The 144,179-nt window shown below is 39.7% G+C and overlaps 1 protein-coding gene across 1 annotated transcript; it reads right to left on the bottom strand.

Moving 5' to 3' along the window:
- Positions 1-36,610: 36,610 nt before the first annotated feature.
- On the bottom strand, positions 36,611-142,777 carry SLC6A11 (solute carrier family 6 member 11). Its single transcript, XM_037386047.1, has 15 exons — positions 142,547-142,777; positions 141,850-142,080; positions 137,673-137,807; positions 137,371-137,511; positions 135,838-135,928; positions 113,068-113,200; positions 90,730-90,864; positions 56,897-57,000; positions 50,193-50,317; positions 47,951-48,063; positions 46,438-46,575; positions 41,290-41,392; positions 40,290-40,390; positions 38,775-38,945; positions 36,611-36,914 (listed from the first exon to the last, which is right to left on the bottom strand). Exons 2-15 carry the CDS (start codon positions 142,067-142,069, stop codon positions 36,762-36,764), a joined length of 1,863 nt encoding a protein of 620 aa, XP_037241944.1. The 5' UTR covers positions 142,070-142,080; positions 142,547-142,777; the 3' UTR covers positions 36,611-36,761.
- Positions 142,778-144,179: the final 1,402 nt, after the last annotated feature.

Below are 144,179 nucleotides of genomic sequence, written 5' to 3'. Positions count from 1 at the left end.
CAACTCTGCTTCTCAATCTTCTGTGGATATTATGAACAACGAAAAAAAAAAAAAAAGCATTACAAATCACTTTCAGGTTGCAAAGTCAAGCACTAAACAAAGAGGAAGTGCTGGAATTAAACTTGCCTGCAAAACTTTAATTTGGCCCTTTTGTGCGTAAGTATTGTGATATAGACTTTAATTACATGAACACAGACTATTTTTTCCACATCTAAATGCATAGATGTGCAAATTCTCAAGCAGTTGACTTGATTACAAGTATGCATAATATAAAAGTTCAATAGTCTATTGATATTTAGTCAGATTGCAGAAATTCCACATATTCATCGCAGCAGCTGACTATATTAGGATACTATGCCAAGAGCTGAACAAATGAAATCAGATTACTGCAAATAACAAGGAACAAATAGCCAGGAAAAAAAAAAAAAAGAAAAAAAAAGTAGGGCCACAGGAAAAAACAACATGGTGAATACTAGACAACTGAATTAGGTTCAGCTGAAACAAAACAAGAATTCTAAAGCAGCCCGCAAATAATATTTAATCTTTCCTCTAGTACCAGTAAAACAGACTAATCAGCACAGTGGCCACTTTATATTGGGTAACTCCAAAGACTAAACCATAAAAATGGGGTCAAAGTATACGTTTGAAATACACACAAAAAATTAGAGCCGACATGTTGGCCTGTAGGTCTTCTTCTGGCTGAAAGAAAAAAAATAGAAAAAGGTTAATTTCAAGGTTAGAACTAACCTTGTTCTGTTTTTTTTCTCCAGAGCCCAAAGCAGAGCTCATGGCCAACATGTCACCTCTAATATTCTTTGCTATCTTAACTGTGAGTTTTATATTAACCTTTTCTCTTAAATTTTGCAGTCAAAATGCTAATGCACTGTAGATTTTGTTGCAGTGTGAAGAAGCTTGGCTTGATCTTTAAATCACCGGTCAACTAAGCACAGAGGCTGGAAAATGTTGATGGCAATGCTACCGCGTTTTTGCACTTCACAGGGAGTAAAGCAGGGCAGAGCTGAACTGATATGAGCTACCTCTGGACAGTAACAGAAGCAAAGCAGGGAAAGGCTTTATTATTGATTGATCTTTGTTTTTAATATCCGAGGGAAACACTTCGAGATACAGGAACATTTTCAGTTACTACCTGACAGGTGGATAGAGTTCTTTTTTGCTAGGTGCTGCATATATTATGCTCAGTAATTAATGCCAAAGTCTGGCCCTCTCTCAGTTTGCTGGAGAAAAGTTCGAGACCAGACCTCAAGATCTGGCCTGGCAAATTCTATACATTGCATACATTGTATAAATAATAGGATAAGATTGATTGAATCTTCAATCCAATTATGAACAAATCAGCTTTTCCTTTAATGCATTTCTTTCCTCTCAGTTCTTTTGTCACTTGAATCCCTCAGTTTATTCTCCCCAGCTTGCCTTGTTCACCCTACTTCCAGAAACAACCCCAGTGCTAGGAGGAGTCTTTTGGAAAAGTGCCGTGTTCCTGGGAAGTCATTGTATGCCCCTTTCCCAGGCATCTGCCTGCCAGCTTTGTACCTTCACCTAACCCGAAGTATTTCTGTGGGGGAAACTCTGAAGCGATAAGGCACACTGGTGCGTACGGCTTCTTCTGGAGGACAGGGGATGCTGGCTCAGCTGCTTACACAGAAAAAGGGAACTACTCTCTAGTTTTATAGTCCAAACGAAAGTATACAGTAGGTTCTGCCTGCACACTAGCATAGAACATGGGTGAAGGTGGAGAACAAAGATTTCACAATTTGGTAGGAGCAAATTAGAAATATTCTGTAGGAGTGAGAAGAGAAAATTGTCCAAGTAGCATATGAAGGTAGCTTTAAAATATACTCTATCCCATTAAACTCATCTGCCCCTACTCATACATTGGGACAAATTCTATTTATTCAATTTTCACTCTGTTCATATGATGATAAAACCTGAAATCAATCAGTGAGAGGCAATATCAGTTATCTTGCTGCTGCTCCAAAGTAGTTTCAAGCACCAGGAACAAATTAAAATTACATGTTGTAGCTGCATGGCTCGTATGAGTTCAGTTCCTGGCCATGTGATCTTCACACCAAATTCTTTTCATAACTAGTCTTCATAAAACCTGGAGAGGACACTACCTCCCTGAATATGCCGTTATACTGTACTGGGCTATGCTGAAGAAATGGGAGAGGGTTTTTGGGCGGCCCAGCAGTGTTGATTTCAGTGGCTCCAGCTACCTCATGTTATTTTAATTCTGTTCATTCCTGGTCACATCCCTTTCAATCAGCAGGCATGCTCAAAGAGCTACTTCCAACTTAAAAGCTGCAAGTTGCTCTGACCAACAGGTTTACTGATATTAGAATCTAGCAAGGGTTTTAGTAGAGGTCCGTTGTGTTTTACTGAAGGTTTCTTCTATACTGTATCTTCAGTTATGTGAGGATATGTGGGAGTCTTTGTTTTCATTTCACACACAGAGCTCCCCATATCCCACCTCATTCAAAATCTGATATCCAGAGTGTCAATTTGAAAAGCATGGCGTCACTGAACCTTTTCCTTTAACAACTGTCACTAGCATTTCCCATGGCATTTTACAGTACATCACACTGGCCTGAAACATTGCTTGAGCCAGCACCACTCATCTCTCATGACAGTATGCTGTGCTGTATATAAAAATTCAAAATATAATGCTGCGTGCATACCTGAGCCAGACAAACGGTTTGTTGTTGGAGTGTCTGCCTGCCTGAGTTTTCAAAGCATGGTGTGGGGTACTCAGTCTTTATTTCAAATTGCTGAACTGAGATGTTAGCCAATTTTTCTGTTACATGAGAAAGTCATGGAGAATTTCATGTTGCAAATACTTCGCATGGCTTACAGACTACAGTGTACAAATATAGTCCACAGGAAAAAAATCCCACAGGGCGAAGCTGTCAAAAGCAGTGTCAATCCCCTGCTAGTAGCAGAGCCGTGTATGGGGAATGCCAAGGGCATAGCTGCGCCGCCATGTGCTACTAGGGGATTTTATCTGGTGCAATTAAAGCCAGGAAGAAAAGAGATGGTTAGGAAACAAACATTAAATTTTGCTACCTAACAATGTTCTTATCTTGTACAGAAATATCTCCTGGCTGTCCTTATGAAGCCTTACAGCTATGCTCTCTCTTGAAATGTCATGTGTTGGGAAGAGCAGCGTAAATCAGCTAACAGTAATCCACTGACAAACAGATTCTTTCTTTATTGGTGACAAAGCAAGAGCAGAAATTCCAGAAATGCAGCTGTATAACAGAAGAATCAGGTCCATGACATGGACGTAGAGCTAGATCTGCTCCATAAGCAGTCTGACACTCGTGAGTTTCTATGGTTTGAACCACAAGTTTATGGCCCTTGGAAGGATTTTTTTTTTTTTTTTTTTTTTTTTAAGGAAGTGCAGTGAAGACTTTCTTAAGGTTACAGAAGATGGGATGACTGCAAGCTTTTGCTACAGAGCTTCAGTTCTAACGTAAGTTTCTAGTAACTGAAAATTCACTACAGCAAAAGATCTCCAGCATTCAGTGGACAGATCTGTTTCAGCTAGGAGCAATCCTCTGTTCACATGTAAAGATCATTGCAGCAAATGGCATGGTGGCAATTAAAGACCATTAAAGACCTCTAGGAGCAAGCTGGCTGCAGACTTATGTCACAGCAGTTCCAAAGACTCACCAGCTCCAATTCCAAAGCACCATCCATAATGCAAAAAGAAACATGGATGCTCCTTTGATCACACTTTCCTTAAAAAGTAAAAAAATTAAAGCAGAATTAGCTTCCAATTTATTTCTTAGGTTGGTGACTTGTATTATCCTGTTTCATTTGAGAGGGAACATCTGATATTATAACTGCCGCCTCTGATATTTTCAATTCATGAATCACCAGGTAGGGAACAAAACGTTCATTGTTCTAGCAGCAGAAGAAGCCAACGGGGAAGATATTGTCTCTGCAGAGGAAGAGTGTGCAGAAGTAGCTTGGGCCTGTTCACTGCAATTTGCAAATCCCTTCATGTTTTCCAGTAAAAGGGTGTCTGTGTAGCAAATAGGGCTGAATTTAAAGACTTTGGGTTAAAAGGATGAAGATTACATCTTAAGTATGCCTGTGTGCTGTTAATCGTCACCTATGACTCAAATCTCCTGGCTTGTCCGTGATTCCAAGACTTCATCATGTGTGCCCAAGGGCTGACATACAGTCTTTTCTACATATTGCAGCAGGAAACCTATTTTATTATTGTTCCAAGACAACAGTTCACAGAGCTTTTCTAACTAGCAAAGGATGACATTTTTATGGGATTAACAGTTGCAATAAAATACACCCCCAGCTCTAAAACTCAGTTAAGAGGGCACCATAAACGAGATGTGACAAAAGAAAATATGAGATCTTAAAAAGATGAAGGAAAAGGGCCGTTAATTAACTTAGCTTCAACTTTACCCTTCCAGAGTTTCATTCAACGTTGAGAGCAGTATGTTACTCTTGTGTAAGTGGAAGGTAGGCTGCAGTGATTACATTGCCTGCAGTATACACTTCGTGAGACTAGGACAAGTTACTACAGTCCAGAGCTGAATCACAATTTCGCTGTGACCTAGCAATGACTGTTTGGAATAGTCTCCTCCATGAAGAGCATGTCTAGCTACAAGTATACGGCACCTTCAGTTTCTATTTGCACGTCACTCTTGCTAAGAACAGCATAGTAACTAATAATATTCCTACATGGAAATAACTTGAAAGATTTATTTTTGAAAGCAGCAAAGTGGTCTTGATTTCAATAGTATTCAGATGAGGACACGTCAAGGGCTGCAGACCAACTATTCCATAAAATATACTATGAACACAGACAGTTATGTTTCTTTTCAAGCCTTATATTTAGCTGCAGTACATACTAGATGGATCTCCTTATCCCTCTCCCAACAAAACACCAACAAAGTTGTTCATTATTATCTTTTCTAAAGAAAGCAGCAAGTCTGATTTCTATCCCAGTCATATCACAGTGCAAGTGCCTTAAAGCTAACGTGAAGGGTTGCCTAGCAACAGCACAAGGCCTGCTGGGATCATCCTGCTACTGATTTTTGCATTGATATTTTGGTTCCCAAGGATGCTTTGTAATAATGAAAGACACTATTAACCCTGTTTCCTTACCTCAGAATTTAATTAATGCTTTTACTGGTGTGAAAGTCACTGCTTTCCAAAATGTCTAACTATTTTGTCAGCTCTTAGGGAAACAAAAAAATTTGGGAGCAACACGTAGCAATGGGTCCATCAAAAGAACCACAGCTTTCCAACAAACAGCAGCTGCAGATCTTATCGATCCTCTTAATTCTACACAAAAGTCACTATTTGCAATGAAACTATTGCTGGGTGTGACAAGAACAATTACATGCAATCTCTGCTGGTGGCTTTTGGAAAGTCTGTACTAACAACCAGTATGTGTAATAGTTGTGATCTGCATTTACTAGCTAAACAGAAGGCTGTTAAAAAAAGAATTATCACAACTCACGGTATCCAAAATCAAACAAACAAGAAGTTGAACTAATTGGACAGCAAACAATACACTTACTTGGAGGAGGAAAGACTACACATTATTAAGCATTTAAGGTTAAGGGGATTGCTCCAAGAACACCTAAACTCAGTGATGAAGTTGGCTTTTATCAGTATTTCCTCACAGTAAGTCTACAATGAGAGTAAGGCCCGGGAACTGTATATTGACATACAAATGGATTTACCTTAAATCTAGACCGAAGGCAAGAACAGAAATAATTTCTGTGTTTAAGAAAGCAGAATACTATTCTTGGGCTAAGTAGTAGCAAATCATGTTCCATCCTGCCTCAGTCCTAATGCAGCACTGTCTCAAAGATACTAATACCTTATTGAAAAGCCATCACTGAGTTAAGGAGGACACTTTATTCCTCTTTGTTTCTGCTGGACTGCATAGAAAAGTCACAGATGTTGAGACAAGAAGTATTTTTATGCCATTAATATCAAAATGTAAAACATGGGCAAAAATCCTGGTGCTCTCAGCTCCCATAGCCAACACAATAAGCACCAATGGGTTTCAGACAGAGACAGGTAAGTTATACATCTGCAAATAACCAGCAAGATTTGAAGTAGATCTTAGCACTGTGTCTTAACTTGTGCCATCTTCTAGTGACTGTTCTCGGAAGAAGCAGGCTCATTTGAGAAGTCAGGAGGCTTCTTTCTTTTTCGGAAGGTTAGAATCTGGTGATGTGCATCTTTTTCATCAACTACGAATTTTAAGTCCCTGTAACTGACAGCAGGTACTTGAATCCATGCACAGACAGGGCCTGAGAGCTAGGTATAGTATCTGAGTCCCCATGATAAGATCACTTGCTAGAGCTCCAACACAACATGCCAAAGGTAAAAGTTCATGTTACTTTGTGCTACCCCGTTGAATGTGGTTCCTGGGTGGCTACCATGCTCCTGACCCAAGACTAAGGCTAGGGATTAAAAAAAAATAAAAAAATCACCAACATGTCCCTCTACAAGCTGACGTCAGATTGTGTGATTTAGACAGTATTGCAAACCCCAAAGCCCCAAAGATCTAGTCCAGATTGGCTTTGCAGTAGCAATGATGCAAGTTTGTTTGATGGGAAATAGAAGGAGGCTATCCCCTCATTCCACATGGGGATCAATTAGTTCCCATGGAGAATGACTGGTCATCCATGACCTTAAACCTGAACCGCAGACACCGAAGTCATGATCTCCACACACAGGTTTCAGGCTCCTTCTCCTCAAATTCTGAAATTCATGGCAGGTTTTCCTTTCTGCCTTCCCACGCGGCTAGTAGGCCCATGGTGCCAAACGTTTTGGCTAGCTTTAGGGAAGGCAAGCAATCTCCCAGGTTGCAACCTGCAGCCCAAAGAAATCAACTGGCACTGTTCCCTCTATTTTCATAACAGAAGCAGCTCTCTTTAACAAATCAATTCCAAACAGAACAAGCTGTTTGACAATTATCAGTCTGAACAAATATTTCCAGCCACACGCAAAACACCGTGGCAAAAAAAGCAAACTCCCAATAAACAGAAAATAAATGATTGTTCTAAAATGACAGCTTTCATGCTGTTTATCCCTAAGGATCCACAGAGCTTATGTAGTATGAAATAAATTTGCCACTGGTTAAAAATGCAAATTCTTTAAATACATAAGACCCTAATGAAAAGGCTTGTAACATTTCCCTTTTCCTGATTCCCACTTTTCTCTTTTTATCTTCCTAGAAGACGACATTGATTATAATTACAGTGGAGACAAAAATTTATGCCTGATTTTGTGTTTAAAAACTTATTTAGAAAGTAAAAAGGGCTCTTCGTGTGCGCATGATTTGGTGTATGTATGTGCTTCTACACGTATGCATATATGAATTGTTTCATGGCTTTTAAAGAATTTTCTTTTAATGCACTGAGTACCTTTCATATTTAAATGCACATAATTTTTAGAGAGCACACAGAAGAGAGTCTGCCTATGGAAACTGGAGCGAAAAGCTGCTTTGAGATTCCTCGTCTCTTTAATGCTTTCAAGATGCACAGTAACGCAAAACACGGGGACTGCCTGCCTGCCTAGTCAAGCAAGGAGGGCTGCAGGATCAGTGCCATAGTCCATCACTTTCTGCTCACGAGTAGCAGGAGCTTGTGATCAGCACTGCAGGGTCAGCTGCTGTCAGGTCAGAGCATGCGACGAGTAACGCTCAGCCTCCACGGCCCCGCAGGCACAGAAGGCAAGCTCAGGTCTGAAGGAACACGCTATAGCACAAACCTCAGGCTTGCAAGGGGACCAAATGTTTGCTACTTAAGTGGACTGATTTCAGATTTATTTATTTTTTTTTCAACAATGATTTCAAACTCAGCACATTGCTTCTAGAGGTGAAGAACTAAAAGTGAAACTAACAGATAAACGAATAGTTTACTCCAGCGAGGGGAGATGTGTGGAAAGGCAGCAGTTTGGACCCCTCACACGTCAGTCCTCTACACCCAAACACAAACAAGCTCAGCTCCCTGCTTCACTTCACAGAGTGTCTACTTCTGTACAAAGGAACACGCACATGTGGATTTTAAGGATACTGGCTTAGACTTGAAAGCACTTGTTGCTCTCTCCCCTAACAATTATTCCTTTCTTTCCTTACAGATGCCATCAGCGCAGACCCTGCGGGCAGGCTGTGAGCCCTTTAACAAACAGCCACGGCACACATGCAAATTAAGTGTGCAACACACCAGCACCAAGCCCACCAAGACACTCACAGGTCGAGTAGCAGGTGCAACATGCTGGACTTCGAACATCCACACCACCAAGTCATACATACACAAGTCCAGCAGAGCCAGCACGTGCACCGCGTTTAGGCAGAGGTCTGGCACTATCAGGACACACCAGCCTTACTTATGTACGAGACAACAAATACATGATCCTGCCTGCTGTGATAATCCCAGTGTTACAGCAACATGGTAGACTTTGCTAGGTATCCTGAGATTATGTCTGCATCTACCCCAACACATTACGATCTTTAGATGTACAACTAGTAGAACTCCACTGCATAGTTTCTTGGATCAGAGAGCAGATGATCCAGGTCCTACTCCCATTGCTCCTGTTCACTTGCTCTACAGCTGTGTGAATAGTAGTTCACATATCATTCTTTCTTGGAAAAACAAAAACATCCTTATTGCATACCAGGCTTCCCTTCTCACACTTAGCCAGGTCACATTCTCTTGGAATATATCTCAGCAAAGTAACTAAAATGGCTATTAGTTTGTTGTTTGTTTGTTTGTTTTAAATTATTATTCTCCTTTTCAGTTCACAGGGACCAAAATAACGGTGACTGCCATGCTTCTGCCTGGTGAAATGTCCTTTGACAGAGCAGTGCTGCGGGCGTACTGTGTGACACGGGTGCCATGCAGTGACCTAAAGACTTTTGGGATGTCAGATCGTTCGAGATGAAGCACTCAGAGCAGGGTATAAACTGTGTCCAGACCACTGGAGTAGTTTCTGGAAAAAGCTCTCCTGTGGTCTATGCCTGGGTCCCCTTTTGAATGGCAGCACTGAGCTCCATAGCAGGTGGAATCCCAGGAGGAAGCAGGCAAGCAGTATTGACAGTCAGTTCTAGGGGACAGGGCTTGCCCTTGTTCTTGAAACTCACCTCAGACTCCTAATCCGGTCATGTGTAAGGATGGAAGATTGGAAGACAAGATTGCCTTTGGGATCCTTTCCTAGCAGCAAAGTTGTAGGTACAGGCAATGAGTAGTTAGCTAGTTCACAGTGCAGAAGCTGTAGTCACACTGAACTCTGTTAGCCCACTTACGTTCTTGTTCCCACCCTTTTTGGTAATTATGCCCAATTCATTCAAGCAAAGGCTAATGATGAGAGAAAATTAGTTCTTATTCTTTTCATGTCATAATTAATGCTTTCTACTATCCTCATCAGTAGGTGTCTATCATGGAATATCCTATACTTTGCTTTGCCCTAATAAATTAAGTAAATTACTGTTCTGCTCTAGTATGGACAACCCTACAGTGATGTATACAGCTAGTCTGAAGGCACAACAAGTAGCTGAATGACATCAGAAGTTTTCAGTACATTTTGGGTGACCATCTGTGCAGAATGTAATATTGTAGATGGTAGTCTCCTCTGGAGCGAGGCAGTTAAACAAAGAGCCAGGGTCCAGAGATCCCTTTATTAAGGAGGAGCTCAATTTTTTCTTTGAAGTTGGCAACCTAGATCCTTCTCTGTCTCTTTATGTTTTAGTGAAATTAGTCTATCAAGAACATTGTTTTTTATAGTGATATGTCTTGCAATCATTTTCTGTCTTTCCATCTTTTCCTAAAAACTTACTAGTTCTTGCAATCAAATGGACAAGAACCAGCATCACAAACAGTGGAAGTGTACCATCACCTTCCTTTGGTTATGACAGATACAGAAGTATCAAAGGAGCTCTTGAATTAAAACCCATTTGAATGTTTATTTGAACTGCACTTTATATTAACTTTAGACATTCTTCTTGGCCGTATGATTTAGTTTTAAGTAGTCCCGTGAGGAACAGGGAGTTGGATTTTATTATCCTTAGGTGTCCCTTCCAACTTGAGATATCCTATGATTCTGTTCTATGATTTACCTTTTTATAACTTCTTCACATGTGAACTTTGACTTGGTTGTCTAAATTTGCTCTGAGCATGTGGTTCATGCTGACTCTGAGATTATAAATCTAGCAACCAAACTAAAGCCTTAGTCAGACACTGCCCAAGGAGCCCGATAGGGAAGAAACAAAACACTTGAAAATATGAACCACAGTCACATTTCATTGCTAGATATGACTACATTAATGACAAAGGAATTTGAAAAAGTAAAATAATTTAAACCAAACTAGACCATTTGTAGCTCAGTCCACGTTTTTATGTATCCCTTGCGTATTAGAACTGGAGATGGTGAGAAGCCTTTTTTTTTTTTTTTTCTTCTCCTAGAAGTGCTTTATGTATGTAAAAAATAAGAAGGAAGAGTTATTCAGTGGAACAGATATCCCCATTCCCGTACTGATACTATTGCATTGATTGAAACTGGTAGTAAATTAACATAAAAATATCTATTGCAAAGATGATAGTAATTCTAGGGCTGTGATTTCCAAGGAGTTTGTTCCAGGGTTGGCTTTGATACCACAAAAGAATTCCAGAATTTCTCATGACTGGAAGCTTTTAATACTTTTTCCATGTCTGTTTCCGTATGTCACACAGGATAGTGAAGCTTTTCAGTCTGTGAGTAGATTAAATTCTGTAAATATAGCATCTTTTTGAGGTTGGCTCTTCTCTCCTTGGCTACTTATTTTTGGGAACCTTATAGGAATATAAAGTCTTAAGCCCTTTGTTTCTCTAACATTATCTGCTTGAGCTTTACAGGATACAGTAAAGATTACTGAGGGCACAATGAGAAAATAAGTGTCAAAATCTCATAAGACACATTTCCTTAGGAATCCAAGATAAAGACAATTATGTATCTTCTCAAATATTTTTAGACAAACCCCTGGTCGGAGAACTTGGGAGGATACAACTTCGCAAGCTGGCCTCTGGGCTCAGCTAGGAAGTGTTCATGCAGTTTTTCTCGGGCTCTTTCTCCTCTTCCCACATCTCATTGTTTCTGTGCCAAAACAAAAGAACCAGATACCTATTTTTATAGTAGGTTGTTCCAGCTAAATACATCCATCATCTTCTGAAGACAGATGTGGGTGAACCTTCTCTATTCATTCAAAACCAGGCTGCATTTTGCAAATACAATTTGTAGTTCAGGCAGAGACCAGCGAAGCTGACTCTATTCATGCAACTGTCAGCTGCACACAAGATACTTAAGAGGCTTCAAGTTGCCTGACTTGCCCCTCCAGTTTCTAGTGTGGATTCACAGAAAAAATGCAGAGGGAACTGTGCAGCCTGCTTCTACTTCTTGGAAGTCTGTGTGATACATTTGTCTAAGTTATTTCTGCTGAAAGCATCTATAAATACCTTGCATAACACCTCAAGTGTATTATGGAATTATTTGGAGTTTTGCCTGATTAGAAGAAATAAGTAAAAGCTCTGAGAAAGGAGCTCAAGATTTTACATAGTAATAAAGACCAATAATTGAAGGGCTATGGATCTATTCATGTACTTAAAATTAAGAACATACTCAAGTGTCTGCTCAGCTGGAGATACTTTGCCTGTGAAATAACGTTGGTCCTTATTTTCGCAATACAAAAAAGGCCACAAAATGTTTCATCTCACACAAAGTGTGTGTTAGATCAGAACTTTTTGTTATTATCAAATAATATATTTGCCAGTGTTCTCACAAAAACACTTGTTCATTCATTGTGTTTGGATGCCCTTCCTTTTCTCTTCATATCCAAGGTCTGGAAGGAATTTTTCAGTAGGTGCCTAGAGAAAAAAAGCAATTGTATGCCAGAGAACAGACTAGAGCATCCTTGGAGCAAAAGCGTCAAATTATTGTTTGTAAGTTGTGTAAGCTGTATGCACTTCCATGCCTAATGTCTGAAAGAGCTTATCAGGGTTTTGAATACACTATAGGGACAGCTACTCCTGCTTAGCCATTAAACAAAAAATGCAGCTAAACACCAGTCAGTACTGGTTTTTGAAGGGCGAGGGGATAATAATAGGGAGCATCCCTCTTGTCATAGGTAAATGCACATTCCTTGTAACTAATGCAAGCCAGAACAAGTGACAGCTTTATTGGAAACTGTTTTCATGTTCAGGTCTTGCACTAAGGAATGCTCTACATTTCTTCTGGAACATGGAAGGAAATAGAACCATCATCTTGCTCAAGTTAGTTATGTCCATCCTTCACTATGTTCTCTTACGGATTCGTTTTATGTATATATAACCATCTCTTCACTTCCAGATATCTAATAGAGTGCTCTCTTTGGGTGGTTTGGTTGCATACTTGCTTGCATGACTACCACGCCAAAAAAATACAAAGCCAAAAGAAGATACTTCCCTTATGCTGATTTCAATGTATTTTACCTAAGGCCTTGAGAATCAAAGTGCCTTCACCAGTGTGATTTACAGGTGAGGCAAGAAGGATATGTGCATGGCATCTTAGGCTACCATATATTCGGTTTTAGATGTGAAGTGATTTACTACAGTAATAGATAGGCTAGCTTTTCTTCTAGTCTGTCATAAGCTCTATCGCACATACACATCAAGACTGATGAGATGCTGGGTGAAGTGTTTCACTAAACTGGAATAGCTACCTCTGAACCATAAAAAGCTTGTGTACTGTTCTGTGTACATGGTATTTATACTACTTGTTGCAATGGGACAACAGCTCTGTGAAGCTCAGTTTTGCTTTTCTCCTGGAGTTGTAGGTGGCTGATGGTTTAGTTTGGTATACATACACTTAGGGGTGGACTCATGGCATGTCTTTGAAAACCTCTTACAGTTTCTTTTTAACCAGCAGAGTTAAAGCTCCTGACATTCCTTCTTTTTCAGCTGTGTCTGATTCAGACATCAGAGTGGTATTGCAGGAGAAGATTTCAATCTGAGATAAAAGGATTAGATTTTACTCCTTTCCAGGAAACCTCAGTCTTTGATTCTCCTTTGCTGCAAAGTCAGTGCAACAGTAGAAGCTTTTATCACCTTGGGTAGTGAGCTGCTGTTCTACTTGGGATCTAAGTTATATTGGGTTTTGGTAAGGTGCCTACCTACCGGAATAGCTTCAGAAGTTACAGCTTTGCATTATATACCACAAACCCAGGAAATTTTCTCAGTTGAAAAGTTCTCTGCTAAAATCCACAGACTGCCTTGACCTTTTGTAAATGGGGACCCCTAGGAAAAGCTGATGTGACGCCCACTAAAGTCACTGAATAATACCTGTGGGCTTCGGTGGATGCTTGTTAAGTCTAGCAATTGCAGAGGTGTCCTGCAAAGATGTAGAGATATCAGCTCCATCACACTGGTGCAGGAAGATGCCATATTATTCATAATCTATGGATGATGGTAAGAGAAATGTGTGTGGGGGGGTTCTGTATAGCCAAAGACGTTACAAATCTAAGCTAATCAAAACCATCAAGCATTAATGACATCTGAAGAACATGATGGCTAGATTTACTCATCATCAGAGTTTTCTGAAGAAACGACCATTGTTTAACTATGGCCCAATACACATTTTCTAAACAAATGTGGAGAGCTTAACTACTCATCAACATGGTGAGTAAGAACTCTCATACTTTGCATGACTTCAGGCCAGAGTTCAAGAGCTAAAGAGCTATAGCAGGCAAAGAGGTGACGTTCCCAGCCTTTGTGAAGGCAGCACTGCCAGCTCTGCCTGGCACCTGGGACGTGCCCACAGAGACCACAGGGCACGACCACCAGCCTCTCGCAGGACTGCATCCCTCCCAGCCCAGGGAGCACCATGCTTTCCTGGTGTGGGCGCTCAGTGTCAACCTGAACGATGTGTTATATACAGTATCTTAAACACGCTCAAAACACGTTATACTGATGTATATATAAAACCAGTTTTGTTTTCAGAGCAATAGGTTTTGGCTTCCCTCGCTACTACCCTCATTAGAAAGGATGCCCGAGGACGCAGTACAGAAGCCAGCAGTTCCTCAGCCAGACAATCCAGCTGCTCCCAGTCACTTGAGAGTCGAACATCTGTTACTTGGCAACTGGGGAGGCAGTTTGGGAGCCTACCACCCCTGCCACTCTCCTCTTGCAAACCTGTCATGAACCAGCCACTCTGTGCAAGTAATCCTTTCCAAAGCAGAAGGTTAGTGTAAGAAGATTATACATTTCCAGAAATAAAACTTTACTTCAACACTTCTCTAAACCATAGCTAGGGAATGTTTAGTATATCATTTTCTCCACAACCACAGGATAATTAATGCAACAACTGATCAGTCAAAAGCTGTTGCTAGGTCAGAGACACAGCCTGGGTAAAACATCAAAGTACCAGTGCGCTCCTCTCTTGTCAACAGTTAGGCCTGCTTGCTTTTCCAGTTCAAATAGACCATGTCTGCATGGGGGTTCTGTTCTGTTGGAGGAACTGCCAATAGTCCCCAAAGCCTTGAATTATCCATTTGCACACATTACATAGGCTCTCTGTGTTACATACCAAAGGATTTAAGGATCGGCTCACTCTGCATCTTTGTTTCCAGATACAGCAGGTAGTTATGACCTTGTGTTAATTTCTGCATTTACTCTTGGTGCTTTGTTGCTAGTTTCCTTCACCCTTAGTCTCGTGTGTTTTGAAATGCATCTTTCTCAGTCCTCAACTCTATTTCTAGCTATGATTTAGAGGTGCAATTGAAGATCCTACCAACAGAATCATGACTTAGACTAACTGCTTTGGTTCTCTTGAAAAAAGGGCAAGCCATCTTTGCATTGTTCAATTTTCTTCATGGGAAGAGGCACTGTGCACATTAAGTCATTTGGGTGGACTTTTTTGATCATCACATCAACTATAACTTCTGTTTTATACTTTCTTTTATTCTAGTTTTAATAACAGTTATTGTTCCTAAAGCAAAATAGATTTTGCTTGGCATTTTTGAACAATTCTGACAATTCTGAAGATTTCTCGAGATTCACAGAACATTTATATAGGGAGGAGAGGTTTAAACCTGTTGAACATGTTACTAGATGAACCTTATTTTAAAATAACAGCCTTTTTGAAACAAACCATCATCATCAATAAGCAACGTATTTCCTGGGAGTTCCGTAATTCCTCGTACTAACAGCTGCTTCCCATGTGACTGAAGCTTGGCACATTCTGACATTTTGTTATTGACTTGATATGCAGGACAAATCACAACCTTTCTTTTCCAAGTAGGACAGCCAGGTTTCTATGGACAGCTAATACAAGCAGACAAATCTACTTTGAAAATAGGTATGTACGGCCTTAAGATATCAGTGCGTTACAATAGTGCATCAAGTCAGGAGAGCAGCCAGTTACACAGAAGAAACAATTAGTGCATAGGTTATCATCTTGTAAACAGAAGAACCAGACAACACGTAGCCAACCCCAGCGACTTACATGGTTTAATTATTCCTCTGACTTTATTGCTATGAACTATGCTGACTAAAACTTGAGTTAGATAAGGAGGCTACTAAATCTAGTGCTCTTTAGGCTCAAAATGAGGAAGAATGCAAAATTATTTTCCATTTAATTAATGTGTGTAAATGACCATATTTGGCACCTGAAGACTGCTGCTGCACACCTCCCATAATTTTTCCAGTGTTCATGGCCACCGTCTTTGGGATTTAAACCTGCTTCAACTGCATTTCTCAGCTGCAGCTGAGGTATGGTCCTAGGTTGTATTTCCTCCAAAAAAACTTTGGGTCCAAGTGCTCAGACTGCTTCTGAGACTTCCTATCCCAGCCAAAACAGTACATTTGCAATCCTACTTTCATATGTGAATTTGAATTTTGTACTTTAGTGTGAGGGAAGAAGATGTTTCTGTAGTCTACACAATTTAGCTGCAGAAATTAACCTGCCTCATTGCAATAGGGGGCTTTTATGTTCTGCACGTGCGGTGTAGGCTCAGTTACCTTACTCTGTATTCAGGATAACTATTACATCTCCTCTGAGCTCTCTGGCAAAGACTTCTGCAGTTAAGGGAGCATGGCTTACTTACTTTGTGTTGTCAGAAATTCATAGAAGATCCAACACAAACTCCTAAATGCTTCTAGGGTACAGCTGGTTGTTCCTATTGTGGCAGCTCAAGATTTAACCTATAGGCTGCAGTGGAGATGAATCACTAAAACTATGCATTACGCAGAAAGGGGTGCAAGTATTAATAGAGAGACAGCAAATATTCTTTAATGAAGGCTTGCTTTGTTACTTTGGCCTTCAGAAATTAATAACTTCAGTTTTGGAAAACTAAAAAACTAGAACTAAAAAGCCAGTGGTAACAAGTGTGGCAAAATGAAAGGAAATGCAGTATCAGAAAATTATTTTCTCTTAGTTTTTCTGATGTCACCTTGAATATTCCTGCATAAATCCTTAAAGCTTGTCTAGCATGTAAATGAGTTGGGTGGATGATGGTTTACCATCAGTAATGCTTTGAGCCTTTTAAACACATTAACAGTTAATGATTTCTAATTATGGTTTCTGTAGCAATTAAATTATTGGCTTCTTTTCAAGTATTGAATTAGGATTTTTGCTTCTCTTCTCCATGCTGACACACATTTGGTGTACTGGTAGGTAGCCTGAATACTGCAGCGGTGGCATTTATACATACAGAATGGCTCTTGTAACAGAGCTGGGAATGTATCGATGAAGTGAGAGTATTTGTTGCTGGAAAGCGATAAGTATTAGTTTTCTGTAAGACCTGCCACAAAGCAGGCCATTTAATCTCAAGTCAATTGCAATTTAAAATCTCAATGATTTTTAAAAAAATAATCAATACTTCTAATAGCAAAGAAATCTTATTTATGAGAAAGACTTTGAAGATCTATAAATGCTCCTTCCTATAATTAGGTTATGAGATGTAGCCACAACCGTATTACTTTACACTCTAAGATTATAGAAGAGTAATCAACTGTTAGATTAGTTTAGCAAGGGAAGTAATACACATTATCACTGGGGCCTTTAAATCAGCCTCACCATCTTTCTAAAGCATGCATTGAAAGCTGTTAGACTTACTGAAGCAATCATTGCATGAAATATCTGGTTTGTGGTAGGCAGAGGCCAGGTGACGATTGCAACTGTCTTTTAATGGGAAGCTATGGAAGATTTACTACAAGAAGGGAAGAAACCCCTCAAGTATTGCCGGTGAAAACTGCATGTAACTGCCTACACAGCAAAGCAGTGCTAACACTATCCCAGGCTGAGACACCCAAGGTTTCTGCAAACAGCTCTAACTTAAGCACTAATGTGAACGAGACATTAGAGGACTGATGACACAGTGGAGAAAATGTGGGCTCAAACAAAGTGAAAAAAAAAATTACTTTGGGTCATTAGACAGGTGAGCTTTTATTGATCCAGCATCCTTTTACCTAAGCAAAATTTGCATCTCATGTCAGAGCCAGGAGACTGGCTGAGCATGTTCTGGTATCACTAAATTTTCAACAGTTCAGTGTACCAAGACATGAAGATATCTAAACAGGTCACCACCAAAGGCTTGATTGTCAGGCAGCCTGAAGGGACTATGGCCTTCAGCTGTACAAAATAAAGTTACAGGTTGGTACAGGCTTCAGACAGCAAGCAGAAGTAAACTAAGGATTTAAATTCTACCATAATACACAGTCAATAGTTTAGTTTGGAGGTTTTCACTAAAGAAGTTCCAGAAAAGGAGAAAAGGTGGCTACAATCTGTTTTCTTGTACCAGGAAGAGCAGCTCCAATTTGAAGTGTTACAACACAAACAACACAAAATGTTTTACCAAAAACAATATTTGTGCTCTGGAAGAGCCCAGTGTTCTATCTACGATTGCCAGCCTCTCACTGATAAGAGCTGTGTGAAATCTTCATCTAAACCCACAAATAACTTGAAACTTGTAATAATAATAATAAATCAGGCTAAATGCTTGCTTTCTGGACTGTTGTCAGGCATTCAGGGCCTAGACTTGCCTGGTTTTCCATTTAAACATCATGCTGCATAACCTCACATTTGTTGTGCTGTGTCTCAGCACGTTTCCCATTTTATCACATCAGAGTGACAGGACAATTAGATATGAACACATGTGAGGACAAATACATTTCAACAAAACAAGAAACCAGCCAAAACCTCCCACCTATATTTACACTTCTGATATTCAGATAGATTTTAAAGGGGCAGTGTATTTTTCCATAGGTGTACACGGCAAAGCTCTAAAAATAGTATATTTCATATCCTAATGCCTGTCATTTTCTGCTTTTAACTGGAAATGGGATACATAAACACAGGAGAGCTGTCCTTATCAGATTTGAACCAACTCAGAAAAGTTCCAGTAAGTTCTTAAAGTGCTCACAGCTTCTGGGCTCACTGACCCTGGGATACTCCCGAATGCACTCAGGAGTCACTCTGGGTGTAGAGCAGATCTCACCCACGTGAGAATCATCAGAATCAAACCTTGAAGCAGCAAGTATAAGCTTTCGATTTTTGTGTTTAATGAAAAATAAAAAAGAAAACCAGAGTAGGAGATGTTTCAGTCCTGGCAACATTAAAGAGAAATAAAACAAGGATGGATAGGGAACTACCATATTTCCACCCAGCACCTGCATACACACATGGCCATCTGTTCATATGCACACTCACACATACCTGTACATATGCATCCATAGGTATCTACAGAAAGTGCAGGTCAGTCCCCCACTCTTCCACAGCCTTGGTCCAAGCAGTGAAAGCCTACAAGCCATTTGCAAACCTAGCCCTCCATGGAAAAAGTTTTGTTCCGTTTGTATAGCATTGTGGAACTGCCAGCCTGTCAGCCTCACCTCTGTGCCCGAGAGGATAACGGGCCAGACCCTCCCAGCAGCTCTGCCAAGGCCCATGGAGCACAGGGAGGAGATCCAAGACAGCCAGCATGGCTTCACCAAGGGCAAGTCCTACCTGACCAACCTAGTGGCCTTCTGTGATTAAATGACTACATCAGTAGACAAAGAGCAACCTACAGATGTCATCTATCTAGACTTCTGTAAGGCCTTTGACACAGTCCCCCACAACATCCTTCTTAGCTGGAGAGATCAGGACTTGATGGATAGATAAGGAATTGGCTGGATGGTCACATCCAGAGAGAAGCTGTCAGCAACTCAATATCTGGCTGGAGATTAGTGACAAGTGGTGTCCTTCAGGGGTCCGTACTGGGACCAATACTGTTTAATATCTTTGTCAGTGACACAGACAAGAGGATCGAGTGCACCCTCAGCAAGTTAGCAGGCAAGACCAAGCTGAGTGGTGCCGTTGACATGACTAACAGACCATTCAGGGGGATCTGGACAAGCTGGAGAGGTGGGCCCACGTGAACCGTATGAGGTTCAACAAGACCAGGTGCAAGGTCCTGCTCCTGGGTCAGGGTAACCCCTGGCATCAATAAAGGCTGGGGGAGGAAGGGACTGAGAAGCCCTGTGAAGGACACGGGGGTACTGGTGGATGAAAAGCTGGACATGAGCCGGCAATGTCTGCTCACAGCCAGAAAGCCAACCGTGTCCTGGGCTGCGTCAGAAGAAGAGTGGCCAGCAGGTTGGTTCTGCCCCAGGAAGACCCCACCTGGGGTGCTGTGTTCAGTCTGGAACCCTCACCACTGGGAAGGCACGGACCTTTTGGAGCAGGTCCAGAGGAAGGCTACAAAAAGCAGTCAGAGGGATGGAACCCTCTCCTGTGAGGCAAGGCTGAGAGACCTGAGGCTGGTCAGCCTGGAGAACAGAGGGGTCTGGGTGGACCTTATAGCACCTTCCAGTACCTAAAGGGGGCTTATAAGAATGTTTGGGGCAGTCTTTTTAGTAGGGCCTGTTGCAATAGGACAAGGAGTAACGTTTTAAACTAAAGGACAGTAGAGTAGATTCAGAATAGATAAGAAAGATTTTTATATTTTTTATTATGAGGGTGGTAAAACACTGGAACAGGTTGCCCGGAAGGGTTGTAGATACCCCATCCCTGGAAACATTCCAGGCCAGGTGGAATGGGGCTCTGAGCAATCTGGTCTAGTTGAACATGTCCCTGCCCAGGGAAGGGGGGTTGCACTAGATGGCCTTTGAAGGTCCCTTCCCACCCAAACCATTCTGTGATCCTGTGGCTCATTGTGCACAATAAGCTCATGATCTATGGATCTGACTGGACTTCTGACATTGCAGTGCAAGTTTAATAATCATAATAATCTCAGTCTACATGAGCACAAGTTTAATTTTGCACAAGAAATTGATCACCTGTTAACTACTTTGGGCTGAGGGCAGAGTTTGTAGCTCCACCTGTGTTCAGGAGAGCTCTCACTTGCAAACATTTTGCAGCCCACTGCAGACACAAAATTGAGCTTAGCCCAGAAGCACGATCTCACCATTTTGCTTTAAGAACCCTGCTAGATTAAGCAGGAAGAGTTTCATGAAATCTCTTAAGCAGATTTTCATGAAGTCACCAGAAACTTTTCATGGAAAGCCTTTTAAACTACTCACCCTGCAAATTTCTTTTTCATCTGGATTTATGAGAGCTATGAAAATACATATATATACATGAGGACAGGTATTGCTAACAGAGCGAGCAAAGCCACCGCTTAAAGTAGCAAGTAGCCTCATCTTGGTAGGAACCTTGGTTCCTTCCTGGCTTCATAATCCCAGCTCAGGGCATGTTTAGGAGAAATCTGTTTAGATAGAGCTGAAATGCTTTAAGCTACTTGCCCAGACCCAGGGCTCTGGCGTCATTACCAAGCTGATACAAGAAGCTAGATAAAAATCTGGGGTAGCACAATACACACCCCAGAACCCACAACTGAGCTACCTTCCCTGAGAGAAGATCAAGGACAAACCCCACTCAGTTGCACAAAGCCCTTTAAATAAGGCCTCCTAGGGTGAATGTGAGCTGGGCAATTCACACCCCAAAAAAATTTGTAAGTTAGTAAAAACTGTTTTAAGGAACAAGTCAGGCTGGACATTAGCATAGACCTGCTTTTCTGTTTTGTAGAACCAGGGTTTGTATTTACACCAGAAATTAAGCAATTTTCCAATCTAATGGATGTCACCTGCTTACACCAGACCTGAGGAGACCAAGCTTAAGACAAGCAGTCTGTCTCATGCTTCTTTTGCATCATTAAGACTTCAACCAGAGCGATGTCCCACATGGAACAACCCATCCTCTTTAAAATTTTGCACAGTGAGAATGGCAAAATAATGCAAAGCAGTTGATCTCTTTCCTAGAAGGGCTGTTAGTAAGGAGCTTCGTTACTGCTTCAAGCAGGTAACTTGGTAATGACATTCATGCCCATTAGTTTGAGCCAGCTGTGGTTTGTAATACTTGCAGGCAAATGCACCAACAATCGGCCAATATAATCAAGCTTCTAATTAGGAAAGTAACCAAGATACCTTGAAATAGGCCACAACCACCTGTTACAAATTGATTTTTATTTTATTTTTGTTACTGTTTTAATCAAACTACAGTGAGGTGCAGTAAAAGAGAGAACCCTTTTAATGCCCTAGGGAGGAAGCTGTCAAAGTGAAGCAAGTTATTAATATATTTATGACTAAATGAGGCCAATTATCTAGTGAATAAAACAGGACACCTCTGTGGTGTTGAGACGATCAGGGCTCCGCTGCACGGAAGGTATGCATCGTGTCTCTACTGCCGCGCAAGGACTTGTGTTTACCACCACCCTCAAGTCCCCAGCAGTTAAGTGTTCAAAAGAGAGTATCCTAGAACACTGGGGGGTGGGGGGGGTGGGGGGGTGGTAGAATAAAAAGCATCACTAATATTTGACCACTTTCAGAGGAGTTTGCCAGCAGCCTTTACTTTTCCAGGTTAAATAGGTGAATCTCTCCCCACCTGGGGCAGAAGGTGATACCACATGCAATTCACGAGTCACAAAGCACATTTCTGCTCCGATTCACAAGACTGCAACGTGTGGATCTTACTCGGTTCTCAGCATTCCTTTATCATCACATTCATCACAAACCTAAATTTGAAACAGAGCCTAACGTACGGGTGTAAATGCTGTTTTTGTAAAGAGTACCACATCAATCCAAATAGTTTCTTTAAAGGGCATCTCATTACCATGAGCTGACAGAATCTTAGTAATGAGAATTAATATTAAATATCAGTGGGGATATTTCAGGATAGCATGAGAGCCCCATCTTTGATGGCAGCCATCACCCATACAGTGGGGAGGGATACAAGTTGGGGTTTTGCCTGGGGAGAGAGGTCAGTGTCTTGCATTTCTTATTAGTGAGGTTTTGGAAATCTGGAAGTGTCCGAGGACTCTTTCTGCCCATTTCAGTGTATGATAAAGAGCGCATGGGGAAAATGAAGGGCCCTTCCTGACACTTATTAAAAGGGTTAAGCTCTTTATGTATCATCGGGGAACCGCTCATTGATTTCAGAGATGAGCTGGGTAATGGAATTGAGAGCTTTTCAGTTGTAACCACTAAGTCAACTGCAGGTCATTAATGACAAAGGGAGACTTGCCTCGTTGCACTTTGGCAGTATATGTGAAGCTAGCTTACATCGCGAATACAAATCTCACCACGACCTCATTTTGTATCACCGCTTCAAAGAGTCGGAAACTACAGTTTCTAGGATGGTCCTTCAGATTTCTAGTGGTATCAGAATTCAGGAGGAACAAGCACCCAGATAAAGCTGTCCCAGGAAATAGTTTGCTACATGCCAAACCCATCTCTAGTAGGGCTGAAGTTAAAGGAGAAAAAGCTGTATGACTCAGTCAACTAATTATGTAATGAAAATTTTGTACAGTGCCTTGACATTCTGTTCTACTGTATGACATGTGAAAATTATCCAGCTTATGATAGCAAGTACATATTTTAGTAGTACTTACTGGGGTTTCTAGCTGTATTTGGTATTAGGTATATTTTAGGAGAAATTAGTAAATCTGTTTAAATTCTACCAGTGGCTGCAGCCTCCGTGCAAACATTTCATGACTTTTTTTACACCAAGAGTAAAGAAGTAAAAAAAAAAAAAAGTAAAAGAGTGGAAGATAGCTACTTTGCCCCTGCTAAACTGGAAGAGGTAGGGACAACTGTCCAATCTGTGTGAAAGTGAGCACGATCAGGGGTTTTGTGCAGGTTATCCAGAATGTAGAGGGTGGTAGAATCGTAACAAATGTGTTCAGCAGCAATCAAGATGTCACTGTGCCTCAAGGAAGGATCAGATGTACCTAGATAATTTAAAACCTAATCTAAATTATTCTTGCAGTCTTTCAGCAATGGAGATTCTCTACTGGTGTAATTTTAGTGCTTCTCTACCCTCCCTAGCATCTTGAGAAGATGCTTATCTATCTCTATTAAAAGCACCCATGCTCAATTTATCCATTTTGCCGATTTGTGACTCAAGATGTCCATGCAGGAACTCAACCACATTACTCGCCGTTCTGTCCTCAGATGAGTCCCTTCTCTGAGGCATTTTACGTATGAAGCTTATAATGGCAGCATTCTTGGTCCCTGAGCTAAATTATCCTTTGGCAGATTACTGACCTTCAAATTCTTGTCACTCTTGGACACGTGGGAGTTGAGGAGAGGGCTGGATTCTATTGACTTTTAACCAGACTCAAACACTCAGCTTCCATGCGCTCTGTTGAAATTCTCAAATGTGTATGTACATGGGACAAAAATAGTCACAAATGACATTTGCCTTGCTTCCAGGCCCAGAACAACTCACACAAAGTAAGATTCTAGAAAATAAATCCTGAAAAAGTCAAGGTGATGGATTCAATGTTGATTTGTCATCCCTAACGGTTTACTGAAAAAAAATTAAACCTAGTTGTCTTTTACGCCACGTAACACTTGAAATGTCAATGGCGTCTTCATGGGACAGCTAATATGGCAACTTCTGTATTATTTTGATCTCTTTTTGCTGAGGAATCCAGAGTTTAACTGGCTACACACTGTTTTCTAATGGAAGTATAAATATTTGTACTGCCAAAGTACTTTGAGCTTTGTTAGAGTGACATCCAGTGACACATAAAGCTTTCTTGCTTGTGGCGGCTTGTAGCAGATAAGTCTCTGTGTCGCATCTTTTAAAATATTTCTTTTCATGATCATGTAAGTAACTGAGGCATTAGAAGGAAATGCATCAGCTGAAGTCTTCAGACCGGGTGCCTGAAGTAGAATATGTAAATTGATTTTTAACGTATCTATATAAATGACCTGCTAGTGCAGAGGAAAGCAGAGCACTGCGCTTTGCTATGGAATCTGTGGACACCCAAAACTCCTGAAGAGCATGGATTTAGCACCCACTTCTGAAATTTCAAGCTTGTTAGTTTCAGAGACCACTTCAAGACAGTCATGTCACAAAATTCCTAACTGTATGAATTTATTTAACAACTGGATACCCTGCTGGGAATTGCAGAATTAAAACCTGACAAAACATTATCTCTTCAGGGACAGCATTTTTAATCCAGCTGTTCTGACATAAAAGACATTAAAACCTCAAAAATAGATCTCTGTACATGTTTTCCCTCAAGTCCTGCAGAAAGGAACCTAACAGAGCAAGTCAAGGGGTAGACTTAGAGGAGGGTTCAACGTCACAGGAAAAAAAGTGCTGGTGATTGGAAGCCAAGCTAATATTTATGAGTAGAAGGCAGCCACCATGTTTTGAGCAGCTGGGAAAGCCCACCTAAATTAATTTTTGCAGGTCAAAAAAACAAGGCTACACAAAACCAGTCCAAAGGCATCTTTGCTTTTGTTGACACAGGGCACACAAACACGAAAGGCTCAAATTTGAGGTATAAGTCACATGAAAGAAAGGAGGTATTAGACCAATTTGGACACATTTTCCCATTCCAATAAAAATTGTAGCCTGTACTGCTCCTGCTTCTTCTGCACACTTATATTTAAGATTTACTCATGGTCTTCTTTAGTGACTATGAACAGACATGCCCGATTAGATCGTAATTTAAACATCCTTCTGTACACCAGGATGGCAGAACCATGCTTTCTCCAGCAAATATTTTGCATTTGTGTCAAATTTTGCATTCTTATTGAGAATGTACTTCATCTGAGCCCAGACCTTCAGTGTAAACTGGCAGTCCAAAGAGCAACATAAGAAGGACAGGAGGGGAGTATCTAGCTCAGTAGGCAAGACTGGCAGAGGTGACCCCATATTCACATACTGCCAACTTCTCTGATCTTTGTAACCAACTTCTCTCATTGAGAAGGCATTAAATCAGAGGAAACTACATCCCTCCTAGGTTTATGGGAGGACAATTTCCTCCTAGTTCAGTCTCCAAATGCCCTGAAAACATTTTTGCCAAGCAGCTAAAGAAACCAAAATGAGCCCTATACTTCGAGCAAGGACCCAGTTTTAAGGTCATAATAGAAAATGAGATGAAACAAATCCAATTGCACCTTGGCAGCAGCTGGAGACTCAGTCTACCATAGCAAAGGACTGATACATCTGCTGAACTGTATGGTGCTACTGAGAGGGAGGTCACCGAGGACCTAATCCTTAATGCAATTTCTTTTGTGGGGAGGAGAGGAAAAGTGTGCATGAGGTGAGCCCTAGGCCAAATGAGCATACATCAGGCAGGAGAAAAGTTGAACATTTTGAGTATTGGCTTTACCCAAGAAAAAAGCCACTGGAGTGCAGAGACAGTTTGTATCAGAATAATTGGTGAGATAACCCCCTGAAAAGTAACAAAAGAAACCAACATATTTCTGTCTTCCTCCCTCCTTCCCCACACTGTTCTTAGCACAATGTAGGGAAAATGTAGAAAAGGTATTGGGGGCTCATAGACCTGTTCAGAATCGTTTAGGTTGGAAAAGACCTTTAAGAAAGAGCCCAACCACTAACCCAGGACTGCCAAGCCCAGCACTGAACCGTGTCCCTAAACACCACATCTACATGGCTATTAAACACCTCTGGGGACGGTGGCTCCACCACCTCCCTGGGCAGCCTGTTCCCATGCTCGGCCACCCTTTCCATGAAGACATTTTTCCTGACATCCCATCTAAACCTCCCCTGGCGCAACCTGAGGCCATTTCCTCTTGTCCTGTCACTTGTCACCTGGGAGAAGAGACCGACCCCCCCTGCCCACAGCCCCTGTCAGGTCGTTGCAGGGAGCGATAAGGTCCCCCCTGAGCCCCCTCCTCTCCCGGCTGAACACCCCCAGTTCCCTCAGCTGCTCTCATAAGACTTGTTCCTTAGCCCCTTCCCCAGCTCCGCTGCCCGTCTCTGGACACGCTCCAGCCCCTCAGTGTCTGTCTTGCAGTGAGGGGCCCAAAACTGAACACAGGATTCGAGGGGCGGCCGCACCAGCGCCGAGCGCAGGGGGACGGTCACTGCCCTGGTCCTGCTGGCCACACTGTTTCAGATACCCGCCAGGATGCTGTTGGCCTCCCTGGCCACCCGGCACACTGCTGGCTCATGTTCAGGTGGCTGTTGACCAACCCCCCAGGCCCTTTCCCCCCAGGCAGTTCCCAGCCGCTCTGCCCCGGGGCTGTAGCTCTGCCTGGGGTTGTTGCGACAAACAAAAAAAGTGCAGGACCTGGCACTGAGCAGTGTTGAATCTCACACTGTTGACCTTGGCCCATCAGTCCATCCCATCCAGATCCCTCTGCAGAGCCTTCTTACCCCCAAGCAGATCAACACTCCCACCCAACTTGGTGTCCCTGCAAACTGACTGAGCGTGCACTCAATCCCCTCATCCAGGTCACCGATAACGATACTAACCAGGACTGGCCCCAGCCCTGAGCCCTGGGGAACACCGCTTGTGACCAGCCACCAACTGGCTTTAATGCCATTCACCACCACGCTTTGGGCCTGGACAGCCAGCCAGCTTTTACCCAAAAGATAAGGTCTCAGTGCTGACAAATTTACAGCAGTTAAGTCCTAGAGTGCAGTATTTCCTTTCTTCTGGTAAATACGACCAACAGAGCAAAGGAACTACAAAGAGAGCTTTAAAGGCAAAGTAGTTATGCTTATGAGCATGTTGCCAAGCAAATTGGTTTCAATGAATAAGGTCATTGCTGATAGTTGCTTGGTTAATTTATAATTCCTGACATATTCACAAGTGTTCACATCTCATTGTTCTTGGCTTGCAGTTTATTCATAATATTTGCTACACGACATTACTTATGTGATGGGAGATCAGCTGCAAAGAGACTCTAGCTGTAGACCAACCTCTTCATCCTGACAAAAAAAAAATAATCATAAATCCAGTGCAAGCCAAGATTTTGTGCTAGAACACTAATGGGCAGAACACGCCCTGGCTTCTAGCACTTTCATAACCTGCCATAATTCCTTCAGCATGCAGGCCTAACAAAAAAAAAAAAAATAATCTGAATTATAAGATGCCTAGGTAAAGTACTGTGCAGCATGCAGCAGTTCCACAGTAGTTAAGAGCTTCCTCTGCAAATTTTCTTACTGTAGCAGGAAAAGCACTACTGTGTACGCCAGCATCCCACAAGGAATCTGTAGCATAAATGGAGACTTGATTGAGTTGTCACCGTGTTCTGCATTACATACACAAAAGTATAGACATACACTACAAGAACAGAAACCTCTCCCCTTTATATACACTTTTATGTCTACAACCACTCCAGTCCCTTTCCCAGTGACAGCAGAATTCACCTCCAGCCTCCATCAGTCTGCAGCAAAGCTGCACTGTATCAGCGGAAAGAAACTATCGCTGGGAAAACAAGTTCAGGATAACGTGACACGGCTGGTGCTTTATGCACTGTCCTTTGTATCCTGCAAGTGTACAACACAAACAGCCTAACATACAGTACAAAATTTGCTTTAAAAGACAAAATTGCTAAAGCAATTTTAAACATCTTTCTGGAGCAAAGGTTGCTCAGACAAACCTGGTTTGGACATGTGCCCCAAAAATAACCACGTCAGACTCAGAATTTACATCTACATGAAGAAGGTTAATGAACGAGACAAATTGTACTGCACAAGAAACAAATGCCAAATATTGCTTTTACCTTCTTCTCGTGAGTCAGTGACTGCTGTGGGAATGGGGGTACGAAAATAGTCCCACATACTTGGTGCAGTTGGAACATTCCAAAATGCCGTGAAGCTGCCAGTCTGCATGTCAGAATCGATGTGCAAGCTTGTCAGGAGAAAGACAGGGTAAATTTGGAGCTTTAAATAGTCACCATCTTTTACAGTTGTTTATTAGCAGTAATGGAAGGAAGGCCTCCTTATGACTGCAAATCAGGCTCTTTATTCAGAACTGCACTGTAATTGCCTTTTCATGTGGAATTTGTAAGGAATACATATATATTTACATCTGAAGAAGAAAAATCCTAGTCAGAGGTGACAAACCAATTCAGATTATTTGAAGATGCTCAGGGCTCCAGTCCAAAGATAAACCTGGAAGCATTAACAAAGTTTGGGGGAAGCGAGCAAGTGAGAAAGCAGAACAAGTTTTAACTGATATTGACAGCAGCTCAATGTAGCTGCACTGAAGAATCACATAATCCCTAGGGAAAACCCTGAGGATCCAAGCTCAGTTTTTAATCAGCTGTTGGAAAGGACTCATAAATTAAAGCTGAAGGACTTTGACAGACCACCAAAGGTCCAGCTGCTTGAATGAGAAACCTCCCACTAACTTTAATGGTGTCTCAGTTGAAGCCTCAATGGGAATTGCTCCTTGCTTGACATTTTTTTTTTTTTAACCAGTGTCCTGCCCAGTGGCTTTTCTCCTCTCAAACAGCTACTTTCCAGGTCTGTTCACAAAGAATTAAAGATACTGAACGCTTCACTTTACATACATACGCACACAATTAAATACACATCTATACCTTGTTCCCATTTTCCTTTGCCCGCTTATTAAGTACATCTCATCACCTTACATCTGTATACAAAACTGTGTCTACAGATACTAATTAAACCTTCTTCTGATTTAGTAAGAGGTAGGAGGTTTGCTTCAACCATTAATTCTTTGATTCCCAGACCCTCAATGAAGCATCTAGGAACCATAGTCATGGTTGAGGTTTGGCTGATAATGGCGACGTTTTAGTTGCACAAATTGTGTGTTCTGAGATATTCTTCAAAAGTCTTTGACAGGATTTAGACAGTGCCAGAATAACATGAGAACTAAAAAATTCAAATTTGAATTTGACTTTCAAGGTTCAAGTAACTAGACCTGAGCAACAGATCCATACACCTAATTTATGTGAAAGGGTGACCTGGAAATGAAACTGGGTTTACCAGGAAACTGGCTGTTGTGGTTTTTTGTTTTGTTTTGTTTGTTTTTAAATGAAATATGGTTCATCTTAGAGCCACTAAGGATCCCTAAGACTTTCCTACAAATCTTCCCAAAGGTCTGAAGCAACTCTTACATTATTACATTTAGGAATATAACAACTTGAAAATCCAAATTAAGTTCCCTTCCACCTTGGTTGATACAGCCTAAAATTCACTTGTTACAGCTACTAACCAGAAAGCTGTGGTCTTGCAGTGTCCGTGAACTGCTGTAGACATCAACATTTGCAAGCATCTATGGGTACGTACAAACCTGAACCAAGTAATTGCTTTGGGATAAAACTAAATACATTCAGGATGCAATTGATTCCATCAATTTTATATTTAGTACACATGAGAATTTTTGAGGACTACAAATAACGCTGTTGTCTCTGCATGTAATTTTTTACTCTTTGAGGGTTCGGGGAAGTGGAAATAAAAGAAAAATCTGCAACATTTAACACTGGTTAACACTTCCAGTTGACACCTGCATTTCAGGCATGCACAGCCATAGAAGCCAGGGTCTCTGGCAGCATGCTTCGAAAAGGTACAGTTAGGAAGCACCAAGTAGCTCCTCACGCCCACAGAGCAGCTACAGAACCTACCTCCACAGCTTAGTGCAATGTGTGTCATACCACAAGTATTTACAAATACCTCCTTATTGTGGCCTTAAGATAGTTGTGAGAACTATTCATCAAAACTCTGATGAAGGTTAGTCATGTTATGATCTAGAACATCTCTCTGGCACAGGTACGAGCTTAAACACTTGAGTGATCACACAGGTAGTATTTCCCCATATGTTTTCAAGACGCCACATCACTACTGACTCTTTGGTAAGTCACTTCCTTGCTTGATATTTTTTCACCAGAAAGCACGACACCCATATTTTCTTTGTCCTCTGTTTCACATGGAAATTACAATTTAATTCTGCTTCATAGAAAACGACACGAAGAGTTTTTTTCTTGATAACACTACAACAACCATTCAAGGTAATAATTTGGATATGGCAACAATGCTTTTCAGACACCAAGAAAAAAACCTCACTGCACACACCTGCTTTCTCTTTTGCGCAGGGTATGTTGTCAGTCATCAGTTTTCCTTATACCACACATTATTTTCCATTATTTTCTCCATTTATACCATTGCAGTTTCACTGACAACTCTAACACCACAATAGCAGCTTCAGTGTGAACCTTCGGGTATATTTAATGAAAAAAAGAAATTTTCTCGTGGCTCCTCTCTAAAGACTATAAATCCATTTTTGCGTGATGGTCAGGGTTAAGGAAACCTCTCCTGGCTCCACGTGCCCGGTTCAGTTGCCGAGCCATGGGGACAAACTGATTTTATGTTAGCACGTGCTGCCACCTAATGGGATGGAAGACAAATCTTTTGACAAAAAGACTCGGGACTGCATTAAAAAAAAAAAAAAAAAAAAAAAAAAATTCCAACTGCAAGAAGCACTTGCAAATCTACTTACCTGAAATGGTGCATATCAAGTGTGTGTAAAGAACTGGGAAAGGCTGGTGATAGAATTGACCTCTCGTTGCTTGCTGCGAACAGCAGCTCCGCAGATGAGTTGTAGAGATAAACACGGAGGTTCATCAAGTTTAAACCTATTGTAACCAAAAGGTGTCCCCAGCGCTCCACAGGAATGCTGTGAAGAGGTACCTTTCTGGAGCACCTTGGAGCCAAGGAGCCTGCTGTCACCCCACACCTCAAGTCCCACCGAGTCCCAGCTCCACCGAGAAAGGGAACCTTTCCCGGGGACCCCGACACCATCGCACAGCACAGCGGAGAGACCCCAGGCAGCACAGCCTCCCCTCCGAGGGCAGCTCTGAGGTGGGAGTTTCAGCTGAGGGAAAGCCAGGGTCTGAGTCAGAGGTTTCTGACTTCATTAGTTCCACCTGAACAGGAAGAAACAGTCTCTCAGTGTCAGGCAATCACATGTAAATGAAGAATAGTAGCTGCCACCAGAAAGCAGCTTAGGAAGAGCACCAACTTTACTATGTTTAAGTGTTCCTCAGACAGTTCTGTCAGTCCATGAAGTCACCACAGTGGCTTTTATTTAGTAACCAATCCAGAGATGCAGTACCAAATTCACTGCCCTCAAAGGTTAAAAAGACGAAGGAACTGATCCTTTTAAAATAAAAGTATGTGAACGGGGTGTGCAACTCTTCCCTCAGATTCTCAGTTCAAATCAGTACCCAAATCTTGGCCCCTTTTGCTGTATTACATTGGAATCGCTAGTTTATATTTTAAGAGTGGCTTTAGAAGGAAGATCTGGAAACCGCCTTGCGCTGTTAGCACTCACCCCTCGGGATTCATACGGGTCTGGGGAGGCTGAGCAGTTGCGCATTATGCCTCTCAAGCTTTTCAGCCTTCTCCAAAACCTTTTTAAGAGAATCCCAGACAATTTTCTCCTTCTTGTGTCTGTTTGTGCAAATTCTCACATCTTCTTCAGGCCAAATGTGCAAGTATATCATCCACTAGGACGTTTTGGATATAGTCAGAAATTGGTGGGTTTAGAAGTCTTCACTAGTCTTGCTGCTGCCCTCTGGATGACCAAGTACAGGTATTCCTCTGAACGGGGACTCGTCAACACCTGAGGCCAAATTTACCGGTATGTTCAGATTTATTCATTATTTAGTTTCAAGGTGGGGCCAAGAGCCCTGTAATGCTGGCTGGAGCCTGGCTCCGGGGCTGTGCTGAGGTGTAAGGACATCAACCCTAGGAGAAGGCTGCACACCATTCCTGTCGTACCTTTGCTGCTGGGTAGAGTAGCTGGTACAGTCAGAGGAAATTGTCAAAGGCTTTGTCAAAATCCATAGCACATTTTCCTTATTACAATCATGCTTTATTAATAAAGGTGAGAAACAGCCTTTAAGAAAAGAGCTTCATTTCCTCTGTGGCAGGCTGCTGTACAACAGGGTAGAACATCAGGTTGATTCATCACTGCATCATGTACTAAAGCAAGTGGTTTTCACTGTACATGGGCCACTGACGTAAGAATCATGGAATCATAGACTGGTTTGGGCTGGAAGGGACCTTAAAGATCACCCAGTTCCACCCCTCTGACATGGGCAGGGCCACCTCCCCCCTGCCCAGGCTGCTCCCAGCCCCGTCCAGCCTGGCCTTGGGCACTGCCAGGGATGGGGCACCCACAGCTGCTCTGGGCAGCCTGGGCCAGCGCCTCGCCGCCCTCACGGGAAAGGTTTCTTTCTGATAGCTCATCTACACCTACTGCCTTTGAGTTTAAAGCCATTCCCCCTTGTTATGTCACTACCTGCCCTTGTAGATAGTCCCTCTCCAGCTTTCCTGTTTCCTCCAGCCCCCTTAGGTACTGGCAGGTGCTGTAAGGTCTGCCCAGAGCCTTCCCTTCTCCAGGCTGAACAGCCCCAGCTCTCTCAGCCCGTCTTCACAGGCGAGCTGCTCCAGCCCTCTGGTCGTCTTCGTGGCCTCCTGTGGACTCGCTCCAACAGGTCCGTGTCCTTCTTGTGTTGGGAGCCCCAGAGCTGGATGCAGCGCTGTGGGTGTTTTGAAGGGCATAAAAGCATAAAATCATAGTACAGAAGATCATCCAAGGGACAAAGCATTGGCCTATGACTGAGGCCGTGGTTAGAAGGTTGTTTTAATCCAGCGTAACGTGTATCGCAGCTGGAAGATGTAATTCACCTTCCTGTGGTGCCTCCCTTCAGCACCAGCATTTGCATGGCCAGGCAATAAGCTGGAGCTGTCAAACTGACCACAGGTTTCTCCTGGTGGCATTTCTGAGGTGGCTCTAACACTCCAGCAGCACAAAGCAGGCCAAGCAAAACACCGCCAGAAGTGGAGAGGGGATGGGGCAGGGGGAGGAAAGCGGCAGCAGGTCTGCACTTTTCCGTGGCAACATGTATTTCTTTTAAGTAACGGTGACATTAAGTTGTGAGGTCAGGAAACTTGAGGTTGTTTCAGCCAGATTTACTGGATGAGCTCAAACAAGTTGCAAAATTTTCTGTTGTTTCTAAGTTCCCCATTTAAGATCAAAGGACATATGTCTGCCCCAACAGGGTAGTTGTGATTGTTTAATTTGTTAGGTGAGAGTCAAATAGAATGTATTAATATAAACTGAAATACACAGAACAGGTTTTGCCCGTTTCCTTTAATTTTTGAAAACAGGTAAGTAAACGAAATCTTGTGCCCTTCAAAACCGAACAGAATCTTTCTTTGTGTAAAATGTTACATAAACCTTAGTGGTTGTTCATTTTATTGCATTATTTTTAATAATATTGCAGATATTTCAGAAAAGGGCAATATTGTTTCTACTGCATAAAAAAATCATCATGATATAATTGTTTTTTGCATTTTCCCCTTCATATTGTTTTAAAAAAAACCAAACAAACCCAAAACACAAATGCTATTAGGAAATTTACCCTCCCACATCCCTCCCCACAAAAGAAAAATATTTTTTAAAAAATCAGTAAAGTGTTAAACAAGTCAGATATTAAATGCACACATTTACAAGCACAGCACATTAGTAATACTGTGTAATACTTTAGACCATGCCAAACCACATGTATGTGTATAAAGCTACAGGTGAAATGGTTCATAGCAGCAGAATAGGAAGCATGTTCCATACAAAGTACATAGTTCCTGTGGGGCTATTTGGATGAGTACAGCAGTTCAAGGTACACTGAGCAGATACAACGCACAGGTCAAGTCTGCTGCCACAGGAGCGTGTGTTGCGGTTCAGAGGGCAATCTTGGCTGGGATTTTCATGTTGCGACAAATGGATGGCCAGCTGAGTGGTGCGGGTCCACCTCTTGGCACACTCTATTGCAAATATTCATGAGGAGCCCTGATTGCTGAAGATAACTTCATTGAAATCAAGGCCAGGTTAACCTAACAGTGCATCTACATTTGCACGTCCTTCACTGGTAAGAAAATCAGTGTTGCCTGGGAGGGAACACACTCCACCCCAAGGCTCGTATGTGGCTTTGGGGCCTTAGTTCTGCAACTCTCATGCGTGGAGAGAGAGACCAGAAAGTGACACTGGGTTAGAAATATTTATGACTCATTAGAACTTCCAAAAATGTTAATTTCCAGGTTTTGGAGTGGGCATTTTCCCAGTGTTCACGTGTAGCTTTCAGTTGCTTCGCTGTATATAACTCAATCTGTGATTTCAGTTCTGGGAGCATTTCTCTTCCAGAAGTATCATTTTCCAAGGGGACTGTGATTTTCATTGGTAACCTCCAGTTCTGGATGCCAAGCTGAAGACTCCCTCTGAGGGAGGCCAGCATTTACAAGATGAAAGTTCTGTACCTTCGTAAAGACAGGCTCCTTCGAAATATCCTTTCCTAAGCACCTAATGATGGAGACAGGTAAAGGCCAGCAGGACTTAAAATATTTTGAAGTAAAACTGTGGTAGAGCTCTCTCTTAGCCTTCCACCTTACCATACAAAAATTAGAAAAACATAAAAAGACAAGAAAAAATAGAAAAAGATAAAAAATATTAAATAGATCGATTAAATGATGTGACTTGAGACACAAGTGATTCTATGAAAATGCTTTTTAAGAGGTAACGATAAAATCTCAAAGAAAGTTGACTACCTGTCCAGTTCCACGTAATATTAAGATATACTTAGTGACTTCTAGTGAAATCTTTTCCTCTGTAGAAGGCCAGCAGCCACTTCTGTCTCTTTAACAACTCCAGCTGCTGGTATCTGAGCTTTGGTGATTTTGAATTGCAGAGAAGACAGCAGATTTTATGACATTTCTTCTGAGCTGCCTTGGGCTGTCTCTCTCCATCAAATACTGTGCAATGTAGTACAGTATCGCTCCACAGGTTTCTCATACAACCATTACATAAATAAAAAAGAAAAAAAAAAAAAAAAAAAGTGTTCCAGAACAAATAGTAGTGTTTGGAATATTGGCAGGGGTAAAAAAAAAAAACCAAAAACAAAAAACAAACAACCCAAGAGACGGCCTAGAGATTTTGATACTGGGACCACCATTTTCATACCTCATAGTAACAACTATCCATCAGTTGAGTTTACGTACAAAATCTGTTTTAAAATGGAGGGAGTCAGTTCATACAACTGATGGAATAAAAAGATCTGATATCACAAACCCAGTACTGCTCCCTTTGTGAAACAGAGAAGTCACAACATCCCTGTCTTAATTCCTTCACCGAAATACATAAATTACCTCCGGGAACTCTTGTAGAGATTAAGGACCAAATACTCCAGCCTTCCCCCAAATGAGCTCCTGTTCTGCCCTCAGTGCAAACCTCAATACCATTCAGGGCAGAAGAATCAGTGCCTAATCTGAGAGTACTGACAAGTACCCCAAAGATGGGAAAAGATATATAGTGCTACACTTTGTCAGTACAGGATCCTTGATCTCTTTTGAGGGGAACGAAGAGCTGTACAGACAGACAGAGCAGCAAACAGATCAAGAGACAGAGGGGCCAAGGTACGCAGAGCTCTAAACCTGCTCTTTCTTTCCTCAGAACATCTCCACATACATAAGTGACTTTGATCTCATGTTGTACAAGCACAGATGAACGCATTTCACTTTGGGGGATGGGAAGAGTCAACCAAAATGAAGTACCGGCCACCCAGACACTTAAGAAAAAGTTGCAGGGGTCTCCTGAAGCAGTACACATCATCTTAGAGACCATTAACGTACAAAAGCAGCGAAATTCATAGCTCGTAAGAAATATTCTCTACCCAATCTCCAGAAAAATGGTGACGTAGCAGGGGGCCCCTCCCAGCACGTTTCTGGCCCCGGTGGAGCGGAGCGGGGTGGAGGGGTGGGGTAAGCGCGGCTGAGGTGGCGCTGGCGGCTGGTTCCACCGACCCCCCCCGGGAGAGAAGCTTTGCCCCGTGCAGGCCTGGGCAGGGGGTGGCACACGGCCTGGTGCGAAACCCACTGGCCCCGGCCGGAAAGGAGTCCCCGGTCTCGGCGGGCTTTGGATACAGCCCACGTTTAGGCAGTAATAGGTGGCAGCAGTTACAAGTCATCCCCCCACCATCTCACAGTCCCTTCCAATATGAACAAAAAAACATCCTGGTCCCCTTTATATACATACATTAAAAGCTGAAATGGTCTGAAACGCTTACAGATTAGAATGCATATATCTATACAACATTACACCTGCCAGAAATCACAGTAGAAAAGTTTTACAGCACATTATACAGGTCCCTCTAACTTCTAAAAAAAACCATTTACTGAAATCACCATATTACAAGAAATCATTACTAACATACTATATAATACTATTTCTTTTTCTTTTACATAATCATTACTTATATAGTAATTTTAGAAAATCACTTTTAAACAAGTATACAATATTCACTTTAAAATTAACTGGTTAATAATTTTTTGTGCAAAACAAGCGAGCCTCTATAATTAAGTGAATTTATTTATTTATTTATTTATTTATAAAAAAAAAAAAGAAAAAAAAGATAGTTCATTCAGAAATGTGTCTCCTTTTCTGTAATGGTTGAAATGTTGCCGTCTCCTTTCAGTTTGGCATCGCAGTCATTTATTGCTGCAATGTAGGCTCCTCCTCCAAGTTTCCCTCTCATTTTCAGATCTGAGCTAGGTGTAATCAACTTCCTGAATTTCTAGAAAATTTGAGAAAAAGGAAATCATTATCTTTTTATTTGCCACAGACACACATTTCTTAAACAGATTGGCTATAAACCCCTTTTCTCTTGCATGTCTGTTTCTCATGGTCCTGTTACAGGTACACCCGTAAAACCGCATGCCATGCCACACAATTCTTTACAACTGCGCCAGACCAGATGCTAGACAATGAAGATGAAGACAAAGTGAATTTTCACGCTGCTTTTGAGTAGCATCCCTTTCCATAAAGACACTCAGCACAACACTTCGGGTAAGTTATATGGGTATATATGTTATAGCCTGTTATATGGGTATATTTTGTTTCTCATGGTATAGTCAAAGGATTACAGACATTGGGGGGGGGGGGGGGGGGGCGGGAAATTAAACCAGAGACTGCCAAAGTGTATTAAGCTACAATAAAGAACAAAAGAAAAATATATCTGTTCCTCTGAGGACTTCCTCTTTTCTAGCAACAACATCAGCAGTGACTTTGCTGCTTACAGCTTGGGGAGCAGAGGTATTGGTGAAAGTTGGCTTCCTGAGAAGCTGCCAAATGTATAATTAAAAAACCCCTCTTGTCATTCATGTATGGAGAAGATAATGACCTGTCCACAGTGCTTCAGACTATAAACAAAGGCTGTTTACCTGCAGAGACAGGGTAAGGTTGATGCATTAAAGAAATATTTATTGTTAAGATTTATGTAAAACTTCCTTTCTTTGACATGCTAAGAAAACTATATTATGGGTAATTCGGTTTTTGTTTATATACCCACAGCAAAGATTTCCTAGGTAGTCTCCAGGCCATATTTAATCAGCTTAATGGAGTTATTTCAATATGGACTGCCATCAGCCAGCACAACAAATGGCATGTCACCTTCTGCATTCCAGACAGCAGTACCTACTGCACCGAGATACCCTCAGGCACACGCAGATGTCACACCCTTCGTGGAAGTGTGGGTATGCACTGTGAGACAGGTCCTTCAAAAGTGCTGGGTAAACCAACGAGCCTCAGGCACCCTGGACACAGAAGTTCCTACTGTCTTGTTCTTCACGCTGGCCTTATCCCAGAGAATACCAGAAAGCGTGAGAAAGCATGAAAGGGACCGAGTGAAGTCCCTTCCATGCATGTACTGAGACAGGAGGAGGCAATACTGGGATACCCACTTTTACTGACTACTATCTAAGGAACTCCAGATGACAGAACTAGGCTTTTCTGTAAGATGAGAAATCCTAAACAGCTGAATAAGGTTTATATCGCTGTTTCTTTCATCTTCACTGTCTTTCTTTGGAGAAACGGTCATATATTTAATAATCTTAACCTCAGCCTAGACGTGAGCTCACATGATACCACATGTTAGTAAGTGGCACTGGATGTTTCTTTTTGCCTGTCTGTCTCAGAGAACTGTTATCAGGAAAACTGTCCAGAAGACCTGTGTGAGTGTTTGCTACCCAGCTGCTGGAGGAACAGCACGGCACATGGACATCAGTTACCATAGCCATGGAAAGAAGGTAGCCGACCTGCATGGATGGCTGGTTTCTTGAGGGATTTAGCCGATGTTACGGACATTTTAAGCTACAACTTGAGTAGGAACAGAGCATCTTAAAGTTATAGTATCAGTTAGTTTAACACAGGCTAAAGTCAGTGAAGGAAAACAAAAAAAAATCAGAAGAAAACAGAGAAGAAAATACAGAAAATCCCTTTTTCCACCAGTGACTGAGAGGCCTAACCCGAGCTGCCACTGGAACAGGTATGTGGCATTGCTTTTTTGATTAAATTGTGCTTAGTCTCATGCAGGTGAGGATTCACACTCCCTTCCCATTTCTTTTTTCAGTACCATTAACCTGAAAATCTGTCTTACCTCTATGAAAGTACCTTCTGACTTCCACAGCTTAATGCACATCCACAAAGGGATACAGATCATGGAAGAGAGCGCCATCATCCATCCTATGCCATAGCCCCAGTCAGGGTATATATATACATTGTTGTATTTCAAAGGCTTGTATTTCACCAGGAAAAAGATGAAGATTCCCTGAAATAAGCAGAGAAACATACTAGCAGTATTTGAAAAAACACTGCCTATGTAACAAGAAAATGATTGACTGTTTAGGCAAGGACAGTTTCGCTAAAGACGGAAATCGGAGGTAAGCTTTTCAGTCAGAGAAAAAAAACAACCAGCAATATCTTCTTTCATGTACTGCTTAAATAACATGTCTCAGTAGCTTCCACAGAAATGAACAACCTTTCAAGTTTAAATCCTATTTACCTCTCGATGACAATAAAACCTGCACTTTGATGGCAAACAGTACCTGGGCAGGAAAGATTAAGTTTTGCTGCTGTGAACCTGCTGTGATTAAGTAACACAAGCTGCGTTCTCTCCAACCTGTCATGATGAAAAAGGAAAGCCAAAATTTTCAAAGTTGCCTTAATACACTGTCTATATCTGCAGTTCTGCAGGCCAACTCTTTCATCCTCACAAAACCTCAAATATATCTGTCTAAATTTGACAGGTTTCAAGCAGTTTGGACCATTTCAGTTTATGAAATAGAGAAAAGCTACTATGTACTTTTCTCTAAAGTGGTGAAAAAGAGTGTACAAGAGCAAGTGATATTAAGTTCATTTCAGCATTGGTGAAAATGAGTCAGAAAGTTTCCCAAGTTTGCAAATGAACTGGAAGAGTTCAAGGGAACCTGGATCTCCAGGTGCGCCAGCATCTGTGGGTTTGCAGTTGCTGTCATTTATGTATTGGGCAACCGGAAGGTTTTAGTCTGTAACCCTCAAGCACTTGTGCATCAAATTTATGGCCAATCTGGTCATGCTCCTGTTGTAATTTTATCCCTGTTATGTAGCCACAGCAGTTTGCCAGAGTTTGCACCAGTACTGCTAGCTTCTGGTAAGGCAAATTCCTTCCCCTTCTTCATATGAGATGTTCTTTTGGCCTCTTCTGCTCTTGCTAGAAGAAAAAATGTCCTGTCTTCTTTGAAAAATGTCTACTTACCCAAAGACGGAAGGAAGTAGGAGGCTGGAGCAGCAAGGAAACCAGCACAAGTCTGGAGGAGCCTGAGTTACACTGGGTAGACACAAGGTATACTAGCAACGCAGTGAAAAAAAAAAAAGCCTCCATTGTACTGGCAATTGTTCATTTAGGGCCCTGAGTTAATTTTTTTTTCCAGTTAGAAGGTTTCTCACAGTTCACAGAACATTTAATGATTTTTACAGATCCTACAGAGTGGGTTTTTTGATTAAAACACATGCTACAAATCAACAGGCATTTTTTTCAACAATTGTGAACTACTAGCAGCAGCAAAATTCTAATAATATGCACAGAAAACCCTCTTTATGTCTAAAACAAGTTATTTGGATATTCTATACTTACTGCACAAATACCTGGAGTTAAGACCATCCAGCACCATTTAATCAATGACAGTGGTTTGTACCCAATCATATCTTCAATGTTTTCGTAAAAGCGATTGCTGCCTGCCCCAAAAAAAAAACAAAACAAAACAACAAAAAAAAACAAAAACCAAAGGAAAAGATGTAGGATGTACATGTAAGAGGCTGTATGGGTTAGTATCTAAAAGTCAGGAAAAAAACATAGGTTCTGACAGAGTTGCAGGCTGAAGCTGCCATTGCCCTGACACAGACATCTGTCATATGCTCCGCACTTGTGGCAGAGATTGCTGCTCTCATCTGTGTCTGAGCAATGTGCACAGAGAAGGGGTGGGTGGGCTGTCAGACAGAGATGGCTTCTGGTCAGCCAGTCTGGGCAAGCCCAGTTAAAGAGTACATATATATCTAGATATATGCATGCTGGTTTGGGTAGATAGCTGGGGACATGTGTGAACTGAAGTTCATGTGTTGTTTTACAAAGTAAAATTGTCAGTCACTTGTGTGCAAAAAAAACGCTGGAGGATGTCACCGTGAGCACACCCCGCACTGGGACGGTTTTCTCTTGACTTTGCTGACTGACAAAAATGGCAGAGCTAGGGACACTGCTGTGTCCCTTCTGGGTTAAGAAGGCATGAACGCCAGCTTCCCTGGATTTATCCGTGAGCGTTGAAAGTGGAAGGGAACACGCCCTGCACAGATGCTTTGTAAGAGAAGGAAGACTTAGTGCCAGCCTGCCTCCCTAAGGCAGATAAGGCTTTCCTTGGGGAGGGGGGGTGGAGGTCCATCCCAACAAGGACCAAGGGGGGAAAAAATCTTTTCCACTATCTTTGTTATTTAGAGTGGAAAAAAAGACATTTCTGACTTACGGTAGGGCAGGGGGATGTGGAGGGCGCTGCTCCATAAGGGTACAAGGCTTTCACATTGCTTTTATGCAAATAGAAAACTTTCATAAAAACTGAAAACTGCAGCAATTTTCAGAAACTCACCATAAACCCAGCCTATGCAGACACATTCAAATATAGCAACAAAAAGAAGACACATGCCACTAGCTGCATAAGAGTCAAATAACTGAAAGACGTACATCCCACCCTGAAAGACAAAAACAGAAAGAGGAAAAAAAATACTGTGTTGGCACCAGTAGGACTATTTCGTAGCAAATCTGGCTTTAATTACACAGTCAGTCTCTTGGTTCCCTGGCAATCTTCCTACTAAAGTTCATTTCTTCTTGAACAAAGAATATTAATTTCTCAGTGATTTCTTATTGTGAAAGATTTTTGTCTTCCATAGCACTTAAGATTATTCCCTATGCCAGCTGAATACGGTGCATTTGCTTTTAGGTAGCAAATCCTGGAGTGGAGAGAACTGCAACTGTTTTGTTTCCAAAACGCTCTCCCAACTCCATGCTTTTTTTCAACTTCATTTGTTATCACATCAGGCTGTGGACGTCTACAGGTGCTTTTGGTCTCCAGATCACTGTGCATGAAAATTTTTAATTCTGTCTGTGCTATTAATATGTAAAAGAATTAGTTAAAATGTGAAGAAAGAAGGGAAAATGTAGCTACTAGAATCACCCTTCAATGACATGGGGACTGTAAAATGAGTAAAGTGACCTGTAAAGTTTAAACATAAGCTCACAGCCTTTAAGCCACATTACTGAAATGAGTAATTATTATCTGACACACCAAAAATTAAAATAAATAAATAAATAAGTAAATAAATCACCCTGACTCCAAGCAAGCTTTTTAAAAGTGTTTTCCTAACAAATTAAAAATTGTTCTCCAAATGGCTTTAACATAGCAACTTCTGCACTTCTGGAAAGGAGAGCAGCCGAAACTTAGCAGTGTCTTAAGCTGGCGCAGCATCTGTACGCAATGCACACAATGCTATCAGTGTGCTGTAATTCTCTGCATTCAGCGGTGCCACAACACCAACCAGTATGAAAACAGTAAATGTGTTTAAGATGCCCTCACTTACTGTTTGACTATGACTCAACTATATCAAATGTCACATATATTAAAGACATTAATTTTTTTCTTCTTTTCCTGTATTTTTTCTCTTGCTTACAGTAGTCAGAGCTGTTCGGAGAACTGGCTGGCTTTCTAGAGCCTTTGCCTTCAGGCAAGATGAGAAGAAAACCTATGAAGTCCATTAAATAACATTATGGGTAACCTGACTAATAAAATTATATGAATAATATTACAACACTTTCTATGCAAGACACTTCATCTTTTATGACATATGCATTCAATATTGAAATAATAATGAGGAGGAAATTCACAAAAGATCATTTCAGTAGAAAGGAATCCTAAGACTTCCCTCTTTGCAGAAAGCTATGTGAAGGAAATAAGGGTTTGAGATCATCTCTTCAGTTGAAATGTAATGCTATTTGGGTAGTACATATGATCCATTACATCTCAGACAATTTCTGCAAATGGAAGAGAACCCTAAAAACATAAAGAAAACTAAATCAAAAACAATACCTAGGATTTCCCCCTTTTTTCTCTGCATTAACTGACTGGAGGTAAGTTAAGATAGACTCTGTGAACTTGAAATCCTGACCACATTTCACAGAACAGAAGAATGTTCTAAGGTTATTGTATATAAAACTGCATTGATGTTTAAGAATTTTGGGCAAAATCAATTATTTTACCATATATATGAAAGAGAAAGTTTTCCTATAAGGTAAAATATCTTTTATGAATAATCCAAAGCCTGAATAAAATCCAGGAATGTGTATTTAGGAATGCAAGAGAGGGTAGGATAGCGTTAGGATATCTATTTACCCTCGGACGTCTCACTCAGGCATAATGCTTTGCTGCCTTGCTGAACGACCGTGGAGTGGAGGTTCTCCACCCCTATGCCATTTCTGCATTGGATGACAGCCACTTAGATTGCCTAATTGGTATAATTAAGTCACATCTCTCAGTAATAACTTATGTCTCTCTAGCGATACTGAGAAAAAAGTGTTTCTCTGTCCTTTAAGGTTTCTGTTCAGCAAAAAGTTATAGTAAAAGCACTGTGGAATGTCAGCCCTCCCGGACTGGAATGAATAAGTTGAAGGAATTTTTTTTTAATTAAATGAGATTTTTTTCCTTGTAATGCAGATTCTTTTTTGATTATTAACTACACTGCTTTTAGTCAGCTCTGCCAGCTGACTGCTTTCCAAAATCTCACAAGTGAACATCTTTATTGCAAAGAGCTCATGGTGAGGTTCAGCAAATACCTGAGCAACCTGGAAACTAAGCAACTAAGAAAATACAATGTAAGGAAAACAAGTCCGCAAAACTCCTGCAAGAATATTCCTGTCATTTTGGAAAACTTCCTTCCCCTTCACTCTTCATGCTTATATTTCTTTTAGCCTGTACGTCTTGACGTATCTCCCACTGCTCTGCTCAACACTTGCACTGTGGGAGGAATTATTCCAAAACTTCCCCATTTTACATAGCAAAGACAATTTATCTTACTGAGAGTACCAACGTTTACAAGCAAATTGATCCCTATAGGTTGCTCTGCTCCAATGCTCTACTTATAGGGACACACATCTGGAAGGAACTCCTAATCAGCCAGTGTAAACGCCTCTGTTCTCACAGGGAACTGTGTCACATAAGAGCTTTCATAAAGTAACTGACAACCTGAATTCCAGTTTAGAGTCAGAACTGTTGTTCTTGGAAAACCTCCCAGAACCTCACTGTACTGATGGACAGATAGGTTTCTTAAATTTTCAGCCTAACTATTCATGGCCAGCTTATACACCCTGGATTGGCGATGAGGGAGAAGGAGCCATTCTTTTTGCAGAAATAGTTTATGATTATACTCACTGATATATCTATGATGCACTTACAAAAAGCAATCATACACTCTTGCTAATGTTATCATTTTGCTACTTTCTGGTGTCATTGGCTCTATACTCAAAGGATCACCCTCACTGCTCTTCCTTTGCACGCTCTTCCCGCCTGGATACAAGTACCCAAAGTCATACGAAATATTACAGTGGGACTACTACCTTGTCCTGTCACGGGACAACCTCTCAATTGGAAACACCTTCCTGAAACATCTAAGAAACATAGATTTATGTCTACAGCATATTTGTAGTGCTTAGTTTCACATCCAGATACTTCTGTTCCCTAATGTTTACTACTATAAGGATGACTTTATACTTTGTGCTGCTACAGTCTACCCTATCTTTAATACTCTGGTCATCAAGTCCTTTCTCACCATCATGCCTTCTTCTGTGACCCAGGAACATCAGAGTTAATAAAGCCTGATTTGGACTTAAATCTTACATATAACTGTGAGCCCTTATTCTTCATACAGTCATTAGGCTACAGCTTTTTAGTGAATTCTCTGGTTTTTAATAAAGACTGAACTTACGCATTGTTCTTCTGAACAGTAAGGACACCTCTACACCTTGTCTATCTGGCTGCCAACTTCCGTGAATGATGAACCTTCATGAAAAAGTATTTATCTTTGAAACTTCTGTTAAATTGACTGAAATCTGCCAATAGGTTCAAAATTGCAAAATGAAGGAGGACTACATCGCCAGAAAGCTAGCTGTGTGTAGCCAATGACTATATGTGACTTGTTTTCACAGCAAGTCAACTACTTGATACTAGATAAAACTGCTACCAAGTGCTGTGTATCTTCAGTGAGAATCTCATTTCAGCTACTGTCTCTTAACACCAATAGTCGTCATCTCCTCTTTGCCCAGTTACTTGCTCCAGTCCTTTTCTTTTGAATAAAGTCAATAATTTTTCTTGTGGAGAATTTTCAGTTCCTTCACTGCAATATATAAAACTTCTGCTCAACTGCATTTGCTTCATAAAGTGTCATATCTATTATCAGAAGAAGAGATCTGATTAGTCTGGCATAAACTAAAATAAACATTAAAACTTTCATGTTGTCCTAGTCTCCACCTTGCTCCCCACCTTTACTTATTCTTTGCTTGAAAGGGTATATAAAGCTAATATATTCTCATCAGTTTATTTATTCTATTTGTTGTAAAAACTTGCATACTGAGGACAACAGATCGATATGCTTACAATTGCGTAACACCTTTTTTGGGTGAAATTTGCTTATTTTCAGTAACAGTCATTTGCAAAGCACATAGTCTAAAGGACTGTGGCTCTCTGTAGGGGGAATTTAAGCGACCCCAGGGGAGCTCCTGAAGCCCTGGGAGGCTGCCTCACTGGGACACCCAGCCTGAGATTGCTACACGGCAGAGACATGTCGTGGCCCTTCATGGTTAATACAGCCAGGCTTCCCTGGAAAAACATTCCTCAGATGTGTAATTCTACAGCTCCTCAGACATGAAACTTTCCTTTCTCGCTCCCTGATATGGGGAGGCTCTAATGGCCCAGCAAGCAGAAAAATATGGGCAGAGAAAATTATGGGTTCTGCCCCTCTTCTTTCTGAGGGGTAAAGTGAAGGGGAGGAAGACTGTTGATGTAACTTATTCTGTAAAGCACTAAACTCCTGCCAAGTACCAAAGGAACCCAGAGACCCTCCCCAACCTGGTACCAAACGCAGTAGTGGCAGACACGTTGTGTCATGAACTGATGGGATGGACTGACACCCTCAGGATTTTTTGCTTTAGAACATCCCAAAGCAAACACCCTGGTTTGGGGGGGGGGGGGGGGGGGGGGAAGTATCTTTTTTATTTCACACACACACACACACACACACTCTCTTACTGAAGCAATTTCTGCTCAGAGATTGGCTGTATTGATTGACTTGGTCTATTGATAGAAAAATGAAAGATGTTTTAGTTATCTATTTTCACTTCATCTTTTTTATGGATCTAATAATACAAAATGTAGTTGTTTTCAGGGTGGTCTGCCCAGAGTAAGCAACCAGAAACTGTGACCAGTATATCTGGTTGGCTGGTGCTAAGCAGATGGAATTTCCTTGGCAACATAACTTTTATTAAAATATTACCTAAGCTCAACTGAAAAATATTAGGATACATTTCCATTTCAAAAGTTACAGAGTAGTTGAAAAGTCTCTCAAGTATTTTGTAGTCATATTCATGACAGTGAAATTTGTCTATGACAAATGTTCTCATGTTTTATCTGTTACGATTATAAACAGGAACTCATTTCCTTTTCTCTGCAGTAGCACAACAAAGCACATCTTACCTCCGTTAACATTATTAGGCCAATGAAGTATGACACAATGGATAGGCCAAGAATCAACAGTTCTCTTCTGTAGCCCCTTCGGAATATCTTTGGGTACATATCTACAACAGCCGTCACGAGGCTTTCAACACACACGAACTAGAACAAATGATAGGAAAGGACAAATGAAATATGTGTCTCATCTGCTGTTGGGATTTGGATTTGCTACCAAACACTTCAAATATCCTTCTATGTTCTCATCACAGAGACTGAATGATCCCTGAGGACACTTTATAAGCAGAAGCTCAAGCTGAGAGGAACATTATTTCAGAATTACAAAGTATGGATTTCCATTCAACTACTAAATTCAAATAGTTGAATCCACTAATATTATCTCAGAAGGTATTTGCCCTGTAGCAGATGGATTACATAAATACTAAAACTTTCAAACGTGGTTTGAATGGGACTTAAATGATGTCCAAACTGTTCATAGGATTGCAGCAGATCTTCACCCTAAGCATCCTGCACCTTGTCACTCAAAGGAGTGATACGCAGTGCCATGTACCTTCAAGCGCTGCTAAATGAACTGCAGGGTTTTTTGAGAAGTTCTTCCCATTTTACAGAAGAGGGAAGTTCCATAGAGCTATTAAGTGCCCAAGCCAACCAAGTACATCTCATGAAGGATGGAAGGAACATTCTTACTAACTTTAAAAATCAGCAGAAAGCAAGAGCCCTGAGCTTCTGAGTCAGGGCTCTGAAGCAAAGTTTCTAAAATAGGCACCAAATTTAATGCCCCGAAGTAGACAATATAAAGCCTGCTTCCTTGGAACATGTCAAGAGTGAAATTCAGAAATTGTTCATTTTTAAAGACCTTAAAAAAAGTCAGATCAGGAAAAAGAGCAGTTATGAAAACATTAAGTTTAATGATTGGAAATGTCACGCAATATAAGCACTGAAGAGCTTTATTCGCAGTATATAAACAAAAACTTTCTGAAACAAATCATGCTGAGAGCTGAACTGCATGCTAAAAATGCTAGCTGCTTTACATTTTTCATCAAACGGCTTTCACAATTTTTATGGTCACATAGAAAGGACAACTTCTGTACTGTCACTTTGCTGCAGAACATGACTACACATCTCTTGCTATGTTATCTTGAAGTATAAATACACTGTAGGAACTTACGTTATCACTATCAGATATTCAGTTTCAAAATTCATTGCAAAGTGCTTTGAAAATTGGAAAAGAAGACAGACTGGTATTTCACTGAACCGTGAATTTTAATCACCCATATTTAAGTTCAAACTGATTTCCATGTTAATAGTGAAAGCTGTAGTCAGGCTGAATCAGCGTTCTCAGTAAATCATAGCAGAATCTCTAACACCATGTAAATAAGATTTAAAATAAGGAACCTGAATCAATGGTTTTAAGCAAGAAATTAAGTTAGAGTTCATTCTTTCCTCAGATTACATGCTGTTTATATCAAGGATGCTGATATACAGATTCTAGGGAATCCACAAAATACTTGTTTCATACCTGGCTATCTAATCCAAGGAATATGAGCATCATGAAGAACAGAGTTGCCCACAGAGGAGAAAGAGGCATCATGGTAACAGCTTTAGGGTAAGCAATGAATGCAAGTCCTGGTCCTGAAAAGGAAGAAATGAAACGAAATAGTTTGTACGTGTGTACTGAGTCTGGCTGAGATGGAGTTAACTTTCTTCATGAAGCCTGTACAGTGCTATGTTTTGGATTTCTGGGTAGAAGAACATTGCCAACACCAACATTGCGGCTACTGCTGAGCAGTGCTTGCACAGTATCACTTATTAAACTGTTTTTATCTGGACCCACCAGTTTTTTCCCTTTTTCTCTTTCTGTTCCCTTCCCCATCCCACTGGGTGGGCGAGTGAGTGAACAGCAGTGCGGATGCTTAGCTGCTGGCGAGGGACAAACCACCACAACTTCGTTCTTCTTTTATGGCAGACCAGAGGAGCTAAATACAAGGTTGGCAACCTTGACAAACCCTACACCTCTAATAGTCTAAATATTTGGTGATGAGGCTAATTAGTAACAAAGACTTCCTTGGCACATCAACTCTTCCTATATCCTGTCCAAATGTTTGAAGGTTGAAACTTCTGTTAAGACATCACCGCACTTTATGTTCTCCTTCTTCTTTGTGTGGATATATGACAAGATAACAAATAAATAACATGCAGTCTTGTGATTGCCTTACATAACTTCTTAACATATTCTGGAATCTTTTTTTTTCCCCAAGATGGTATGTATCTGACAATTTGTGCAAGAATGCAGTCAGTGGTAGGAGCTGCATCTTGGAAACCATACACGGTGCGAGCTAAATGTCTACTGGTTTGTTCAAAATCTGCTCTGCGTTTTTGAGTCCTGCTGCTGGTACATAACATTAATTCATTGGCTGCGTATTTACAGAAATCTTTACATTAGAACATTTTTGCAATAGCACTGGTAACTTCTCCAATCTGCTAAAATACCATCTCACCTAGCTCATATTTTCTTGTTCTTATTTACCGGTGCCCATTTTTCAGCTGCTGCAGACTCTCATGCTTAACAGTTTTTATTGAAGTTAGCCAGCTTTTAAAGCAGGGGTACAAAGGCAGTATCATAAGGCTGACAAGAGTACCTCTGTGCTCCTGCTGCAACAACTTCAGTGAAGACCTGTGAACATGCTATTGTTTTTTATTTAACGTGGTATTTACAAGCTCCTATAATTTCCAGAGTTGCTATAGTCTTTTAACCTTTTCCTACATAGTTTCTATAATAGTATTGGTGCCAGTTGTCTTGAGGGCTTTAAGAAAAGAGAAATATTTTCCGTGACAGCATTGGTGAAGCTCTACTTGCTCTGCAGTTTTCCTGCTAACCTTGACTAACTTCACGGGATTCATTTCTCCTCAACTGTTCAGCATTATACTGCTTTTCTTTCTGGGCAGCACTCCTGTTCTTTTTGTTCTGTTGAGTTTTAAGTGATGCTTAAAGATGTTACATCCACAAAGTTGTTAAAGAGCAATTAACTTTCATTGGATGCCTAACTCCAAGGGACGGTAATGAACATTAGATGGTTAATTTCTTGTAGAGCTGGGCCTTCGTGTCTTTCTCGACTCAAAACAAGAACTTTTATACTTAATCAACCAGAGTGAATGTGTCTCAGTGTATGTCCCTGGGAGAAAAACTTGCTGACATTAGGAGATGGCATTAGCCATCTGACTGTTGGAGATCTGTATCTGGATACTATACATTAAGCAAGACTTCAGAGGACTTCCAAACATTTCTCCTAAACAGTCGGTTTCTCAACTCTTTAATAGATATATCTTTTTTTTTATTTTTTTCCTTCTTTTTTTTTTCAGAAGGAGCAAGTATTTCTGTGGATTGTCTTATTTAAAGAAAACAGTGCTCCTTTCATGAGGATATATAATACTCAAGGGGCATAACTGAGCAACATACCTCTTCTAAACAGTCTTCTGGATGCTCAGCTGGAGTAAGTTTGTGTTACAATAGCTCCTTAACTTGATGAATTTGGTGCTATGCACTTAATATTCTTCACACATGAACGTATGACCATCAAAATAGCTGAGACTCTGCCTCTAGCAGTTATTCTGATGAGTCAGGTAACAGGTTTTTAAGAGGAGTTTTGTAAAACTATTTGCAAAACTGTCAACTTATCCATAAGACATGGCACAGACTAGGTATTCTGACAGCAACTTCTGGGCATTTTTTTTAAACTCAGAAAACTGCTTTTGGAACTTACCTGACTCTGCAACTTCTGCAATGGGCACGCCTTGTTCATAAGCCATAAATCCAAGAACTGAAAAGATAGCAAAACCAGCAACAAAGCTTGTGCCACTGTTCAAGCAGCAGAGCATGATGCAGTCTCTGAAAATATAAATAAAAAAAAGTGTAGTTGATCTCCAGAGCCTGGGTTTCTTTCATCTGCTGAGCCATAGGACTCATAGCAGAACCCCAAGCTGCAGGAATGGACATTAAGTTGCTCATTAAGAGTAAGCTCCCAACTGATATTATGCCTGAGAGGAAATCAGTCAGGCGTAAGCATTTGCAGGAAGGTGCCATCATAATACCCTCGCTTGTGTTTTAACTGATTCAATTACCAACCTGTTGCTACTCACTTGCTGTTTTCCAATAGAATCTTTAAAAAACATGAAAAAATACCATAAGAATGGTGTTAAAAAACATTTTTTCTACAGTAGTTGTAATAATGTATTCCAGAGGATATGAACTTATTTACAAACTATATAAAAATAGTAGTACTTTGTTTCCTGGAAAGAAGTCCTATGTTCGGATCTTAGTTAATTCTATTCCAATTACAGTATATTGGCAATATATATCCATATAAAACTCCAGTTTGGTTCATAAACTTTTTTTAAGAAGCTATAGTAATGAAAAGCACCATACATAATCTAAGTAGTGTGTACATGCCTAAAAATGTGCCTAACAAGTAGGCAAAGACAGTGCAGGGACAGTGATCTCTCAGACCTATCTATCTTACACATCAAACAATGACAATTACAAGGCTGAGCTGAGGAAATGTTTCTTTCCCCAGACTGGAAATGTCACAATACTAAATTACTTTAAAAAAAAAAAAAAAAAGGGAAAATACTCTTGCAGAAAGGTGCAACCTTTCCCCAGAGCTCAGTAGAAATATCATTGTTCACCCCGCTTTCAGGCAGCACTTCAGGCTTGACAGATGGTGAGGTAGGAATGATCTATCATGACAGGCAGGCTTTTAAAACTGTTTGCTGTGAGAGATACTTGCGTACTTGAGAAAATAATAAGCTAATGTAGATGCCTGCAAGTAAATCAGGGTTCTAAACCACTGAAACACCAGGCAAGCCTGTAGTTCTGCCAGGGCTGTACCTTAGTCTCGTTTACTCCCATCCTACTACAGCTCCGAAGCACATTTTTGTGCAAGCTATCTACGGCAAGAACTGCCTCTGTAAAATCCAACAGGTTCTGAATCCAAATCCTCAGTAACAATTCCAATCTTTGTCACAGACGTGTAGTGACTTTTTGAGATTCAGAGACAATTCATATTTTTGAAGTCCGAGCATATATTCCACAAAACTCCTTTGGCAAGCTCTCTGTCCTGCTGCTTGTTTTGTTTGGTGTTTTTATCCGGTAACTTTATCTCGTATATTAAGTTGAAAGCGATGTGAACATTCCAGCATCTCATTCCTTCCCTAATGAGCCCTGCACTGTTGCCACCCCTGTTCAAAGCTCCCCCTGTTCCTGCCGCTGACTCGCCGCAGCGCTGGGCACATATATTCCCAACGGAGGACCCGGGTGTACGTGGCCATTCTGCAAAGGGATCAGCTGAACTATGGCCACTGGGCTACGGGAGGCTTTAGTTTGCTCATTACCTTATCTACAGTTGATTTTAACTACTGTTTTGAGAATGGCTTTATGTTTTCAGAACCATTTCATAGTAAAAAAAAAATCTGCATGGCACATCATCATCTATAATAAAGTACCAAAATCTGTCCAGAAATAGAAAAGAATGAATGCGCGCATTTGTAGATCAAGACTCGAACATGGAGAAGTCCGGTGACATTCACACTTTCATGCATGGGCTCTCTCGAACACTGTTCATTAGCAAGGGTAAATAGGACCCTTAAAATACTTTCTGAAAAATCTGAAAATGCTCATAATTCTAACCTGTTATTTATTTGCTTTTCATAAGAAATTGCTTCCTGCAGTTCTGCACAGCCATGCGAGTTATACACTTTGGCAGCTTTAAAGAAAAACAGCAATCTAAAAGAAAGCAACCAGGAGCACGGAGTTCTTTGTGCTTTGCTGAGAAATAAAAAAAGATCATCTTCTGAACCATTCTTCTCAGTGTCTTTCAGCACTAAAGTAGCTCTGGAGAGATTCTTACCCCAGCCTACCTCACCTAAGGAACTGGTGAGTTCAGTGCCGAGAAATCAAAACAAAGTGTGATGAAACCCTGTCGATAAGTGATGTCGGAAACGTGTCGGGTTTAATCCATTGTGGGCGAAAAAAAGGAGATACTACTGTGGTGGGATGGACCTGGCGGCTCACCAGTCGTATGATGCCTCCGTTTGGAACAGTCTGTTTTCTGCAGATAAGATTCATTTTAGGCAATTCTCAGGCTTCAACAGGCTTTAAATACCGTCTGAACAAAAAGGTTTTTTTTCTGGTGAATGGTGTGCTACCAGCCATTGAGAGCTGCTGCTTCCTAATCATGAGCAAAAGGCTTGAGGTGGAGATACAACGTCCCCTGTGCACCGCCAGAGCCCCTGGCAGTTTCTGCTGCTGCCTCTCCAAGGCAGGTCCTAGGGCCGGGCTGGGGGGGTTAAGCTGGACAACGCTGCACCACTAGACCAGCCCCGAGAGAAAAACCATTCCTCCCCTGGCTGGGAGGACCCACAGACCACAGCGCCACGGTACAGACACTTAAGGGCAGGCATGCACCTCTCCAAGGAACCGGGCAGAAGTGAACCCAGGGGGATTCTCACCACCTCCAGCCGGTGAGGTACCTGTTCCCAGTAACACAGCCACAGCTCCAGCATTTGCTTCCTCAGACCGTCACAGACTGAGCACTCAGTTCTCTGGGGTCCTCACAGTGTTTCCTGTCCTAATAAAAATATAACCTCCGATTTTAATTTCCGTCCTTCCTTTTTCTTTGGAGGAATTCTACTAACCCCTCAACTCCTTCTGTTTTTTTCCCTTAGACAGAAGTGTGTAACCTTCAGTTCAGTCTTTTTTCTCCTCCTCTGGGAAGGAAAACTGAAAGTGGGATCTGGGTCCATTGACTGTGAAAACCATGAATTTTAAAACACAAATGCTCAAGAACCACTGGAAGGAGAACATGAAGATTATCTAACTTTCCACCAACTTTTAATAAGCATCCTTGGTAGGAAGGAATCAGAGCCTGACTGAAGCCCAAACTGATTTCAAATGAAAGGAATACTTCAGATTTTTAGGAAAATTTCACATTCTTCCGAATTAATGTCTTGCCAGTCACTTGAATAATTCAAGACATGCATCCCTTATCCTCCCCCTGCCTGACAGGCAGGATGCTGCTGAAAATTCATTCTGCCTTCTTTAGGGAGCTGCTTTGATTAAAGAGAAGGGCCCACAGAGCCTTTTGCATCCCTCTGATTACTTCCTTGCCATTATGGATTCCCTCGAGACCAATTCCCATTCCTCTTTTCCTCTTGGACTAGAAGCTTGATAAAAGACACATCTTCATTTCTTAAAAGTCCTGTCCATTTGTTGACAGTGTGTGAAATCACTCATTTATCTTCCGTACCACAGCAGCAACATGGCAGCTAACTCCTGATTTGTACAAGTTGTAATTGTTTTATTTGGTCTGTAGAAAGTTTTTAAATGAAGATGCTGAAACCATGTATGGTTCTAGATTATTTCTTAGGAAATGGTCAGGTTTCTGCAGTGCCTGAGTGGCTGGTCCAAGTTACATGTGTTATACAACATCCATAGGATAAAGCACAATTAACTGCTTAGTGAGTTACACATTCATAATTAGTGCAGAATTAATTGGGTATTAATGGGGCTCACACATAACAGTTGTCCTGCTGAGGTGCAGCCCCGAGCACAAAGGAGTGGTGTGAAACCCAGCGGCATTTCCCCGGGTGGTCAACTGTGCAGTGCCCGGCAGGGAGCCGCACCAGTTCTGCCAAGCCACAGCACATGAAGCAGGAACAAGAACATTTCCCTCCTGTCTGCTGGGGTTGTCTGAAACTAATCCATCCCTTCAGGTCTGAATGGATTAGGAATTTGTATCTTGCTAAAAATTAGAGGAAACATCAGTACACCTTTCTTTTCTTTATATGGGGAAAACATTGCCTGCTGATGGTGCTGCCAGTACATTCATCACTTTTGATATAAACTGTTGTAAATCCAGGGAGGATCTGTATGAATGTATTACAACAAAAGATAAGTAAAGATAATAAAAATTCGTTTCCTATTAAAAGGCGTGAAGTGACTTGTTTGCAAATCATTTATAACGTTAAGGAAATAGATCAGGTTGCTAATAAGAAAAACCCATATGCAGTTTAGATTTTCCCATTTCCCACTGAAATACCTCATATCATTATTCTCCGCTGCAACTTTCCCTTTGAAAAAATATTTTAGCAAAACAGAGTGCAAAAAGAGTGGAAGTAGATGTTACAATCAGACAACGCACTGCGGGTATTGCGAGAGGCAAATTCATGGCTTGATTTTAATTTTTTGAAGTACTAATTAGAATACAAATCTAATTCTGTTTTCCACTGCACAGCTGCTTTATATGTCTTGCTCTGTTAACAGCCCTGTTTAACTCAGCCGCTTTTCTGCAGTTAACTTCTGTCCTACTCCGTTCCTCAGATTCCTTGAGAACGATACTTCGGGACATAATAAAATCTGACCTATTCAGGAAATCTGTGAAAACATTTTGTTAGAGGAACTGTGAATCTTGGATTCAGTAAAAAGTATTTTGTTGCAGCATCTTGCTCGGGAGCTCTCAAAGACGGCTGCTGATGGGTTTTACCAGCTGTGCTGCTAGGGTCAGAGGGAAAGGAAAATTACATGAGCTCTCTGATCACACATCAAATCTCCTGCTTTTTGTAATGAGTTACAAAACCACAGTAAAAAGATCACTGCGGTCCTTGAGGCAGTGACAGAATAGCTCCTAGATGGGATGCAACTGGAAAGCAATAAAATTAAATAAGAGAGAAATGGGGCAGCACCTTTGTTAAAGCATCACTTATGCTAATTAGGGCAAACTTATTACCCACTGTTCTGTAGAGGCATTCATTACCCACTGCTGGGGTATCTTTTGTCATTATTCTGAAAATTATGTCAGTCAGCACTGAAGGTTTTAGGGGACTCGCACTAATTTACAGCAAACCATTTGGAATTTCGGCTGTCACAGCCGGGCAAAAAAGTAATTTATGTTGCTGCTAAGTTACTTTGCATATTTAGATGGCAAAGTACCCTTAGCTGCTGCTGAATAGCTTTGCAGATGTTCAGGTGGTGGACACAATCATGTGTCTATGGTTTCCAGTATCCCAGTTCCCTCGCTGGAGGGCCCTACTGGTTGGTGTTTCTCTGACAGAAGAGCAAATTGTTGCCAAGATGTTCAAAGAAGACATTTCCTAAAACTGCCTCCTGAACTCCCCAAGTAAAACGGTAATTCAGAATTTAAATAGTTACACTTTGAGGGGTTTGGGGGTGGTGTCTTTGGGGTTCTTTGCTTTTGGACAGTATTGTTTCCTTTGTTGAAAAATGAAATTTTAGTTCTCTGTCTGGAGACCATAATGGAGTCAGTACAATCAAACTGTCATTTACTGTCTTGTATTAAAGGCTGTTGAATAGTAGGAAAACTAATTCAATAACTCCTGATGCCAGAAGAAAAAAGTAGTGCTCATATTCCTGCCCAAGCCAGTAAAATGGAATGAGGATCTTGTGTGAGTCATATCCTTTCGACATTGATTCAGGGAAGATTGAAACTTACTGAAGTCATTAGCAATTTTCTTACTGACTTCTATAAAGATAAGCAATGAAATGTGATCCATTTCTACTGTGCTTTAGCTAGGAGCAAGTAGACTATGGGAAAAAGCAACATTCAGAGCATAGACCGAACTCAGGTGAGTTTTAATAACAGTTTTTTGTAGGAATTCTTTTAAAGCAGATATATGTTACATAGTCAAATATTACACACATATGCAATTATACTTGTATGAAATGCTGTATATTATACATGCAGTTGTGTATACCTGTGTGTACTGAGTAGCTTGTGGCTGTGCAAGGGTCAGATATGATCAAAATGGATGAAAACACCAAATTTTGGAAAGAGTTCCTCTGAAGCAATTATAAGAAAGACGACCAGAGGGCTGGGGCAGCTCTGCTGTGCAGACAGGCTGAGGGAGTCGGGGTTGCTCAGCCTGGAGAAGGGAAGGCTCCGGGGAGACCTTGTAGCAACCTGCCAGTACCTCAGGGGGCTTGTAAGAAAGGTGGGGACAGACTTCTTACTAGGGCCTGTAGCAACAGGACAAGGGAGAATGGTTTTAAATTAAAAGAGGGCATATTTAGATGAGCTATTAGGAACAAATTCTTCACTGTGAGGGTGGTGAGGTGCTGGCACGGGCTGCCCAGAGCAGCTGTGGGTGCCCCATCCCTGGCAGGGCTCAGGGCCAGGCTGGACGGGGCTTGGGGCAACCTGGGCTGGGGGGAGGTGGCCCTGCCCAGGGCAGGGGGTGGAACTGGCTGATCTTTAAGGTCCCTTCCAGCCCAAACCAGCCTGGGGTTCTACAAATCTATGATTATAGATCTCTCTCCTACAAAAACATGTGCATGTGCTTATGATTACTCATGCGAATACCTAAAGGAAAAGGGAAGTACTTCCCAGTGAAGCTAAGCGTGTGGACACTTCCATTGGTGAAACTAAATGTAAAAATAAAGCATGGAAGGTATTACCTGTAGCAGTTATTATTATAGTTGTTGTAACTTCCCAGGGCTGTCAAGCACCCCAAGCAGATCGCGTAAGAGAAAAATATCTGTGTGCCGGCATCCACCCACACCTGCAGACAAAAGAAATGGAGTGGTTAAAAAAGGTCAGGAAGGAAATCACCTTCATGCATATATTTGCTGCAGATTTGCAGAAGCAACTGTATAGGGTATTTGGGACACCTTTTATAAGTCACAACCTTAAAAAATATACACTGTGACTTAAATTCCCCCCTCCTTCCCAGCGGTATAAACAAGGAGTAACTCAGCTGGTCTTTACAGGTTCAACCTAATCAAAGTAGAAATAGAGACAGAATTTCTCAAGAACAACCTCACCCAGTATAAATTCTTTAATGGTTTTATTAAACTACAATGTGTTAGAAATTGGAATCTAAACAGAATCATCTGCATTCATCTAATTCGCATTTGATAAGTATTTATTCAAATTTAAAAGTTTAGTGTGAAAAAATACTCTAAACACAAAATATGCCATTCATAGATAATATACAAATTAAGCTGGGGAAAGAGAAGAAACAATTTATCCATGTAAAGGTGTTTCTTGAGCAGTACATAATGGCCCCAGTTAGGCATGAGGACATGTTTTTTCTGGTCACTGTACAATTAATAAATGAAGGTTCTGTAAAGCTTAACAACTAAGTAGCTTTATACTGTCATTATGGTAACATTTGTATCCTAAAGTGAAAAAAATATTATAGTCTAAATCAGAGGGGAGGGGAAAAAAAAAAAAAAAAAAAGGAAGCATGAGCTGATACAGTGAGATTATTCTCCTCACAGCCATCTCAGAACACTAATATAAAATGCAATTTTTTTTTACTTTAAATATACTCCCAACAAAACAGTTAATTTTGTTCAGCAAGAGTCTGTATGTGTTATTACTGGAGGTAAATACATTCTTTTAACTCCTGCTTTTGCCATGAGAGCCATGTGAAGAACCCACATCTACCCAGCTAGACTATTCTTTCCAATCCAATAAATTCTGACTCCTGGTTTTCTGGGATAAATGAGCTCTGTATGTTTGGGTTTTTTAAAGCAGAGCAACCAAAGTGCTTTTCAGAGAAGTAACAAAACACTGACTACATAACCAGAAGTAATAACTCCGTAGCCATTAGCTACTCTGAGACAGGGAAGAGGTAATACAGATAATTATTCCATGACTAATAATAGCAATAGTAATAATTGTAATCAAATACTCATAAATACATGAAGGGGATGTATTTATCTTACATGCGATCAAGTGAGACCTCAGTCTCTGCAGTTGTTGAGAGTGTTTCTGTTTAGGAGTAACATTAAGATCACATTTGATTTGCATCAGTGGCTTAAATGCTTTCACTGCTGTCATACTGAATAAGACACAGCTGGTTACATCTCGAAGTTTCACCACTTGGTAAGGAAAGAACCGCACCAAGAAAGCCTTTTGACAGACAGGCTCTTTAACAAGATCAGAAGCTCCCAAAAAGCTGCAAGTAGCATAGGTCAACTGAAAATGCACGGTCTTCTTAAGCACAAACAAAAGCTAGGAAACTGGATCAGGACATGCAGAATCTGCGGTTTCCTTCCATTTCAGTTTTTGCACAACCTACTGTTGCAATGCATTGTACAGCACTTAGACAAGCAACAGCCTTTCCTGTTGGCATACGCCAGCTCCACAGAAGTCTGATTATTCCCTGTACAGCAAGTCCTAGGGGAAATCGGGGCAAAGAAGAATTGTACTCTGAAGTGAGAACCTCCAGAGCTGCTTGAGAAGTGGAACAGAAAGCATATCCCTCTGGAGGTCCCGTGTACCTAGTTAGAAAAACGGATAAAATTCAGGCCATAAGTGATATTATTTCCTTCAAAGAAGTCTCCTCTAAAGACCGTGACATCTGAGTGATTCACCACAAAAAGTCACAAATACTTTATGAGAAACATGCTCTGTAAGCAAAAGTTGAATCAGAGTGAAGAGCCCTTTGTTTTTGTTGCACTATATGACATCAACCTAGAAATTCCATCAGAACCGCTGTTAATGTTTGAACAGGAAGGAAGGAATGTTATTTACTGAATGGAATAACAGAATCAGCACAGCTTCTTTTGGATTCCATACTCAGAGAACCAGTGACATTTAATTTGTGATGACCATTAATATTTCAATTGCAGCCTTCTGAAATGGCAAAAACATCTACCACTGATCGAGGAAATGGCAAATAGGGAATTAAAGGTAGAAACCACAGGCAGATTTTGGGTAGCTGGAAAAAACATGAGAGATGGGCAAACTGTTGCATGTTTGTCACAAGTCTAGACATGTCACCATGTTAAAGCTATGCAGTTGATATTACAGACCAGTTCTTCACGTTCTTGCCCCAACAGCTAGTGACCATTGGACATTTAGCGTCAGACTGCAGTACTTGTTTGTAGCTGGAGAATTTGTTGAGGTACACAAATGGTTTATTAGTCTAAGTCACACCCAGGCTTAGTCGGTCATAAACTGTACCTCAGGGGAAGTTGTTCTCATTAAAACTTCTAGTGGGTGCTGATGGGCTTTTGTAGATACCACCCACCAACCCAGGTGTCAGCTATCTGGCTTACGGCAACAAAAGCATTATGAATTATTTCTGAGTGCTAAATTTGCAGCGTCTGGCTTAGACTAGAAGTTGTAACATTTTCCAAGTACATGGAATGAATGTAGCACAATGCTGCAGAACAATGAAATACTGAAGGATAGAGACAAAGAAAACACTGCCAGTAAGCTGCAAACCAAGGGTTCTGGAGCCAGCAGCTGGTGAAAGGCTGGGACAAAAGGAGTACGCTTTTTTTCTGAAATGAGATAGGACTTGATACGTTTCTGGCATAAGTAAAAAAAAAGGAAAGGACGTGTACCAGAAAACATCCTGTTCATGCTTTATAAACTTTGCACCTTGAAAAATCTTTTGGTTAGAAATAATTAAGTCAATTTAGTGGTATGCACTCATAAATTTGGAGATTGAAAATGCCTTATAGTTTTCTATTAGCTCCTACTTTAAAAGATGGAACTAAGTTTTTCTTCTTACTTTTTTTTTATCTCGTGTTTAAAATGTTTCCATGCCAAAACAAGATTAAACCTAAAGCACACAACCTTTGTTTATTATACCTTAAAATTTTAAAAATCCAAATATAAAAAAAAGACAGAACCTCTATACCTATTGTGCTCCCGTTTTTGCACCCATGTTGCAACCACTGCCCGGCCATGCTAGGCTCAGCACTACTTCAGAATGAGGAGAATGCAAACGCCAGCTCAGAGCACAGGAGCACCACCACTGCTCTGACTCCTGCACGGGAATAATTCCTGCTGGCTACGAAGAAGAGGCTGTTCAATGAGTCCATGAGATGAAGCTCTGTTTCCAAAGGGAGAAGATAAATCAAACATGCCTCGACTCTATGGCACTGCCTGCTTTCTCCAAGTAGAAATGAGGCACGACAGTGAGAGACTGAGAGTCTCTCTGCTTCCCATTTTCCGAGTGGGAAGGGAAACAGGCAGAGCTGTCTGTGCCCTGATCCCCGTTTTGAGGATTTCTCACACTTCTCTGATTCACACCATTAGCTCACAAGTGTGGTCTCAGCTGCGTCCTGCTGATACCTAACTTATGTTGGTACAAACACAATTCCACAAAACGGAATAAACAAGAACGTTCTTTACTAAAAACAGAAAGCACTTTTTTTTGCAAAGTCCAGCTCTCAAAAGCTAGCAATACCTAGATACTAAGTCTGCCTGGGTAATCTTAATTTGACCTTCTTGTGTTTAGGTCTAGGACACAATCTTCTTTTACATGACTATTCATCTCTCTGCCCAGGGAGATGAATTGAGCTCGTCAAACAGAGAATCCTGTTGTCTGGAGGATCCTTTGCCTCTTTTGTTGCCGTGACTGTACCGCACGTAATGAATGAAGAAGCATAAAGAAGAAGGGGGATGTGCTGTAGTGAAGACAACAGAATACTGCTCTAGAGAATTAGGTTCTTTTCATGCCTCTGCTATAAAGTTTCTATGTGACATTATGTCCATAAATCGCTCAAACCAACCCTTTCTCAAATGTTCATTAACTGGGTAATCCTCATTTAATGGGTGCCTAAAGTGAAGTACAAAATTACTGAGCATTCACAGTTGCAACTAAGGTGAATGAAAGACATGTCTGGAACAAGCGGAAAAAACCCACAGTATAAAAAGCCAGGTCTACAACTTCAGATTTTAAATCCCCAAAAGACCAATGGCCTCTCGGTTTAGCTTCACTATGTATCTCCCTATATCAGTGAGATGGGGTTATGCCATACACTGAAAACAAAATAACTGAGGTTTATGAAGCATGTGGACAGTGCAGAAATAAGTCACTTTGAAAGGCTGAGGCATTTTTTGTGATGAACAAGGTCTGAACAATATGCAGTATATTTACAGGGCCAAGCAACGCGTGAAAAGGCTAAAACAAAATGTTGCGTAACTGTCCTGAAATGAGCTTAGCTGGAGCTGTGCCTGAATAAGGCAGACGCCTTGGGGAAAACCTGTTATGTGTTGAAATTGATTATTTCCATAATGCATGGAATAAAAAAGAACATTGCTTACCTGAAGGACTAACATTAGATTCCAGGTTTTTCTCTAACTGTGTACCTTCCCTTCACTTCCCATATTCTCTGTATATATTTTCTATACACTGCTACACAGCTATTATGGAATCTTCCCATGACTGCAGGAAATATAGGATAAACTGACTGGCACTTCCACAAACCTTTTGAGTCATGACAAACAGCTGAATGTAACTCATAAGGTGTAAAATTGTTTCATGGCTGGGGAACATGCAGTTATTTTCAGCCTGACCCTCCTGAAAGACATGTTGTTCAAAAAAAATGTATGTTGTCACCTGAAAAGCTTCCTTTTACACCTCAGCTAAAGGAAGCTATTAATGAAATTTCACTATTCTGCTGTGTTGTGCGTATCTCTAGGAGGAATGCAAGGTGCCTAAAATGCATGTTGAGGACATTTTGAGCCGAAGTGGGAGCGGTCTGTTAAAAATGTGATACTTGGAAATTATGTTTGTGGCAGGTTACATGTTCAAACCCACAGCCAAGCATCTCAGCACCTGGGCCCTGGAGGAAGACAGGACCTGGTCAGCCTACATTGCCTCTGCCTGTGAGGATCAAGTCTGTGGGCTGAGTAGAGAAGCTCTTGGGACAAACACCAGTTTATGGTTTAATTATTCAGTTTGTTGCTCAGATACTGGTAAAAAAGCAGAAAAGCAAACAAAAGAGAATATGATTTTTCATAAATGGCCCAGTGCAGCACTAAATCACCTCAGCCACATCCTATGCTTATTCCTTGTTCAAATACCCATTGTATTGTGTGCGTACCTGTACATCTTCACAAGCACCCTGCACATGGTAACAGCGGCCCTCTAACTGTTGACTCACAGATCTACCGTGATTGAAAGGTGATTTTTTTCCCTCTACTTTAAGTCAACAGATGAGAATAACCAATGTGTAACACTAGTGCTATTGTCACAGTAGCATGAAGTAGGGAAGACCATACATGGGCCTGAACGATACGATGGAATTTAATACCAAAAAAACCCAGAAAAGCTCTAAAAAGCAGGCAGTGTCTACACAATAAAGTGTATGCCTAATGACACACAAGGAAAAGTAACAAATATGACTAAAGCTACGACAGAGTAAGGCTCATGGCATTTTTCCAGATGGGAACCCAGTACCGTCATTGTCATTACAACTGGTGCTGACCTAAGGGCTGTATGTGACCTAGCGCAGGGGAGGTGCCATGATCTCCTCCCAGTGGCACTGCTCTCACACGTACAGAATCAACAAGCATGTTGAGGTAGTAGCTGTGGGTTCTTGATACTAGTCTGGACTGACACGTAGGCTTTAGGTGCCTGTGTATTCCAGTTTCAGAGACTGGTGGGGTGTGTAAAGAAAAACACACGTCACTCTTTCTTTTTTTGCAGTCTTCTAAATGATATTTCACAGATTTCTTAATGGTACTGAATCACTGTGATACCTTGCTCCAGGTGAAGGGTTCAGAGAGTTTTCAATGTAATGTCTCATCTAAAAGGACCGCAACATCCATGTTTCTCCGTACATAATTAGGACAACAATCAAGCACTATGAGGATTCTTCCATTAAACAAAATGTGTATATTGTTTATCTGTCTTTCCATGGCCTCTCCTGTTGTCTACAGTTAACAGAACTGTTAAAAATGATAAACATGTAAGGGCTCCTACTATTTGTACCCACACACTTAAGTTTGCTTCCTTGAGTATTTCTATTAAAATCAAGGGAATTGATTTCACATTAGTGTCTGAGTACTGGCTGAAATATGCATCCCAGTGGTGTAGTTCCATAAATGCACTTTTTTTTTACATTCTTAACAGTGAGACTGAACCACCTCTTCAGCTGCAAAGCTCAAAGCATCCTTAAATACAGAGTGGTTAATGACAATTCCATAATGAAACATTCTGTCTGAGAATATGGGAGATCTCATAGGCCAGTTAAATGCTGTGCTCACTCTTTAAAACATGATGTTCCAAATGTTGATAATAATTTATTTTCCATTTTGTTCTCAGAGAATAAGCAATCACTTTAGAATTTTATTTTAATTTAAATTATTCACTACTTTTTGATGAATCTCAGCAGTGTTTGTATTTTAAAAAGCAGTGTGCCTTTGGTTTCAAATAAGAATTTTAAAAGTATAGGCTTTGCTGTCAGGATATAATAAATGAATTTCAAGGTAAAGGCATAGAACAGTTGCAGATTTTTATAACAGGAAGAATGCTTGAATCAAATAACCTGTTGCGAAATAGACTTGAAAAGGAGCATTACTGGAGTTTAAGTCCCACATGTCATGACAGGTTTAATGTTCATGTGCCAGTGTCCATCACAATATGTGGGGAGGGCGTGGAAAACGTCAAAAAAATCACGTCAGCTACAGAACTTCTCTAGCTGTACTAGATCACAAGGTTTAGCATTTTCAAGTTGGCTTCTAAAGCCCATGCTTTGTGAGTCTATATTCATAAAGCACCCAACCCAGCTGGGAGCCACCTAACCTACCTGGATATTTCATGTACTGTAAAAGGCAGACAAATTCAATAAATGGAGAAGCCACAAGAGGACTAAATGAAGATCAGAGGAAAAAAGAACAAAAAACCCCAAAAGAACAACCCAAACAGAAATCCATGTGCAAAATCAAAACAGAGCGTCTACGGGACTGCGGCCTTCAGCAATGGCAGCTGCACTGCCACAACAGGTCAGAACAGGTCCAATACTTTCTGACATAAAACTGTAGGAAACCCCAAAATATATGCTTAGCAAGATTTGATGAAAAAAATGCAGTTTCTAATGATTTGGGGGAAAAGCCAAAGTCCCTATTTCACCCCGTCCTTTCACCTCAGATAGTCCAAGTACTTCTTTTCTATCAGTTCATCATTAAATCCTGTTTTCAGTTACTAGCTAACATATCCGACTGAACAGGAGATGAAATTGAAAACCAAGCTGACCCTTCTGCTGTAACCCCCAGAAAAACAGCAGGTGCTCACACCATGAACCTACAACTCGGAGGACAACTGGACAGACAGGTGCTACCAAGATACTCTGACCTTGTTGTGGGGCCAGACTGGAACCTTTCTCTCATCTGGTAACGCACCTTGGCTTCACACTGACACTACCAAAGAGATGCGATACACGTGAACACGTGGTACATGTGAAACGAACCTACCTCAGCTATGTTAAACAAAACAAACCATGCTCAGACCTAATGGAATGCTTTTCCTGCAGCCAAATCCTGCCCGTGCTGAGGCTCCTGACGGTCACGGCGCTGCTGTAGCAAACAGAACAGGGCCACTGGACTCTGCTGCTCAGAATAATACTTCAATATTAAGAACACAGAGCACATACTCTCTGTCACAAGGAAGTACCATATAGCCTGAAGTTTCCTAAGCAGGGAGCTTTAACATTTTTTTATTTACAAGACTGATTTTTCCAGTCTTAGTTCCTATGTCTCAAATAAATACAATCATTAATTTCTGAAGATACTAGGAAACTAAGGTTTATTCTACTGATTGAGGTGTGCCTACACAGTGTAGGTTAATGTGCAACTATAAGAATAATTTCCAGAACATTTCTTAAATTGCCATTTATTACATTCCTCAGTTAAATTTTAATATATTTATGAATGTATCTTCTAAGAAAAATGCTAAAATAGGCAGTAGCAGAGGACTGAGCATTCTACCTCTGATTTTATTCCAGTTAAAGTAATTTTTTTTCCAGCCTTCTCATTACGAAGAACATTCAACACCATCACAAACTATTATGTTTGGCTGGTAGCAGAGAACACCAGGAGAAGCAGACTGCTGTATAGGCTGGGTATATATACGTATCACTGGATACACTGGAAAGAAAGCAACAAAGTGTATGTGTGGCTTTTTTTTCTTTTTTTTTCTTTTAACACTTTCTGTGTTCCTCACACACTAAAGATGAAGAATGCGCTACATTCATATGACACCCCACAAGAAAAGACAGAGATTCATTTTGGGGTATTTTAGGTTTCATTGCAGAGTGCTTTGCTAACTGAATAGAGAAGAGGCTGGAGCATCTACATCTGCCCCGGAGGCCACGCTGAACAGCAGCACACAGTATCTTTAGACACCTAGGTTACACCTAGGTCACTGCCATCAACTGAAATCTCTGTTTAAAGGCATAAAAAAGAGAATTAACTGGTTTTCATTTACTCTCTAATCACCCTCTTGTAATCAACTGATTTTTTGTCTTCAATAGCAGCTGGCACAAAAATGCTGAATGTCTGTGCTATGCAACTATGCAAAATACATATTTCAGTTCAAAGTACTGTTCTACTCTCAAAAACAACCCAAACACTTAGAAGATGCAGATATTCAAAGTGAATAAATCCATTCCTTGGATGCATTCTGCTCTTTTCCTGATGAGCAGTACACTGATAATGTATCTTATTCTTATGAATCCTACAGGCAAAATCAAACAGGGGAGAATAAACTTTATTATTTTAATTTCCCCACATAATCAACAGTTATTATAGCTGCATAGTTTTTCATGTTTGACTATAAAATAAAAAATACTGATTTTCTTCTCTCGGTATATGTTTAGTTTTTTAAAGAAATCTACAAATCTTTTCAACAGAATTAATTAAAAGACGACACATGTCTTTAGAAATAAAAAGAAATTTTGCAAAATTAAACTAGTTAGTCCCAGGGGTCACAATGAAAAGCTTTTTGCTGACTAGAAAAATACAGCTTCTTGCTTGAAACTGAAATCCTGGAACAAACGGAACAAAACACACTGCTAGAATGCAATTTTAAAGTAACTTCTCTGAGTAGAAGATTAACTAAAGACACAGATCAAAGTTTCTGAGAATTTACATGATGACCTTCACGATAAATCATTCTGAAAGTTGCTGCCTCAGCAAATATGCTTTCAATAGTAGTTCAACATACTTTTGGTACACTTACATTCCATTAAACAGTGTCCTTTAAAACTTTCCATGTCTGAAGTTATCAGTCTACATTTATTGAACTTACGCTAAAAGCGTGATGTGGAAAAAGAAGGTTATAAATCAGACTATTCCCTGAAAATATGCCTGCCCTCGGGCTACTTGAAAGCCACAGCTGTCTGTTCCAACAGTCCTTGATGTAAGAAGAGTTTAGCATGATGTTTTACAGGAGAAGCACAGCTCCTGTAGGCTTATGCAGGTAGCAAGAACAGTACTGAAATGTCCCCTGTTCTCGCCACGAAGCCTCAGTCAGCTCCAAGGGATCATGGCTGGCAGCAAGGCCAGGGCCCTCGTGTTCGGGAAAGTAAAGTAAAAAACCTGCTGGATCCAAGCACGCTGGCACCAACTGTGTTACCTAAAGTAAATAAGCTCTTTAGCCCCTGCCCCCTGTCCCCAAATGCCTTCTTTGGGAAAAAAAAAAAAGAAATTATCTTGCTACCCTCTCAACTTAATGGGAAATGTCATTAAATGGAAAACTAAACCAAAACAAAATATGTACTGTGTATTGTGGAGAGGCAGGGAAAAAGGAAAAAGGAAAAAAAAAAAAAAGAAAAAAAAAAAGGAAAAAAAGTCGAGTTTTGGATACAGGACTTGGTTTGTTTCTGAAGTTTACTACCCAGGGGTTTTTAAACAACACAGCTTCTGAAAGCAGAGCCTTCATTAGAGCAGGAAAACACAACTTAAACGGCCAGGCAGAAAATGGCTGAATTAAGCTCTTTTTTGCCTCTCTTTAATGGTAGTGATTCTCAAAAGATTAAAAGTAGGTTAGGCGAATAATAAACCAGCTATGTTTCTAGTGTCTACCTGACAACAGCTTTTGTAGCAGTGAATAATTACATGAAAATCCCTTCCTCTCCGCCCCTCGGGATGGCTGCGGGTTGCTAGGCTGTCCCGCTCCCACCTCCCGCTAATGCTGCGCACGGGCGGGTGAATGCAGGGGATTCATCGTGAGAATGGTGAGCTGGGGGGGAAGGCCCTAAATGCCTGCAGTTTTTTTTATTCATTGCTGCCTTTGGAGACCAATACTATAGCTCAGCTTACACATATTTAAATGCTAATGTCCCAAGGCATAACTGTTAGCCAAGTACCACCCTGTTAAAATAGAACAGGACCTTCCTCAATAGGGGAGCCACACCAGTAGTATGTTTCTGTGTTGCCAGCCAGTGTTGGAAGTCAGGTGCTGGAGCAAAGCATGCTGAGGTTCCTTCTGGGACTCAGAGGAAGAATTCTTTCACTCACTCTGACTGCTTTTCATGACTCAAATAATGTTTGTTATGAGACTGGTTTACCTTCCTGAACTCCTTAACCCAAAACTTAGGAGAGATCTTGACTGCCTTGGCATGATTCCAAAACTAGCAGCCACGAGGTCCTGCTGTACTTCCCTGTCTGTATAATCATGAGTACCCTCATACAGGTTAGGGTATATGTTTGTTAAAAATTAACGTTATCTGAAAATCCCTCTCCTCTGCAGATTGCTAGCTGAGATAACCAGGGGCGTGAATGTGCATTTCAGGGTGGGTGGGTGGGTGTTGTTGTGGGAAGGGCAGTGAAACAAGTGCAAGGCTTCGTGGGTTTTTTAAAAAGTGTCTTTGATTTCCAAACTCCGATTTCAGTCTTCTGAGCCTGCAATTCACTTTGATTATGGACTTGTTGATTGAAACCCTCCACGTTACCTCACACGGCAACAGTGCTGTGGGAGACGGGAAAGAGACCAGTGGTTTGGATTCGCTGCCCAGTCAGCGTATTCTGACACAGGAGTCAAACACACAAACTAGCACCTCAATTAAGAGAAATCCCAACCTGGCAAGAACGCACGTGCTAAACATATTGCATTTTGCATCCTTATTTTACTATTGTCTTACCAACCGTCTCCTTGGCTAATTGCTGAGAACAGCCAGCAGCACACACCCCTGCCCCACACATCTACACAACTCTGCTTCCAAATTGAATGCCATTACAGAAACAACAGGAGGTAACAAGTCCCAGCAGTAAATCTGTTATTTCATTATTTCATTAATCTGCAGTACAGTAAACTAATATATTAAAAGAGCAACTTCTGCCTCCTACCTCACTCACACTCTGAAAGGTACAAGGCTGATACATTTAATGCTGGGATGCTTGATTGTCTGCTTCCATTTGTAACCTTTACATTACCTCCATCTCTAATTGGCACCTCAGACCTCAAGAGGGCTCTGAATTCCAGGACACCGAATACTCAGGTGACTTCAGTTTTCCACAGTGATGGACCTGAAAGCCTGTCGTTTCTGCAGTTGTCACCACAAGGACACCTTGGAGACCTGGAGGCTCAGAAGAATGCCTGGGCAACTAGGAGTGGTAATGGAGGTAAAAGCATTCTGTAACCTCCGGGTTGTTCCACTGCCTTTCCACCCCCGACTTCACTCTGAAACAGCAATGCCTATGGGCAGCGCTGCCTGCAAGTGATGTAAAAGACTATTCCGGCTGTGAAAGTAGCTTTCCAGGTTACGCGCAGAGATTTGGTGTGTAAAACAGCATTATTAAGGCATAAGCCTTTGGAGCTGCTCTCTCCAACCAGTATTTGGATAACTATTACCTTGTCCTGACCATCCAAGAAATGTAAAGGTATGAAAGAAATAATAGATGGCTATCTGATGTTCCTCCTCTTAAAGAACTTACTTTGATTTGATAGCACTTATTGTCTTGCTTGATTTCTTCTGTGCAGATATGCAAAATCCCAGGAATAATTTTCATAGGACTTTTCCCCATATTTAGAAAGACTAAAAAAATCTAACACAAGAACAAATATTTGGCCAGGCCTATCTTTATCTGAAAGTCAATGCTAACATTCCAAGTTTGCCCAAAGGAAATATCCCATCTACAATAGTAGTTATGAGTCCAAGATTTTCTCTAAACTATCTTTAAGATAAAACTTGCATGTTTTCATCTACAGCCAATAGTTACAACAGTTGCCTAGAATACATTTAAGGGGAAAGTTATCTCAGTATAGAATTTTCCTTTGAAATATATACCAGCTTTCCATCATTTTAGCTCTGGAGCATAAGGTAAGGAGAAGGCTGACAGTATAAGATACACAGAGTATTCAAGAGATATGACTCCTATAAAAACATTTATGTCCCTATGATGAATGTGATTTCGGGGGGGAAAAAAGGTCACTGAGTAGCTGGAACAGTTCTTTTGTGTCTGAGTGGCATGACATGAAAATTGTCTTCAGTACATTGGTAGCTTAAATTTGCAAATCTGGCAGGCTGGAAACCTTTTTTAAAAGGTATTGATAAGAGGCAAAAATATCATAAAATCCCAGTATCTCTTGGGAGCAGAAACTGCTTTTTCACTGACTCATTTCTTGTAACTGCTTACCAAACGTACACAGAATTCAGATCAGCAGGAGGCTCTGCATCATTCCTCTGTGATGAAGCCTGCTTGTATCGACAGTTCTCGGTTAATGAGGATTGTGCAGTGTTCTAGAAGGTAAAGTCATTGACTGATAGAGCTTCCACATACTCTGGTTGTGCTGTGTAGCTCTCCTGTAGCATGCCTTAAAAGCATAAAAAAATTTGCCTTCTCATACACTTGCACTATATAAAGCTTCATGCATTTGCAAACAAAAGAATTTTTTTTTTTTCATTCCAGACATGATACAAAAAAGCACAAAAAAAAGCTATTGGCTTTCTTTCGCTTTTCAACAGAGAGTGTATTTTTCTTGTCCTAGAGATACCAGACTTTACCAGGTCTTTTCAGGGGCATGTTTGGAAGTTGGGGCATGCTTAATGTCATTTCCTGTAAATTATAAATAAAGATGCTAAATTTTTTAAAACAAATGCAGGAAGTGCAGTTAACTAATTTCTAAAATGAGGGTGTTGATCAGTGTTCCTCTTTACTGACTAAGACACTATCACCAAATGCTCTCAGAACGAGATATTTGGCTGCTCCCACATACACTATAATGCTCATGGGCAGTCAGATGTGTTTCAAAATATTTATGCCCAATTGCACTGAGGCACTGATGAGAGAGCTCATCCTGACTAATTTCTGAAGTATTCTGAATCCAGACCAAGGTGGTTTTAAGGTCTTTTTTTCTTCAAATATTACATTTGTATAACATTGCCAGAAACCAGGGCTCTGGAGCTGGTTTCATTTTTAGGTTTTCCAAGGGGAGGAGGAGGCAGGAGTTCTAGCAAACGTAGCAGGTTTCCATATCCTCTCAGCAAGCTGATCATTTCAAGATACCTAACTGCTATTACAGAGATGCTTGACTGTAATATCAGAGTGACAAAACAAATCCTTCTCTGATAGCTTTTTGTTTACTCCTGTTACTTTTGTAAGATTCAGCATCCTTGAAACCTGAGGGACACTGGAGACATTCAAACATAGTATTCAGCCCTGATTGCAAATACGCTAAAAAAGCGTAAATGTATCTGTCATGATTCATTATTCAAAAAATTCACTTCATTCAGAAATTAAGAGAAAACTATACTTAGGTCATATAACATTAGATTAAATGTTATCTAATCCAACTTCTTTAAAAACAATAATCCTCAAGGATTCTTCTTAAAAATCTTCTTAAGAATACTTAACCTTAGAAACTATTAACGAAGTATCTAAAAAGAACAGTTTGAAACAGAAGAAAACACAGTTATGGAAGCATAAGAATTATTTGATCTTAATTCTTCCTTTTATTGAAGACAGCCTAAACCTCATACTAAACTAAGTTTTCCACAAGGGAATCTCCACTCACTTCTGCAATTTAGACACTGTCCAAGTACCCAAAGATGAATGCTAAAATGATACACAAACACCGACTGAAGCAAAGTCTGACTGAGTAGTAAAATGTTAGGTATTGTGTATGTGGCATTAAACAGTTATTGCTGTACAATGACGACCCAAAAGTTTCAGAGGTATTGATGAAGTAACATAGTGCCATGTATTAGTCATACCCAGTAATAAATAAAACACTAAATATTACTAAAAATAACTGACAATCATATCGAACTGTGTATGAACCACTCTTAAAATAGAGGCCAGATTTCTTGAAAGAAGTATTTCCTCATCTTTGAATACTATACAAACTGCCAAAAAGCCTTTTCGTTTGTATAAACCTGCAGCTCAGAGACAGGCAGAACTGACTGTAAAAATCACACCTTAAAGGTTATTTTCAAATAACACTATTTTTAATTTGGGCAGAAGTGGAACCATCATGGTACCGAGAACATCGCAGCAGCATACTTGTGTTCTGTTCCATTGTCAGTGTTCATACCCCAGACAGTTCCACAGCAAGGCTGTGCAGTACGGCTGTAACGGAGTCAAATCCATACCAGTTTGTTAAGCAGCCTCACAACCAAATAAAATTTTAAAACCACAATGACTATATGCTATATAGGCTGCAACTATTCTATCCGTGCAAAGAGGGCTGAATCCAGCTGTGCTGTGGAAGGAGAAGCTGTGCAGGCATGCCTGAACCAGAACAAAACTGAAATGCTGCTACCAGGAGCAGGTAAAAAGATGCCTGACAGTCCCTCTCCCCGTTCAGTAAAACTGTGCCTAATATGATGCCCGAAAGATACTCCCAGAGTGGATTCAATTTACGATAAGAAAACAGAGCTTCTGCCTGTAGATTAAACTATCTGAACCACCGAAGCAGGCACCACGTCAAAAGCACCACTTTGCCCAGAAAAGCTGTCACTATATTGGGAGTTTTTTCATGATTCGTGTTTCAGCCAATCCAGCTCCTGCCAACTAGTGATTATAATACAGTTATGATGCCAAAGGCCGCCTGCCACCTAGGTTAGAGTCTAATGAGGGTGTTTAAATTAAGAATGTACTTTCCTGAGTTCTCCTGTAGCCAAAGGAGAGAGATTGGCCCCTCCTCGAAAGTTACTCAATCATTAAGTGGGATAAATTACCCTTCAGAGGAGCCTGTTTTCCCTGTTACTTACTGGGAGAATTAAAAGCACTACATTAAGTTTCTTCAGTAGGGGACTGAATAGCAAACGGAGCAAACTCTGACCTTCAGGAGTCCCCAGGGATTTTCAGTGGGGACCTGTGGGAACTGAAGATTCCGGACCACGATGAGTCCTGGAGGTTCTACCTGAGTTGTATATTTAGCCTCTAACATCTGCTTCGTAAAGTAAAAATTTATCTGTTTAAGAAAAACTTACATTTAGCACCATACAGTGTTAAAAAAAAGTAAAAGGAAAGGAAATTCAAAACACAAGGAAAAGAATGTGCTACCTCACTACTGAATACTTTAAAAACTTACAGTTCATTTTAAACAGGTAAAACTTCTGCAGTATTAGGGCACAAAATTTAACCGAAGTTTTTCCATTGATTTCCAGGAGCCAAGTTTTGACCTTGCCAGTTTTTATAGAATTGGAATTTGTGAAAACAAGAAATGCAACTAAAAGACTTGCTTATTGGCTTTTCGTCCTTGCAGAAATATTTATCAAAGTAAAGTTTGAAATATGTGAAGAGTTAATATATGTTCTACTGCTCTAATGTAGCATTTTGCCAATTATGGGCTTGAGGACACTAGAAGCAGAGTAAAATAAAAAAAGTACTCACGCCTTACAGTATAAAGACTTCAAAACGGAGCTGAGTTGGTATAATCAAATTTGTGATATAAATTCTCATCTAATAAAAAATACCCCTTAGGAACACACTCAGTTTTTCTAAGCAGTAGATAAAAGTTTATCTCAAAAAAGCTTATTTATGTTCATTATATTTTTGTTCACTTCAGAAATCCCTTCCATGACACAAAAGATTTTCATGACTGCCAATCTCTTGCAGAAGGATCCTTAAGGGTGGCATTTAGGTATTAGGACAACTGTAGTAAATATGGTAAAATAAGCATATGCAGAGATTCTACCCTTGCATACACTGTTGCAAAGACAAAGCTGTTCCCTGTTTAGGTCACTGCACTATCTGGTCGAGTCATTCTGAAAACACTGTTGTTTCACAGATCTGAGAGATCAAGATTTAGTAGATAATGCATACCCATGGTCTTTATTCTGTCTTTGCGTACTCGCACAAAGTTCTCATTAACTCCTGATAAAAAGAACTGCCTTTGACTGGAGGGTTTGTATCAAGGGATATACTGAAGTGATTTAGCTCTGTGTACCAATACTACAATTTTTTTCTCAGATTGCACTCTGCAATGATATCTAACAACTCTACTTTCTTCCGTAGAGCAGGGTGTGCAGAGATCGACAGGCACTGTCAGTACAGGGATAGAGCAGACAGAGTAGAAGCAGCTCCCTTAAAATGTGCTCTTCAGTATTTACACATTTTTTCTTGTTACTGCATTTTGTACAGTACCAGCACCAGCATTAGAGGCTGTTTAGGGCAATCAATACACTAAACATTTGATTCGCTTTCTCAGATTAGATCAGATTACATTACTGCCTTACTCCAGCTGTGTTGGGGAAGATGGCACTGAGTCTCAGTAATCTTTTACGGCTGTCTACTCATACAACCTCATCTCACTGACTGCAGTCAGCAGGTGATTGTAAGAAAATGATCTGTCTCCATTGACTCTTCATGGAAAGCAGAGAGTAGCTGTCATAAGAACATAGCTTCCTACCCACAGCATCGCCTTTCTCCAGCCACTGCCAAAAGCAGAAAAGCCCAAAGGCAAATGAAGCAGAAGTCTGCAGTCTTGACTTGCCCAGAGGTGAAGAATATATTTCCCCTTCTGAACTAAACTGGCAAAATGCCGCGGGTAGGCACCTCAACATTGGATTCTGGCCCAGCTGCTGGAATTGTGCCACTGGCAGCTGCACTTCAAAAATTAAGAAACCAATCAAGTTTCTGTAGCATTACCAGCGCAGAATGCATCTCTATTTCCAGAGCCTGTTCCCTCTGCTCCTTCTGTTCCTCCTATACTTGGCATTGGAGACATGACAGAAGCTGCTGGTAAAGCTTAGAAATTGAAGAAAAGATAAACACCAAGAGAGATTATTGCTCTTAAAATTTTTGGAAGTGGTCAGCAACCATGTGATTGAAGGTGATATAAACCTATTTGATTTTCAAAAGCATTTTGGAAAAATCTGTCACCAAAAGCTCTTTAGGAAACTAAGCACCTGAGGTTTAAGAAAGAAACTAATTGCTGGAAAAATAACTGATGAGAAGATGGGAAATGCCAAATAAGAGTAAAGGAAAATATTTTACAGCAGAGGAAGGCCACCAAAGGAATACTACAATGACCTGCACCTCTGCTGTTCAGTTTTTTCACAAGTCACTGAGAAAAAAGGGATGACACAAAGTTAATCAGACCAGCAAAGATGATTGTTAAAAAAGAAGTGACACCAAGTTAACCAGACTAGCAGGAATGACATCTAATTGGGATGATGGATCTTATGAGCTGGAGTGACCGAAACATATTTTTTTTTTAAAATGGCACAAAAACTTCAATTGCATTTCAGGTAACATATACAAGAAAAAGCAACTCTGATTTGACCTATGAAATGATGCGCTCTTACCTGAAAATTTTGATTTGGAAGCATCACTTTGTAGTTATGTTAGATAGTTTCAACAGTACTCAGCAGTGGTCAAGAAAGCAAATTAAGTGCTAGACATTATTAAGGAATAAATATAAGGAATACTAAGGAAGAGAACCGCATTATAACACTGACTAAATCCGTCATTTATCCACATCTTGAATACTCTATTCACTTCTTACTATGGTCTCCTCACACAAAAAAGTTACAATAGAATTTGAAAGGGCTTAGAGAAAGATGAAACAAGTAACCAAAAATAGCTTTGTGTTTTACGGTATGAGCAACCCCATGCATACATGCAGGCTAGGGAACAAACAGTGTCCTTGAGGCAAAGGCGACCAACAGCATCCCGGGCTAAGCATGAGGAAGAGTGTTAGCAGCACACTGAGGAAGGCTGGTGGTTCTTTTTCTCTGCCAAGTACCGTTGAGGCCTGTCTAGATAGCTGCGTTCAGTGCTAGGGTCCCAGTTCTTGAGAGACACAGACTTACTGGAGTGAGTCTGGTGAAGGGCTACAACTAGGATTAAGGGACTGTTGCACCTAACACGTGAGGAGAGGTTGAGAGACCTGGGACTGTTCAGCTGGGAGAAGACTTGGGGGATTGTAACAATGTCTATCAATATTTGATGGGAGGGAATAAAGAAGAGGGAACCAGTGTCTTTTCAGTGGTGCCTGACAGAAGGACAAGAGGCAACGGGCAAAACCTGGAAATTAGGAAATAGCATTTAAACACAAGAAAAAACTTTTATTGTGGGAGTGGTCAAATACTGGAACAGGTTGCCCACAGAGAGCTTGTGGAGTCACCATCCTTGGAGGTACTCAGAACCCAACTGGACATGATCTTTGGTGGATCTGACAGTGTTAGGTTTGTGGTTGGACTCTATGATCTTAAAGGTCTCTTGCAACCTAAATGGTTCTACGATTTTATGGTCGCGAGCAACCTGTTCTGATCAAACCTGCTCTGGGAAGGGAGGTTAGACTAGAAGATCTCCAAAGGTGTATATATATATATATACACACCAGCCTCAGCTGTACTCTGATTATGTATGCAAACAGATTGAGTGGACTAGGACTTTTTCAACTGAGGTGGTATATCAGTGCAGTTTAACAAGTCACGAATGAGAAGACAAGTGAGAGCAGGGATGCTTCGTTCACTCTTACTTCCAGTGCAAGAACTTTTGAATCATCAGATGAAGTTTCTAGAACTCCAGTTCAAAAAGAGTGAAAGAAGGTAAGCTCTTCCTGATACAACTAGCAGACCTGTGGAACCCGTTGCCAAGAAATGCTGGGGACACTGAAAGCCTTCTTGTGTTCTAGGCATTAGAAAATCACCTGAGCTGAAAACACCTGGCTGTCCAAAGAGTTCAAGGGACAAGTATCACATATTCCCCCAGGAACCCTCTTAGGTCCACTGGTGGAAACAGCATGCTGGGCTACATGATCTTTGTTCTAGGTAAGTTTTTATGTAAAGCATTATCTTATATACTATCAAGAAAATAACATTGTTTGATACTTACGATAATGCTCCCTGTTCTGCAGAAGAAATTATCACCTTGAGCTGTCTATTACACTGACTAACATCGTCTAGTGGTTTTCTCGCAGTCATTTCTACAGTTCTCTTAATGTCTCACCTGATAATACCAGTACCAAAACAAGAAGCATGATGCTTCCACGCCTATACAACTTCTGGCACAACTTCGCCCACCAATCCATGCATAGGATAATGAAAATGATGAATGATTGCTATCAAAGTATCAAAGTATCAAAGATATCAGTTAAACTACGACTCTGTAGCAGTCAGCCACCAATGTGGTATTTTCTATCCAAATAAGCACGCTCTGACTAGCTGGCACACACTTCATCTTCTTTTATAGTAGGAACACAGGAGCCTGCACCTGCAGGGTGGACACCCCAGGACAGGGAAATTGCCAGTAGAAGCTGGACAGAAATTCTCCAGCAGAAACAATCTGGAACCACAGGTTATACGCGGACTCTTGTGTTTAACAGTTCACAATTGACCTATCCGTAATTAATTGAATTAATTCAAACGTTCAGCCTCCCACATCCTCTAGCAGTGAGTTCCACCATTTAGTCATTCATTGTGTGAAACAGCACATTCTTTTGTATTTTTCTAAACCCATTACATCTCCATTTTTATAGACTTTTGCCAAATCCAAGGCCAGGTTCCAGTAGGACCTCCTGAGTTACTGGCTGACTGCCACACAAACAGGGAACGGTGCCCTGGCTGCAGAACCAGGAGGCCTGTGCTCTAGTTTCAGTCTGACAGTGTGTAAAAGCTTTTTATGCCTTTTTTTTCTTTTTCCTTTTTTACAAAAACCCCACCAGTGACTGTTGGCTATATACTGCCCTATAAAGCTACCATGCTATTTAATGAGCAGATCAGCCTTCTAAGGAGCATTACAAATGCAATATGGTTTTCTGAATTGCTACTCTTAACTATCTGATTGTCTAAAATACCACCAAAATTGTGGTCCAGCTTCCAGCTAATATCCACTAAGCACCTCTACTATGGTCTATTTATTTAAAACAAAAACAACAAACATTTATTGCCTAAAGATCAAAAGGAAAAGTGAAAAATGTTTTTTAAAATTTAACAGGAATGTCTCTAGAAAATCCCTCAACCAAATTCAGTATTTAATAAACCAATTAAAGGTTCCAAGGTGCAATTTATTACCTATCATTCTGTTGCATAAATAAATGCTTCATTGAAAACAGCATTGATTTCACACTGTCTAGATAATAATCTAAATATTGTCCTTCACAAGCATAATAAAACCTGAATGCCTAGGCAGAATAAATAATAAAGACAATTAAAAGTTAATTATCTTTTTAAGATAGTGTTCTCAAAACAGAGAACTGAAATCTCGTGCAACATACTCCTTCAGCTATTGGTATGACAATATAGGTCAACAATCCAAGATGACAGATGGGAAAGTATGTAATTTTATGATAACTTAATCACATTTCAGTTAGCTTTCAACAAAGCTATGGATTTGGATAATCCCATCCTAACTCAGCAAAAATCAACCAGAAAATAAAGAAAAGCCATCCAGTTAATCTAGAGCATTAACCACTTTCAGTAAAACGTCTGAAAACCTCTTCTAAGAACTGTCATTGTCTGTTTAATATGGCTTAAGACAATTAGAACAGAAAGGATTGAAACTACTACAGCAGGACAAACACATTTTTTCACTTTAGCTACATATGTACAGAGGATACAAATTTGGATATAAATATGTAACAAAAGGATGGCTGCATTCAATCAGCAATCAGTGCAAAGGTAGCCCGCTGTCCTCCTTTAATTGTCACCAAAACCAGATGCTCACAGGACAGCAAACATTTACCAAAACAATAAGTTCCAATTTTATTCTAGTTAATCTGTATCCAAAGGTTATATAATGTTATGTGTTCAAGTGACTTGAGTACAATGCAACGGAAAGGGTCTCCAAAGGTGACCCTCTTTCCATCGCCTGCACAGGGAGCCTGGGAGTCCCACCACCTCCCGTACCCTGCCATGTACCTTCTGGCTGTGGGTCATGGGTAACCAACGGGCTTTAAACCATATCACTCTGCCCCAGGAGTGGTCTGCCAGACTCTCAGGGCCAGAGCATCTTGGCCCTTGCCTTTGGTGCAGCTTTGGCGTTTGGTGCTCTATTTTCTGCCATTTTGTATAATCGCGTTCAAACCACAAACAAATGTTTTTATCTGGGTATTTCAACGTAGAAGTGAAGTAACAGGGATGAGTCAAGGATACACAGAACTGCCTGCACGAGAGCCCAAGGAAGCACATTAGAAAAGAAAAACTGATAAACATCTTTAAGCAACAATTAAGGCTGAATGGATGTGCCCCCACTGTGTACGGCAAATCTAAATGACTTGAAACAAAAGGTTACTTATTGCTTATCTTTCTCAGGCAAAACAGAACGGCAATTCCAGGAAGCAAAAGAAAGAATCCGTTAAGGTTACCTGACAGCTAAACCTTCAGAAATATCTGTGGCAGTGCTGCCCAGGAGTAAATTTTTTCAGAATACTGAGCATTACAGTTACCTCCTCAGTGAGTGTATACCATGAAACCATATGCACTTATTCACTGGAGTCTCAAAGACTCTGTATTCACGAACAGAAACTCTACTTCTATGTCCTGTACCCTCTTCCTCATTGAACTTAATGGATTAAGTACTGAGCAAGTGATAGTTGTCAACTTGGGTATTTTATAGAATTATAGAATAACTAAAGCTTTAATTCCATCTCTCCCCACACCCTTAACCTGCATGCAAGTCAGAAGCTTCCAGCCCCAAATGCAATGGGCAGCTAGAGGTGGAATGTCTTGCAGTCCCTGCAATAACCAGCACACGCTGTCAAGGGTGTGTGGCCAAGACTCCTGGGGGGGATTCAGGCTGGTACGTAAGGGTGGGTAGGCCAGCCACTGACTTGTTCTGTGGGCTGGGACAAATCTGATTCTGTAGGTGTATGAGCATGGCTGTAGATCTGCAACTGGAAGGACACCATTGTATTGATGCAAAGATGATAACTTGACGTGTACCGTCTGACCACGTCTCTCAGTTAATTACTGGTGAATGGTAGCTGGAATTTGCTTGGAACCAGACAAAGAGCCTGGCACCTACCCAGGGTTATGTGCCAAGAATCTCTGAGATTCCTCTTAGAAGCTTACAGCAACAACTTATCCAATCGATCTCAGATCTCAAGAAATTATTTTTTCTTTTGAAGGGGCATTTTGGGTTTTCTGGCTGTCCTCAGTTACCAGTCACTGAGACTCCAGCTAGCAGTTTAAAGAAGCACACATCACTAGCGAAGAAGCTACTAACACCACCCAGCTCCAAAAGGGGCTCAACAGATACAAACATCAGAACGAGTTCCTTAGATGATTTTCATAATAAATGCAAGGGGGGAAGCAAAGAGGCAAAGGAATAAAGCAAATTTGTTTTAGCTCTTCAGGCATAAGCTTGTCATCTCTTCCCTGTGATGGATTCGTCTTGAAGAAGTTAATTTGGGAAACAAACATTGTACTGTTGATATCCTAGGCTTATTTTAAATGCTTGTCTGAAGTGTTCAAAGAACTGATGTGCTGGTAGGCGTTTTTCCTCATACCTAGCCAGGACCATGGAGCGATGTATAGGTCGTTCCAACCCACAAGCATCTTTGATGCTGTGTCCATCCCTCAGAATAAGTTCTTGCATGTTCCTCCTCCGTCAAAGGAAGATTTGCTTCTGTCTGATACTTTCAATCTACAGTACTCAGTACAATAGGGTAAAAAGAAGATAAAAAGAGACTGCATCTTTGGTTCTTCCTTCCCCTTTCCCACTTGCTGTCAACTCATTTAGTCTTGCATTCCTCAACTCTGTATTTTGGTAACGCACACTCAGTTCTTACTTCTACTTGCACCTGTATGACAATGCAGCTAAAGTAAAAACTCAAGCCAGTGTATTACAAACAAACCAACCACCTTTCTTGGACCTAAAGAGAGCACAATATTAATGTTTTATTTTTTGGAGTTTTGTTTGACAGGCTGGGTTCTTTAACAACTAACAGTCAGCGGCTATGCAAATCACCTTTTAGTCAGTGACTACCATACTACCTAAACTACTTAAAATCTGCAGGCAAGTGGTGTTATGGAAATAAAAAAAAATACAGTTATCAGTGATATACCAGTACTGAAAATCATTGCCTAGTCAGTCTCAAAATATCCAGGAGTGTAAATTAGTCCCTATGTTATTTAGCCTCTCCCTCATTCACTCAACCTGAGGTACCTGCCTCTGCTCTGACTGTAAGACTGTGGTCATTCCAAGTGCTCTACAGAAGTAGTGCAAAAGGAAATTAATAGGACTGATGCAAATGGTGGGTGACTGAACGACACTTCCAAGACACCTTTCCCTCTCCACTGATGAAAAAGGCAGCCATCTGTGAATTCAGAACCTTCCTTACACATGCCAGTTACACATATCATGTTAAATATGACCGCCCTGGACCACCTTACCTACTTTGTTGTGAAGATCAAGATACAGAACAGATCATTTTGGTTTGTAATCCCTAATCATGTGCCACACTTTCTGCCTTGTTCCACAAGACAGTAACTCACTGAAGGCTAGTGCCCCAACTATATCTTTTTCAGTGCTTTAACTGCTGCAATCATTTTCCACCTATGTTTTGCTCACCTTCATGGATGAATAAACAAGTTCGTTTAGACCTCCAGGCTGGGAAAGTACCAGCTTTCACTGTACCTTTTTGTGAACATCCCTCAGAGTCACCATGTTGTTTTATTATTTTACACAGAAGGATTTAGAGTATTTTAAAAGCATGAGTTGTTTTCAGAGTGACAGGAACTGTACACCAAACTGGCAAATTTTAGTAAACAAGCCACTCAGCGTTCACTAAAATTCTGCTGTGAGCCTAGCCCTTTTTAAAGAGAGCTGGGCAACGGAAAACCTTTCATTTATGCCACAGAGCTGGCAGAAACTTAAAGTAAAACCAAGTTAAAGATAAAAAAAGCACTGGAATAATAAAACTCTATTTAGGAATTGTATTCAGGACCTGGACTTCTTGACACTAAGGAGGGTACTGAAAGTATTGCTGTTGATCAAATGCTTAATTTTGCAGAAGAATGGAGATTCAGTTTAGTTTACATTATTTGTAAATTTGTGTCAGACAGTAAAATCATTTGGTCAAAAAATGAAAGGTTATTTGGAGAAGTCAGATGTTATTTCCCTATTTTTAAATTAAGCATTTGATTTTTAATTCCTAAACAAGATTATTTTTTTTTCAGAATGTAATAGTAAAAAGAATAGAGGAAAACACCTTTTTAAAATTAGAATATTTTTTAATGTTCTGGTCTGCGTGAAATGTTTTTGTTTTTTCTGCTAAAATTTCAATATGCCAACACAGAACTTAAGTTCAATATCACCAGGAACCAGATTCTGCCTCCAAATCTTTACAATTCATCTGCGCTTTCTTGAAGCAAATGTTCTCTAAAAAGTTCACATGGGTTGACAATAAACAAACAAATGAAAGATCGGTGAACCTGTGTCCCAAACTACATCAACATCTGATGATTTCCTGCCAAGTTTGTAACAGATTTACTCAATGCATTTTATTGCCTCTCTCTTTGTGCCAGTCATATGCTGTCTTTCCTTATCCTTATTTACAGTCCTAAATTGAAGTAGTAGTGTTTGGTTGGCACTGGTGCGACAAAATACGTTATTGCCTCTGTTGTCTGATGGCATAAAAAGATAATCTTGCAGCCAGGATTCTGTGCAAATGGTCACAGAATGCTCAGTCTATTTGAGCCTCAGTGTTTAAAGTAGCTGTCTGTAAACATCCATATGGGAAAATGTTAACATATGGAAACCTAAGACTGTGAACACAGTTGAGGAAGATATCTTTAAAAATATTAATGACCTTTGCAGGAATGCCTGTATTACAAAATTTTCTGGAATATGACATTCACACAGGAATAAATTTATTTCTTAAAAGACTCTTATTTCAGAGAAAATAATATGAACTGTATCCCCAAGTCATGTAATGCACCACAGCAGAAAAAAGTTAAGAAAACATGCTGACTACCACATCCTGCCATTTGTCTTCAGGGGCAATGTTGATGATATAGCTTTAGTATGTATTTATGTCTGTGTGTGCATGTAAACATTTGATAAAGCATAAGGAAGAAACAATTATGCTATGCTAGGTTGTCAATCAATCAATCCAGCTTCAACAGTCTTAACAAAAACTATACTAATACAGTGGAGTTACTTTATCCATAAGGAAGGAAAAGACAATGATTTAGCACAGACATTCAGAGTAGAAAGCATCAGAAAGTCACAGCTGCCAACACACACATCTCCCCATCTTCCCAGTTTGCTCTTCTGGACCTGGGTCCTCGCTTTGAGCTGCCTGGCAGCTGGTGACAGTTCCTGATGGGAGAGGCAGCTTGTTTTCCCACATACATTAGGGCAGCGCGCCAGCAACCGCCATCAGTCACCTCCCACCTTCCTTCGCATGCTTCTATCACTTTTTCCTTCCTTTCCCATGTTGCCCTTGCAAGTAAATCACGTATGTATGCACAAGTGTCATGCAAACTATATGCTAGTGGATCCAAAAAGCATGGTAGGAGAAGGGAAGAGCAGCAGTAAGATGCATGTAGTTGTAAGATGCCCACATAGCCCGCAGCTCAGCGCAGTCCCCAGCTTACGCTGCCCTGAAGGAGAGGGCCTCATCTGATCCTTTCTGCCTCTTCCTCATTTTGTATTTCTGTTACTTCAGAGAATACTTTCAGGGAAGAACTTCAGTACCAGTCTCCTTTAAGCTACTTCTGAAGGGGAAAATGCATCCGCACCCAACTCCATTTACTGTGCAATCTGTAGGCAGAGACTTTTCCAGGCTCACAGCCAGCCCCTACAGCACGCTCTCCAGCGGTAGTTCCCAGGTGTACACAATACACTTCAGCCATTACTACTTTTCCGCAGATGTTTGCCCAGCCTTGGTTTTGTTGGATTGTTTTGAGATTTCAACTGCTATTCCAGTTCTAGGATGGAGATAAAAAGTCTGAGAAATGTCTGGGGAATTAGAAAACATTTTTTTATATAGGTCTCCAAAGAATAATCTTTAGGAGCACTCAATTTTTTAAACAGTAAGTAACAGTTTTTCTGCAAGCTGCAGATATTCCAGTAGTGTAGTAATCTTTTATTATTTTTTTGCTCATTCCTTTGGAATAACAGGATTAACAAGAATCCTGTTAGCAATTCTTAAAATAACTATATATTTTCGGTGCCTCTATTTATATGGCATCATATATCTACTTGTGACTGTCCCAGAAATAGTGTGGGATATTTATTTGCTTCACTTACTGACTATCCTCACTGTGCACGAGGCACCTTATCATTATTCCCTCATTAACATCCATATATCACTTAGTATTTTTTTGTACCAATGTTTAATTTCATCTGAAATAAATGACTTTTTAACAAGATCTTTTCTTTTGCAGGGAGACTTGACTTCTAGAGCAGCCGACAGGCTGGAGTAATTGAGACAGTATTCACAATTCCTAAAGTGTTCCTGAGAATGTTAACTAATTTATACACAAAATGCTCTTCAAGTTTATCTAGCACTTCTTTTCAGGTGCCACTATGGTAAACAGTGAAAAACTCTCTCCCTGTTTTGCCGGTGCACCGAGCTACCATGTGGATCCTGTCTCCCTCCAGTGGCCTCTCACACCAGCCATAAAGTCTAATATCAAAGTACAATTACACTTTCCCTGAAGCTCAGATGATGTCTCTCCATTGCCAAGGTTGCTAAGGGTTTCAGGGATAGCTGGTAGAGATTTTGTGTGGCTTAGAAGCCCCAGGGAAATGACAAAATGACCCCATTCTTTCCGCAAGTCTCCTCTAAATGCCAAAATCTGCTGTTGCCTGCTCAGCTTGCTGTTGCTTGTGTAGCAATAGCAAGAAACACAAGAGGAGGTAGCAAACTATTTGTTCAGGACTTGAAATAACTCTTCCAAGCAATAACTGGACTTCTGAAACCACATTTGCTACATAAAAATTAAGTCACAATATTATGCTAGTGAAAAAAAAAACCAAACAGAGTTGCATATTGAGGCATAAAAAGGAATGTCATGTTCACTCCTATACACCAACATCTCAGCAATGACGTATTCAATTGGATTGTGCCTTTCCCACAGCACAGGTAAATATACCCGAAACCTTTGCACAATGTAACGACCTGTGCAGTGAACAAATACTAAGCTGTTCCATCATTGCAGAGAGTAATTTTTGGTCATAGAAGACCCTGAATGTCCAGCCCATGGCTTGTGAAATGTATGTGCCCAAACACTCAGTGCAGATTCACTGTGAGAGTGCAGTATGGATGTTCCTTGGAGCAGGGATAATGAAATGTGGTCCCAGGGCTGCTTTCAATCTTTCTTTGGGCAAAGTGGGAATAGTATCTGTCCCAGGAATAATTTATGGCTTTGTTAAAACATCCCTGCCCTTTCATCAAGAACACTGCATTACAGCAATTTGTTGGTCTTCCTATTCTTTAAAACCACGTAAACAATTTGTAATGCAAAAGCTGTAGTACATAGCAAAATGAAATAGTTCCTCAATGTGGAGATCATAAACTGCATTGTAGGGCAAAAGGTTTCTAAACATCGTACCTTACAATTTCAAATCTCAGTAACTTGTAATGATGGTGTGAACTGCAGACTTTGAGAAGAAGTAATAATTTTTCAAGTTTAAATTTAAAAAGAGTTTGGGTAGGGGATTACTGCTTAACAGCAACATGAGTGCCTCACTTGTTCAAAGATACGTGTGTAAAGTGGGAGTTGAGTTACATAGATAGTAAGTTCAGCTAAGGATTTTCATACCTATGCCCCTTGTACAAATTTCTGGCGTTTCACTCTTTTTTAAATTTACTGCAACTCACGTGTGTGTGCATCACAGCTGCCTGGTTCAGAAACTGAATACCTGATGAAGCAAACAATACAGAGAACGGGAAGAAATCAGTAGAAGCGTGAATTCCATAGCTGTTAACAGAACCACATGAGTGTGGGTGGGAACTGGACATCTTCCTCCTCTTACTACTATTTTTCCCCAGTTAATTGTCTGTTTGTTTTGTTTTTTTTTAAATAGCTGCATGATCTCTATAATGATCAAAAAATGCAGAAAATTGCTGAAGGTATTACTAGACTTAGCGGCACTAAAAGGCTGGTAAAATTTACGACCTGTGACCTGCCTCCGAGCTCTTTCTCCAAGTACTATGCTTAAAAAACTAGGCTTACCATCCAGTATTCCACGCACCCTGGGAAGGAAGTTTCTCATTAGACTGCAAGTTTCTGACTTGTCACGTTCCAAACAAATAAAAACATTCAAAAAAACCTCTGCCAATTCTGTATCATTTCATTGCCAATATATGAAAATTCCTCGGTTTTGATTTTAAGGATTAGTGTGCTTAGATACAGTACAGGTCTAAAACCCACTAGTCAGGAATCCATACAGTTCCCTTGATTTTCTGAGCATGAAACGAAATCAAAATTTCTTCTACCTGTTTGTTTGTTTGTTTGTTTAAGAAAACAGAGCCCTAACACTTCTGTTTAAATGCAACTTTCCTCCACTTTCAAAGTTAGGAGATATTTTTTTTTTCTGCTCCTTTTTAAAACATAAATTTCATTCAGCCTCTAGGTGGCAATACAATTGTGATAGTTGCTGCTTCCAGGGCTGAATGTACTAAAATTTGAATCAATCTGGGTTATTTCTTCTCTGCTAAGACAACAGTTTTTGGGAAAGAACAAGAGTGGCATTACTGCTGCAGCTCTCATTGCTAAAACAACTCTGAGTTATTAAACATTAGAAATAAAAAGTTAAGGGAAGATAAAATTCTCAAATACTTTCCCAGTTTGGGTTTTCAGAACAGTATTTAAGAAGATACCAACTCCACACCTATACAGTATACCCAAATGTCTCTCCCACATACACATAGTATAATTAGCGTAACTGGATAGCAACTGTTTACAGCTTTAGTGAGTACCAGCTTTTTAAAAAGTGTAATTTGATACATACGCTCAAATATATTACGATGATGATAAGGAAGGTGTGAATAACTAGCAAAATAAGGTCATACCAACCTTACAATTAAGAAGCATGTAATGAAAATTACAATTTTCGGGGGGGGGGGGGGGGGGGGGAGTGCATTCATTCTAGGTGATTTTCCACCAAAGAAAGTGTTTTCCTTAAAACAGATAACCAACATACCAAAAGGTTATTTTTCTCTATAAACAGACCATGAAAAAAACTTAGCCTCAGTGCCACACATTAAAGTGCAGAAAGAAAGAAATTTGAGACAGAGGCCAATGTAAGGAAAAGAGTCACCTTTGTACTGCAAGACTTACCTAGTTTACACTAGGGGTTTTTGGGGGTTAAGTTGATGGTCGTTGATGTCCATATTTTAGTACTTACTTGCAAGAAGGGCAAGAAGGAAGCTCTAGTGAGTTACAAGCCAGTCAACCAAATTCCAGTGCCAGGGAAATTTACGGGAAAAGTCCTCCTGGAAGCCATTTTCAAATTGGGTGGAGTACTCATTGCAAGAGCACCCACAGAAAACACCTGAAAGCTCTGCACAGTCATGGCTACATAATAGTTAAACTCTCATAGCTGAGCTACAAGAGATGAATTGTAGAATTGTTTCTGCCATCAGAAATTTTATTGAAATTTTAACACTTTCTCACTACAAATAAAAGATCAGAGAAATTCAAAATCAATTGCAACTGTGATGGCTCAGATTTTCCTGTAACTTTTATCTAATTTGCCCTGTCATTCACTCGTCATGCTCAACATTCACATGACAGTCTATCAGAGATTAAGTACGACCTGTATTCTTTCCACATAGAAAAGTATTCTCATGTGTAATTCAGCTGCAAAACCCAGATTACTTGACCTTGTTCAAGATTTTTTATAAGCAGAGTGCAATTTTGACTATGTGGACATGTTCATCCCTACAGATGCTATAATGAGTATCTTCATTAAAACAATACATAAGTTTTAATTAAAAAAAAAAATGTAACTCAGCCAGTTATTAGCATATAAGTGCACAATAAACAGGAAGGCTTTAATTTGATTTTCCTCTTTATTCTAAAAATCCACTGCTACAGCAAGATTTAAATTTACATGTGTGTGTGTTCCAGATCATTGACCATAATATTAGTCATTGATCCATCAAACTGGTACGTCCGCTAGTCCCTAAGTGATTTAACCTCTTCTATGCACAAATGTTTGGAAAATCCCATCATGAAGAACCAAATGTTTTCCCCCAAAAGGAGCAGTGAGTACCACACACAAGCACAATGACATATTAAGCGACTTAAATCTGTTGAGGGAGGGACAAGAAGGACCATATCCTGAGTCAGACTTGCACACAAAAAACAACAATCGTAATAACTTTGTAAAATACTCCTTTTTTGAGAGTTATAACTCAGGAAAGACTTTGTTCATATTTGAGCTATAAACAGCACCCGTATCTTCCAAGATTGGTGTAAAGGGACATATATCAAACCAACTGGAGTGTGAAGGCTATAGAGACCTTACTGTTGATGAAACAAAGCATTTCTGAGGCTTCAATATAGTACTCCATTATTGTAATGAAAAGTGATTGGTATGAGCTCTACAGATACACAGGACAAAAGATGGCATTTTCAGATGAAGAGGATTCAGTCTGCTGAAAAGATAGAATATAAAAATGAAATAGAGAACACAGCACTTGAAAGCTAAGAGGAACTGAAAAGACAGATGGATAGCTGCTTAGAAAATCATAATGAACCATGGAATGCAAATTGCGCAAAGACAAAAGATTCAAGAACTTCAAACTAAAGTGAGCCTTGAAGACAAACTTATTTAATCCACAGCAAACATAGTTGGCACTGTGGTTCAAATACTGCTCTCCTAATACAGACACAGTAGTCTCCCTGGAACACTATTTAAACTGACCTCCAACTGAAGAGGAAAACAACTTCTGCTAGTACACATGCATTATGCTTTAATATTGTGGAGTAAATCCAATTAAACAAGAGTAAAGATGAAAACTGGAAGCACAAATGTCAAGATTACTTCAGTTGTTCTATACTTGCTTCTTGGCAAAATTATCTTAAGAATGAATTGAGAAGAGGCTTATGGAACTGGGTTTTCAAAATATCTCCATTTTAATGAAATGACAGTTTTTCTGCACAAAAATAATTTTCTAATACCATTCCATCACACATCCCACAGTTAAATTACTTCTATTAGTGTTCACAACCCCTATTACGGTCATTCTATTTCAGCTTCTTTCCTACAAAAAGATGCCTAAAATACTAAGGCTGAAGTATGGCAACATGTCAGTTAAAGCTCATTGAAATGGAGAAGAAAATTGGCTTGTTCAAGCGATCCATTACGCCTTCCCGAAAGACATTCTAGTATCAGCTGAGCTATACGTGTGGGACAAACAGACACACGCACACATGTCTTAAGTGCTTTGTACTCCACAGACTGCTTAGACTAATAAGATGTGCTTTGGAAATTGTCATGGCAACAATGTGTTTCTTTACAAATGGGAACAGTATAGTAAATAGGCATATAAAACCCCCTTGTAGGCTGACAATCATGGTGCTTAAGCCTGCATGCCCTCCCTCAATGACAAACAGAGGCAAGGGTGTTAGTGGCATGTGAAAAATCCACACGCAGGGCAAAATCCTGTTAGCAGACAGCTCACACACCACTGGACAAGTGAAAGAGTCCCCACTGAAACAGCAGGACTGCTTCCTATTCCTACTGGGCCAGTACACCGTGCAGGTGGAGGAATCACGCTGTGGTACAAGAAGAGAGTACTCGGCCAGCACTTGTTGTTAAGGCAGTGGGTAACTCCAGTCGTCAGAACCACACAGTGGAGTGAAACACTAGTTAAAACTGGGCAACATAAACAGGTGCCACACATGTTCTCAGACAGGCATACACAGTCAAATTTCTTGTCTCTGCTAAAACAAATCGGGACTCACGGGGTTCACTTGAAATTGGACTGGGTTGCTATATTTATTTCAGCCTGAGTCTATTATATGTTGCAAAAAAACAACTGGGAGTGTGCCAGAGAATCCTGTTGTTTTTCTCTGCGGCCATGCCATTTTCAGGTGAACTGAGGCCACCTCCAAGCAAGCTAACCGTTGGAAATCTATAGCACATGGCTGACATTCTAACACCACTGCCACAAGTCATCTTTCACTTCCCATCTATGCTGAAAGAATGATGGAAACATTGTCAAGTCCAAAGGTGTCAACATGATTAAATTTTCATCTAAATTTTTCGATATTTTAAATTATTCTTTTTCTCGCTAACTTTTTTTCCTCCTGTATAAAATACTACTTGTTTAAAATTAATTTCACATGAGTCAGTCATCAAACACTTCAAGAAAATAACTTTAAGGGTCCTCTCTTTTGTCTGTTGCAACAAAATACGATTTCAATAAGCAGATTAAAAAAATACATTTTGAAAAATATTCCTAAACTTTCTATCTTCATCTCAGAATCCATTTTATATTCTAATAGCCTTTGGAGTAATACTGCGTAATGTCTTTTACATTGCCAGACCAGATAAGTAAAATGCTGTCTGCAACCTGCCAGGTTTTGTAGAGCTTGTGTCACTTTCCCTCTTCAATATCAGACACATTATATATCATAACTGCTTTATTGTTGTCATCTGTCACTTAAAAAATAAAATAAAATCCACTTATTCCAATATTTCCATGTTCAACTCTACTCTGGAAACAACACAGAGTTCCTGATTTGAATACTTCATTCCTACTTGATTGCGTCCAGAGATTTCTGCTTCAAAGACAATAATAATTTGAATGATTAATTTCTCTACTAATCTTGACTGAGATTTAGATACGGAATGAGCAAAGAACCATAAAATAGATGTCTTGGTCAAAGTTGTTCCTGTGGAACCGGTGGCAATGCTCTTGCCCCTCACTGGTAGAAGCAGCAACAGCAACTGAACACTTCTGAAAATTCTGATTTATCAGCCAAGGTACTTTTCTACTAAAAGAATAATAATTCCAGTACATGTAAGCAGTGATGGCTTTAAAGCCCTATCTACAATTCCAAATTTCTGCCAGTGAACAACTATCCAAAAATCACCTGTATTCAAACTTCAAAATCAAGAAACTCCTGCAGTTTTTCCCAGTCAGAGAAGAAAATAAATACATGGATCATGATCCTACCTGTGGGTCAGACAGTCGAGAAAGGTCAGGGTACAAGTAGAATTTTATCCCCTCAGAAGCACCTGGTAACGTTACTCCACGAATCAGAAGAATCATCAACATGATATAGGGGAATGTGGCTGTTACATATACAACCTAGCAAGAAAAAGGAAACATTAGAAAAATATTTTCTTCCAACTGCAATGAAAGCACCCCATTTCCACATCCATTTTGCTATTACATAAACCCCAAATCCTTATCTGCCGGAAAAGTGCTTTTGATGCCTTTGTTTATGCAGGTGAATTTTGTCCCCCAGCCGTATTGCCCTCTAAACCTTTTATGTCTTGTAGGGAAGGTCAACACATTTTTATAGAGAGATTGGGAAGTTCTCTTTATTATTTACTCTCTGTGACAGGTAACCAGTCTCTGTACTATAGCATACCTGTACACCGTACCACATCCTGTCCAAACACAGGTACAAGGCAATGGACTCATAATAGCAAGTAATTAATTCCATTATATTATATGTAATATGTAACAACATATGCAATGAATTCTCAATCACCTAGTAATTACTAAACTTTCAGCTCATAAGACTGCTTTGCCTGCATGTCTCTATTTGAAGAATAAGCATTTCATGAAGCCTAAAGGTTAAATGCTACATGTAGCTCCTTGCGATTTGCTGTAGTACCCTTACCGTGCAAAGCACCTTCCAGCAAAACTTCTGCAGTGCTCAAGCCCAGAAGTTTCTGCTCTCACATATGGCCATCTCCTGCCTGCCACCCCCCATCCCCGCAGAAATCGGTTTGGTTTGTGCATGGGGAACCACTGAGCTTTTCTAGAAACCTGCAAGGAGCATTTTCCAAAGGAAAAACTAAGCAGAATTGATCCCATTTTGCAATCACAAACCCGAGAGCAGTACATAGCTGTTAAAACTCAGAGATGGATTAAATTATGAATCCCATGTCTCTATAAAATATTTCCTTTACATAACATACCTTAAACTTAACTCTCCATTAGCCATTTCTGCCTGTGCAGAGTAGGTATAAAATATCCTAATATGAGATGATGCTCTTACACATCTGCCTTGCACAAGTCAAAATTACTTAACAGACTGCAAGAATGAGGAAAATCATTTGGTGAAAAACAACCTGTATAGCTCTCAAAAATATGCATTTTAGATTCAAAAGTTCATTATCTGTCTCATGCCTATGTAAATCAAAGAGATACATCAGAGAACACACCCATGAAAGGATTCTCAAACACATTTTCCTAACTAATAACTGAAATTTGATTTTCAAACCATGCTGAGTGTTTAACCCCAAACATGAAATCATCTCATGTGTTCCTCAGCTGGTACACTCAGAAATGCAGGAACACAAAATCACCTGGCAGAGCCTCAGACACGTCCAGCTGCCTAAGCCCTATTTAGACACTTCAGTCTCGCTGACCTTGACAGGAGGTAAGCATCTATGTATCTTTTCTGTATCTTATCCCTTTTGAAAATACAAACCATGATTTTCCCAGGAAACAGAGACAACCATTATATTTCTATAGGTCTCAGAAGCCTGAATTGATGAATCCATAGGTCAACCAAATGCAAAATAGAAAGCTCTATCCTCAGAGCTTATATTTATTATAATTGACTATTAGTGGACATGCAAACTGATATGACTGGCTGAGTTCAAACAGACCTTGTCTCAGAGAGACTGCTGTCCACATTTAGATTTCAAATAGAAATGGATCATCAGTTAATGAGAAGTAACAAAGAAACACACAGAATGGACATGGTCCTGCTCCAAGTCTTATACTGGGTGGAAAGGATGGAGTAACCAGCAACTGTTTTTCATGTTCCTGTATTTAATTCTTTGCCAGCTATTTTTCTCTACTTCTTTTAAACCAATGGTTGTTTTTAATAGAGGATAATCAGCAGACATACACATTTGATGACATGAAAGTACCTGAATATCTATGACAACATTAAAAAACATTTCATTGCATCATGCTTTATTAATTATAACGGTTTGCAGCCATCTAGCACATCCTGCCACTGCCTTCAAACATTTTACATCAGTAAACAGACTGTAATTTGGTAGGGGCAGATTTCTCCCCAGGTTCCTTTGGCTGTATTTCCTCATGCAGCTCCATCAAGTAAAAGCTGAAACCACTCTCTGCTCGAGAGGTCAGGTAAGAGGTACCGTACCTCGTACCACAGCCTGCAATTCCATGGCAGCTATCCCAGGCTTGTAGTGTTACACTTCATAGTTTTCTGTTTGCTTTTCCAAATGCCTTTCCCAGCCCATCCTCACCTATTAACATTATGGCAACTACTAGAACCACAACTGCTAGCGTTTTTGTTTTTTTTTTTATCGTGAGGGCTGCTGTGCCTCAGCTTTAGAGGGATGAGGACTCTCCTTCCTTTCTGGTTTACCATGCAGAAAGAGAATATAAATAGAGCACAATTAGCTCTGTATTTCTGGCAATAAATACTAATGCAGATATCCAGAACAACAATGAAAGAGATAGGAAGTAAGCATGTGTGGAAAAAATAGACCCTTCTTGAGCCAATTGCCGCTGTTGACAACTTACCAGTGTTAGTGCTCGTACTGCTAAGGAAGCTGCTGGAACAGCAGGCTGCTCTGTCCTGCCACAGGTGTGGGCGCTGGGCTCAGAGAGGGGAGAGCAGGCCACCACCTGTAGGTGGGTGTTCCACTCTTTGAGTATGGGTTGAGCCACTTAATTCCACTGCATCGGTTCCTCATTTTATCATGCTCCTCAAGAGCTCATGAGGTGAGGGAGGATGGGGCATTTTAGAAATCAAATGCCAGTATTAGTATCATCATCACATCTGTAGGCATTAAAAGTTTCCTGAATTGTTTTCTTCTCTTTCAACACATCAAACCTCTTTGAATATAAATGTGAACACAACTGTTTCTAATTACACTGCATCCTGTTTTAATTGACTTTAATTGCTTGGTATGTTAATTTGCATTCCAATGCTCAAAATGCTTTTTTTAAACCCTTGTCAGAGCAATGCCAATGTTTAAGCAGTTGGAAACAAAATAAAACTCTTTGGCATGCTAGTTTTTGCACCGAGTTCTTCTATTACAATATAACTGAAAGACAAAATTTAAAAGATATTTAGTCATACAAGTATGTGGAAAGGCACCACTGAGACATTTAACAGCTCTTCAGCATACTTTGTGCTTCATGGAAAGCACATTAGTATCAAAGAACCTGAGAACAGGTACTTCATTGACTGCCATGAGCTTTAAGCACCAAAGTACTGGAAGTGAGTTAAGGGCTAGGTACTGGATTACCCAGGTATCTTTAAAGTGCAAACATACTACATAGGTTCCCATTTAGCTACTGGGACTGTTGAACTTCTTGTCCTAAATGAAAGGGTGCCTTTTCCGAACATTCAGGCCACATCATGCCACAGAGGTTCAAGTGAAGGTGACCTGGCTTCTAAGAAACTGTAGAAGAAATACATGATAAATCTGTTGAGAATAAGAAAGAAGCCCTGCATGCAACGAATCAAGCCACAAACCCACAGAAATCTGAAAGTCTAAAATCAGATTTCTCTGCCTACAGCTACTACAGAAACACCAGACTGATGTTCCCATACTACCTCACAGCTGCTTCTTAACGGGGTGAGTCATCACAAGGAAGCAGTGAACTTCAATCCTTTGCTTGGCTCTTGCTGAGAACATAACTGAAGTAGAATTCAATGAAGAAAATAGAACTTTCTGAGGCTAGGAAGTCGAAGGAATACTTTCCTGCAAGATGTGGATGTTCGAGGTTGTTTTCAGTTATAATGAGCCAATTACATTTTATAAATGGAACAGAAGTGTTTACTTGCACTTTATGTTTCAGAAAATTAATGGCTTGCTAATCCCCTTCCCCTAAAGTCCTCTACTGCTCCATTAGGCTACAAACACAAGTAGTTATAACACAGGAATTACCAGCAATTTGCCCAAACTCAGTATCAGAAGTTACATGGAAAATAAGACCTGACCCCATGTCCTACTATCCTTATCTTTCACTTAACGTTTTCAGCCTATTGGTTGGTCATTTAGCCTATTTATGTCGTTGACACTGTAACCACAGAGAACCAGACTGACACCTTCAACTTCCTTTGTTAAGAGGAGACTGCCAGGCATACTCAGATCTCGGTGACATACAGGGTTTGTCTACACGGGACAAATACAAGAAAGTTATGGCCACGGTGCAGTACACTCCTGTGTGGAGACTCAGCCTGGAAACTAAAATTTCACTACCTAAGTGATGTGACAGGGAGAAAAGTAATTTTTTTATCCTGCTTTACAGTGTTGATGCAGAAGGGCATATTAGTACAACTGCGGAGATATAATTATCTTATCACTGTCTGACACTCCCAATGTCTTTGTACACACAGCCAGGTATTACCAATTTGTGCATGATTTGCATCAAAATTCTACAAAAGAGCTCTACATGCCACAGTTAACCCAGACATCTAGGCTCCACTAATATTTTTCCAGTTTCACAAATTTTAACAGCAGATAATAACATAATGGAAGATTTTCTTTTTCAGCCACCATGGTATACTACGAAATTTCCATACAGTTTTGTTTGAAAAAGTCTTTTGCTGATATGATACTATAGCATCTATGGACATACAAATGACAACCAAAAAAAAGATATTTTCAACATTAATTGGATGAAAAATGGTATAAAACAGCATAAAGGAGTGACAGCTGATTCACAAGTTTTTTTAAAAGTATGTCAAAGGGGGGAAAATGTTCTAGGATCTGCCTATGTTTTAAAGCTAGAATTTCATATGCAGAAAAAGAAACCAAAACATAAACCCAACAGAATACCAGATGACTGGACTTGTATGATGTTTGACTGGGATGGGGCAGGGGAGATAAAATTGTGAACCATCATTAACCAGATTGCTTACAAACTGCAGAATTTCTTCTAAGGTACTACTGCATCGTGTGAGTACAGACAGTTTGACTTGGAGTAGAAAGAAGTTCAAAAACCAACATGTAAGAAAATTTAATGAGATTTGAGAGCTGAGAAATTATTATCAAAGAAGAAAAAATCACTGGGAATGCAAAATGAGCTACAAAATAGGGGCCAGGAGAGGACATTTAATAAAGGTATGTAAGAACCCTGTTAAATGTGCAGTGATCACAGGAAGCAGAAGATGCTACGTGACACAACAACAGAAAGAATAAACACTTCTAATACCACATCACACTGAGGTCATTCACTGGGAGACAGAAAAATCTCTATCTAGCAGACCTGTTCAAGACCAAAAAATACATATTATCCATGGGTGGTAAAGGCAATAAATAAGTAAATAAAAGTCTGAGTCAAGCTGAAACAGGTTCCTTCACAATTAAATGAAAACTCAACTCCAACTTTTATTCTGAGCCAAAAAAAAAAATTTACGTTCTATTCTGTTTTGGTTTAGTACTCTTTTCACCAAATGGGTGGAAAGGAGCTCTCCCTTGGGATTCCACAAGCCAAATTAATTATTTATATACTTCATTTCAATAGTTTAAAAAGGGTGAAAAATGGGGGTGGGGGGTGGGGGGGGGTGTCTTTTTTTTTTTTTTTAGCAAGAATTATTCTTTACATTGTGTCTGATTTTATAAACTTTTTAGCGTTTCCCAAATTCCATTCCAACAACATATTCTGTGTTCAAAAAAACACCTACCTGTAGTTAAAAGTTCCAAAAGAGGGGGAAGAAAAACATTGTGGAAGTTTTGACTCGGTGCTGAGGACTCTAGTGCTGTAATAGCCTCAACTAAGCCAATCCAGAAATACAGCTAAAATTGGAAAGCAATAAAGAAGTACCAAAGGCAGACAGTATCAATGCACTGCAGCAGCTCACACTCCTGGCTGAAGTGAACAATTCACTTAAATTATAAGCTATTTCTCTCCATAAATATTCCTTAAGCAGTACCAAGTTTTCTAAATGTGTTACTTGAAATTATTTCCCAGCTAATTACCACAGCTGGTTTTGTTTCCAGATCACCCAGGACCATTAAAATCAAGATCTGACTTATTTCTGCTAAAATTGTTTTTCAAGTTTGTTGGGGTCTGCAGGCCTCATTTAATAAAAAAAAAAAATAAAATATATTGCCTAGATCAAATGCCGTGCTAGGTAACTGCTGCCCCAAAACATTCATTTGTTAGACTACCAAGACAAACCAAACAGAAATGTTCATAAACATGGCCTGAGAGACTTCAAGACAAATATCTTGGGCAACACCCCAGTTCCTTAGTTATCCCTGCTTCTCAGCTTGGTGTTTGAACATAAAGAGAGGGTGCAAAACTCCCCGTACCTCCTTTAGAAAGAAACCTTGCTGTGGGAGTAGAAGGGAGCTTCAGTGATTCTGCAGAGCCTGTCCACAGACTAAGAAATACTTTGTGGAGCAGAATTTCCCCTCTGTGCAGATATAATCAGTAAAACTCAGTCATGGGGACTGGAACACACAAAAGTGCCTATACAACATGTAGAAGCTGTTAATTTTATTACATATTTAATCAATTATGTGATCACCTGCATTTAAGCACTAAATGTTAAATGCAGATAACCAGATTCTTTCTTGAACTGACCATATGCATGCACAGCTTAATAATGACAAAATCATTTACAAAGAATGTGCCAACAACTTCTTAAAAAGTGGGACTGATCATAATAGATGGGGATCCCTTGAGATCCTGGAAGAATGTCCTTAAATCACAGCTCTATATATTTCAAGAAACCATTCCAGTCTGAACAGGCTGTGGGAGAATGCATAGTAAAATCTGATTCAGGGCATTAAGAGAACAGACTCACTCACCTTAATCTAGATTAAGGTTTATAGGAAACTATTTGCATAGTTACCGTGTTTACAGAGTCTAAAAAGTTGATACATGGGTCTATAGTAGTTTTCAGAGACCCTGCTCTGAAGTGTACAGAAAAATTCACTAGTGAATCTGTGCAATGCTAACTTTACTGGCACGAACAGGGACACAGCCTGAACTAAGAAACTGAGACTTTCAGTCATTGTGTTTCATCAGTGCTACTACAGTTTTTGCCGTCATTAAGTGCCAAAGGAGGAGAGCAGGAAAATTTACTTCCTAGATAAATACCTACAGTAAATACAATTCAGAGAAACCTCAGGAACTCAGTGCTATGACTTGCATTCTCCCAGCGCTACTGTTCCTCAGTCTCCAAACTTGCATTGTGCAAAGTCAATATTCACCCTATAATTACCAACTGCCTGAGTGTCTTTAGAGGAGTTATGTTGGTAAAAAAAGTAAAGGACACAGCAATTCTAATCACTAATGTGCCTAAGAGCGTGCTATCTATTTGTTAGAAAGCATGTTTTCACATTGTTAATACATTGTGAATACACTGCCAATGCAAAAATTTCAACAGTTGTAAAACAGTATGCCCCAAATAATTCTGCGAAGCAAGAGGAAGTTTGTAGTGCAATTTTCAAATGGCGAAAGTTGCAGAAAATCTTTAGCGAAATGAGCACTACAATTTGGCAAGCAGATAGATACAGCTCTACCCATGTAAATACAAAAGCAGCAATCTGACGATAAAATCAGGGTATTATAGTCCTCCTAGTCCCTGCATGGTGTGTGGGTTTCTTTTTTTTGTTTGCTTGGTTGGTTGAAGAGGATGGTTTGGTTTTTTCCTTTTTACTTTGAAGAGACTATTGATTTAAACTCATTATTTTATCTCCACCATAAATGGCCCAGCCTCAAACTAGAATGGCAAATGAAATAATGTTATCTTGTAACTACAAATATCTAAAAAGAATAACGTTAGTTTATTGTTTTGGTTACCGTTCAAATGCACAAAGAGGAAGACCTGCCCTGCGGTTGTGGGCAGGGAGAGGACGGGCGATATGGGGGAAACAAACTTTTCAGGATCTTGGCTAAGCTCATTACTGCAAGCGAAGAAAAGTGTTTATGTAGTGCTCCCATCAAGTAGGGAATTTGCAGAGCCACAAATATCTCAAAGACTGCTATTTAATCAAGTAAAAGTCAACTTTAAAAATCAGTCAGGAAGAATTTTAAATATAAATTAGGACTAATTAATCAGCTGAGGGTTTTTTTTTTCATTTTGAAAAGGTCTTTAAAAAGTTCAAGCTTTTAAAAATCAAAGCTGTTCCTTTTCAGAACCTTCCAGGATTTCCAGACTTCTGAATGCTATCTAGTTTGCTTTAATAAACAACAACCCAGCTACTGATATTAGTTCCATATATGCACAGAAACCTGAATTTTGCCTAAAAACCATTTAATATGTGATTACTATTCCTAATATAGGACAACCCCATTTCTATGGAAATAATTTACAGTGAGTCAGAATCATCCCACACTAGCACCTGAATTTCCACTTTTGTTAACTGAGTTTACACAGGCAGAAACGGGGGACTGATAAGGCACTAAACTAATTTCATTTCTTAGCAACTCTAGACATGCCTTCCAGCTCTCACTAAGGCACCAGTCATTAGGTTCTGACATACTCTAAAAACGTTTAACCTGTAAAGCAGATAAAGATGCGAGGGTCAGAACAGGACAGGAGATGATTTTCCTGTCACACAGAAGTTTGTAAGATCTTAAAACTGCACTGGAATGAACTCAAAATTTTTGGCCAACTCATTCCTCCAACAAGACGACAGGAAAGGATTGTCCATTCTCTAACTGCTTACTAGAGAACATGAAACTGGGTTTTCCAGACAAGTGTTGTCCACGTGTAATTACTAGGTGCTCTGAAGAATGACTAGTTTCACCAAATCAACATTTTCCAGTGAAATAAAGCTTTACCAGAACATTTCTTACCACCTCCAGCTTAGATTGCTTCCTTGTCCTCTCCATTTTCCTCACTTGTCTTAAAAACAAACAAACAAACCAACCAAAAAACCCACCCCACACTCAAAAAACCAAACAAATGCACCCCCACTCGCCAAGTAACACCACCACTAAGAGCAAAAAGATGACTGCATGCAGTCAGGCAGGTGGATACAAGACTACCTACCAAAAGGAGTAGCAGGTGAGGTTTCCTAGCTAGACCTCCTCCTTCTTCAGGTAGCCACAAAAGGTCAGCAAAGACCTAGATAGCAACTAGAGTACACCACCTGCACAGAGGCCTTGAGTGGGAAGGAGCTAAGAGAATCAGGCACTATAGCCAGCATATGAGAAGTCATCAAATGCATGACCACATCAGAAATGTTAACATAACTGCAAATATTAAAACCATGAAACATCAATTCAATAGGAAATAAGAATTTCCCTAGAACTTTGCATTAAAACTAGTCCCACGTGAGCATCTTTTTGATATGTAGTCTAACAGTCTTCCAAGCACTCAAGCAGATATGCTAGTGGCCATCTTTAAATGATTTATAAGTCAATCCTGCACACTTTTCTGAAAGTACCACAGCATTATTTAACCTACAGTAAATGCTGGGGGGGGGGGGGGAAGGGATTTGTAAACAAGCAGGCAAAAGAGACATCCCTACAGCACACTCATACCTCTTCTTTCGTTTGACACTTTTCACAGTCATGAAACTCTCTTGTGTATTGGACTAGATGACCTTTAAAGATCCCTTCCAACCAAAACCATTCTATGATTCTATTGGGAGGTTCAGGACATTTATAGGATAATCAAGAGCTTATAATTTACTATTGAAAAAGGTGTATGTTGGTCTACCCACAGGATGATAGACCAATTTATATCATCTACTGAGGAATATAGGCCCTTATCACCGTGGTGACAGAGGAGATGTATCCATCATACAGCATTTGCAATGCTACTTGTGTATTAACTATAAAAATTGTAACAGAAATATAAACATAGCCTTACCACCTAAACCAACAAGTATCTTTATCCTCCAGACGCTAATTTTCCACATTTCCATTCCCTATGGCTGCTACATCTATCATAACACAGTTAGACACATCGTTATTTTACTTAAAGGCTTTATTGCACTGTAACTTCCCTACTAAACAGCCTCTAAATCACCTCAAGGCTGACTTGTAGGACACTGATCTGACAGTGTGCTGCAATTTAAATGTGTTTTTGATCTGAGTTTCAGTCTGAGAAGAAGAGCTGATGAGATGCATAGGAGAAATGAGAGTCACACAATAAAGACATTGGGCTGGAAGACAGTGTGACTGAAGAGTATGTTACTGCCACAGATTTGTTTTTTTCTGTCTTCAGCAGACGCTTTGATCTCTCCCTTCTCCCTCCAGTTCAACAGATCTCTGTCTGTGATGCGGCTGTAAAGGCAAGCTCTTTGGGGAATAGAGGCATCTCACTGCGTTCATCCAAGATTTGGCACACTGAGATTCTGACCTCAGTAAGGCACTCCAGGAACAAGCGACATACAAACTAAGCCACAAAACCATTTACTGACCTGAACTACGGTTAGTTCTCTTGGGTAGCAATGCACACATTTTATACCCACAGGAAATAAAGAAGTTTTTATTACAAGTAATTCTTTGTGTCAGACTCTTACAGCAGTGTCTTACATTTTCTACATATGCCACAATCAAGCTTATAAAGGATATTTTGAGGAGTTTTTTTTTCTTTTCTTTTTTAACCATACACATTTTTCAATTGCCCAGCAGCAGAAGTGAATAGCAGGCACACAGCAGCCAACTCACTTCTTGGGGATGTGTTTTAGTTACCAGCATAGCACCAGCAGCTGCTTGAAACTGCCTTTGTTGCTTGTGTAGCAATTCATTTCATTAAGCTTTCCCATTCTTAAGACTGAGTTTGGATTAAATCCATGTTAGTTGAAACTGGGGTGGTATACAGAATTAAAGTTTGTAAGTCTCACAAGAACAGCCTTGTAAACAAAACTTCTACTACAAAGACATCTTCACATTGCAGACAAAGCCAAAAATCTAGCCTATGCTGACTGCAGAAACTGAAGAGACTGCCTTCCCTCTGGCAGGAATTTGATATAATACTTTGCATACAGTGCCATGGGGATGGATGGCTATAAACTGCTTTGTAAACTGTGAAGAATAAGCCAATCTTCAAGCTATACAGGTTAGCACTAGCTCAGGACAAGCTACCCGTGTGAGAACAGGGGATTATATCTGTTCTACTTCAGCTGAAGAAACATAAAACTGGTATCACTGAAAAAGTCAATGAGAGAAATTGACATCAACCCTCATGTTTCTGTATTTGAGTTGAGGTACCAAGGACATACCTTACATAGCCTTGGTGAAGAAAAAGTGCAAGTAATATTCCAAATACGCAAAATAAGATCCAACAAAAACAATATCTATAGTGATTTTTGTACACACATAAAGAGACTAGGACATGGGCAACCACACCAAGCTTTTTGTAAAACACAGCTTCATAAAACCTCAAGTTATAAGTCAGATGCAGGTGTTTCATGCACCTGAGGGATAACATTTTAGCCCTGACACATGCATCAGCAAAGATCAAAGTAAAAAGAACTTGTATCTTGGCTCCTGTTTGATGTTCTTCTGTATGGCGTTGTTCACTAATTTATTTTATTGGGGCAGGGGATAAGGCAATTTGGTAAGGAAGGGCAGGTTCTGTGAAAGGAGAAATGAAATATGAAGAGGTCATATAGAAATAGGATAGTTTGTCATCCATTGCTGAAGTCTTCTTTTATTCCGTCAGTGTATTTTTGATAATGGGCTAAAAGTGCCTGGAATGGAAAAAAATAAACCTGGATGTTACCTTCAGCCAATCAATGCATTTCTCCTATAGAGATACCTCAATGTTAATCTGTGCCCTTTGGCTTCACCTTTAATTTTTCAGCAAATTTCACTGCATTACAGCTGCAAATACTACAACTGGCCTTCCATCCTCTGCCCACTTCCCCACCCCCCAGTGTCATACATTAGGTTGACAGATCAGGTGATTTTTCTGCCCCAAAACTCTCACATCTGCATGTGCCCTGAGCTGTCCTTCAGTGCACTGAAACACACTTTTGACTTGCTTGGGCTGTGATCCAGTCTAAGTAAGTGTTCATATAAAAGTGGATCTCTCCTGTTAAGATGCAGCTGGGAAAGAATGAAATCATGAAGATATGATTCTGATTTAAGTTTACCATTAATACTTTCCCAAGCTCCAAAACAGAAGTTTGGGAAAACCACCAAGAGGCACAAAAATCTTTAACAAACCCAAGGTGTCCTTAAATGCTCGGTGCACAGGAGAGGGAAAAAAATTTCACTGTAGCGGTTTTAAAACCTCACATAGAGGAGGCGGATAGCAGGAACTCTGCATGCATCTCATGAATGTTCTACTTTCCCCCTTTGAATACAGAGATCTGTCTTGGACAGAGTGTTAAAGCCTCTCCATGAAGGGCTATTCTTCACTGTTACTTTAGGCTAAAACAAAAGACACTTCAGGAGATACAATCATTGCTGCCTAGTTCCTTTTCCTGGGCTCCTACAATGGGCCCCAGTTCTTTTTATTTTTTTTCCTTCCACACATCTTTCTCTAATTTTTTTTTTCCTTCTGTCCTTTTACTCTTTTTTTCTGCCTCATTGAATCCATTAAGGCCTTTATATAGCCTGCTATTGAGAAATAAATTTTCTTTGGGACTAGTGACTGAGTCTTAACTGCTGGCAAGCAAGGCTTAACTCCTGATGGGAGGGCAGAGAAAATGATGGGTGAAAGGTATGGAAAGTCTATCTCTGAACCTGCGGTCTTCAAACACACTAGATACAATGCAGTGTCCTGCTGGCAATCAGCTCAAGGAAAAGGAACATCCCAATCCTAGCAGGTTTTCCACATCTTTCATGCATTAGTCTTGATACACTGCCTTTCTGCTTGTATCTTCAACCAGATCAATACACTCTTTTCAATTTTTTTTCTTGGTTTAGATCTATATGCCAGTCCTTTTTGCGCACCTGTAAATTAGAAGGCACTCTGATGTGAACAGAGGTGCGCTACTATGAAAGAGATGTGAAATTGAGTCCTCTCTCAATTAACACAAATTTGTCCACAGTCAGAAATATAAACACTATTCAGGTCTGCCAACGGTGTGATAAACTATTTCAAAGACACTAAAGCCAGATTCAGACTGAGTGCATTGCAGTTTACCCAGAACAAACCTGCATGCAAGCTGAAAAACCTTATCACTCTGGGGTGAGACACTAGTTTTTGTATAGCAACATGAGAGAAACAAGGGGGCTACAGAAGGGCTGAGCAGAGACGTCTCTGAGGATAGACAATCAGCCCATGGCACTACCTAGCACGTGGAAAGGGGTCTGATGCAAACAGGCGAGCTCAAGCAGGCGTACACAGGCTGGCACAGCAGCTGCTGGCCCTCCCTGCTTGCCCTGTGATGGGCAGCTCCGTGGGGTCGGTCTTCTGCCACAGGGATCCATTCTAACAGTGATGGCCTTGGCAGGTGATCCAAATCTATTGGAATGAAGGGGAAAAGCCTTCAAAATCCTGACATTCTGAGTAGCTGCTATGTAAAATTGAAAATAACTCAACTATCTGAGAACCATATAAATCATTCACAAAATATAAACAAATATGAGCTGGGGCAAGGAGGCAAAAGGTTGAAATAATTTACTATTAGTGTGCCCTCTATTCTCTTCAGCCTGGATAATGAAGTTGTCCGGGGGGGATGAACAGTGAAGCGCTGCCAACCTATAAAAAGAGGTAAGAGTGGAACGTGTAGAGTTCAATAGTGAGAGATGACACCACACTCAGCCAGCCAAAGCCTTACGCTTACATCTTGCATTTTAAACTGTTCACATAAATTCTGCTGTTTTCCTCAATAACAGTAATATTAAAGAAAAAGTAATAATAAGATGTTAAGTACAGTTGCAGCCTTTTTTTTTTTTTTTCCCCTAGTAATGCATAGCAAGGAGTTTGATTTGTTAGAATAAACTCTCAATAAATAAGTTAGAACAAACTCTCAACAGCTCAGACATCTATTTTGTACTGAACTACTCAGGTCTATCAGAACTGCAGCGTGGGGCAGAAGGTCTTCAGCAGCACTATGGAGTGAAAAAAAAAATAAAAAAGGGCCCTACACCTTTATTTAAACCTTGCTAAAATGTGGATGCTAATTAAGTATATTTTAGTACATTTCATTGGCCGTCTTATTTATTCATTATAAATAGTCTTACAGTTTTCAGTGACTGTTTCCTGCCCATCACATTCACATATTAACAATAATGTCAGAACTACTTACCAAGCCATTTTTTATCATTCTTAATAGGCTTATGCCAAGGCGCCCCAATCAAACAGGCTGTGCCTTACTGTTTTCTCTTATCTCTGGTCTTTTAACACATAGAATTAGTATAGACTTCCATAACATTTCTTGACAATTTACACTTAAATGGCCCTTCACTGTGTTCAGCTCAGCAAATCAAACAGATCAGTGGAACAAAGTAATAAGGAACAGTGCAGCATTGGGAAGGACAAAACCCATGCAGTTACAAAATAAATTAAATGAAGTCCAGCTTAAGATCCTCATATTGATCACAGCTAGTAAGGCTGCCAGGTGCATTTTATGGACTCTTGCCTAAGTTTTACATGTAAAGCTGAAATAAAACACTCAAACCATGAAAAATCTGGGAGTCTACATGGAATCTAACCAAGTTTGCCAAACGTAACATTTAGAGTAAGACAGGCTCTCATCAGAACCATTAAGCAGAAAAGAACTATGGAGAACAATCACAGGTGAAGACACTATGCACACACAGGAAAAAGAAAAAAATCAATAGCATAAGAGTAAAATAACAAATTATGCCATCACACATATTCAACCCAATATCCTGCTTACTCATGATAGGTAAAATAGTAATGCTGCTCCTTTAAGAAAGTTCTCTGCTTTGCTAAGGTGTTTATAACTTTTGCAATGATGTCACGGTAGAAAGTAAAATACTTGAATCAATAATGAAAGTGACTACCGAAAAAATCAGAATGCCTCATATTTTTATGTTTATATACAGTAGCTATATCACTAAGAAAGCTTGCAAGGTCATTTCTAATAGTTTACAAAGATGAACTTCAAATTATTTTCTTAACCAAACAGTATCCTTTTTAGAGATGCAATAGATAGTATGAGGCTATTCAATGATAAATTAGGAGAGAAGTCATAAATGTTTCATGAGGAGATACTGTGTAATCATTAATCTATTATTTTAGGTTTTGGCTTGCAGGACTATTTAATCAAGCATCTTAGGCAGCTCATGTTTATGCAGACAGAATAGCTAAATCAGTTTTTTCTTATGTAGCACCGAGACGTGAACACAGCAATACCTTTCAGCAATGCGTTCTGTGCTATGGGTAAGAGAGTACCTACAGAGTAAAAAGGGTAGCAAGTGATAAACAGAACCATATTCTACCATGTTTTCAGGTCAAAGCCTGATGAGACAGCGAGCATGCAAGACATTTTCCAAGTTGGTTATGATCCAAAAGAACAAGCTTTGTTTTAGAGCAATATCCACAGCTTTTTACAGGGGGGACACCCTTTTAGCTCTGGGTCTACTCCTCTAGTTTGTTTTATAATCACTTGATACCTGTGAAAAAGTTGATGCTTTCTGCATGTTCTTGTGTCAAGTTAGGACAACACTCCTGACCTTACCTCTAAGCACCACCCTCTGTTTTTATTAGCCTCTCCTTCTGTTGCAGTTTTAAAGTATATCAAGTGGAGAGAGCGTAAAGTTAAGACATTCTAAGATCAGGATAACGTTGAACTTCAGGGAACTCAACACAAAGAGTAGGAAAGGATCAAAAGATTGAAAAGTCAGAATCAGAATAAAATTCAGTGATTACTGAAGCCTACATCTGTGATACATAAATTAGTTTCAGAAAAATTAGAATAGACTTATGAGATTTGACCCCTTCCAGATGATCCTGCAACAATGTGAGAAGGATTTCTCATCACATATTGTCCAGCTGCTAATGGAGAAGTACAAAACAGTGTGGAAGAATATTTTGATTCGGCTCTGGCAAAAGAATAGAAGTATAGTCTTTATGATATTAATGAGAACTCAATCCAAAAAGATCCGAAACCTATGTAAGTGTTGGTCTTAGTGGTCACGCAAGCAGTATGATATCCTAATACTAAATGACACGAAAAACTTGAAGGTAGACATTAATATTCTTCTAACACTTCATATCATATCAGAAAATGATGACTTTGAGTCATAAAATGAGAAAAACTGACCCATAGTTTTACAACAGGCAATTTTTTGTTTGCTAAAAGTTTCCCCAGACCAAAAGCAATTTTCCGCTAGCTATCCAGATCCTTTTCAAGTTAGTGTTACCCAGACAAATTGTATCAGAAATAATTACACTTATTGCTGTCACCCAAATTTCTTTATGGAAAGGTTTCAGAGAATGAACTGGAACGCACTGTAAATCTGAATGCAGTTTACTATTTTGTAAGGAACAAGCTTTTTTTGTTGTCTCTTTTGTAACCATTATTTAATAATGTATTCTATCAAAATAGAATACATGGCAAAGAAAATGGTTTAGGGTATAAATTCATATAGCAAAATTGTAAGTTGCAGCTTACTGTAAGATGGAAGCTTTTTGGCATTGTTTACCCATAATAACCTTTTGCAGTCTTTCAACCTTGTTGAAGTCTTTAGCAGACTTTGCATTATTTGTTGATTAGGTCCAACTCTATGCAATACAACTGAAAAGGTCTTAGCTTGATTTTCCAAGAAATGCAAAATGCATGTGGACAAGGGGCAGTTTATGGCATTTATTACACATCAAATACTCACTGCCTAAACCAGCCTTTAGATCCAAATTTTTTGTCATTATTAAATTAGTTTCCTTTTTACAAGTTTTGCTTTTCTCTTTGTTGCTTGCTTTCAAACATAATTTATCACAATTAAAATGTAAAGCTAGGGGTGTAGCATATACTTGCATTCTAATAACGATACTTGAAAACACTAGCAAGACTGCAGGGAGCTTTTTAACACTTTTGATTCAACCTTCCTGATTTACAGACTGAGCAGAAGTAGTAGCTCTTCTACACAGCACAGAGAACAGAAGCATATCATGCAATGATATCACAAAGAAATGAGCAGGTTTGGTCAGTTGTCCCATGGCTGTGTGACATATTCTGTGCTAATTAGCTGCCACTCCCATTCATGAATAGGCCAGTGATGCTGACTAGGAGAGAAAGACTCAAGAAAAAAAAAATGCAGCTATTAACTTAGCCTAGAGCCCACCCGCAGTACTGCATTCAGCGCTGCCCCCCCCCCCCCCCCAAAAAAAAAAGGACATAAACTTGTTGGAGCAAACCCAGAGGACCACCGTGAAGACGACCAGAGGGCTGGAGCAGCTCTCCTGTGCAGACAGGCTGAGGGAGTTGGGGTTGTTCAGCCTGGAGAAGGGAAGGCTCTGGGCAGACCTTACAGCACCTGCCAGTACCCCAGGGGGCTTGCAAGAAAGCTGGGGAGGGATGTTTTACAAGGGCTGATAGTGATAGGACAAGGGGCAATGGCTTTAAGCTGAAAAGGCGCAGATTTAGATGAGCTATTAGGAAGAAATTCTTTACTGTGAGGGTGGTGAGGCACTGGCAGAGGCTGCCCGGAGAACCTGCGGGTGCCCCATCCCTGGCAGTGCCCAAGGCCAGGCTGGATGGGGCTGGGAGCAACCTGGGCTGGTGGAGGGTGGCCCATGGCAGGGGGCTTGGAACGAGGTGATCCTTAATGTCCCTTCCAACCCAAACCATTCTATGATTCTATGATTTTATGTGCATGAGTAACTGCAGGCAAACTCATGCTATGTAGTAATGCAGATGACACAAAGGTGTTTTAATCAGGAGTGGATGACAGAAATACAATAAGCTAAGCAAGGGAAAAAAATTATAATTCTGTAACAAAATTAAATATTGGAACAAACCTACATGTAAGAAAAAACACAAGAAAAAAAATCATGAAGACAATTAAGCACTGAAATAGGTTGCCCCAAGACATGCAAAATCTCTGTCCTTGGAGATTTTTACAATGCAGCCAGTCAAAGCACAAAAAAACCAGCAAAACATTCTGAATTCAGTGTTGATCTTTATTTGGCCAAGAGGCTGGACAAGTGACTTCTCAAGATGCCTTCTAACCCGTATAACTTCATGATTCTATGAATCCATGTACCAGACAGGGTTCAGGGTTCCAAACTAACAATATCAGTACCAGACACAGAAGTGTTGATGCATTTAAAAACTAAGATGCTTGAATAGAAAAGGAATGGGCTGATGAATAAGACTGAGGTTACCATAATACCTTTATATAACTCTAGATCTACCAGCCTCCTCACTTCAAAAGGAATTGTGCAGAAGTTGCTAGAAGCAAGGAGTCACTATGAGCTCAGAGGAGTGATCACTATCTGAAAAATTCCCTTAGTCTCATCCAAAAAAAAAAACCAAAACAAAAGAAAAAAAAAGAAAAAAAAAAAAGGAAGCATTAAGATTACTTCCTTCAGCAAGCAATTTAGGACAAAAAGATTAGGAATTTCTGGTGTCCTTTGCTCAAAGTTTAAAGTACAAGGACATTTTGTCAAATTAATAAATGGATAGTCAAGATCCAAAAAAAGAACCAGTTCCCTGGTACCTGAAGAGTTCATTACTCTTATATGAGGATCAAAAATTAGCAAGACTGAGCAACTATGTAGGCGTATACATGACAGAAATGCTCAGAATTGTAATAATTAGCAATCAAAAATAGCTTGGAAAAACAAGATACTAAACCAAGTCCTAATAATCAGAGTCTCGATCAATACTTTAAATGTTTAGAAAATTAACTTCCTTCAGCATTCTACATAGTTCTTACCTCATCTTTGGAAATATTTGGTGCTCTCTAGTGAAAATACTTCTTCATAAGATGGCTATCAGATATTATCAAACTCAGCAACTTTCAAGATACACATAACATTATGATGACATTACATTGTCTAATTTTCCCCTCTTGATTTTGAGTTTCTCATTCAAAGATCCCGTATTTAGTATATATGCAACATTTTAAATGTTGCTAGCATATTTACAACTTCAGACCTAAGACTGAATAGTTAATGGCACGAACCTCAGAAAAGGCACAAATCTACATTCTCCTGAAAGTCACCAGAACCACCTGAAACTATTTTGATATTACACCTCTGTTGGAATAGGAAACTAATATGTTTTGTGAGAAAGTAATGACTTTCAAGAACAGTAATGAAAGGGTTTGAAACTTCTTGTTAACACTGTCACAAGCACTTCATTTGCAGTTAAAGTTTGTTAGATTTAATGTATTTTATGTCTTAAAATATTAAATATTCATAATCTAAGTAGATGAGTTCTGTAGTAGTGCTAGTTGGGGAATGATGTTTTTATTTTATGACAGCTTTTAAGGCTCGGATTTCTTTTTTCATCATGCATTAGGACGCATAGTAGAAAGAGGAAAAGAGTAAGCCAACCTATTGAATATTTCACAGAACATAGCTCTATGACGATGCCAAGTCTCTCTCTCCCCTTCTCCATAGTATCTTTTTCTGCTTCCCCTGTCCTCTTTCTTTCTAGCTATTCTGTCCCACAGGTATCTTCCTTTGAAAATGTTTCCAAAGGTGATAAAACTTTAAGAAGTTTTCTGCTTTGAATAAACGTGTTATTTAATTAAAATTATTCAATCCAACTAGAGTGTATAGCAAAATTCACAGGCTAGCCTAAAGCACACTTTTAACATTATGGTAAAAATCTAGAAGTCAATTCTAAAGGCTTCCTGGAAATGAGCATATAATGAATTCAATCTAGTGTGAAGTAGTATGATCAGATGAGTTTAAATATGTACTATTCAAATGCCAATATATCAGAAATGGAAACTGCAGCACAGAAGGCTGCTCTGTCATCTATATTTCAGAGCACTTCAATGCTTTGTAGCATCCACAACACTTGGCTTCTATGTTTTTGTTTAGCTGGTCTGGGAAGACAGTGAGATGGCACAGATTTACAATGACTTCGGCTCTAATAAGTGGCAAGCATAAGAATATTAAAATTCTAAGTACATCCAAACAGTGAATTCATGTCCAGGAAAAAACGTATTACTGGAAACCAACTGCAGTATCACACATTCATCTAGTAAGAAGCTTTCCTTACTAATCACAAGAACAGAACTGGAAAAAGAAATCATCAATATTGGCTTTGAAAGATCCTTACTGCACGTTTCATGAGAAGCAATGGATCTTCTGCATAGGCAGGCTGCTGGATACAATGGTGTCTCCTGAGGAACACAGAAATCTACCAGCCTGCTTCCTCATGGGTTTGGAAACACAATTGCTGCTTGTGCTAAACCAAATTAAATAATGTAAATATACGATGAGTCTACTTCTTACAGGACCCTGATCTATTCTTTTTAAGCCTGAGGCCTATAAAGCTGAATACTGAGTATTAATTCCATCTTCTTTGCACTTCTGTTGCACACCTGCTAGTTATTTCTGCTTAGCTGGAAAGCTTATTCCATTTCAAATGGGCAAAACGCATCTCTGTCTCAGGCTGTTTCACCTAACCTCATCAGAAAGGTGGTTATCAAAAATCACACTGAAATAACATCAAATAAAATTTATTCCACCTACCAGTAAGTTGAGATTTTAGCTAGGAAAAAAAAAAGAAAGAAAAAAAAAGAAAGGGGAAAAAAAAAAGTCAGACAAGTCAGTTTCACCTTCATTACTCCCAAAATGCAAGATCTGTTTTTGGGGTAATGATTTAAGCTGAAGGAATCCCATGTGATATGTATATAAAGAACAATAAAAATCTGACTGTAAAACAGAGATACAGAAAGGTAAAATACATCCTTTCCAAAATCACTAGAGCTTCTCCCTACCAGCCAGCGATTTCTACCAATGCTATTTTTCTTCAGTACAGTGCAGTTTTTGCACAACCTCGCATGCACGCACGCATATGCATTCATAGTACATGTTTTTTCCTCCACCCTTGGGTCAGATTACACTATGGTAGAATAGATCTCCATCTTCAGACTTTCTTTCTGATGGAAAACAGAAAATTAGTTTTGCTCAGTTTAATTTCTTCACTGCCAGCTGTAGCTCCTCAGACAACTCTAAACCACTTCTGTACCTCCCTGGAGTACATGCTTCAAAGACATATGGACATTTATCTTGTCATTCCCTTGTATCACCTTTGCTTCTCTATATTTCTCTTTATGTTTTTTCTCCTTTTTCCTCTATTCAGGCTTATATGTATCCCTTGACAGTCTTAGCATTTTTCCTGCAGTGAGTTGGTAAAAGTAGGAATGCATAAACCTGTGTGTGCAAATACTTAAATGAAAAATGCAGTACCACATTGACTGAAAAAGTTGGCAAATACAGACAGAATTCAGCAAATAATTTCAGTCAAAATTTTAATAGGAAGAAGGATGTGTGGTTGAGAAAGCTGAAAATACTCACTTTTACATTTTCTAAATTAAAGATAAGAAAACCACTCTATTTCAAACATTCCCTTTATAAATGTAGGCTACTAAAAATAAAAATAAAAATTCAACCACACTTCCAAACTAATAAACAATTGAAAATTAAATGCACAAAATGTTTCAAACCACCAATTTTTTTCCATGTATTCTTTGGTTCCAACACGAGAAACCAGTGCTTCTTTTAGACCCCACCCCACCTCTGAACTATGGCTCTTTTCCTCTCTCTGTTTTGTTGATTAATCATATATTCTAGTCAGAACTATATCTGCTGCTACTCTGGGGCAATCTCTCCATCGTGCCATGACTTGCTTAGGCTGTGAAATAGTGTCTCTCTACTGGGTGTCCAGTATGGAGTAGCATTCTCTCAGAAAGTCGTGAGTATTAGATATTTTTATTTTTTTCCCTAACATGTCCCTCTGTCTTTGCGTTTTTTTCATTATTTCTGCTTTTTTAAAAATTCCATTTACATTTGTTCGCATCTGTTGTAGGTTGCTCATATTCCTAAATTCTCTCTGTTTATGTGTGTAATTTACCTGTGTCACTGAGTGTCTCAGCTCCTCTCTGTTTGGGACAAAATTCAAATTTTGGATACTTCATGCAGAGGAATCAACACAACCCAGTTACGACTTCAGGGTTCGAAGACTGGCCAGTATTGTAGTTTGCCAAACTAACAAAGCTGAACCAAAACATAAACAACCAGCTTCATCTAACAGAATTATGGAAAAAGCAAATCATGACCAGCAATGGGAACAAAACAATACAAAGTATGACTGATTCTTAGTTACCTAGTATTACAATTTATACACCCACAAGTACAGTTAGTTTCAGCAATGCAAGGTGCACGTGAAATTCTACTGCTGTGATTTAAAAAAATATAAATGACAATACAGGTATGGAGCATGACAGTCATAATCAAGCTGATGCACAGAATTTTAACCTCACCTTTCCAGTAGACTTTGTTCCTTTCCAAATGCAAAAATAGCAGATAGTCCAAGCAGCCAGGAGGCACAGTGCAAGTTCCCAACGAAGATTCCCAATATGTTCAATTCCATCAGATATAGCTAGCACCCTTCGTCTTCCAAGAAAAGAAAGGAAAAAAAAAAAAAAAGGATAAAAATAATATTGAAGTAAACCAGCACTACATATAAAACACTGGCCTAAAACCAAATCACCTTCAACCAAGGACTTTCCTAGTTATTGACTTCTGAAAATGTACCATATTAAGATAGAAGAGCCAGAAGGAAAAAAATACAGTATTCTCAATGGATTTTACATCTCCATAAAAATTAACAAACGCTTAATTTTTCCAGGTCAGTAACAAAATAAAAAATGAAAATAGCTTTTGTATAAAGTAAAAAAAAAAAAAAATATCCCAAATTTCCTTGAATAAATAACTGACATATATAAGCCCCAAATAAAACACTTGGTGCTTTTTGAATTTTACTGGGTTGTTTGGGTTTTTTTCCCTCAGAAAAAAGTTATAACCTTTATTTTTACCTCATAACATTTTTTTTCATATATTTCTTTTTGTAACTGAAATTATCATTTTAGAACATTATTTTCAATACTGTCAAACATCATGACATGTTCCAGATGCATTTTATTTAGGAAACACTAATCTTAAAACATTAATATATTAAAAGCAAACTTTTTTTGTGGTAAGTGATCAGCAAAAATATGTACTGCATTTACTATTTGAAAACTGTATCTGAAATTGTAGCTACTTGGCTCTAAAAAGGTAAGTCCTCGTATATTTTAGGAACATCCCTATGCCTTGCACCTCACACTTCAGAGCCAAAGTGTTGACTAACTTAGTAAACAAGAGAAAGACTGAAGAATTTTTGGAGTTTCTTGTTATCCCAACAAGAAACAGGGAACAGAAAAATCAAGTGAGTTCCGGGTATTCACACAGGAAACCTGTAGAACCAGGCTTCAGTGTTAGTTTCCAGAAATCTGGGCTTGCATTTTAGTCACAAGAATGATTTTTTAAAAATAAAAAATATGCTTTTATTTGGGAGATGCACTGTACTTTTTATTTTTACTTTAAGTAAACATTCAGTTTAAACAAAATGTAAATTATTTAGCAGCCTGTAAATAAAACATGGGTACTACTAGTTGTATGGATGAAGAGGTTAAAAGCAAGAGCAAGAATTTATTCCTATAATGCTCAATATTTTCATGAATTCTCTTGAGATTTCTCAATTGCTCTTGAGCCTGAAATAAACCATTTAATTAAAATGTAATTTTTAGATTTTTAAAAGGTAATTACAAGACTATTTTTTCAGGATTCTAGAAGTATGATTTAACTGGTATGTGAGGTCAGAAGTTGATATGGATTTAAATTCTATATATTCAGAAATTTGGAAACACCTCATCATTTTTAAACAACTTCAAAGCAAGCAGTTAGTCATTTACTAATTATATACAAAGAATAATACATTGCATTCTCATTCATGCCTTTTATCAGCTTAAAGAAATCTCTATAGAGATTCTATATTTCATCTTATGTGTGTTTCCATAAATATATTTGCACACCTGTATGCACATATACACATAAAAATTTCCATCATTCAACTTTACACAAATTATCACGAGCAAACTTTTCTCTAAAACCTGTATTACCTGGTATCTATACAACCACAGAAACCCAGACTTACACTACCACTCCTCCCAGAGACATCATGACTGAAAACAAATGACCTGAATTTCACAGGTACTCTGATGTAGTTAAAAGCCCTATAATAATAATCACTGTTACGTACACCATGACTGTGCATATAGTTACACAGTATATAACATATAGTTATACAATAAAATGTATTTAGGTTGAGTTTAGTATTATTTTTTTTTTAAATCCAACCTATAATTACCCATAGGAAATAATTCTTCCTTTTGCATTTGATTCAGTCATTAGCCAAGGCGATCAATCCAGGGAATATAAAGTATGATCATGCAACTCAAGGCCATGCCTAAAATAAATAAATGTTGGGGCTACCTGGGGAGGAATCTGATCTAGTTCTTTCTGCTTTCACTAGCAGAAGGTTGATGAGGATGCAAGGAAGTTCCTTCACCTGCCACTAATGATGGAGTAGGAGGATGGAGACATCAACAGCTGGTGGTATGGTGGGAAAATGAAAAGATGTAACTTTCAGCAAGACTTTCAGATGGCCATACAGATGCTGCAGAACCTGTTCTGTCTTTCCCACATTTCAAGAGCTGCAGCTGCTGTTCCTGCTGTGGCCCTGGGGTACACCCATTTACAACATATGTGCTAAAAGTTTATTGTTAGCTAAGGCAGGACAAAACTTAATAGGTTAAAGAAAAAACACAAAAACAATCCCCAAACCCCCAAAGCCTCAGGTTTGTCATCTCATTTTCCAATGAACAGAGAGGTAGAAAATCCTTCCGCATTTAAAAAAAAAAAAAGAGAGAGGAGGGAGAGAGGTTACACAAACTCTTTGCAATGTAGTGTCACGTGCTTAAATGTAAAATTACTGCCACCTCATCCACATTTTCTGCTCACCCAGTAACTAGACTTATTCATCAAAGCTTCTGCCATCACTGACTTCGGGAGAGAAGTGATCTATCATGGAACACCCTCAGCTAGCTAAGACCTGCAAAGAACCTGAAGAACTGTCATCAAAATGCGTTCAAAAATGAAGAGAGGTATAGCTTTTAACGAAGGATACGTTTTAATCAAGAGCGGGAAGCACACATTTTGTATCTACAGTCTAGATTTGAAAATAACATCACTGAGCCATAATTTTACAGAAAGGCTGATTAAATAGATACTTAAAATTCAAGTTGATCTAAGCAATTTGCCAGATGATATCATGTGGAATTCAACTTAGGGTGACACCCACCCTCTTTATAAATTCTCATTCAAAAAGCAGAAGAAATCCTTGAATTCTTAGCTCACCTTGAATATTAGGGTGTCACTTGCAAAAGAGCCAAGACAAAAAAGTGGTATAATATGATTAAACAGGGTCTAAGGAACAAAATACCAATGAGTGTGTGCTGACAACAGGCTATGGATAACCATGTTGAAAGACACATTAAGAATGAACAGTTCACCACAGAAACCTGATGGCAAAGCAAAGAACAAGTAGCAGAGACACCTATTTTGATTGCAGGTACTAAAAAGTCTCTTTTTAACCAAAAACGTTTTATAGATGGACTAAAAAGCCTTAAACTATAAATTACTGTCATGGAAAAGAACTAGCCAATAAATATCTTGGCTTTCCTGTTCCTCATCTGGGCACCAGTGTTTCCATGCAAAGCCTACCAGACTAACTATCTTGACCCCCCAGCAAGATTTCTGACCTAGCAGGATTAAGGAGGAAGAGTTTTGACAAATGCAGCTACTAATATCAAGAAAACATGGTTGTAGAGTAAACACTCTGACCTTTTTCAACCCTATGAAAAGAAAGCAGCATATTATTAGCCTGTTAGCACATAGCATAGTGTATGGTCAGCACATCTATATACTATATACCAGTAATATGGAAATGACAGTTTTGTTGTGAGACTATACATATCCAACCGTTCTACAGTAACACACAAGTGTATATTACCTATAATTTTCAGTTTATAGCTGCAATTGATTTTTTTTTTTAATATTACTATATTGATTTAAAGATGCAGGTTAGAAAGAGATTGGTCCAAGTTCAGTTTGAACTTCACAATCAGATTGAGAGAAAAATCACAAGACAAGCAGAGGCAGCCTAAAGATTTTTGTCTTGCTTAGAAAGGCTCTAATTTTTATTTTCAAATTACATACTACATTTTAAATTATTTTTTAATGAAAAAGAAAACTAAACCAAAAAAATATGCAGAAAAAAAAACCCACCAAAAACCACCAAATTGTTTGTGTTTGGGCCACAATAATCATGAAATGCAAACTTTTTTCATTTAGCTTTATTTTCATTGAAAAATAATAATGAACAGATTTCCTTATGTTTCAACCAAATCATCTCTCTTTTTCTTTTTTTTTTTTTCTGGCTATTCAGTTATTATTTATGTACACATGCACCTAAACATAAGTAGCATTTCTTTCCCAAAACTGGGAGGTGTGCGCACATGTAAGACAGCTGCAGTAACAGAAAGCAATGCCATGGAGGAATCTGTAAGCTTACTCAGCTACTGGATGCCGTAGAGCCATGAAAGATAGCGCTCTGCCTGCGCTAGGTATTACAAGTAGCTACTTGCCAGTAGCACACCATGGATATCACTGTGCTGCGGTGGTACACGAGCCAGCCAGTTCAGACAGCTTGGAACCTCAGCAGCAGACCCTGTCTTCATGACAAAACCTGCTACAGGGCAAACCCCCAGCAACAGGAGCGGCTGCTGGAGGACTGGTAAATGTATTTGAGACTGGCAACCTCCTCACTTGAAAATTTGTGCATATCTATGTGGATGAAGAACTGCATCACATCCATCACTGGTTCCCCTGAATTCCACCTGCCTCGTCTCACAGTACCTCTCAATACTCATGTCCTGCAAACAGTTACACATAGGACTACAATCACTCCTCAACTTCCACACCTGTGAATGTGTCAATTGAGATATCAAACTTTATTCAGCTGTCTTGTAGCACAGTTGCAAACTGTGTGCTGTGGGAAAAAGGCATGGGGAGCTTTCAATAATGATTCCGCTGTGCTGCCACCACGTTGCAAAATAGCAAGCATGATGGAAGTGTACAACTGATCCATAGCGTACTCGGGACTCAAACAGAGCTTGCAGAATTATATTAGACTCGCACCATAATCCAAATCAAGCTGTCAAAGCAATCCATTTCAGCAGCCAGTCACTTGAATTACTACGCTGTTCTTCCCTAACTGCATAAGAACTTCTTAATAAATGTTATTACTCTCTCTCTCTCACACTTAGAATGTTTCACACACCAAAAGATACCTTTGTCTTAAGAACACAATTCTCAGTGAAGATTCAAGATGAGGATTTTTAAAAGCAACCAGTTTCTGAAAACTGTCTGAAGAAAGTCAATGCTCAGCCTTTTCTGAATGCTCTGTGAGAAGTCTCAGATAGCTGAGACACCTCCCTTACCCATCCAAAAAAACCTTGGCCTGATTCTTTTGCATGGAGTGTCATAGAAAGTAAATGGCAAATTAATGGCTCAACAAAATTATCCCTGCTGCTCCCATTTAAAAAAGGCATGGTGCTAATCAACTTGAACTGTTAGCACCATGAGTACTTAAATATACTGAAGTGCTGTAAATGGTTGTGTATTTTCTTTGTTCAAGCAGAACAAAGGTTTAGTGCTTCCCTTAGAAAGTAAGCACTAAGTCCAGAACCTATAATTAAACTATAACATACAAGGTATGCAATGAATAGATTCAAGGAAGAGAAAGTCTTGCGTAGAGGCTAGCAGTGATTTCCTCAGCAGGCACCACACGGCTCTCCCCAGTGCCAGGGCCTTAGCTCTCCTGAAACCACCTGAAACCGCCGCAGCAGCAGGAGGTTTTGAAAGGCGGTGGCACGCAGCACATGACGGTCTCACAAAGCCTCAGGTCAGTCTCACTGTAGATACCCGCATATCTACTCTTATTCAACGTCAATAAAACAGAAAGGGGGAGCATTTTAAAAATACATGATTCTCCTCCTGCATCCAAAAAGTGAGGTTGATGTATTCAGGGGTCAGGAGAGTTGATCACAGCTTCTTGCTTCTCGGCAGTTTAGCTTCCATCTAAAAGCTGCCCTAACCTTGCATAAATCACACAAACAAAACCAGAAAGAGTGTAGCCTTCACTATAAGTCCCCTACACTACCTTCTTCTCCTTATCTCTTAATGCAGGGAAAGAGAATGAACGGCAGCAGTGAAAGTGGTACTTTCAGTTTTGAGGTAACAAGCATTTGAAAAAGAGTAGTTCTATAGTAAGATCTATAGCTCAACTGGTTTAATTCATACTTGCATGGAGGGAAAAAAAGTAATCTTTTCCCTTATATATGTATCAAGACTTATTAAACCTAAGGATCTTCAAGAAAAATCCCCCAAAATTAAATGAGGGGAAATACTTTAACAGTATTTCATTGGAATGCCTTGAAACTTTATCATTAGAACTAACTACTAGTTAATTACTACTCTTAACTACTACTTTTTAACCACTGCCACTGTCTTAAGGCCTAAACATACTTACCTTCAAAAAAATACTGCAAACTCATCTACCTTGCAGGGCATTTAGGGGAAAGAGAGTGGATTCAGGAAGGCTATCTAATGTTCTCTTAATAAATGAAAGTTTCCAGAAAGCATTGTACTTTTAAATAAATACAAAAAAAAAAAAAATCAACAATAATTCTGATAGAAAAAAGCCCAAGAACCTAGAGGACCACTGTAGCTGCCAGTACGACAAACTGGAGGTAGCTATACTGCATTTTCTGCCAACAACTTAAGACTATGTGCAACTTTGCTGAAAAAAGGTTTGTCTTGCACAGAGACCTGCAGATACAGATCATTAACGATTTTTGAATCTAATTGAAAACAGAAATTGCTGAGAGTCTGAAAAGATTTGCTGCAGGTATTGTTTGCTTTCTTGTTGTAGCTGTTTTGGGATTTTTTGTTTTGTTGTTTAAAAATACGCAGCACTTCAGTTTCTTGAACTGGTCAATAGCCTGGGAAAGAAGCCAGGGGACTGGTGGCATTTCAGCATCTTGAACAGAATATTGAGGGAAATAAGCTACATTGATATTAGGGTTAGTTTGGAATGCAAAGGTTAACTCAAACCATAGTAATGTTTTTAATTCTGTAGTAGCAAATCATTAATTCTACACAGGATATTTTGATTGTAAATAGAAAGTTGTATTTAAACCAGAGTGAATTTTTAATGTGTCTCACACCCAAAGACACACTGCGTTTGAAGGTTTCACTACCTCTAGTCACACATATAACTTGACTAAATGTTATTGAAGGAAGATTTTTACTTTTCTTACATAATACAGAAGTGATAAAAGTTACAAGAATCTAACGAATAAAAGATAAATTTAAGTGTAATAACAGGACGTATATCTTAAGGGTGGTATTCTTTATGTTTCCCATTAGCCATTAGAAATGCTGATGTTTGGTCACAAGTGTATTTACAACTAGACTGAACAAAATCATGACATTATTACTACAGTGTAGGTTTATCCTGGTTACAGCTTATAGTACCAAATATTGTAAGCCTATTTTTAGCTTACAGTTTAACTTGAATCAAAATGTAAGCAAGGATTAAAAAAAACAAACAAAAAACCATAGACAGAGTTGGTAAGAGACAACAGAGCCATAGGAAAATTGCAGCATGCTTCAAGTACACATAAAATAACATACTTAGCAAAAACCAGACAGCATACAATGACCTTTTGCTACCTACATTCCAGGAACATACTGTTGCTAATGGTTACCTCTGTTCTTCCAATTAACATCATTATATGTATCTGCGCTGGCAAAATTTAGAACAATAAAATCCTGTGAAGAAATTATTTTTAGAAGTATTATATACTTAACTGAAAATGTTTTTAATTTGTTTGAGAATGTACTAAACCACCTTTCAATTTAGTAGTTCAGTACATCTGACGGGAGGAATTCCTCTGTTGTTGGGATTGCTGTAGAGGGGCATATTATGAGATAACTGCTGCTTCTGACAACTCAATACCTGAAAAGTAACCTTTCCATCCAAATTTGAAAACGAACATTTTGAAAGCTTACAATACTACGTTACTGGCTGGGAGAACACTACATTTTCCTGGGAAAGAGTGTCTTTAATAAAGTGTTCCAATGCACAGAGTTGTACTAGGTTCTTGAATAGAAAGAGGATTGATTAACTGCTGCCAACACATTGTTGAAATGAATGTACCGGCGTACTTATTGCATTATTTCATGATTTGGAAAGCTGAAGAACAGATTCAATCTATTTGAAGAAGGTCCCTTCATGTTCCTTCTCTGATTTGGAGCAGTTTCCAAGACATTTTGCTTTAAACAAAAACCACCCAAACAGAGGCGGCAGCCTCTTGAGGTCACTTCTCCATCTGTATCTGTTCAGCCAGGAACATAGGTGGCAATGTTCCTTTTTACTCTGGGCCAGATTCTGTCCTCAGAGCATGTTGTGGGGAATGAAAGGAAAACAAAATGAAGTCACTAAGCAGCAGCAGTGCTACTGCACCGGGGTCTTTCTTATTACATGTTTTGGTATGCGCCTTTCATCATGCAGATTTTTCAGGCCCAGTCCATATTTACCTTGTGAGCCTTGTTACCATGCTCCTTGTACAAAAAGCATAACATTTGAGTGACAGTGCTGCAGACTTCCCATCAGTTTATTAGAAAAGTGTCAGTACCTTTCAGACATCCTTTATTCCTGAGTTAAGAGTTTAAATTTCTATCTGAAGACATGTTTTCCAAACTCTCATCTTTCTTTCTCTCATTGCATTCATGCAGTTAAAGGCCTTTATTTTTTTGTGAAAATACATTGGTTTGAGCATTTCATACACAAATTCAAGCATCATGTGCAAGTATACAGCTTCTGACACGCAGAAACTTGAGCAGATATTAACTGAATTCTGAAAATGGTGGGATTCAGATTCCATGTACCAGAACCCTCTCCGGATGCTTGAACTGCTAGGCCAGGGAGCTACCAGCCTCCCAGGTTCTGGTAAACACCGCCATGAAGACAATCACAGCATGGATTGCTGCACTGCCAGAAGCTTATTCAACTAGTTCGCAGTCATAAAACCATACTCATTTGTAAGGCCATAATGATTGCAGTACTTCCAAAACTCTGGAAGGCCGAGATGTTTGCTGGGAACACACGAAAAAGCAAAAGGTGACATTATTTTTGTCAGAGATGAGAGGCAGCCACTTATTTAACGTGTTTGTGAAATGCTATTTACTAATGAGTGTGGCCAACCACACAACTACAGGAATGGCTTAGAAACAGCTCTTTTGAGTTGTTTCGCCACCAGCAGCATTTGTTCTCTCTTGTCTGAATCACTGTAGCTTTCCCACTCTGATAGAGAATCCTAAAAATTGCAGGCTCACCTGACCCTGCACCCTCCCCAGGCAGTGGTGCTGTGAGTTCTTGCTCAAGTCAGTGCTTCCTCAGCATTTATGACTGCAAGCAGTTTGAAAGGATCTCTCAGGTAGTGAGACTGCTTCTTTCATTCTATGAAAACACTAAGCTCTGCTTAACAGCACGGAGTTGCCTGTACTGAAATCATCTCTCAGGGAGTTGCGACACTTCCCTGCGGCTGTCTAATCCGCACTAATTCTTGTCTAATTTGGAAGAGAGGATGATCCATGCATCTGGGCTGCATAACCTCAAAGGTGGAAAAGGAACAGCTTAAGAGGAACAAAAAGTTTTGAAAGAATGCTTATTTTATAATAATACATAAATATACAGGCAGTTATATTTCAGAGAAGGCTCTATCTCTTGAGTCAGTAGCCTCCAGTTTACCGACTAGACACTCTGAAACTCTCATAAAGTAAGGAGTAATGGCTAAGAGAAGGCGAGTTCACCCACCTTTCTTTGAATATAGGGAAAGTAAAAAACCAGTATTAAACAGCATACAAGAAGCTAAAGATTTTCAACAGCCTTCTCCACTGCCTTAGACACTCATATGATAACTTTTGATAATGGTACTCATATGATAAACTTAAAAAATCTGTGCTGAATGCTAAAGGATATAGAACTATGAAACCAAAAGGCTAGCAGTTAAGTTTGTAAAATTCTCAGGGCTTTTCTCTAAATCTACATATACTATATATAGGACAAGGATTTTCCTTCAATAAAATGAACATTAAAAGGGTTTTCTTGTTACTTTTCTGCCCAGTTTATTACTGTATTTATTACTTGTACTGTTTTCCAAGGTTTCTCTTCTCTGGCATAGTTCATTACCTCTCAATACAAGAAAATGTAAAGAATGGTACAATATTGTCTTAGGCAATAGGTATAGCAACATTCTATGTGCTAGTGACATCAAATCTGTGAAACATTTTTCAGTTTTAAGATATAAATCATACATCCTGTTCTATACTTTACAGGACTATATATTATCAGGTAGCTGCCAAATAAAGTAAAGGAGGCTCTCTGAGCTCCACTTAGTGAACAACACTCAACAGAATAAAGAAAAAAAAAAATCATAGAAGAGAACCTACCTGATGCAGGACTTAAGACAAAAATGTGTGGGAGGCCTCTCCCTTTTACAGGAAGGGAACACGTATTTTAACAGGGATAACCTTTATAACGGTAAGCCCTGGAGTATAATATATACTATATACTATTCCTATACTGCATATAATATACACTGCATTGCCCATATGAACTTTGCCCATCAAAACTTGGCAACACGTATGACTTGGGCTGCATGTTAATTTCATTCTGATCTCACTTGCATCCATATTATACAGTCTCGAACCTCAGTAGGAATGAAGGAAGCAAGCATTCAGAAGACACACTGCATGACTGGCTAGTGCATGAACCCTCCTTTGGCTTGCTAACCTGCAACGTGACAACAACGTGGGAAAAATGACATACCGAATGACATGTCGATAATGTTAATACCATATAGTGGGGCATATCTTTGAGAAAGAGAATGCCTTAAAAAGAAAGGATCCTTTTCAGACTATCTTTTTTCCCTTCTAGATTCTAACATTTACAAAACTAGTAATGGTCTGGTTGTGTCAGGTTCTTACCCAGTGCAGAAGCACGGTAATCACTGAAGCACCTCCAGAATGAGCATGGATACAACCACAAAGTTGAACAAAGGTAATCTTCCAGTGAATTTGTAGCAGATGTAGTCACTAAAAGTTTATGATCTTTGAAATGAACAGAGAGAGGAGTACAGGTGCCAAACTACCACTGGAAGTCACTATGAGCTGACACTTTCACTTCCCTGAAAGTTACATATCCAGAACTGACGAAGGATACAGAATCTGTGTGTTGTACAAACCTCTCTTTTTAAGGTTTCACGTAAACTCTAAAATAGGAAATCTAACATATCCACAGATTTCTGAAAGTGCTACAAATAATCCTTGCCAGATATTGTTGGATACCCACTTGTAGTCTCCAACCATTGGTGCTCAATGATTAGAAAGATGCATTTCAGCTTTTAGCTTCTAAAACTATAAGAAAACTGCTGGAAATCCACTTAATCCATACTTGGCTATTTTTAAAAAGCCCCAAAAAACCCCACCCAAACCCCAAAAAAACCAGCAGACAGACAATTCCCAGTGGTGACATTAGCAACTATCCCTCAGCTACAGCATTATACACAGCTCTAAAATATTTACCTCTTCAGCATACTTTCTGTGACCTACACATTCTTAGTTGAGCCACATTTGCTGCTGCTCAGCCTTGTTCATTGCTCTTAAAGGCCTGACAGGGCTCGATGTTGCTCCATTTATTATCCATTTTTACACTTCTTATCAAATTAAAAGGGAAGATTAATCTCCCCTCAGCAGATTTCTCTAACATTGCTAGTACTACTTGAAAATAATGACATGTATCAACCCCTGCCCCTCATTAAAGTCAATACTCAAGTAATGTGACACTACTCTAGCAACTACTGTATATATACACATATTGATTTTTTCATTTTTTTATGTATATGTGTGTTTGCATATATCCATAGCAAGAGACAGAGACAGTGATGAAAACACCCCACTTCTCTAGCCATTCCTGACCTAGTTTCCTCCAACCTCTTTCACTGAAGTCATGGCAACTTCTCCTTAACCAAGTCTGAGAGTTTAATCCTGTCAAATAATGGTTTTGCACTGTTCCACTCACCTCTGCTCTGTAGTTTCTTGGTAGTCTTAACATATCTAATGACTCCTTCAGTCTTTTTGCAGTTTTCCCCCACTCCTCTCTGAAGGTGTCATGCAGTGACAAAAATCTAATTTTTATTCACCTTCTGAGTGACATAAACTAGTTCAGCACACAGCAGCAGCTGTGAAATGAAAGCACCTAGCAATGTAAGTCAACCTGATGGCTCCCAAAATTTGTGTTGAGCATTTTAGACAGTCTGTAGGCTTGTACTCAGTTGTTCATTCTTAACTAAAATGTTCATAAAATGGGAACTACAGACCACAGAAAATTGGTAACTGTTCCATGATTTTGTAAAGTAGTCCTTCGTAACAACCTCTTGGCTACAAACTCGCGTAAAAAATGAACAATGGTATGCTTTTATCGCTGTCATTACCCTAACATTACTCTCTGAAATTACTCTGTCAACATATTTTGTATACTCACTGGCCCTGTACTAAATCCTACCTACAAAAACACCCTAGAGTGGAAATCCAAAGGAATAGGGGGACAAGGCAGTGAAGAATGACTAATCGGTCAAAAAGAGAAAAAAGGCAACTCTAAATGCACACGAGCCATTTTGGAAGGTCGTAAGTCCTTTGCCCACATTTAGAGCTACTGGATCTTCATAATAGCACTTGCAACTTACAGTACAATTCTTAATTAAATAAATTCAGATAAATTCTACTGACTCCATTTTTTATTTGTAAATGAAAACCAATAGTCAGCAGAGTTGAAATCATTAAAAATTAGCTGTTGAAGGGACTTTGTGAAGATATCAGCCATTTTCCTTTCCACACAGACAACTATACCTACATCGTTTCAAAGCCTGCACTGACTGATATTCTGTAACCTTCATATGAATTCCAAAGCAATATTTAGTAAGACTTCCTCAAGAAGTCCTCCTGATACTGCAAATCAATTTCTTTGCAGCCATATAAGAATTTAGTGGAAAACAGTGAAAAATTTACCATTTTTTTTCCCCAGTCTGTGTTCACTATTGGGTTTTTTGCACAGCAAGAACATCTCTTTTCAGCATTTAATTTGACTAAACAAAACCCCAAGCAACCACTCAACCACTCCTTTTGCTAATGCCCTGAATCTACAAAGTCATACTTTAAAAATATTTTTAGTGTCTAAACTTTTTTTTTTCCCCTTTTTTCTTGCGATTATACTTTTTCAAGAGTCAAAAATAGATACAGGCTTGCTTAACTATTTGCTTTACGCAGTAGCCTGGCCAAGATAGCCAAGAAGTGGATGTGACCGTTGTTTAACATTGTTTTCAGTTACTTGAGCATCTTTAAAATTCTTTGCACCAAGGCCCTTAAGATTCTCTAATTTCAAGACAGTAAGCAAATCTAATGGGCACATTCTTTGACAGTTGAAAGTGACAGTCTATTATTTACAAAACCACATGCATATTTAAAATATTCCAGAGGTATTGAAAAATATGGCTTGGGAGAGTTACATGCTATTTGTTTACACATCTAGACTTGCAAACAGAATTCCCATTGTAAACTGGTGGAGAGAACATTACTGGGGAGGGCAAAACACCAATGTAACTTTTCGGCTTGTCCTATGCAAGACATCTCTCTTCTGTAAAGGAGCTACTGAGGTGGACTAATTGGTTTCAGGCAGCAATTGCCACGAACTGTATCTTGCTTTTAGTTTTCTATAGGATTTAAAAGTTTGTTTAGATACAAGTGTAGGAGGCTATGCATAATAATTCTTAATGAAGGGATGAGATCACTTTGGTATTTGTACAAAACCAGATGCAACTGAAAGGCAGCCTTTCAGCGGAGATCTTCTCTTATATAAGTAACAAAACAAAAACAAAAAACCACACCAAACATCCCCCCCCCCCCCCCCAAAAAAAAAAAACCCACAGCACCTACAAGAAACCAATTAAAATCCTAGCAAAGCCAGAAGAAACATGCCTGGTTATTTTGGCATGTTCTGCAATTGACTGATTTGGCCAAGCCTGTCATGGCACAGCTAATATTTTGCTATTTTAGACCTTTCGGGTTTTGTGGTTTTTGGTTGGTTTTGGTTTTGTTTTTTTTTTTTCCCCCCTACAAGCAAACTATGTTTCTAACAAATAATTCCTTCCCTGCAGGATCAAAAAGTGCATATATAGGTATATATGTCTTTAAACATACATTTCTAAATTAGCAACAGTGAAAAAGCCCTTAATGCTACTAATTCTTAAAAAAAGTTTAGCATTCTTCAGCAAAACTGGGTATCTGAGCCAGCAGCTGCAAAAGGTCACAGTTTAAGCACGTCACTCAGATCCCTGTACATGTTTTCCAACTATTAGTAGGCAATAATATCATTGCTAGAACTTTTACAATTGTGTAATTAAGGGTTATTTTAAATAGCTCATGTATGATCTTTGCTACAAAAATGTAATTTCTATTTTTGCCAGCACTGCAGGCCAAAACTTTCCCATATTTTATTGTAGGAACCAACCAAATGCTACATATTCCCAAAAGACATTTTAAGTTGTAGATAGTGAAATAAATGTTTTATGAACTATATCTGAAATAACAGTCTCATTCTAAATAACTAGGAAAATAAAAAATAAAAATTGTTCATGGTACCTTCACAACCAAAGAAATGGTTATTATTACCCTAAGTACCTACAACTACTGAAGAGGAGTTTGTAATGTTTTAAAGTTAGTTTTCCAAAACTTAAAAGGTGTGTCTCCTAACACCAAATTTTTATTATTTAAAACTTTCCATTACAGAATCTTGTTTCCAGATACAGATATATTTATTCAAACTCCTACGGTTTAAGCAAACTATTTTATGATGATTACTTTCAAAAATTTTAATGGTAATTTTTGGCTTCACCCAAAACACAGACATAGGAAAAAAATACTTATTGCAATAACCTGACACTTGACTTATCATTGAAGAAAAACAGAAAAGTTCGCATTGCCAGACGTCATCAGGATACCGACAAAAACCTTCCTAGAATCCTCCATCAAAATACTTTAATGCTGCATACTTACTACTAACTTTGCACAATTTAAAGACATCTGGAAGAAAAAACCCACACACAGAGGACTGGGAGTTAGCAAGACTTGAAGATAAACTGGACTGAGAATGTCTGGACAAGGAGGCCAGTTTCGCACACTAACAGACAGGCATGAGGAGAGGAAGAGAAGCAATGAGCAGAAGGAAGAACAGTCTTGTAGAGGAATGAAGCTGGGTTAATTAGCATTGGTAATATACAGCTGTGGGCTGGCTTCAGGGGCGGTGGGTTGGCTGATGTAGACAAGGTGCAGCTGTGGCTGGTTCCGTTAAGGGGTTGAGAGCCAATGAAGAGAGAGCAGCCGAGGAAGAGAGGGGAGGAAGAAGCAGAGAGAAGAGAGTGGGCCCTGGATGAGGTGAGATGAGAAGGCAGCAGAGGGACTGTATGAAGAATGTACTGGTATGAGATGGTAAAAGACCTTGTTGCAGCTTGATAGTTTGGGGAGTGCTGCAACGCAGTCTGTGATTAGCTGGCCAATGAATTTAGGGAGCAGATGAAAAATGTTTAGGGAGTTATAAGACCATAGGTGGGTGAGCAACTATCCTGACACTAGATGCAAGTTTGGGGTGTGGACAGCTGGCTGTATAAAGTGACTGGGACTAGCTGGCTAGAGGTGGAAAGCAGTAATACATCCAATTTGGAGACAAGTTAGAGGACAGTTTGAACTGCCCAAGAAAAGACTAGGATGAATTACAATCCAGAGAAAAGACAGCAGTAGGAAGTATACGTGGGAATATTAGGATTGGATGTAATCCTAGGGCAGGATACTAAAGTAGATGGTTGTGGTGGGGATGCCAGGCAGACACTATCGTTGAGCAGGGAGTAACAAATCAACTGTGGAATTAAGATAAGAACTGCGATAGCGCACCAGTGTCCCAGAAGCATGCTGACATCTAGATTCCATCTGAACAGACCTTTCAAAGTTTCTGGAACTAAGATTAGAAACATGAGGAATGAAGAGTTGATTTGCGCAGAGGGAAGAGGTTAGGATAGGAAATGAACAATTTAAAAGCTACCCCATCATGCTGGAAACCCATATTCATAGCCCTTCCATACCCTAGAGCCTATGAAGTTCTCTACCAAGAGAACTCCCTAGCTATCACATGTCCTGCTATTCTGCAGTAGGTGGATTCAGAAAAAGCTTTCACTCTCTCCTGTTAGCACTGTGTATAAACAATTAAATATTTATTGGCATAAAGACTGGAACTGGATAGTCTAACTATTAACCTATAAAGTATCAGAACAGTTTCCCTCAGTCCTTCTTGTCCTCACATATCCCCTTCAATCTAAACCATCTAAACTAGTAGTGAGACAGAGGGAGAATAATCCTTCTGGCCAAGGCACCTGAGAAGCAAGATGTTAGCATCCCAGTCTATGCTCCACAATTACTTAACTTTTATACAAAGCAGAGCAAGATCAAGAAAAGACGGTGAGATTCCCACCCATACAGAAGAGTGGAATATATGTATTCAACTTCTTTCAAGCAAAATACAATGAAGAGAGTCTTCTAAATACTGAGTAATTAGACTAAAGATGACAAAGTTATTTTTAAAAATAATTTTCTTGCAAGTGCTCAAAAAATATTTTGTTCGGAATGAAATCGCAATTACTTGTTTCAAGCAAATATTACTGTGTCTTTAACTTTTTTTAAATCTTCATCTTTGGACAAAGCTGACTCAAATATTTTCTGGTTTGTTAATTGAAATAAAATGTGTGCAATCCTAATGCTAAATAGCATGAAAAAACGTCTTGGGCTCCTCATATGTCTTCCTTTTACTCTCTCTGTAGCTCAGATCCCCTTCTGTAAATAGGAATAATTTGAACTGATCAAGATTTTTGTGAAGATCAGTGAAAGTGTAAATAATCATGAAAACTGTGACTGTAAAGACATTGACATCATGAGTACCCTAGAAAGCCTTGATTGAATTAATAACATTGTCAGCAGAACAGGAACTTAATGAGGATATAAACCAAAAGGAAATGAACAAATAGAAAAACAACAACATATTGAATACCTGCACAGTGTTTCCTCCCTATCCATACTCTAGCAAAACCAAAGCAGATCTATTAAGTGGTTCTTCAACTAAAGAAATCTATACCCATAAAAGATGTGAACTTAAAACTGCACAGCCTTACTTCCAGTATTTCCTAATAATCAAATACTTGACTTTGCAACTTTTAAGGTCATTTTGTCTCCATAGTAAAAACAATACGTATAAAGTCCATCTGCCTGGTTTAGGGTAACATTTATCCCTCAATATTAAGAAATCAGCTTAGCATTTTGACACCTATCCCATTTACTTCTCTCAACCGAAACCAAAGTCAGTGGTTTTGAGGCAAAACCAGATGAAAAGCTCATGCGACTATAAACAAAAAGCAATTTTCACACGGCCTTTTATGAACCAAACAGAAATGAGCAAGTCTGGCACAACTTGATGTTCTACAAGACATGTACAAAGACCCTAGTTCTGAGAGGTGCAGAAGGTCTCTGGGTACTGAGCACTGCAGGATGAGTCTCAACTTCCTAACGACTTTTCATAGGGTAGTGGGGATTAACCACAATGTGACTCCTGCAGTCATTTGCAGCCTGAATGAAACAGGAAAACTCTCTTTGACTTTGCAAGGAAAGGGATTGTGCCTTTTCCTTTTTGCTGAGAACAGTCCCTTTTCTTTTTCCCTAGACAAAAAAATGGTTTTTTCTCACTATGCTTTTCTTGGAAATGCTAAGGAGGTGTCACCCCCTCCAGAGAATGACAGGCCAACAAGTTAGACCTTCTTTAACAGAGGACTAAATTGTTGTTACACAGCCAATAAAAAAAACCTATTGAGGTGGAATCAACCACAAAACCATGGGTCCTCTGTCTGTCCAGCTCCCTTCCCAGGCACTAGAAACCTCAAATTCCTGACCATGGTGACAGACTGGAGTAGCAGCCAAAAGAGCCCACAGACATAGCTGCTGCCCCTGTACCTGCCAGACAATTTCCTCTCCTAGGAAAGCATCAGAACAATGGAGCAGAGTATCTTCTCCTCGCTATTCTGTTTCCCAGGCTATAAATATAGCCTCATCCATGGCCACAGCTCTTTCATGGGACTGCTTTAATACATCCAAAATTGTCAAGACCTCTGTTACTACCTCTGCAGCTACCACTATTAACAGTTTAAAGTTTGGACACTAGAAAATCCATGTGCCATACCCAGAAATTAGGATTACTATTTTTTTCTTAGAAAATCATTAATCAAGCTATATGATAAGGATGAGAGAAACACCATAAATGGTAGTTAACTGGGCAGTCTCTGAATGCTGGGCACTGTTATGAAATGAAAAGTGAAGTTTCAGGCTCTTGCCTGTCATTCTTTCAGAGGAGCATAGACAGGTTTGGGCTTAAAGATCACCCAGTTCTACTCCCCCGACAGGGACACCTCCCACCAGCCCAGGTTGCTCCAAGCCCCGTCCAGCCTGGCCTTGAACACTGCTGGGGACGGGATATCCACAACTTCTCTGGGCAACCCGTTCCAGTATCTTGCCACCCTCACAGTAAATAATTCCTTCCTAACATCTAATCTAGATCTATTCTCTTTCATCTTAAAACCATTCCAGCTTGTCCTATCACTACACACCCTTGTAAAAAGCCCCTCCCTTGGATTTGGCATTACAATTTGAAGAAAAAGTGAATTTCAGTTAATTCAGCTGCTTACCTTAAAAACTGCATATGCAGATGGAATGTGAAACTTCTCAAGGCTATGGCTTGCAATGTCTTTGTAAGCAAGGTAAGAAATCCTTAACCTCCTAATTTTTCCCAGAGTTATCAACAGTGGCAAGTCCGCTAACTCAAATGAAGTCTTAAAACCAACAGGGACAGACATTTCTAAGCAGGAAAAGAAGTAAAGAGGCTCCAAACTCCCAGATGTTGCCTGCTGCTCCTCCAGCAGGATCAGACCATTTTCACTGTATAGCTATAGGTAAGTATATGAATTACAGGCTCAAAAATTATATTAAGTTTTAAGGTCCTTGAACATACAACGAGATTCTCCTGAATGTACCAAAAGGAAAATAGGACCTACTGCAGTACTTACCTCTAAAGTCTCCTTTTTCTCTTTTTTTTTAAACAAACCAACAAACAATAAATAGGCCTTCACTGTCTGTGTAAGCCAGCTATCAAAGCTGGTAGAGAACGTTGCATTATCAGAGGAAGTGCGAATATACTTGCTTGTGTAGCAAGGAAACAGTATCCTCTGCAGAGACCTGAAGAAACGTAACTACTCTGCATGCCAGAAAAGCTCCATAGTACTGCAAAGTTATCTTCCCAGTCATAACTGCAAGTTGGGCAAGTTGCTGTCTGACTTCAGCAATGGGTTTAGGAGTAGCCAAAGCCACAAAACCAATAAAAGCTAGAAATGTATCAGAGACTGAAGCCTTTATTTGCAGTCCTCAAACCAACTAAGGATTTTGATTTGCTTCCAGTCACAAATAAACAAAGGCTGAGCCTTCTAGCCTAGATGATGGAAAAGACCTAGTAGTACTAGTTAAATGGGGAGAAAAAACAGACAGAAAGAGATTCTTTCTCAAAGCCAGCAGACATCCTTCCGAGCCCGGTGTATTCATTTACTCCCATGCGCCTGAACAAAACCAAATCCAGCTTGTGCCCCTGCTACTAATCTTTGCTGATATTTACATAATACCAGTCTAGTCTGGTGCATGATACATAGCAACCTGTATAGCCCTCAGCGTTATTAACTCTTAGACTGAGGGCACTAGGCTTGAAAGAAACACATAGCACTGCTAAAACGTGCATTTGTGTAAATACTGAGTCTTCCCCAAGCATTTTTATTGGGGTTTGGGTTTTCATAAATTAAAAAAATTTGCAGATATTGTGAATACTCTAAAAGGCTGTGGTAATGCAATATGATTATCAAAAGCAAGATAGAACATCAGGCTGGCAGTTTACAAATGCAGTATTTAGTTCCACATGTAAATGAGATCATATGCAGTAAGCAAATAGGATCACTATTCACAATAATTGCCACTCCAATATACATGTCATCTCAAGAGTAGATGTTAACAGAAAAAAAACAACACCCACACACAAAAAACCAAAACAAAAACCAAAACCCCAACCAAAAACACAAACCCCAAACTTTTTTCCCCCAGCTGACCCCTTACACAATAAATGGGCTTTAAGTGGCCACAACTTTGAGAAACTTCCATTGCAGACTTGACACTGCAGAGCAAAGCGTAAATGTTTTGAATGGTGTGGCTGTTCAGAAGAAATTTAAGAGCCTCCCCCTTCCCTTCACGGGCATCTACTTAATTAATTGTAAGGAACCTGGTCGTTATGCAAATGAATTTAGTCCTGTGATTGGACTGAAGATTCTCACACACTATCCACATGAGCTATGAAAATACCAAGAAGTATCTGCTCTGTGCAGTCTACCCCATCAATTTTCCTTTTACTATTTGTTTCAAAAAGTGTCTTACAATAAATGACCCCAGAATTTATAAAGGAATAAAGCAACATGATGTGAACAAGACCTCTGGCTAAGTGAAATAACATCTACAGACTATAAGATTACTTGCTGGACAAATTAACTAGTTTAGTAACACATTTACTTCCTATTAACTACTCTGATCTGCACTGCATAATCTATACACAAAGAACTCTACTGTGCATTTGTCTAATATATTTAAGATATATAACTTCATTATAAACTTCTGTTCATTCCAATTAGTTATTTTAATGTAAAATCAGTCCTGATATTTAATAAAGCTCATTGTTCCACCTCTAAACTAGTTTGTTACGTCTATTTTGAATTTTGAAGCCATGTAACGTCATATCTACTTAAATTTTAACAAGGCAAATATCTTCCTCAGGAGGAAGAGAGTATATTCATTTTCCAAGTGTGAAAAGCTATGCAACTTCAGTTTTGCTTAGACAGGGAAAGTAGTTAAGTTCAATGTTTTAAGCCATTTTGGCCAGTACGCTGTTAGGATTATGGAAAGTTTGTCCACAACACAACAAAGAAGTTTCAAATAAATTATTTTATTTATCTTCTCTCAGGTTTTGTGATTTTAAAAGTTCTGGAGCGTGTCTTTTCAACTTTGTATACACAAGACTGTAAAACAAGTTATAGAAAAGGCTAAATCTGATTAGCTCTTCCAGTTTCATAATTCATTCCTAACTCAACCAAAATCAGGTAGGCAAATATTTTGTCCAAAATTTGAAGGATTTAAAGCCCACTGTGACTGGAATCCAAGTTCAGCTATAGAATCTTTTTTTAGCTTCATTTTTAGAGAATTCTGAGAAGGGGACATGCTTAAAATGCACCCGTGTGTGCATCAAAATAGCACTGACACGGGTACTTGGACAGTCTAAATATAAGCACTAACAAAAAAAAACCAAAATCCTAAAAACATGAGAATATAAAACTTAGTCTGCACCCTCCATATAATTCAACTGAATGTTGCCTGTTTCTCTGGATAACTGGAGTTACCATTAATTGCTGAGTTTTTAATATTGATGAATACACAAAGAAGCACAGCGAATAAACAAGGCCAGTACTGGAGAAAATACTTTGTTAATTTACTCTAATTATATGAAATCTTTGTTTTGGTTATCCCAAAGAACCGTAAGATCTCTTTGTTAAAATTATGAAGTCACAGCAATAAGAGATGCCACCTCAGAAATTCTTGTTTATTCTGCAATATTAACTGGGAAATGGGTAGAGCAGGTATATTTTGATTTAATGTGTTAGGTGTTACGATTATTGAGAATTTTAAGAGAAAATAAAATTACAATTTTAACCACATAATGTATGCATTTTCATGCCTTGTTCAGATTTATTTTGGCTTGGGGGGGGGGGGCATTTTTAAATAAAACATTATTTACTGAAGCAACAACTACGACCCATGAAGGCTAATGTAACTGATGTAGCAAGAAAAAGAGGTTCAGAGGCAAAGACAATAGCATATGCTAACATTCAAGAAAAATATGTCAATGTAGAGTTGTCCCTTCAAGCATAGTCTTTATTTATGGCCCTTTCAAAGTGTAGCTAATGCTGTCCCGAACATAAAACAGAGCTCTGAACATAGAGCCTCAGAATAAGGCTCTATCTTAATAAAACTAACAAGATTAGACTGGGCCTGCCTGCAAGAAATTTTAGTAAGCCAGAATTTTGTAACACACTTTGAATTGTGAGATGACTTAGTATTTAAAGTAACATTCCTTTTCCATGACTGTCTTAACACACACTACACCCTGCAAGGCACAAATATGTGACTACACATGCACCAATTTAAATATTTATAGTAAGAAAAAATATGTGTCACCACAAAAGCAGACTGTATTTTGTAGACATATAATTGTCTTCTGTTACTCTAACTGGAAATCTGAAGCAAGGAGATGAGACAGTTAAACTCTCCTATTATTATCCCTGAATAACTAACACATAGTCCTTTAAATCATAATGAGATACAGAAGTCAAAGTATTAATTAGCTCAAGCAAGGATGAAGGTGCAACTCTCAAGCTCTTTAAAAGAAGAAACATCCTGGAAAAAAACCCAAGAAATATTTAAAATCATCCTTTTCCTTTCACCTCTGCTTCCTCATTAGTATGAGTTTGAGGTTCTTCCCTCCAGCAGCAGGAGCCAAGCTCCTAAGTGGCACACTTTGTTCTATGTTCTTTCAGGATATGGAATTCCTTTCCTTGTACCCTCTAAAAACAAAAAGAGTTAAAACTCTCATCCTGACTCTCTTTGGCTGTATGAGAAAATTCCCAGTTGAACTCTTATCATTAAGTACTATAGGGTTACAAGGTACCTAATCATGTGTAAATGATCAAAATATTGGAAGATAACTTATAGTCTGGTCAAAAATAAATTTTATCTGCACTTACTCCCAGAATTCCATCACTGGAGAAGTGGCATTTTGTAAAGAGACTTGACTGCAGTTGCTCATATTAAGTTTTTGAAATTCCACACAGTTTTCTATAAAAGAACAAAAACAGAGTTTGCTATATTGACATGCAAGTACATTTCCTCTTGTCCATCATGTAAAGCTACTATTCTATAATACATTTTCTCTCTGTGGTTAAAGGATTTCTAGGTATGCTAAAATGCCACACCTCCCTCTGTAACACTAATTTGATCACCAGGATCCCAGGCCTATCCCATCCTACCCATGCAGTATGCTACAGTCTGCTACAACGCTTTCCAAAGGCACAGTTGCAATGGCAAGGACCCATAAAACATCTGAGGCAGAAGAAAGATGCTTTGAAAAACCAAAGCGATTGGGAATTACAACATACTCCTACTCCAGCTGCTGGTTCAATGGCCAATGGTAACAATTGGCTCATGAAACACTGCCAGCAACAAGTTCCCGCTTTGCCTTAATATGGCAAGTGAATAGTCACTCTGGCTTATTTTTATTATCTCCAATACAGAGAAAGGAGGTCAAGGCAGCTCAGCATTGTCAAGTTGACACTTACTATTTGAACAGCAATCAACATTGACTAAGCTGCCTTGCAGGGTTGCCAAAATTGATACTGAAGCCTTCCACATCTATTGGGCCCACGGCTAGCTCCCTGACATAACCTAAACTGCAAGATTTCAAATAGCTTTAGTTTGCTCAAAGAACACAATAATGACCAGTTATTAAAAGCCATGAAAGACAGGACAACTGGTACATGATTTGAAATCAGACAGTAATATAGGAAACAAATGCAAAGACTTCAGGAATGCGGAAATAAGGGCATCAGTATGTATTCCTCCCCATAGATGTTTGTGATCTTCACATGCAGCAAGTAGAGCATTACAGATAAAAATATCAATCAGGACAGATGCAGAGCCCTGTACTGCAAAACCTTATGAATACACACCTCATCTTTCATGGAACAGGCTACTTTGCATGCAGTAAGGATTATTTATGTGGCTAAATTTTCAGAAGTAGCTTGATGAACATTATCCCTCAACAACTGGCATTAAAAAAAGTGAATCCGAAGTTCCACATTTAATACTTTCCATTTAAACTCCTCCTGATTTCATTAGAGTGAAAAAGCAAGATTGTAACCTGTCATCAGGTCATCAGCTCGTCAGTAGAATTGACTTACTGTATTCCATGAGAATAGATATGATTGCCAATGACAGTGTTAGGATTTAGCCAGAATATCTTAAAAAATTAACAAGATCCGAAGTCTTCTTCTGCTATCTGACATTGTATTTTGCAGGAACAAATGCTTATACAATGACTGAAAACAAAAAGGTGTGAATAAGTCTTCACTCCAGGATTCCTTTATCATGGTGCAGTGTGATGCGATTGGCCCATTTCCACAGATTTTCTACCAGAACAGTTTTGTTTCTGATGTTTTAATATATTAACCAACTACTTGGAAGTATTTGTACAGCAATAATCTCTACTGAGGTCATCATACCTGTATTCCATTCATGCCCACAGGTAGCCCAAGGAAGCTCTGTAGTAAAGCAGTTAAACAAATAGAAGATAGCCCATGCTAAAATGATGATGTAATATACATTTAGATGTGCCTCTATAACTTGGGTAGCATATCCAATGCCTAGAGAAAAAAAAGAAGTGAGACAAATAGAAAACAGTTACTTTTCAGGTACTTTAAAAACCAATGCTTACCACTTTATCTTAACTTCAATTTTGATACAATTTATTTTATTTTACTTCAAATTGAATGCATTCTTCTGCAGTAGAACACAGAACTGTTACCTTCAAATAGAGGGCAAACTTTCCTCCAGCATGTAATGCCTCCTTCACTCGTAAACTGCCCCAAGGCCGTCTCCAAAAAAAATACTGGTATTCCACAGCAAATAAAAAAAACCACATATGGAATGAGGAAAGCACCTACAAGTAAACATTGAGGGGGTATTAGTTACAGTGAATACAGTTCCTTGACAGCATAGTGAGAAATTAATTTTCTTAATAAAGTAAGGATCACCTATTAGCCACCACTCAGGCATGATGCTGAAAGTGCAGAAAGTGTTTACTCCTTGCCCCAAATATCAAAAGTTAACCTGTAAACCAGTGTCTTGTACAAAAAAAGATCAAAGTTCCTCAGTATAGACTAAAGTCTGTTCATGTGTGTCTCAAACACAGAAAAGACCAGTGTTGCTCAGCCACATAGCTCCGCTGTGATCGTCACCAAGTCAGTCTACACGATCTTCTCTTCCTTGCCTTTCTCAGGAAAGCAGGGATGAAGAAGCATTATGGAAATTAAAACCAAGAAGTCCTTTGTATGTTATTTGGGTAAGCCTGATGATAAGAATCACTGAAAGGGAATGATGAAATAAACTTCAGAATTACTTACAAGAACAGGAAAGCAGGGCTTGGCCTTATCAGCTAGAAATATTAATATGAAATTGTAGCAAAATAAGACAACATCAACATTTTTGTTAGATGCTGACAGTAAACTCCAGCATAGACACTGAATAGTACAATTCAGTGCTGAAGCATTGTATACAACAACAACAAGTAATCCTTTTTTATCGATTAACACACAGAAGTAGTATTGTATTATTTAATGATTAATAGTGTTATTAGGTATGGCACCTAAAAAAACATGGCTGTGAAGTATGCCAAAGCAATGAGAGAAGATACATATGTTAGGCATAATGTCACTTGCTAATAACGTAGATTTGGGGTAATCCGTTTAGAATTGAACCTAAATAATAAGGAATAAAATACAGCCTTTTGACTACACAGAGAATCTGTTAACATATAAGGATTTGGTTTTCCTCATTCCCCCAAATCCTCAGACTTTCTGATGAGTCAAAGGATGAGGTGGAAAGCAAGCAACTAAACCAATTGGTTTAGACTGAAACAAGGAAATAAATAAATAAATACTGAGAAGAAAGCAGAAAATAACTCATTCTGCCATTTTCACTTACACCAAGAAAGTTTTGCTGGTTTAACCAGGCAGACTAGCACAGCAAAGTGCTGTACAGAATAATTTACCTGAAATTGGATGAAAATTACAGTGTTAACTGCCTAAGTTATGAGAATAAAGCTTAGTACAACATATAAAATGTTTGTATCCAGGCCTCAACCTACTTGCTCACAAACAAATAATCCCACACCACTAAATAACTTCATTTAAAGCTCCCATGAAATGACGTAAGCATCCCATCATTCATTCCATTTTAAATCAACACAAGTTACGCTAAACACATGAAAGTTTTGGTGGATGCATTTTCTCCTAGGAAGATGTGTTTTACAATAGTGTCCATCACTGCATACATTGATCAGTTCTTTACGGCACTAGCAATAGTAGCATTTTCTTCCGTCAACAGGAGTCCTGAAGGTCAATTTGATCGTTTATGAACGGCACCTTAATAGTTACCTCTCCAATATTAAATCTCCATCAGAATAGTAACTATGAACAAAGTATTTCTGAATATACTTCAGGAAAATTTCTACAACTACAAGGCAAACAGGCATCCTGTTCATAATGTTTGTTAAAAAAAAGGCAACAAAAAAACCACACCAAAACCCAAACACCAGAACACACCCACGACCTGCAACAATCAGGTTTATGAATTATTACGCTTTAGGCACTTTGATTAGAAAGGTGAGACAACTAAACACAGCTGCTTTGACTTGAAGTTTCTGTCTTCAGACCCAGCACATCAAAAGAGATCTCTTCACGAGTAGTGTCTTCCTTCAGCTAGGCAGTTTGCCTATAGATGAATCTCAGCTGCATCTCAAGCAACACAAGTGGATTTCACAAAGAATGGAATCCTTGCATCTAAAACATGCTTTCTCTGCATGATTTGCTGTGCAAACGGTTCAAACGAAATCTTAAATGCTGGGTGAACTGCTGACCAGTATCAAATCCCGCCTGGCCTGCTCATGCACACAACCATTGCAAGTTAAGCATGGCAACTTGTTGAAATTACTAGCTTTAACTATTTTTCCAACACTGTTCTACAACAGGTATACATCACGAAAATTAGAGGACACCAGGTTTCCCAGCTTGCAAAGAGACCATATGCCAAGATACACCTAATTCCAAGCATGCAAAGAAATTAATTTTCCTAAAAAGACCCATTAAATATCCATAAGAACAAAGTAAATTTATAGAAGCTTATGCCTACACTACCTGTTATGACTTGGAGTAAGTACCAGAGAGACATCAGACCTCAGGAGTTCCATACTACTGCTTCTAGGTTTGTTCTGTATCTAGCAAGTTAGGAAATAACTAGCTCATATCTTACCATTGTCTTCACTTACCACACACTAAGTAGTTTTCAGTATTTACATCTGATGTATCAAACAAGTCCAACCCTGGTCTAATTCCAGCAGGGTGTTCCAGAGAGTTACAAAAACGCGGGTCATAGACCAAGTCTTCACTGAATAAAGTTGAAGTCAATGGCAAATTTCCCATGGTCCAGGACATGACCAAATAAACCATACACACATTAATTCTATTCTTAAGGAATAGAGTGGTGATTAAGTATGATATTTAAGTAATTGCTTTTTCACCAAATCACCAAAAAAAAAAAAAGGTTAGAAATTTTTTCCACTTAATGTTATAGCCTTAAAAATTATAGCTTCACATTTTGACAACCTAGCATATTTATATGCAAATGGGCACATAAAGGTTACTGTATGAACAAGGAAATCTTCATTATATACTGAAAAAATATTTCTATCTTTTTCTCTGCGAAAGCTTTGACAATCAACAAGAAACTGTTCTGCATATCATATCCAGCATATTAATATTTATGTACTAACAGCAGTACTTGGTAGCATCATTCTGAAAACAGGCGAATTCTTGTCATCTTAGTTTTGCCAAAGCACAGCTATGCAATGAAAGGAGCCACAAACCATAAACAGATCTTCCACAGCAGTATCAGCCTTACAGAACCAGCAGACAAACTGGGCCAAAACCACCCGAGTTCAGACAACCATGCCTAGTTTTTGAGGGACAAGGGAAAGATGTTTGACACAGAACTGTTAGCCCGCAAACCCATTAGAGAACAGATCTTTGCATATCAGCCACTGAAAATACTGATTTTCTCCCTACCCATAACAGGTAGTGTAGGCATAAGCTTCTATAACACTGATTCAGGCCTTAAGGGAGGAGAACGTTGAATCCAGTCCACAGAATTCTAAACCAAATTTTTTATTTACTTTTCTTTCCTCCCCTCACTGCTTTGCAAGTCACTGCTGATATGCTTATTCTTAACCATCACATACCTTTCATTGTGTATGCATAACTATAACCAATACATGCCACATGTTGCACTTTTGTAGAAGTTAAGTCTGCTCTTTCTCTCTCAAATAATATTTGTATTCTAAATTTTATGGTGCTTTCTCTCTTCTTTGAGTAACAGGCAGCTTTTACATCTTCCCCTACCTCACTGTAGTGATTTAGGAAGAAATAAGAAAAAAAGTATGGTTGAATTAAAGAAATTTTCACATGACAAAGAAATGAAAGTATTTTTTGTAGCAGTATCAAAACCAACATTCATCCTCTCCAAAGTACACTGTTGTGAAAAATAAACTGCTCCATTATTTTCTACATCAGACAAAATTAAAGTATGCTTGGGTCTGTATTCATATGCAGAAGAAAACACACTACTACTATGATAGAACACTGGCTCCTTCCACATCAAAAATCTTAGAGAAAAAAAGATGTAAATTTACTAACATAAAAGAAACTTGTGAAAGTAAGTCACACAATATTTGGGAGGAGAAAGAAAGAGAAACAAAATATTTTTTCCTTACTTGTCAGATGCTTAATACTGCTCTATCCACATATACACCGAAATCCTGAACACATACCTCTTATTCATTCAAGAAATCACTGTAAAACATTCTTAACTGTTTATTTCCCACATGTTTATAGCAAGCTGTAAATCAACATATGATGATGCCATCTTACCTCCTCCATTCTTGTAGCAAAGATACGGGAATCTCCAAACATTTCCCAACCCAATAATCTCCCCTGCCACAGAAAGCACAAATTCAACCTTATTGTTCCAGTGGCCTCTTTCATGAACTTTCTTATCATTACTGTGGACGAGGTTGGTACTTGAGGCTTCTGGGTCCAAAGCATCGTCTGGCTTGCCATTAATTATAGGAATAGTCTTTTCAGCTGTCATGACTGTTCAGCCTAGGGGAGAACAAAAGAAAAACATACAGATGTTTTGAGCCACTTGTTAGTAATAACCTTCAATGACTAAAGAAGCCCTGCAGCCTATTGTTGGCTTATTACCTATGTAAATTTGCAGGTGAAAGTGAAGGAGGCAACTCTGTAAGGCTGGAAAAGTTGTAAAAGAAAAAAGGAAAAGGAAGGATGAAAAAATTTTACAAGGTTATGGATAGGGAGGGAAGGAGACGAAGATTTCCAAGTGAAGACAGGTAACTTAGTAGAATGACGTTGTTTTAAGGAGCAGACAGTGAAGCCTTTCAAAAATCCCTCCCCAAGCCAGGATCCCAGCTTGACCAACCTACCAGAGGGCAGCGATCAGCTGCACCTTCCAGGCACACAACCGAGAGCAGAAGAAAGGGATGTGGAGAAGGGGGCCTGAATGGTTCTGCCCTGCCTGGAGGACTAGGGGAGCTGCCAGACTACTCACCCAGGGCTCTGCCCGTGCCTGCGCGGCTGGGCGAGGGGCAGGGTCTGTGGCTCAGTGCCGGGCTCCCAGCGGACCTCCCCGCGCTCCGCTCCTCGCTCCTCGCACGGGAGGCGCGGGGCAGGGCAGGCGCCGGCGGGCAGCGGCCGCGGCGGGCAGGGGGAGGCGGGATACCGCGGGCAGCGGTAGGAGAGCAGGAGCCGGGAAGCGTCGTCCTGGTCTGCGGCTGCTGCCCTGCCGGCCGGCGGGGACAGGATGCTCCCCGCCTTGCGAAGCCGGAATTTGCAAATGCTCAGCCTTCCCCGGCGCGATGGTATAACACCGCCTCCCCCCTCCGCCCACCTCAGGCTGTCCCGCCAGCTCCCCCCTCCTCCTCCTCCACCCAGCATCACCGCCCGAGCCGCCCCCGCCCCGCAACCAGGGCTAAGCACCGGGCGGTCCCCAGCCCCGCTCCGCGCACCCCCGCGGCTCCCCGCGACACGAGGGGGAGGCGACCTGCCAGCGGCTGGCGGAGGGCCGGCGGCGGCTGCGGCTGGGGATGGCTGCGCACCTGCCGCCCGCCCTGCTGCAGTGCCCGCCGCGGCGGGAGCCCGGCCCCGCGCCTGCCCGCCGCTCCCCCGCGCTGCTTCGGGGGCCGGGGCGCTCGGGGGGGGCTGCGGAGCTCGCGGGGGAGGGGGGGGGGGGGGGGAAGCCGGGGCTCTCGTGGGGCTGCAGCAAGGTCGGGCCTGGCAAGTCAAAGAAAGGAACCTGGCGAAAACATGACGTTAACTTCAGCCTGAAAGGGGGACGGGGACACGGGGACGCGGGCGGGGATGTGAGGGGAATAAAGAAAATGGGGGGGGGGAAACAACATTTGGAAAGCGTGGAAACAACGTGGGTGCTTTCGAGTTACACTGGGAAAATGGAGAAACGGCCCACGTGGGCATTTCTAACTGCAGTTTTGCACAAAATTCAAGCTAAATAATTGTAAAATAGAAGCAAGAATAGGAGAAAACCAATACAAACTGCCCAGTTTCCCGTTGAACAAAGTATTTCAAACACAGATTCTTTTTTCCATTTAATATAATACCCCCCCCCCTTTTTTTTTTTTTTGTAGGTCAGTCATATTCACCCTGTGTTTCTCGACCTAAACTAAATACCTCTTCCATTATTCATCTTTGCAGCTTCTCCCTGGCAAATGGCAAGACCCAACTCAGGTTTTAGCTTCAAATCTTCCCTGGGACCCAAACTCCCCATTGCAGCTATGATCACTAGTGTTTTGCTCTGCAGCTACAGGAGATGTGCTGGGGAACAGTGTCTCCTAAATCCTGGATTACATTTAAGCGTGCTGGAGAATGATGTCCCAGAGACAGCATAGCATGCCCTTCCGTGTGAATTCACGCTCTCTTGCCCTCCAGCTCCATGGACTTCTCACACTGCCAGGAAAACTGTAATCCAGTGCTTACAGAAGACAATGGAAAGATGCCCATGGATAGATTTTACATTAACTTTAGCTGCCTTTGGAAGCTAGAGCCTGATCAAACCCTGCTTATACATGTAGTCTCAGTGTGTTTACGCATTGAAGCTCCTACTGCAGTTAAAGTTTTTTAGAATTCTGCTTTTAAATCATGCATGCCGCAAGAGTGGGTGTGGGGGC

This window comes from Falco rusticolus, chromosome 4 (assembly GCF_015220075.1).
Source record: "Falco rusticolus isolate bFalRus1 chromosome 4, bFalRus1.pri, whole genome shotgun sequence".
Taxonomy (NCBI): Eukaryota; Metazoa; Chordata; class Aves; order Falconiformes; family Falconidae; genus Falco; species Falco rusticolus.
Note: the sequence above shows the minus strand (reverse complement) of the source record. Positions and strands in the feature narration are given on the sequence as shown.

What these genes read in the sequence shown, in the direction of transcription:
- SLC6A11 (XM_037386047.1), bottom strand. Translation starts at nt 142,069, where the DNA reads ATGACAGCTGAAAAGACTATTCCTATAATTAATGGCAAGCCAGACGAT. An exon ending in GAACAAAGTCTACTGGAAAG is followed by an intron (nt 90,865 to 113,067) that starts GTGAGGTTAAAA and finishes TTTTCTTGCTAG; the next exon opens with GTTGTATATGTAACAGCCAC. An exon ending in TCCTTGGATTAGATAGCCAG is followed by an intron (nt 46,576 to 47,950) that starts GTATGAAACAAG and finishes CATTTGTTCTAG; the next exon opens with TTCGTGTGTGTTGAAAGCCT.